The following is a 144,179-nucleotide window of genomic DNA, read 5'->3' on the forward strand; positions in this document are numbered from 1 at the left end:
CTCTCCCTCTGCCCTCCTCCCCAACCCTGTTTGTGCTCTCTCTTACATGTACTCTCTCTCTGTCAAATAAATAAACAAAATATTTTTTTAAAATTCGGGGACAAACCTATAACAGTGCTAAGAGACAGATTCATAGTACAAAATATATCAGAAGAAGTTAAAAGCTCCCACCCCAAGAATTTAGAATAAGAGCAAAATAAACCCAAAGTAAGTAGAATGAAGAAAATAATGACAGAAAGCAATGAAATTGAAAACAGAAAAAAATAGAAAATATCATTGAAACAAAAAGCTGGTTTAAATCCCATATCTTACACAAAAATTAACTAAAACTGGATCACAGATGTAAATATAAAACATAATACTATCTTTAAAACACTTTTAGAAAATATAATCTTAATTAATAACCTCTAAAAACTGGAATCAATCCAGATGGAAATGTTTAAGGATATAGATTCATATATAAGATATAGTTCATAGAATACTATGAACTACTGTTACATGCAATAACTTGGATGAATCTTCAGAGAAATATGTTGAATGAAGAAAGCAAATCCATAATGATTATATACTCTTCGATTTTTTTCTCTAACATTCTTGAAATGTCAACATGATAAAATGGAGAACATACTAGTAGTTGCCTGCAGTTAAGAAGAGGACAGGTGAGGAAGGAAAATGTGGCTAATAATAGGCAACATGAGGGATCCTTGAAGTGATGAAAATGTTCTGTGTCTTGACTGTATCAATACCAATATCTTTGTTGTGATAATGTGTTATAATTTTTTAAATGTCATCATTGTAGGAAACTAGACACAGCTACATGATATCTCTCCATATGATCTTTTAAAATTTTATGTGAATCTCAAATTATCTCAAAAGAAAAAAGGACCAAAGGTAATAAACAAACAACCCTGCCCAAAACAAATCTGTTAAATGAATGAATATTTTGGCTGAACTTCAATCTAAATCACCTCTTATAAAAAACAAGACTAGAGAATTGACTTTACACATATAACTTTCATTCAATAAACATTGTTTAGGAAAAAAGAGAGAGAGAGACACCCAAGAGCCTTGATTGTTGAAGGCTTTGACCCCATCAGGCACCAAGTCTAAATGAGGACTGATAGAGTCACCAGTATAAAGCTGTCATGTCAAAATGATTTTTGGGTGTGGACTCTCTCCACTCTGGAGGGTATGTAGGTGGTTTGGAATGAGCTGAGCTCCAAAGGGCTGGAAGGCCTGGTTGCCCAGGGCCTGGAACAGAGCATCTGTTGGGAGGAGAGGCCAGTCACTCACTCTCTCTCTCTCTCACACACACAGACACACACACACTTTAGTGAAAGAAAGCAAAGCCATATGAAAACAAAATGAACAGTTTCAGTGACCAGTGGAAAAAATACTGAAAAGAACATCTCATATAACTGGAATCTCAGAATAAAAGAAAGAATAAAAAAAATTTGAAAAAATAGTGACTAAACATTTTTGAAATTATATGTAAACTCGACCCATATATCCAGGAGTCTCAATGAACCCAAGCAGGATAAACACAAAGAAAACTGAACCATAATACATTATGATCAAATTGATGCAAATCAATGATAAAGAGAAAATTTTGAGGGGCACCTGAGTGGCTCAGTGGGTTAAAGCCTCTGCCTTCAGCTTAGGTCATGATCCCAGAGTCCTGGGATCGAGCCCCGCATCGGGCTCTCTGCTCGGCAGGGAGCCTGCTTCCTCCTCTCTCTCTGCCTGCCTCTCTGCCTACTTGTGATCTCTGTCAAATAAATAAATAAAATCTTTAAAAAAAGAAAAAAGAGAGAGAAAATTTTGAGAGTCCAAGGACAAAACTATATTACCAAAAGAAGGAAAGATAAAAAATAGCTCCATATATCTTGTTGGAAACCATGGAAGACAGAAGACAGTGGAACATTTTAAAAAGCTAAGGGAAAATAAAAACAAACAAATAAACAAAAAATAGAAGTACATAGCCAAAGTGGATATGACATAAATGGAGAAAGCATAAAGACATTTTCAGAAAAAAAGGAGTAAGCTAAAAGTACTTATCACTACAGATCAAAATTCAAGAAATGTTGAAAGAAGTCATTCAGCAAATGGACAGCAAATGGAAATGTGAACCTACACAATTGAATAAGGAAAGCAAGGCATTGTACACGTGTGGACAAAAAAAAAGATCGTTTTTGTCATTTAAAAATATATCTAGGGACGCCTGGGTGGCTCAGTTGGTGAAGCAGCTGCCTTCGGCTCAGGTCACAATCCCAGGGTCCTGGGATTAAGTCCCGCATCAGGCTCCTTGCTTGGCAGGGAGCCTGCTTCTCTCTCCGCCTCTGCCTGCCATTCTGCCCGTTTGTGCACTCTCTGTCTCTCTCTCTCTCTGAAAAATAAATAAAATCTTTAAAAAAAAAAATATATATATATATATATAATATATATCTGTATAGGTTAAAGCAAACAACATAGTAGCAATGTAGCTGTATTTTTTATATATGACAATTCTACTAAGCAGTGAAACATTAGGAAATGCAAGCATATTGTTGTAAGGTTCTAACATTATACATCAAGCAGTAAGTAGTATTTTCAAGGCAGACTTGATAAGTTAATAATAAATACTATAAATCCTAGAATAATAATATTTTTAAGGAGGTATAACTAATAAAGCAATATCAGAGATAAAATGAGATGTAAAAATCTTTAATTAAGCAAGAAGTTAGAAAAGAGGAAAAGGGAATAAAGAATAAGTGAGACAAATAGAAAACAAATAGCATTCTCACAGATTCAAATCCATATTGAAAATTACACTGGGCGTGGTGCATAAACAATGAATCTTGGAACACTGAAAAAAAAGAAAATTACAAAAAAGAAAATTACAATAAATATAATTTCTCTAAATATTCATGTAAGAAAATAAGGATTGGCTGGGTGGCTCAGTCAGTTAAATATCCAACTCTTAATTTTAGCTCAGGTGATGATCTCAGGATCATGAGACTAAGCCTTGCCTTGGGTTCCACACTTGGCGTAGAGTCTACTTGAGGTTCTCTCTCTCCTTTTCCTTCTGCTCCTCCCCTGCTCTCCTTCTTTCTAAAATAAATAAATAAATAAAATCTTCAACAATAACAACAACAAAAAAATTGGGCTTTTCAGACTCGGGAAAAAGGAAGACACAACTATGTGCTATCTACAATAAACACATTAACTATAAAGAGTAAGATATATATTTTAAAGGGGCAAAAATATATACTATGATAATATTAACCAAAAAACTTTAGTGGCTGCATTAGTTTTGCACAAAGTGATTGCAGACAAAGTAGATTAGTATGACAAGAGACATTTCATTCTAATCAGATAATCAATTTTTCAAGAAAACACAAAGTCATTTTAAATGTGTATGTAACTAATAACAGAGCTTCAAAATACATGAAGCATAAATTGATATAACTGAAAGGAGTAGATACACCCATACATATAGTTGGAGATTTTAATATTCCTTTACCAATAATAGACAGGCTAGGTAAAAGAATAGTAATAGGCCTGAGGCATGACTTAACAACTGCCAAATAACTTAAATTGACATTTATAACAATTTCAGTCAATCATTGCCAAATATACATTTTTTGAGTATAAAGAGAACATTTAACAAAACAAAATATTCTGAGCCAAAACCAAGTTTCAGCAAATATAAAATGACTGCAGATATACAAAGTATATTTTCTTTATCAAAATGGACTTAAATTAGAATACAAAATAACATTTGGAATTTACTCAAATGTACAGAAATTTAATAATGCAATTTTATTATCCATAACTCAAAGGAATTAGAAAATATTTTTAAGTGACTATAAACATTATCAACGTGTAGGGGAAAACTAAAGCACTGTGTAAAGGAACATATAGCTTTCAGTACTCATATGGGAAAAGAAGTAGATCTAAAAGTTTGGGAACTAAAAAAGGAAGAGCAAGTTAAACTAAAATAATTAGAGGAAAAAATAATAAAGTAAAACCAGTGAAATAAACAATAAACAATAGAGAGAATCAATAAAAGGAAAAGTTGGATTTTAAAAGTCAAAGAACTTGACAAACCTCTAAATTAAGCAAGAATAAAAGATATAACACAAATTAATAAGGGGATATTATGATTAATTTTTCCAAATATATTTGACAGTTTATATGAAACAGGCAAACACCTTGAATAGCACATTGCAGTATGTCAAAACTGACTCAAGAAGTGATGGAAGGCTTGAATAGCCTTATGGCAATATTGAAAATTATATTAATAAATAAAAATTTTTCCTCAGGGGCGCCTAGGTGGCTCAGTGGATTAAAGCCTCTGCCTTCGGCTCCGGTCATGATCCCAGGGTCCTGGGATTGAGCCCCACATGAGGCTCAGTGGGGAGCCTGCCTCCCCTGCCCACCCCACCTACCTCTCTGCCTACTTGTGATCTCTGTCTGTCAAATAAATACATAAAATTTTAAAAAATAAATAAATAAAAATTAAAATTTTTTTTTTTCTCAAAGAAAATTCTAGCCAAAGAGCTTCACTGGTGAATCATCCTAAATGTTTAAATAAGAAATTATAGTAATTCTATACAAACTCTTGAAGAAAGTAGACAGGAAAGAATGTTTCTGAACTCACTTTACTAAGCCAGAATTACTCTGTACTAGACAAACACCACAAAAAATAAAACTATAGAAAAATAACTTTAATTTAAGATAGATTCAGAAATTCTACATATTGTCTTGACTAACAGTTCTGCGTTTTAACAAGACAGCAGAACACCTAGAATTCCATGTGTGGAAATATAAAGTTGCATAACCCTGGAAGATAATTTGCCAACATTTTATAGTATTAAATATTCACTTACTTTATGGCCCAACAATTCTAGTCCTAGGTATTTACTTTGTAATAAACTACTCTGCAGTAATAAAAGTGAATGTGCTGCTAATATACACAAAAACATAGATGAATTTCAAAATCATTAGGCTAAGCTTTTAAAGAATACAAAGATAACTACATGCTGAATTATTCATTTTATACAACACTCTAGAAAACACAAATCTAAACTATGTTGAAAGAAAGCAGATCATTAGTTGCTAAGACTGAAGATAGAGTAAGAGTAAGAGTAGATTAACTAGGAAAAGAAATAAAACTTTTTGGAGAGAGAGAAATAGTCACATCTTTATTGTGGCAGTAGTTAGATGGTGTGTACATTTAAGTGTGTAATATTAAAGTTGTTGCATTTTATTAAATATAAATTGTACCTCTAAAATGTTGAGTTTAAAAAAAGATAAGTAATAACAAAAAAGGACTATTTTTGTTTGGTTGTGGTCTATATTAAAGACAAATAAATTGATAGGAGTACTCCATTCTTTGTATATATCCCAGTGGATTTTCATCCCCATTCATAGGAAATACCAGATCCTATTTATTCATCTATTCTAAGCCGTCCAAACATACTTGCTTAACAAATGAATGTTAACATTTTAAAGAAGAGTGTGAATAAATAACGTGCTTACTTTCTTTCATAAGAAAGCAGTGGTTACAACCTTACTTATATCTTGCTCTCCTTGCCCAGATACTCATTATCTTGACTGCCTGATTGACTAAGACTTTTTCTTTTAATAAGACTCAGTTCTAGGGACCACCTCTTCCATGAAATCTTTACCAGTGATCACAATGACAGTTTCATTATTGAAAAGACAGTTTTTTTTCCAAACAGGGTTCCTTACTGTAGTAGTTTTTGGGGATGATAGATGTTATATGATAAAAGTTTCCAACTCCAAATAAGCTTGTGAATGCTTATTCAGCAAAGCTGTTTTCCGATTGAATTTCTCAGAGCTTTTAATATGCTATAATGGACTAAGGTCATCCAAAAGATGATAGGGTATTTAGGTTTCCTATGTTTGTTTGACCATGACATTCTTTTTATTGTAAATAAATTCAATAACTTAGTGTTTCATAGAGCAAATATGGGAAGTGATGGATGATGCCATACATTCAGTTCTTATAATAACTTTTATTAACTTTAAGAGATGCAACATGGGGGCTTAAGTGGGTACGAGAAGAATAAATGAAAGAAGATGGGATTGGGAGGGAGACAAACCATAAGTGACTCTTAATCTCACAAAACAAACTGAGGGTTGCTGGGGGGAGGGGGTTTGGGAGAAGGGGGTGGTATTATGGACATTGATGAGGGTATTTGTTTTGGTGAGTGCTGTGAAGTGTGTAAACCTGGTGATTCACAGACCTGTACCCCTGGGGATAAAAATATATGTTTATAAAAAATAAAAAATTATATTAAAAAAAAAAGAAAAAAAAAATAATTGTACTATGGGAATTTCCGAAGAGGTAGAGAATTGGACATAAAATATCTTTAAAGCAAAAAAAAAAAAAAAAAGAGATCAATAACAGGACACATTTTATTTCTTTGAATAATTTACAATTCCTTGGAAGTAGGGACCTGACTCATATAACTTGATATAACCATCTGTCTATAATCTATATAGAAGCTGCTTCAAAAACTGTAGTTTGATGGAAAGAGAATATAACTATTAAAAATTTGGTTTCAAGTATTGGTCTGTAAGTTGCTAATAAATCACGTTACCTTGAATGACACTCAGTAGATCCATGGTGGTAGATTCTTGATGAATAAGATTGAATAGGACCAAGTTCCTGTCCTCACAGAACATTCCTCATTCCTTCCAGCAGATGAGATAGACAGTTTATGAGTAAGCAAAAAAAAAAAAAAAAAAAATCATCACAGATTACTGTGAGTAATGAGGAAGTAAACAAGATGATGTAAGAGAGAGTAGCTGAAGAGGAGAGCCTGACTGGAAAAGAGAATATGGGGCAGAGGTCTTGAGATATTGAGATAGAAAAGATATAGCCTACTCAAAGAGCAATAAGGAAACTTCTTTGTCTGTATGTGAAAAACACTGTGGTCCATGGTAAGGGTTTGGGAATCTAAGTTCAACAATAAGACACTGAAGATTTTGAGTGGATAAGTGGTAGAGTCAAAAGTAAAATCCCAGGTCTACTGATTCTTGGTTCAATAATTGTTTCCTCTTTATTAAAGATTATTAAAATATGTACATTTTATTAAATAATGCTTCAAAATGGTAGCCCTGAAACCACATAGGATAAAATCTTTCGCTGACTTTGCAATCTTAAATCCCTCAGTATTTTGCATGCTTATACACAGTTAAGGCAATTCAAACTCAAAAGAAATTGCTGTTTCTTTTTCACTTCCTATGTAACTTGGAGAACATAAATAAGAAGGTAATTTAGATGGATGAGTTGGCATGGATTTCACTAAATATGTTAGTTTAGCAGCAGTTTAAAATAATACATGATAATTTATCTTGAACATCTCAAACTCTGGCTGAAAATCATTTTAAGGACTTGATTATTAGTCATAATTTTGGAAGATGCTTAAGTGAAAAAAAATTTTACGTATTCCCAATACAATTTAAAATCTTATTTATGTTTTTAACAAATATGAGATAAAAATATGATTTAAAAATTCAGAACTTTGGCTGATTATATTAACCTCTAGTGAGACTTTGTCATATACTTCTGTTTTCCAAAATATGTATTGAAGAAACTGTCAGAGATATATTCTTGACTTATTTGCTAAATTAAACATATACCTACCTTTGAACTATATGAGCCAATTTACACCTCTGAACTCAAGAAAAACCTCTTTTCAAACCTGCACAAATGTACACTGAGGCAGCTAAATGTTATTTTATTATAACCAGTGGCACAAATTTCCAGCTTAAGCCCAGAATTTTTTCTCCCTTAGAGATTCTATACTATAGTTCTTCAGGTTTTCCAGTGACCAATCTTTTGATGGTTAAAGGCAGATTAAAAATGCCATGGAAGGGGCGCCTGGGCAGCTCAGTAGATTAAGCCTCTGCCTTTGGCTCAGGTCATGATCTCAGGGTCCTGGGATCAAGCCCCGCATCTGGCTCTTGGCACAGTGGGGAGTCTGCTCCCCGCCCCCCGCCTCCCTCTGCCTACTTGTGATCTCTCTCTCTCTCTGTCAAATTAAAAAAAAAAAAAAATGCCATGGAAAATATATGGGTAGTTTTGTTTTTAGCATGACTACCTCTCCAAATAACCATGTAACACTGTCCCAAAATCATTTTCTCAAAAATATATCTTGGTAACCTCCATGTTCTTCTCCATTGGCCCCAGGGTATTTGCTAAAGGTATTCATTAGTCAGAGTCCCTTGATTTTACCTCTACCTAGATTCTCACTTCTTGACTTTTCAAAGTTACTTGAAAGAAAGTGATTCTACTTGGAAGGTTTATATACTCATGTTTAAGAAAGCATTCATGTGTCTGAACAATCACATCCACATGTATGAGGGTTTAGTGATCTTTTACTAGGCAACAAGTTCTGATCCAAGATATATGTCCCTAGAGTGCCTGGGTGTCTCAGTCGTTAAGTGTCTACCTTTGGCTCAGGTCATGATCCCAGAGTCCTGGGATAGAGCCCCACATCCGGCTTCCTGCTCAGAGGGAAAACTGCTTCTCCCTCTCCCACTCACCCTGCTTGTTTTCCCTCTCTCGCTGTGTCTCTTTTTGTCAAATAAATAAATAAAATCTTTAAAAATTAAAAAAAAAGTCCTGAATAAAAAAAATTAGTTGGATATATGGCAATAAAAAAATCCACTCTAAGACCTTATATCTTCCTTAATTGTTGATTTGAAATATAATAGGCTAATAGTTCAGTAATCCTACAATGTAGAAGATGTCTGGGACCTTGACACCTCCCTTCCCTAGACTCATTCCTACTCTCCTTCCAAAATTTAATTTAGGTGTTCTCTCTTAAAAGCTTTTTCTGAACCTCTTTAGGCTAGATTATGTGCTATTCACTGGGGTTCCTGCAATATATTACGCTCATTTTTACCGCTTTGCTGCTACACTCTTTATTTATGCATGTGTATCTCCTCACTAGATCATGAGCTTCTTGATGGCAGGGAACTGTTTCTGTATTGAGTTCTTAATTTCCAACTCCAGTGCCTGGCATATAATAGGAGCTTTAAAAAACACCCCTTGTATCAAAGAAATGAATGACAATGCAACGTCTGAGAGGAAAAGGAGGAAGGTAAGCAGATTTTCCATCTGGTGAAATACCAAATGACTATCTCAAGCCTGAAAGAAATAAATCCTCAAAGCAAAAATTAGATAAAACAATCATGCGTTACATGATCTTTAAAGAGAGAAAGAATATCCCCCCAAACCTTTAGGTTTTCTTTTCAAGTTTTGCTCATTACTAATATTATTCATTTCATATACTCACTCTAACTGCTCAAGTCCCTCAGAGAGTCAAGACTTATTTCTAGCACAGCATTATGGATCCCTTTCATCTAAGTCCTAGATAAAACTCAAGGAATCTATTTAGTTCATGCGGAGAAGTACGACTGCCGTTGGAGTTTCTACATGCTTAATAAACTGCATGTGCACTTGAAAGGCTAATCCAAACCAACTAGAGTTAGGGTCATTATGAGGCTTGCAAGGGCACTCAGACATGAAATGCTCACTAAGAATCTAACTGAGATTCATAATTGACAGCGTCTCGGTTTATGGGACAGTGAGATTGTATTCATCAAAGTACAATATAAGACTTTGTATTGACTGAATGAAGAAACTAGCCACCTCTTCCTATGCTGCCATAGTTTAGTCTAGCTGTCAATTTGACAGTTCCTGGGTTGCAAATTGTGGACGCTATTGCTTAACATTCATGTCTGGTTCACATCCCAGCAGTGGCAGTTCACCATCTACAATCATGTTTCCTAACTGCAGTCCAGCCCAGCTGGAGACCCAATTTCCAGCACAATTGCAGCCAGCTCTGACAAGAGGTCTGGTAGTCAAATGCCACAGTCTCTGAGGTACTTGGAGGCTATCTGTTATGCGAAGTATTAATAGATGCCACAAGAATACCAATGGAATGAGAAACTAAACATTTTTAAGTTAAGTATATTATTAAAAAAAATTCTATTCCTCAGAATTGCTATAATAATTATTGCCTAGACTATTCATGTTGACATTTAATATGTTAAATTTTAAAAATGGCATAGAGAAAAGATCAAAGAGACATAAATTTACAACCTGTCACTGCCAAGGCCAGTAGTTCTGTGATCTTGGAACAATCACTTGACTTCTAGGAGCCTAAAGTCCCTTATCTGTAAAACAAGCATGAAAACAACTATTTCGTGGGATTGTTGTAAATACTAAGTGAAATAATGTTTATAAAGCAACCAGTTCAGTATCTGGAATATCATAGGCACTCAATAAATGTTGGGCATTTCTAGTATGAATATATTAAAAAGGGGAAATTGAAATGGATAAAAGAATAATAAACTAAACATCAGAAAGAGACATTTTAGAATTTAAGATATTTGAAGTAAAACAATTGTGAGTGGTATGACAAGCAAGAGTATATTCAGGCTTCTGTATAGCTAAGCCTGACTGGAATTTAAAAAATGAGAAAATCTTTATGTAGGGACTTAAAGTATTATCCAGACAAATACTAAAGTCAGCAAAGATTTACCACGTTCCTACCATGTTTAAGATATTGGGACAGAGAAATAAATATACCCACTGCCCTCAAGGGTCTTACTCCCGTGGGGAGATGAACAAGTAGGTACATGTGGGAAAAGATGTAGAAAGAGAAGATCACATATTAGAAAAAAATCAGAACTAGGAAAGAATGGAGTCTCAAAATCCAAGAAAGGGACTTTCCAAAAGAGAGTCAAAGTCAAGGGAAAATTAGGTCAAATACTGAAGAGTTTGAGGGTCAATATAAAGGGCTGGCTTTTTTTTTTTTTTTTTTTTTTTTTTTTAGTGCTTCCTTTGTGCTAAGCATAGTTTGAGATACTTCTCTCATATTTAACACATCATTTGAGTAATATAAGGAAAAGTACTGGTGATAGCAAGGAACAAAGAGTTGAATTTGGAAAAGATCACTAAGCTACATTTGGAAATCTTTAAATATGATAATTATGGATAAATGGTTATTGAAATTATACATGTTTATTATATAGTGTTTAGTATGTTCCAGGCACTGTTGTAAGCACTTCATATGCATTTATGCATTTAATTTCCACAACAACTTAATGAGGTAGGTAAAATTAAAACATCCATTTTATAGATAAGGAAACTGAGGCAGGAAATGTATTTAAAGGCCCAAAGCTAAAAAGTGACAGAACTGGGATTTGTGGAAAAAGACTGCTTCAAACCTGGGAGGCTAGATTCAGAACCTGTTTCTTAACTCCTTCACTATACTGAAGTAAAAGAGGTTTGGACTCTTTCATGATAACTGTAGAGATGGGATGCTTACAAAGATAGGTTATTAAGAGTGACACACCCAGACGTGAGTGCTTCAGAAGGTAAGTGATAAAGACATAACCGGAGTCAAACAGCAATGACTACAGAGAATACAGAGAACAGAAGAGCTAAAGTGGAAATGGGACTTTTGTTCCTGGAACACTGGGGAAATGCATTGAGGAGAATTCTGAGGATGTACAGGAATTGAGGTCTAAGTCTCAGTAAGCAAACACTAAGTGGCCAGCCAGCAAGGAGAGGTCTGGGAAGCTTGCCCTGGATGGAGGATATGTAGTGTGGGGTGCAGGATGTGGTGCCATCGATAACTCTGAATTCCAGTCCTCACAATGTCAAGAAATAGCTTTGTAACCCTGCTGCTGAAAATGTATCCATCTCTGCTTTAGGGTTCTAGCAATTTTTATTGTGAGTCAGGCAACTGATTAAGCTCTTTCCATGAATAATTTATTTAATCTTTATTCACAACCTTATGACATATGTATGATTATTATGTCCAAATCATAGATGAGGAATACCTGTGAGTTTAATAACTGTTCATCATCACAGAAAATGAGGAAGCCGGGACTCCCACCCAAACCTATTTGACCCCATCGTCCTTTATACTACTGGGTTGTATTGCTTCTGGGTTACATATGAGAAAAAATAGGTTTGAGAATTTTGAACTCAATCCACAATTGTGGTGCATAGATACAGGCAGGCAGGAGATGTAGAACAATAGCAGCAGCAATGTTGAGGACCTGTTATTTAAAACTGAGCAGTGTGTAGCCACCAATGCCAATGACTCAGTGCAGCGCTAGCTAGGGAAAATTCATTCCCAGTGTTGCAAGCAGCTTTTTAAAACAAGGGCACTTATTGGGTGGATCGTGGAGGAAAGTGATGTGCAGGAGTAATTTGGAGAATTCAAGAACATTAGATCATTTCAAAAGTGAGAAAAACAATGACCATGGATCTTCATTGCTTGGCACTTCCTAAATGTGGAAATGGTTTCACAAGAGCTTTCCTTTTAATGGTGCAGGGAGAATGTTGGTGTACTGGTTTACCACTAAGGATACTAGGGAAGTTAAATTTTCAAGTATGTTAGATGCTAGAACTTTTATTCTAATTTTTGGTTGGGGAAATGTTAAAATACAAAAAAACTCAAATTGTTTCCAAAGTGCTACTGTAGCTTCATATAATTCAATAATTATATGAAAATATGGAAATTCAACAATTTCCATGTATAAAGGTGTTTCCAGACATACCACTATTGAAAACAGGCACACTTAGAAATTCTATTTAAGCAATGGTAGCTATAATTCCTTAAAGTATTTGCAAAAGGTAAATAAGTTAAATAAAGACCATTTTGACTTTAATCTCCCAATATGTCATTTATTCAGCTTCTAGATGTAATTATCAAAGATTCAAGCCAACAGTTCCGTAAGTCAAATATCACAAAAATAGGAAACACAAGACACTTTCCAGATTTGGCCTAATCAGTCATCAAGCCATTACTCAGTGGTCATTTTATATGCAAGACAGTTGCATCTTAAAAATTTTGTCAAATCTGGGGTGGCTGGGTGGTTCAGTGGGTTAAGCCTCTGTCTTCGGCTCGGGTCATGATCTCAGAGTCCTGGGATTGAGCCCCGCATTGGGCTCTCTGCTCGGCAAGGAGCCTGCTTCCCTTCCTCTCTCTCTGCCTGCCTCTCTGCCTACTTGTGATCTCTGTCAAGTAAATAAATAAAATCTTTTTTAAAAAATTGTCAAATCTGAATTCATATAAAGCATCTTTTACACTTCTAAAATATTTCATAACATTAAGGTAAGAACAGGATTGTTAGGCTTGTTTCCCACAAGATACACAGTGGTGCTATGATTTGCTAGAAATCAAAAGAGTTTGAATTTAGTATTCTATTGCTTCCAGTTTTTTGTTTAAGCTTGCATAAAAATTTGATGCCATGAACTGTACAAATAACTCTTAGATCATATCAATTTAATCAGTGAAATTTATCTTATGGAAATGATCATGTATGGGAGTAAACATTTATCTCTAGGAATATTTATTTTAATTTTCTTCAAAATAGTTGAAAAGTGAAAATCTACATGTCCAACATTAGCAAATTGTAATAGTGCAATTATAAAGAAACAATGGTATGCTATGCATTATAGAGTCAGCTTGAAAAATCTTGGGTTCCTGTTTCTGCTATTTTCATGCTATGAAATCCTGGACTAATTATCCAACCTGTACTAAGCTCCATTTCCTCTTTTATAAAATAAGGATGGCAACAGTGTCTACTTTATATGGTTGCTGTGAACTTAAATGAGACAATGCACATAAATTTATTTTCCAAAAGTAACTAACACAAAGGATATTCTAAATAAATATAAGCTGTTACTATAGTACAGTCATTAAAAAATCATATATAGATTGGGAGGGAGACAAACCATAAGTGACTCTTAATCTCACAAAACAAACTGAGGGTTGCTGGGGGGAGGGGGTTTGGGAAAAGGGGGTGGGATTATGGACATTGGGGAGGGTATGTGCTTTGGTGAGTGCTGTGAAGTGTGTAAACCTGGTGATTCACAGACCTGTACCCCTGGGGATAAAAATATATGTTTATAAAAAATAAAAAATTAATAAAAAAAAGAATGTAAAAAAATCATATATAGAAAATTGAATTATGATGTTATATAATGCTTTAGAATATTTTAATAAAGCAAATTGTATAATAACAGGTATAATCCTAGTTTCTAAAAATATTTTGTAAAAGTGTGTTTATTATGCAAATAAAATACTTGAAAAGATTTACAAGTATGTAAAAAATTGTTACTTTTCTATGTGATATCGATGGTTTCTGTTGTTTTTCTTCTGTGTTATTTTATTACTCAGTTTTTCCAAATTTTCTTCAATGAATATACACTGCTTTTATGAGAGAAAGCACAAAGCCATGACAATAAAATAAATTGCATGGCATATATTGATCCATGACAAAGTTAAAAGGACCTCAGTAAAAGTTGCTGCTATCAGTATGTCAATAGTTCCTGAGGCAAGAGATGCTAACGACACCAAAAGACCATGGGGAGAGGAGAAGTATGGAGGGATGGAGGGGGACCCAGTGTATCCAATATAAGGTAATAGAATTTGAGGTCGACGACAGGAGGACCAAAAAGTCAATGTCTGCTGAAAACACAAAAGGTGCAATTTCAACATTAAGATCACTACCACTGAAGTACGGAATAATTGTTTCAAATGATCTGGAATAGAGTGGTTTTAACTTGAGTTAAATATGTTAGGCTGTGATTAAATTCATTGGCTTTGTCATGCTTTCTTTGGAATTATTCTTATTTTCAGTTCAGTTTTAGAGATCATTTCAGTGTCGGGACAGGTCCACTACCACAGTGAAAGGCAGGGGATACAACACTGGAACAATGTCTGAGCTGAGACACTGCTGATCCAGGACCTGTTGCTTCCTAAGTCATCTAATTAAGCATTTATATACAAACTTGTGTGGTGGTTATGACCAGTGTCTGTTTCCTCCCCTTGACCCTTAGGTTTTGTTCACTGCTGTACTTCCAGGGCTTATGTCAGTTCCTGGCCCAAAGCAGTCACTCACTGAATAGTCACTGAATGAATGAACAAATAGATGAGTTTCAACAATTTATTTAATCTCTCTTGAGACTCAATTTTTTTCCCATTTATAAATGTGGGATTACTAGTCTTGAATCTTTTAAGGCCATCATAACCCATTTTAAACAAAATCCTATGTAAAATCCTGATCTACTCAATGCTTAAAAAGTGGAGTTTCTCTGTAATAGCAGATGAAAATCCTGGAACAGCTCAACACCCATATCCTCCTCTTCACACACATGTGCACACACATGTACACTTTTGTGTGTGCATACACACACACAGACAGTATCTTCCTTGAGTCACATTTTTCAAAGTCTCCAACTTCTTAAATTCAGGTAAATTTCTGGGAACACTTAATTTGGAAATAACTGAACTAGGTAATCTTTAAGAGTCTAGTTCCAATGCCAACTGCAAGTCTATGATTCTATGGTCTATCAACATATGATAGACTATATGATTTCTATGATTCAAGGTCTCTCAACAAAGGCTGTTCAGCTATGTTTTTACTCTCCAACCTCTCAACAAATCAGCACAAACTTATGTTCTAACTTTTAGAAAACTCGGTCCATTAGCCCATTTCTATTACACTTTGGTTTGCAATGCAAGCATATCATAGAGATATTCTTGAGTTCTTGCCCTATTTAACCCACAATGGGTCTATCATGCAGATATTCCCCCCACCTCCCTGATGCCCTCTTATCTTAAACTCAGCAGTCCGATAACCTCTTTCCTACTAACTTCCTGTTGTCATAGTATTACTATCATTTCCTGACTCGCCAAAAGGAAACCCTGAAATGATCTTGTCCTTATGTTTAATCTCTCATCACATTGCCTAGTTCATTCTTCAACTCAGCTATAATTCCTCCTGTTACTTCATTGCTGAAATTTACCTAACTACACCTGAATTATTACAACAGATTTCTTAATCATTGAAGTAATTTTCCTAAAATGTCAACTTTATTGTATCATTTTCAAGCTAACAACGGATATACTCTTCTTTGTTTTTTTCCTACATTAATTCTAAACTCAACTTGACCTCTAAGACTTCCTAAAATTTGGTTCCTCCACTCTCCTTACCAAAACTTCACACATACAATTACAATTTGATAAAATTATTTTTGTCTATCTATATGCAAAATAAATAAGAATGATAATATCCTGTGTTGGTGGGTGTGAAAGAACTAGGTCTCTTATTTACTGATGAAAATGAATTAAATGGGTTCCCTTTTCTTGAAGACAGAGTAGTAAGTTGTATCAAAAGCCTAAAAAACTGTACATATTTTACACTCTATTTTATATTTAGAAATGTATCCTAAAGAAATAATATAAATGTCCAGAGATTATGTGCCAGGACATTAATTGAAGTTTCCATTTATCAGGAACCAGTCAAATAAACTATGGTAATTGTGATATTGGATATAACAAGAAATATATATTTGGTCTTCAACCTCTGGCTCCTAGAACAGGAAACTTTTAAAATGCTTAGAATTTTCTGAGTAATAGAGATGAGAGAAGCATCTTTTGTTATTCATAATAATTCCCTTTCAATCATACCTGAGTTTATGCTAATGAGGTTACTCTTGGTGAGTCCCTAGATAGCTTCAGGATGGGAGCTGGTTGCCAGAGGAACCAACCATGTGATCAGAGGGTTGGAACTTTCTCTCCCTCAACACCCCACCTCTGTACTCAAGGGAGGGAAGCAGTGAAGAGGAGCTGAAGACTGAGTTAATTAACAATGGCCAAGAATCTAATCCATATTGCTTATATAATAAAATCTCCATAAAGTCCCCTAAAATGATGGCGTTTGGGGAGATTCAGTTGGTGAACACACTGAGCTGTTGGAGGGTGGCATTGTCTGTCATAGAGTACAGGGAAACTTTGTACCCCTTGTCCCCAATACCTTGCCCTAACCATCTCTTCCGTTTGCATATTATGGAGTTATATCCTTTATAATGAATTGGTCATAGTAAGCAAAGTGTCTTCCTCAGTTATAAGAGCAATTCAACCAAATTATTAAACATGGGGAGAGGAATCTAGGAAATTCCAATTTATAATCAGTTGGCCAGAAGTACAGGAAGCCTGGGACTTGCAGTTGGCTTTGGAACTAGAGGCCGTCTTTTGGGACTGGGTCCTTAAATCCGTGGGGTATCTGCTAATGCCAGATAGTTAATGTTATGATTGAGTTGACTTGTGGGACACCCAATTGATGTCTCAAGAGAATTTGAGAATTACTTGGTGTAGAAAACCCACATATTTAGTGTTAGAAGTGTTGTGAGTATAAATAGCTCATAGCCATCCACACAGTGGAACACTAAATATACACAAAATATTGGGACAAACCCATAATTTTATCCTCCAGAAATACAGCTTTCATATCTTTAAAGTTTATTATTAAAACTTTCCATATTTTAAAATTCTTATTTTGGTGAATATGAAATATTTCAGAGTAAAATTCTATTTGGAGGCAAAACATAAAGGAAAATACATTCCATAAAAGAAAATACTTCAAAATGGCAAGAACTTCCATAAGCTGTATAAAAAAATGATAAATTGGAAAAATATTGGAATATATATTAACTTTTAAGGGGTTTATTAATATCCACAATATATAATAAGCTCCTATACATCAACAAAAAGATATATACCCATAGAAAAATGGCAAAATGGCATAAAGAAGCAATATAGCATAGAATATATTCAAAAGACCAAAGAGTATATACAAATTTCAGCCTCCTGTATAAAAAATTAACAAGTAAACAGGAACAATAATCAGATACTGCTGGACACATCAAATGGTGAGACTGAGAATAAACGGTACTCTGATAGTCCTAGTAGAATGAAATATGGCTTCATGACTCTAGTTTGACTACATATCACTGTCCTATAATTGCATAATTACATTTTCAAGAATTTAGCCTAAGAAAATAATTGAAGATGCTTGTAAAAACAAAAGATTGTTCACTACAGCATTATTTTGGGGAAAAAAAAAGAGTAAAAAATCTTGTTATTTGATAGCAGGAAAATGAGTAAGGATATTTTGCTATAATCACTGAATGGGACATTATGCAGCTATTAGAAATTATGCAGTAGATTTAACTGACACAGAACAAATAGGTTTCATAAGATAGTAAGTTATTCAAATAGGGAAAAAAGAAATAGGTTAGGTGACAAAGCCATACAATCAATATGATACCACAATTGATAAAAGCAAAACAAAACCAAAAGAGTACATATATTTTCTGGAAGAACCCATAATATAATAAGAGTGAAACCACTCTGGAAAACAGTACAGAAGTTCCACAAGACATTAAAAATAGCTACCCTATACCACTGTGCTACTAGGTATTTACCCCCAAAATGCAGATGTAGTGAAAACAAAAGACACATGCACCCCAAGTTTCATAGCTGCAATGTCTACAATAGCCAAACTGTAGAAGGAGCTGAGATGCCTTTCAACAGATGAATGGATAAAGAAGATGTGGTCTATATATACAATGGAATATTACAGAGACATCATAAAGGATGACTACCTCCCATTTGCATCAACATGGATGGAACTAAAGGAGATTACACTAAGGGGAATAAGTCAAGCAGAGCAAGATAACTACATATGGTTTCACTCACATGTAGAATATAAGGAATATATTGTGGAGGACCATAAGGGAAGGAAGGGAAAACTGAAAGGGAAGAAATGAGAAAGGGAGACAAACCATGAGAGATTCTGGACTCTGGGAAACAAAGTGAGGGTTGCAGAGGGGAGAAGGGTGGGAGATGGGGTAACTAGGTGATGGGTGTAAGGCGGGCGCTTCTTGTGGTGAGCACTGGCGGTTGCATGCAACTCATGAATCGCTGAAGACTACAATAAAAACTAATGATGTACTATACAGTGGCTAACTGAAAATAATAAAAATGATAGTAACAATAATAATAATAATGTGAAACCAGTAACGACTATTGTTGAGGTGTCGGTTTAAAGGTGGAATTTGTTTTTTCTTTTTCACCTACTGACATTTTATAGTTTATCTTCAGCAAATATCTATCATCTGCTTAATAAAGAAAAAAGAAAAATGCAAAACAAGGGTGGGAACATGAAAGTCAGAAATACCTACTTTAAATAATAGTTGAATGGAGGGAAGTATAGTGTCAAAATTATTTAGAGGGTCTGTGGGGAGGTTTGTGTTGCATGTTTGGGAAAGGGGAATAAAGGCCTTGAAGGACCATGTGGTTGAAACTGGTGACTGCTATCTTTCTTGCTCTTGGGTTCTGGTAGCCATGTATCAGCTCCAGGGGAATGTAAATCTATCATGCCAACCATGTTCTCTGTTTCATTCTAGCTCTCTTTATCTGTCTTTCCTTCTGCTTGGAGATCTCTATAGTTAGTTTCTTGTTTTCAGTTAATGGAGAAATTTTAGGACAAGCTGGTAAGGAGAAACTGAGGAACAATGGAAGACAAAGTCAGTAATTGATAACACAGAAAACACACGAGATCTAGAGAAAAAAGAAGCCTGTTTCCTGCTTTCCTTACTATGCTTCATTCCACCTCCAGGAATGAAGAGATAAAATGCCCATTTCATAAAATACTGGAAGGGCTTTGCTGGTGAAGCAGTCATACCTTACACAAGTCCCTCTGAAGCCAGTGCTTTTGTGTGTGGAATGGAGGCGGGCTGGTGAGGTCCTTACTCTCAAGTTGTTCATTCTTCTACCAGATGGTCATCTAAGACCTTTAGAGTTGGTTTTCCTTAGTTATCTTTAACCGTGATTTTTTCCACACCCCTTTTATGACACTGAACTGTTTGGTAAAAAGCACTTCTGTTATCTAAGACTTTTTTTTTTTTTTTTTTTTAAATCACATCCTTGTTGCTTTCTCTCTACTACTTTGGACAGTGACACATTGTCAGCAAAATCATAGCCCTGTGTCTGTGAGCACTGCAAATGTCTTTGTAGCTGACACATGATGTGGGCAGTTTTGGATAAAAATGCAGGTAAACTGCAAATCATCCCATGGGGCTTAACATTAAAGTCATCTCCCTTACACATGCACAATTGCGTGGTTTTAGACTTCTATTAAAAATAGGACAAATCAATGTGATTAAATCAATGAAACCTTAGACATCTGACTTTGTAAATGGAAACAGAAGTAAATATGATCTAAATTAATCCCAATAGCTTTTGGTGGATAAAATATGTATAACAACAAAGTCCTAAATATTAACTTGAAATAAAGCATTTAAACCACAAGGAGATAGTCTAAGTCAAATGTTACTTCCCTGACCAGTTTATTCAGCATTCCATGGTCTACTTTTAGGAAAAGAGGTGCTGCTACCAAACTTCAATTTACAGGTGAACCAGTCTTTCAACTGTGTTTATAATGAAAGCCTTCTAGGAAAAGAAAAACCACTCTCCTGCACAGTGCCAAACAAAAAGGAGATGATTCACAGATGTTTTGAACAAATGAAGAAAAGTTGTCCCATCTTTTGTTGGATTAGGGTTAGATGGCTCTACACAGAGAATCGGTTTATGTCAATACAAAATTTAATTAAGCAGAGTAATTGCTAATGTTCATAGTTAGTGGTAGGCAGTTTTTGTTTGGAACTATTGGAATTTTTTATAAAATGTACCACGCTATCAGAGGAATCAGAGGAAAATGACTCTGTCTTTGATTTCATCCCAAGTATAGCAAAATCACAGTTTGGGGAAATTTGTCTATCTTATATAGCACATCACTTTGGTTCATCCACATATTTCTAAAAGTGACAAATCTTAATATGTTAATAATTTTCTTCCTCTTTTACTTCCAAAATCGCCAGTCATTTCTAATTCATTGCTGGTAAACAGTGGACCTTACAGGTGATAAACATTAAGAACCAAAAGACCATGAACTTGCACTTGTAAATTCAGACCCACCTTCATTGGTGCCCAACAAAATGTCACCTGCTGTTCTCTATTGACTATGCTGACTGACTTTCCCCAAATCACTCACAACTCAAAACATGTATGGCTGCGCAGAGAAAACGTGTGTGATTTCAGTTGCAAAAGACAATGTTCTTTGTCAATTGCATTAAAATAGCTAAGGTATTTTTCTTTCAGTATGCAACAGCAGTCTTTGCCTTACCCTACCATCTTGTAGTATTAAACTCAATTCCAATTGCTCACTAGTCTTTCGCTCAGGAAAGTAAATTCTAGGGTGCATGAAATGATGTCATTCCTTAGCATAACTTCAAGTAGCCTAAGAAATATCCCTAATCCAGGAACCCCTAGAATATGAAAGGAGTTCATGTCTTTGACAGAGAAGGTTTGGTGATATAGGAGTTGTAATACAGTATGAAGATCCCAAGGGAGGTTCACAAGGAGAGATTTGTTGCCAACTTCGAGATATGGTGATGAGGAGACTAGAAAGGGGAAAAACAGAGACAAAAACCATTAAGAAGTTAGAAAAAGAAAAAAAAAATACCTCAAAGAGTTAACTTGGGAAAAACAGCTATCCCCATCTGGGGAATGAGAAGCTGTGGTCCCAGAATTGCATTTTCACAGAAGCAAGGACACAGTTTATATTTAGATTGTGTCCTAGAGATTAATAAAAATATGAAATTTTTAAAGGATAGTTTTATTTACATTTTACCTAGTACTGAAAAAAAATGTATTGCCTGCCTTAAAGAAGATACTTACCATTTGAAATGTAAAATTAGGGAATGGGTGAAAATTATGGAACCTCCCTTTGGCACCACTACTGACTGAATTGAAGTTAGCATACCAAGTCTTTTAAGAGAATTTTAATTTATTAAATAAAAATAAATGAGAGAAGATGTGCTTTTTATTAAAACAAAATACTACTATGACTGTGTGTGTGTGTGTGTATATTTTTTTCTTTTTTTTTTTTTTCCTATTGAGTCTGTAGACTGTTTCTTATTGAGGCACAGTAACAAAATGCACAATGGAGAATAAAAGTCTTCACCCCTCTTGCTTTATTTGTGCATTTAAGCATTTTCCAGAAATCTTTGTTTGGGATTTCTTATAAACTCAATGGGACACTTAACATCACTTCATGTTCTTGAATTCTGTCACGGCTCATCACCATGAATCATATCGCTACAGCTGGCTGCCCTTCCCTAAAAGAGAATGAATAGGAACCTAGAGCCACAAATGGTTCCTGAGACAAAAGAGGCAACAGCTGTTTATGGAAAGGAACATGTGAAGTAGATTATAGGGATTAAAAAAAAAAAAACACCAAAAAACAAACAAACAAAAAAGCCAGTTGTTTCAAACACACAATCTTGCATAATGGTACACAGTGTTGGAAAAAGTTATATTGCTCTCAACATGTTGTTCCTTTGCAGCAGGTAATATGTGCTCACTGTGACTTTCTCTCTCAGTGTTTGCTGTCTCATTTCAGCTGGTGATGTGGAAGGCACCAGGGCTTATAGTGTTCATCAGTGATCAGAACACACTCCAGCTCATAGCCCCCATTGTTAACAGAGCAAGAGCTGACAGCTTGAACACTAGAAAAGGCAAGAAACAAAATAAAACAGATGTCAAAAAATCCAGTGCTTGTTTGAACATAACTAGCATGCTGAGGAATCTGTTGCTAAAAGAAATCCATTTCTGCCTATTTTTTACCTACTCCTGAGGGTCTCTGGCTAATATATTTTGATATTATCCCCTTCCCCAAAAGAAAACTAGCACATATATATTAGTCTCCAAATCAAGACAAACTGCACAGTCATTAACGACAAGATTCTTATTCTAATAAGATATGTTTCTTCCTTAGTGACAGTGCTTCTCACATTTGGAGGACAATATCCTTTCAGGGAGTCAGATTAATGAGAAGAAAATTTCCAACTGCTGCTACAAATCATAGTACATACATGCTCAGCATAGATAGGAAAATACCCTCTGCAAAGAATGAGCCTTTATACTGCTTTATTGTGAATGATTTTTTAATGATAAAAATAAGGGGCAACTGGGTGGCTCAGTCATTAGCATCTGCCTTCTGCTCAGGTCTTGATCCCAGGGTCCTGGGATCGAGTCCTGCATCGGGCTCCCTGCTCAGTGGGAGCCTGCTTCTCTCTCTCCAGCTCCCCTGTGCTTGTGCTCTCTCTCTTGCCATCTCTCTCTGTCATAAATAAAGTAAATTCTTTAAAAACATGATGAAAATAAGCCACTAATTTTACCTCTACCCAGTTCATAGTAGGGTGTCCTGTACACAGAGGTTGTTTAGCAAATTCTGCTAAGTGATTTTCCAAGGAGGTGGCAGCTGAAAAACTATCCTGAGAATTGGGGATACGTGTAAAGCGTCAAATTTTGCAAACCGATTCTGAATTAGAGAAGATAATCGAACACGATCCAAGGAAATGAACTAGCACTTCTCTGCTTTCATCTACATGGACCCTGTGAGCACCACCAGGGAAGGAGCCATGGCTGCCAGTGTTGTCCTTGCTGCCACACCACTGCCTGGCACAGGGTTGTGGGGTGTGTTCAGACAGCTTTGAGAATGTTAAACCTATGCATTGCAAAATGGTCCCACACGTGGTTATCACTACCTTGAAATTCTTAGTACATTTTGAACAACAGACCCTGCGTATTCATTTTTGTACTTGTCCTTGTAAATTACATAGCCAGTTCTTCCCTCAGTTACATGTCTAGAACGAATACAAACAAATTTTGGAAAAAAAAAAAAAAAAGGAATGACTACTTAGCTTTTTCATTCTATGAGTTCCAAAATTTTCAAGCATGTTCAGAGAGAGATCTTCAAATTTATAACTTCCTTGAAAGTAAACCTCGCCTAGATATTGAAAGACTTATCAATGTCATTTCTTTAGGGGAAAAGAAAGGAAAGGAAAAATGCATATTTTTATGTTGTTTAAGTGTATTTAACATTTTTTCATATTCTCCTACCTCATTGTGAGGTATTCTACACATAATTTGTAACTGAGAGAAATCAAGAAACAGGGAGTTGACACAGAAAGGAAGTGGTCATCTCATTCTTTAAACCTTAATAAATATTTATTTTTTCATGTGCTGAAACATGAAATAGAAAATATAAGGAATTTTAAAAGAAACATGCAGCTCCATGTTTTCAAAAATTAACTGTAAAAAAAGAGGAAAAAAAGACAAGAGCGTGATACTTTCAAACTACATTTAAACATTTGTCAAGTGGTAAATGCATAGACTAATGGTCAAAAGGAAAGAAATATAGACGTGTTTATATAAGAAAAGAAAGTAAAAATTCATGTATCTAAAATAACTATGATCACCTACTTCTATATCAATCATGTTTCACTCTGGTGGGTAAGTTCAACTGAGTGGTAAGTCATTCCTATAAAACTATAATAATTTAATAACTATAATAATTAAAAATTTAGGCAATTTTTTGATGTAAGTATAAGCAGATTGATAGATGAAAAGAATACTGTATAGACAATCTGGGTATAAAAAAACTTTACTTAATATATTACATAGAAATCTTAAATTCATTGAAGAGGAAAAGAATCACTCAAACATGGTACTGGGGTAATTGTTGAATTATCTGGAAAACACACATAATTTAAGTCTATACCATAACCAAAATAAATTCCAAGTAAATGAAATATTTAAATATAACAAAACAAAACATAAAACTACTAGACAAAATTACCTGTATTTCTCTAAAAGCTAGATAAAAGACTCTTAAAACTCAGATGGAAGAAAGAAAGGCAAAGAAAAAGATAAATTCATTGTGTTATATAAAATTTAAACATGCAAGTATTGAAAAATAAAAATTGAGGGGTGCCTGGGTGGCTCAGTGGGTTAAAGCCTCTGCCTTCGGCTCAGGTCATGATTTCGGGGTCCTGGGATCGAACCCTTCATCGAGTTCTCTGCTCAGCAGAGAGCCTGCTTCCTCCTCTCTCTCTGCCTGCCTCTCTGCCTACTTGTGATTTCTCTCTCTCTCAAATAAATAAATAAAATCTTTTAAAATATATTTTTTAAATGTTTAAAAAAATAAAAAATAAAAATGGAAAACCTGGAAGTATTTGTAACATATGCAACAGGAAAAAAACTCAAATTAACAAAGTGTTATCTTCATATAAAATAGAAGAAAGAAATACGCAGGCAGTTCAAAAAGAAGGAATACATATGTTAGATAGACATATCAAATAATACAAATCACTATAATATGAGAAACCATTTAAGCTGCTATAGGGGGCACCATAGCGTGGTGTCCAAATTCCATTTGGGGACTGAAATACTCATTCCTCAGCTGCTGGGAGTGTTAGCAAATGGCAGATTTCAGTGGAATCCCTCTCCAGAAGTGTCATTGACTGAAGAGAGACACTTTGCCCAAGGCCACATCCCCTACTCCAGAGGAGCCTACACCTATAGATTGGTTGGATTCAAGAATAATAAAGTCCCGCTGCCTTGTGCAAAGGTGAATCCAATATGAAAAGCTATTCCAGCTCTGATGTTCCCACAGAACTGCCTGAAGCAACTGTATCTCAGTTCAACTGCATCTCAGTTCTACTCGTCCCCCTGCCCAGTTGTCTTTCCCTCAGCTGTTACCTGTGTGGTTCCCAAGAGCACCCTTCAATAAATGTCCGCTATGCATATCTCAGAGTCTGTTTCCCAGAGAGCCATACCAATGACAGTTGGTAATGGAAGTAGAGTAAAAGAAATCTAGAATTGTAATGAAAAGGATGTTGAGTCTCAGTTTCAGTCTCAAGACCAGCAGTGAAAAAGACTGTAGTCATTTCATTAACCTTACTCTTGCAAATTTTCCTGGGGAACAAAATAATCAGAATCCTGGAGAAGCTATTCCTACAAATTATTATACAAAGCAAGTAGATCTGAGTGGTACAAAGCATGGACTGCAGTAGAAGCTCCGGCCACACTGCCCAGTTTTCCCCTTTAGAACCACACTCACTCCTCAATTGCTGGCCATGTTGGCTGTGTACTGCTTATGCCCAAGTTGTTCTCCAAAATAGTTGCCCTCAGCTAAAGAGAACCTCCTCATCCAAGGTCATGCTCCATCCTGTGCAGCATGCAAATTGTTACAAGGGTATCAAGTCCCAGAACCCTGGCTTCAAGACTAGATAATTTTGAAGGAATTTTCTATCTCTTTAGAGATTGGTAAACCTTTGTTGTAACTGAATTGCACTTCAATTTCCTTCATTGCCTTATCCTGCTTCCCTAACCGCTCATTTGTGTTGCTCTAAAACAAAAATCCTAAAGTCTGCTTTTTTGGGGAACCCACTGTATGACATATATCATACGGGGAAAATGATAAAAGGTAATATGTAAGTTTTGCTTGGGCGTAAAGAAAAAGGACATTTTTTTCCCAAAATATTGCTGATAGAAATTTAAATTGATATTTCCTGGAGGATAAATTGATAGTAAACATAATTTTTTATATAGTCATTCTATTCATGTTAATTCATTCTAAGGGAATAATTCTGGAGATATTCATAGGCTTGACTATAAACATGTTCATCAGTGATGGTGTTCATGTACTAAAAGACAGGAAACATAAAAATGGTCACTAAGTCACTAACAGCTAAATCATTAAAGAAATAATTCATCATGAAATCTATAATCAGTCATTTGCTTAAATACATAATGGCATAGAAAATATATGCTAAAATTTAAAAAAGAATTTCTAAGATTCATATAAACTTTGACTTTGTTTCTTTTAGAAAAGAAAAAGAAGTGTAAATTCACTTAACAGCCTGGACACCTGGGTGGCTCCGTCAGTTGGTTAAGTTTCTGCCTTTGCCTTAGGTCATAATCTCAGGGTCTTGGAATCCAGTCCCATGCCGGATTCCTTGCTCAGAGAGGACTCTGCTTCTCCCTCTGCCTGCCACTTCCCTGGCTTGTGTGCACTCTTTCTCTCTGATAAAGAAATAAATAAACGAAACGTTAAAAAAAAAATCAAAACAAAACTTCACAGCCAAGCTTCCCAGCTTGTCATTTTTCCCTCCTTGTGGGAAAAAGACGGGATGGGCAGACTGAGGACACTGTCTCCTCAAGACTGGTGTACTTCTCTTAAGCAATTATTCTCTTGTCTACATTAAAAATAGAAATTCTGCATCATTTTTACCGCTGCTTTTTGAAAGCTGACAATCACGCTTTCCTAATTGTTCTCTTCAGAATTTCCTCTTTAATATCAATGTTTTAGACACTTCTAAAAATCTACACATTTCTACATAACACCTTGGAAATAATTATCTACGACTGTCCCAAAGTTTCACAATGTAATGAAATAATATTACCGTAGGCCCTTAATTTGTTGTCCTGACTGCAACCATGTAAGCTCAGACATTTTTCTCCATTTGAACAGTTGCTTGGATGTCCCTGCTTAGAAAATCTTTGTGGTTCATATTCCCTCTGTGAAGAATTTCTTCTACGCTAGCTCTGAGGTGCTAGGAAGAATCCCACTGGTAGGTACCACCGACATCAGGGTCAGAGAAGCATGGCATTGTTAGAATTAGGAAGTACAAAGTGCTGGAATTCTTTAATGAGTCTTCCCCTTGAAGTCCCCTGCTTCCCATTTCATTCCATTCAAAGAACTAAGGTATAGTCCCATCTGCTAAGAAAGAAGGGCAGAGAATCCTAGTCTAAAAACTCTTAAAACCATAAAGATGATTGATAATGGATAGATAGACAGATAAACAGCAAAAGTGCTGGAAGTACACAGGCTCTTTATTACCTCTGTCTCTAGTTCTGGCCCAAGGATATGTCCGAGCCTCAGTACTCACAGTCCCTCCTGGTACAATGAAAATATTAAAACAGTTTAATTCTGGGTGGTGGTGGTGATACTTTTTTACATTCTTTCCTTTTAAAAAATATTTATTTATTTATTTATTTATTTATTTATTTGTCAGAGAGAGAGAGAAAGCGAGCGCACAAGCAGGGGGTACCAGCAGGCAGAGGGAGAAGCAGGCTTCCCACAAAGCAGGGGGCCCAATGTGGGACTTGATCCCAGGACCCTGGTATCATGACTGAGCCCAAGGGAGACACTTAACCAACTAAGCCATCCAAACATCCCTACAGTCGTCCTTTTTTTCCATATATATGTAGTCTAAGTTGCTATATATTCACATTGCTTTTATACTAAAAAAAAAAAGGACAATGTATTCATAATAAGGATGACAAACGGTTATTAAGTTTGCTTTATAAAGTAATACATATTTTTTTAAAAGATGAAATTCACAATTTTAAAAAGTTAGCAAAGTATCTTAGCAGCAAACTCATAAAAGGCAATACAAATGACACATTTATTTTTAGAACCTGAACTTAATGAACGAAGTAAAACGATCTGCTTAGTTTTATTTAATTAGTAAACACTGAAAAAGAATAAAATTTTGTGCCAGGAAGAATAAGACAGGAACTCTAATGTAGTGGTAACAGATTAACAAATTGTCTTAAAATCTGGAAAACATTTTGACAATAGGTATCAAGAATTTTTAAAAATATGCTTTTTTTTACATCTTTTATACTTCAATCCTCCTGCCTGAAATAAAACAATAAGGTATCTAGATATTTTATATTCAAATAAATACGAACATCAACATTATCTGGAAGAGAAAAAAGATTCCATGATATAGATGCTTGTTCACATATATCAAAAGGTATTTGCCCCAATTAAAGTGCATTTTACGAATAGTTTTAGCCTAAAACAGATTGGGATGTAGGGGTGTATGGGTGTAATATGTGGGCTGTTACATGAATCTATCACAAAAAGTAGCATGGTCTCAAACACGAAGAGGAAAACATATGCAAATAAAAGACCAGAATGAAAGAACTCAAATGTTAGCATGGTTGCTTCTGAATGTGTTTTTGCCTATTCTTTCTTTATTTATACTTTTTTTTGCACTTCCACTTTTTTTTAATTTCTTTGATGCTAGGGATGTAATCCTTATGAAATCAGGGAGGGAAAAAAGTGAAAGAACAAACAACAATTAAAAAAAAAAATCTGAGCTTTCCACACAACCTCTCATTTAGTGTATGATAAAACTAAGTGAGGTATTATATGGTAATTAGCTCAATAGAATATTATTCAAAATATCTGGATTTTAATCCTTGCTCTGACAGTTTCTAGCAGCATGACTTCAGTCTCTCTTATTTACTGATTGTTTGATAGTAGGAGATTTATTTAATTCCTCCAAGCTTCAGTTTTCACATCTTTAAAAAGATTATAATGAATATTTCACAGGATTGTTGAAGGGATTAAATAACTTTAAAAGAGAAAGCACCAAGCAATGTTCCCGGCACCCTCTAGGGGTTCCATTAATGTTTGTTGAAGGTAAAACAGCTGGGTGGTTCCATCATTGAAAATCACATTTTTTTAAAGTGTAGAAACAGCCTTACTTCACAGTTCCGGGTCACAATCCCCTACCCAGACAAAAGAAGATCCTAAAAATATCTGAGCCTCTGGAAACTAATCAACTCAACAGAGCAATGGCAGTGGGAATATCAGTCCCGTCTTCGAATCCTTTTTCGCTCTTTTATTTTCTCTTATTCTTTTTTTTTTTTTTTTTTTTAAGTTTTGTTGCTGTTGTCTACTTGCCTGATTTGGAGACTTAATATTCAACCTGAATTCTCTCCTTAGGATTTGTCTTTTTTTTTTTTTTTTTTAAATATATTAAGTAATGGTGAGCTTTCATTCATTGTGCATTTAAAGTGGTATCATTCTATGTATTAAATACATATAAGAATTTTTTTTCTTCAAAAAGGAGGAACAAGGAAATAGAAAAGGAGGGCCATCTGTATTCATTTCTGGACATTTTAGACATGGTAGTTCCAAAGGACTGCGAAGCAGAAATTAATCCCACTGCCTGTGGAGTTCTGAGGACAAGCAGGGCAGCAGCTCTCATTTAGAACCCTCCTTTGCCATCTATTAAGAAGTGAGCATGGTAGAGCTGGCCATGGGGGAGGCTTTTTGATTCTCAATTCCTCTGAACATTGTCAGTGTTTAATCAATAGCTAGTCCGGGCATCATTAAACATGTGCTCTCAGTTCAAGGTCCTCTGATCGGAATGGCTGAGGGAATTGCTCAGTTTTGCTGTCAAGCGCAAAAAAGGGTGCCTATATCCAGGTTAGCCTACTTAAAAGAGATACAGTTTTAAGCCATATTGCATTAAATGAAACCTGTTTTAATGGGTCACATGGAATATCAATTATTCTTGATCTCATAATTTGTGCTTCCAATGAATTTGAGACTCTGAACTTATTAATTTATGCTTTCTACAAGGAAAAGGGTTAACAAATGTGTCAGTCACTGAAATGGAGGAAGCCTATTCCATATCTTAAATTCTGTAGTTGGATGATTCCATATAAGTTAAATAATTGTAACAAAGCAGGACAGTCTGTTTTGACATTTAAAGTGGGGCTGAAGAGACCTAATAAACAATGTTTTGTTTCTAGTTTTAATCCATTATTCTGGTTTGTATGGGATATGGCACTTAGGGAAAGCATCGCTAGTTTCATGGAAATACAAGAGATGAAATAGTGTAGTTCTTAAATCACCGGGTCTCATAAAAGTTATAATGAGAAATAAGGAAGCTTATTAAATCTTTTTTTTTTTTTTTTTTTGAAATAAGGCCAGGCTGAGACTAGACTGTTTTTAAGTTTAAAGAATTTTAAAAATGTGATTTGTAGGAATCAGGGCATTCTCCCCAGATAAAAGCAGGCTAATTAATCGGCTTGGTATAAAAACAAATTTGCATTTTTCCCCTGAATCCAAGAGAAATATTGAAATCTTGAACATTTTTTTCCAACATACAATATAGAAAATGCTAGAGGCAGAAAATCAATCAAACCTTTCCATTGCAATTATTAAAAGTTTGAGTCATATACTACACTCTCTTTTAAAATAAATTAATGTGGGCACTGAGATTATGGCAGAGCAGAACAGGCAAAGGCACTCTTTTTGCTATTGGTTTATAATCGATGGATTTCATTTGGTAGGGACCAACATGACAAAGGCTTCTAGTAAATATGAAACCATACAATATAAAACCTTCAAGTCAAATTTTAAACAATCTCAAACTAGAATAAGTCTTGGAACTCCTCCCCCCCCTTACTTTATTCTAAGTCATTGGATTGTTATTAAATAATATAGCCAAATGTTAGAATTTGATCCAAATACTCATGCACTTATAATGTATATTCAAATGATTATATTGACTTTGACACAACTAATTTTCAAATTGTGAAAAACCAAACTACAAAATTTTATATGGTCTATATGATATTATTTTTTGTAAAATAGAATTCACATGGCTAAGTATTCATGGGAAAAAGGACTGCAGCTTCCTGGCATTCAGTCTCTTGACTGTCATTAATCCAAAGTGACAGGATTTCTCACCAGTCCAGCCTTAAGGCAATAATCTCTTGACGGTTTTTTCTGATTCTACATGTAACTAACCCATTTTCCATACAACACTGTTATGGGAACATTTTAAATTTTAATTGGTTCGTTTTCCTTCCTTAAAAAGCTTTAACAATAAAATCCAAATGCTTTACATTTTAATAAAGATTTTTGCTTATTTTAACACAGCTGGATTTAATTGATCAGCTATGCCCAAATAGCATATTTTGCATCTATCTGTGATACAAACTGAGTGGCCTTCCTCAAGTTGCTTAGTTTTCCTACCTTTCAACCCCCTGCCCCCATATTGCTAAAATAGTCATACTAGCACCGACCTCACAGGATTTGATGAGGTTTGAATGAAACAGTGAATAGAGAGTGCTTAACACTGTGCCCCAGCAGATAACAAGCACTCCATAAATATGAGCCATCGTTATCATTTAACAACGAGCCCACGTTCGCACTGCTAGTTGGTGCAAAGCTGAGATTCTAACTTAGAGCTTTGAGGTGCCAAAGCTTATGATCTTTCTGCTGTGCACTCTGTATATCAGATGTCTTAAGGGAGATTTGGATGAATATTGGCTCCCATTCAGTTCACAGTCAGATCCTCCAACACAGGCCTGTAGTGCAGAATTTGTATATTGTCAATTGAAGTGAGAGCCATAGATTTAGATACCAGACGCTGGGGAGACAAAGTTGACATTCTGTTATGAAAGCTTGACAGAAGGCCAACCCACAACAGCCCCGACCATCCAGTGTGAGGTATCTACAGAATGAGCCAACTTCTCATTTTCCAAGAGGGAACACAAAGAAAATTCCCAAACTTGGGCTGAAATAAGACTCTAAACTACCATATCACATAGCCTGGAAAAGAGAACTTTAGCAAAGGTTACAACGGCAGATGTATGCAACTGTCTACTTGTCCTCTTGTTCCCCTTCAAGAAGTATAAGGCAGCCTCAGTATACTTCCCCATGATGTTTACTTATTACAGAGAAGTAATCTATAAGGCTGCAAATCCAAGTCTGTTATTTCAAAGCTATAATATTAACCTTTGAATCTCAGTTTCAGTATCTTTAAATGAGAATATCAATATTTCCCTCGTAAGGTTGTGAGGATTGGAGATAGTGTTTTTAAAAACATAGTAACAATTAATACTAATGGTAACAATCAAAATTACTCTAAACTTCCTAGATTCTAGAGTTTGAATCTCTGGATTAATTAATGTGTCTGAAAACAGAGTACTTGGTCAGTGCTTGTTCAGCCTCATGGTGACACATCAATACAGAAGACCAAACTCTGAGAACTGACTTTCTCTGGGAATGCTCCAATCCGGTAATCTCAATCTACCCAAACCAGCAAGCCTGCAGGGGTAGGAAACATTTGGTCTTGATTATTAGGTCAATGGTTACACTATTGTTTTATCTCTACTAAAGAGATGTTCCTTGAAGTTTTCAAGGTCAGAGTTCAAGCTCCTTTTCTTATCAGTGGCCCCAATTTTAATCTTAACTTGGAGCCAGATTTATGGGCACAATCTTCAACTTGCCTTCAGAATTCCGATTCTCAGGACCAGTATGTATACCTACCTATGATTTGGTATTCAACCTGAACTTCCAGCCCTGTTGCAGGTTTTGTGTCTGACCCTTGCTCTTACCCTCTGATTGGAAGTGGCACCCTGGGTCCTCACTACAGCTTTGCCCTTGACTCCTATTAATAACCACATGCAGGATATATCTTGTCTTTATGCAATGGCTGCTCAGCATCAGGCTCTAGGCTTGGTGAAACCCTAGGTAGTCTTCCCACTCTGCTGATATGGAGGCCAGTCTTTGTCTTCCCAACAGTTGCCATCTACCTCAGGCCTTGGAGCTGACAGTGAGACCTGGGATTGCTGAGAACCAATATCCAAATCATCAACTGACTGGCAGGTTCACATCTTTGTTACATCTCGGGTTTAAAATATTGTCCATGATGTTTTTTTCAGGGATCCAGGTGATAAAGCTAGGCTTGAATTTAGTTAGTTTTATTACCTTTATATTCTATATACTTCTAAAGGCAATTTGAAGCAATGTACAGTCTAAAACACATATATAATAGAACCACTAAAGCTAAGCTTTAAAAGGAGGGAGGGAAATACAAAAATAACCATTGCAGCCAAACAAGGACCATGTTATGAAATGGGGTAGAGATAGCTAAACTAGGAATATAGGTTAAAGAGAGTCCCTGCAATTAAGACTTTAACATAGTGCTGGGTTTCCTAGGAGCCAGAGCCGTGCATTTATGTAATTCTTCTTATCTATAAAGAGGAGATCATAAAAAACCAAAATGCTCCTACTTCTAAACAAAGCATAATTTATTGCAAGCATCTTTATATTTTAAACTCTGAATGTATATAGAGTCATTTAATAAAATTGAACACTTTGTTTCAGTTACATGCTAGGTATTGATGACACAAAAGAGATTAAAGCCTAGTGGGAGAGGCAGACAAGAAGAGAGACCTTTCTAATCCATTGTGAGAGGTTCTACGTTAGAGATGTGCCTTTGGTTCTATGTGGTGGTATTTTATAATATTCACAGTGTTATATTGACCCAGTTTTTAAGTCAGGGCTCAAAACTCTCAATTCCTTTTCACAGACACTTTGCTAAGACCTCTTCCCAACTTCTTTCTTTACGAGGAACACATATCCAACTGCCAGAGGTTCCCAAATACTTAGCACCCAGAATGACCCCTTTGTGTTTGTGAAATTATTCAAAATATTCAATCCCAGGAAGACAGCGAGTTTAACCTAATCTCACCCCACTTGTCATAAATAAGCTATCTCTTAGAGTTCCAAACTTGCTGTTACCCTGTCTTGGATATAACCCGTGAAGTCTTAAGTGGTCCCTTTTCTCATTTGTAGCTGTAAATAATCAAGTATTTTTCCTTTCATCTATCTGATTGTCTTTATGTTGTGTCTCATCACTAAAAGAATTTTTAAAATCTTTAAAATAGGTGACAAATTTGGTTTACAGGTAGGAGAATAGACCTGGGACATCTTTCTAGAAGAAGTGATTCCAAATTTTGTCTTGAAAGACAAGCGAAAGTTAGGCGAAGAGAGGTGGAGAGGAGAGAATATGAGGAGAAAGGACAAAGTGTGGATTGGCAGTCAAACTCAGGGACAAGCACGTGCAGAAGCAGGAAGTATCTGACAGATGGGACACTAAAAAAAAGGTAGAGGGATATGGAAACTTCTGGTACACCTAAGGAGCTTCAGTGTGTCTAAGCCTGGAGTATGAATTATGGAGTAGAAATAAGTTAGGTAAGAAAGAAGTAGCAAAGAATTAGATTGAGAAGCATTTTGTAAGCCATAGTAAAAAGTCTGAATTAATTCTGAAAGCTACATTGAGACAGTAAGTGGTTTTATTTTATTTTATTGTATGTTTTTAAAGATTTTATTTATTTGTCAGAGAGAGAGAGAGAGAGAGAGTGCACAAGTAGGCAGAGAGCAGGCAGAGGCAGAGAGAAAAGCAGGCTACCTGCTGAGCAAGGAGCCCGATGCGGGACTCGATCCCAGGACCCTAAGATCATGACCCGAGCAGAAGACAACAGCTTAATCCACTGAGCCACCCAGGCATCCCTAGTAAATGGTTTTAAAGATGATAAAATAATTGCTTACATTATATTTTCTTGAGATGTCTTGGCAATATTTGGGATAATGGGTTCAATGGGGCAAGTGGGGGGGATGATATCATTTAAGAAGAAATTATAATAAACTTTTCTGTAAGAGATGATGAGGACCTGAATGAAAACAGTAATGATGGAGACAGCTCTTTGGGAGGATATTATGGAGATTTTGCCCACTGGTCTTACTAGAGAACTAGACGTGTCAAATTAGAGAAAGATGAGACATGAACAACTCCTGTGTACTAGACTGGCCTGAAGAATGGGTGGCCTGAAGGGGAAATACAAGAGAAGAGGAAAGTGGAGGAGTCCAGGGCAGAAAGGAAGATATATTTAGTTTTAGATCTACTAAGGTTGAAATGCTAGGGGCATCCTTAAGGAAGGCCTCACATGGTAGCCAGATCTATAGGTCAAGCGAACAAAGAAAGTGATCTGACTTAGTAATATTGATTTGGACATCATTCACTTCTAGCTGACTGTAGTACAGAAAGCTTTGTAAGTGGGAAATAACATGGGAGAAAGTGGAGAAAAGACCAAAATCAGAACTCTGAAGATCATCAGAATTTTCCAAGGTGGGCAGAGGGAAAAGACCCTATGAAAGAAGTTAAAGAGTCATCACAGAGATGGAAGAGAATCAACAGAAAGTTGTGTCCTACAAACCAAGGAGACAGAATGACTGGAAGGAAAGAGGGGTTATTATTTTCAAGATATTAAGCAAAGTAACTGACAAGAATTCCTTGAACCTAAGAGTGGGTAATTCATGGGTAAGTCTGGCAAAACTAGGTTTAAGATGGTGTTAAGATGGAGAGAAAGAGGTTGATGAAAGAGGGGAGAAAGAAAGATGTAATATCAGGAGTAAAGTTCTAAGGAGAGTGCTGGATGGGATTAGCCTGAAATGATGTCCAAATCAAAATCAAAAACAGCAAGGCACTTTTTCTCTGAGTGAAGAGGAAAGCAGACAGAGCAGAAAGTTAATACCAAAGTTGGATGGAAAAGCTGGAAGGTCCCTTAGCTGAGGGTTTTTCTCTGCAAAATACAAGAGATATATTCAGTAATAGATTTTGAAATCATTGAATTTTTAAAAATTTCTCTGTGATTGTTATTAGAGAATGCACACACTCTGAAACCATTTGTCTCTTTTCTTGAAGCAGCATAGAAAACTATGCTATGATACAATATTTGGATTTAAGTTTTATGCTCATATCTAGTATTTGCAAGCACTTAATCCTTCTGCCTCTTTTAGATGGAAGCAGTACTATTTCGTTTAATGTCTTTTTGCACTTCCTACCCTGTAAAAATGTATAAGCTTCCTTGAAGCTTGTCCCCAGTGCTTTTGGAATGAGGGAGATATAAATCATCAATCTAGTGATGATAAATGAGAATGGGAAATTTTACCAGAGAGTGAAAATATAGTTGTGAATATTGCTTTAAAACTCCAAAGGCATTAAAAATTTAAAAAGTAAAACAGGTGTTAAAAGATTCACTGAATGTACATTTACTAAAAACCCAGCAACAAAGATGTTCAGTGGAAGATATCTGATCAAAGTGAGTTTATACCTATAGTATTGGCCCCTCCATATTTTTTTGTAGTCTTGTAACAATAGTCAATGACAAGTGTGAAAATAATATAAATGTTAGTTAATATTTATTGAGTGCTTGCTCCATTTCAGGTGCTGCATTAAAGATTTCACCTATCTTGTATCTTTCCCTTACCACCCCCTTCATATGGAGAAACACTTACTCACAGGTGACTACCTCAGTTACCCAGCTTGTACATGGGATAACTATGTTCATACTGTTATGCTGCGAAGAGTAATTTTTTCCAAGATATACTCTTTTCAGTTAGCATTCTTTTTCTCACAATCCTAAATCCCATGCTATTGTTTCATAAGTGAATAATTTAAAGCTAGATTCTTGTACTTCTTGTTGCACCTAGTTCCAACATCCTCCGTATCTCTGTATGTTGGACAGGTACTCTGATTGTGGGAAAATAATGTAAGAGTACACACACAATCATCAGTTATTGATTCAAGCCACCATTTATTGGCTATCCACTATGTGTCAGGTACTACTTTAATCTCTTCATATCTACATATCTACATATCCTCTACAGCAGGTATTCTGTAATGCACTATGAAATTGTTTAGGAAACACAAGAAAACCCAATTATTTATTTTTATTTGATACAATATCTATTATAAAAAATAACCTTTAAAAATATTTCACAAACATAACTAGAAAAAAATCCTAGAGATTATTCTGAAGGAAGACATGCAAAGATACTTTTCACACAGAAAGAGGGAAAGGAAAGACAACCAGTAAGTATTAAGGCCACTGTTGTTATAATATTTCATTGTCTTGTTCTGTTTTGTTTTAACCTTGGATATAGAAGGTAGAGCTCCCCATAATGTTCGGTTCAAGGATAATTCTCATCCACCCCCTAGTCTTTGGAGGGACATCCTTGTTTGATATGTTCACTTTTAACCCTAGAGTTCATTCTCAGTCTCCCCCAGTCCCCATGGGCAGCCATTCTAGTGTGTTACATACTTTCCTTTTTATAAAGTATGTGTCTTTGTTCAATGTGTAATATTGATTTTTGTGAATTATTATCCTGGTTTTATTAGGTATAGGCACAGATAGAGAGACAGAGATAGAAATGATACAGACCCTGAAGATCAGAGAGACTAAGAAACTGGGCCAAGATCACACAACTCTCATGTGATGCTGTAGAATTTAGACCTCAGTCTGCCTCTGTCTAAAATTGTCAGTCTTACCTTCCCAAGTCTTCAAACTGTGGAAAAACTGTAGAAAAAAAGGAAAGTTTAAATGTATTCCTGAAATCCAAGTAGTTGGAAAAAGTTTTTGAATTGGGTTAATAACAACATGGATGAAAACTTGGGAAGTTCATGATTTTTACCCAGGCTATAGAATGAGAATGAGGGCAGAGGGGAGTGTTCCTTAACTCAATTTTGGGGAATTAAATTTATCATCTACCACACAAAAGTGATTAATATTGCAAGGGCGAGGAGTCTGATAATGACTGAGAGATGCCATCAACCTGACAAACTAAACAATTTTTTTAATCTGACATACCCCTTTTCAAGACATCAGCTGTCATCTGAAATGAATTCTGTTTCTAATTTGTCTTCATAAATAATGCAACTAATTGAAAGGTAGTTACAATGAAAGTCTTCAACCTCTTTCATCTCCAATTTTAGGGCAATTTCTTTGCATTCCGTGGAAAGAATCTTCTACTCCTTCCATCGTATAAAACCTAGACATTACTGATCAGAAAAATGGGATCAAAACAAAAGAATCCATTGTGCAAAGACCACCACATCTAATGGCTTTCTCGGGTTTTTTTTTCCCCCTAAGTTTAGCATTAATTTAAAACGTGAAACTCATAAAAATCTGATAGAAGAAAATTTATTCAAGCTCATAATTTTACTAAGGTTATCTTTATTTAATCAAGCTTCCGGGTTGTCCTTTCCTCCTCTTCTTGCCACCTAACTTCTGTTTGTTTGGAATTAAAAATAGGACCTCTTACTCAGTCACACACTTATTCACATGGAAAAAAATCTTTGGTTTGCTGCTTTCCCATTCATTTCTTCTTTCTTTCTATTCCTCTCTCATGTAGTAAGACTAAAAAGGGGCCATTGAACCAAAACAGATTCTGACCATTCCCAACAATGACAAATGAAGAATTCTTGTGTTAAAAACTAAAATAATTAAAATGTTATCCATCTGAGGCTTCTCTGTGGAGACATCAGTGATTCCATTTGTTTATTCATGAGTGTAGATGTTAATAAACCTATGTGCTGAAGGCATGAAAGAGAGGTAAGAGAACTATGGGAGCATTAAAACTTCCTATCATTTAATTATTTCACCCCTCTGGAAATGGAGATTTCAACAAATATATCAGGGCAAGGACATGATTACGAATGCAGATTTGAGCAGAGTGTGTTTTGCCAAGTTGCTATTAAAAATGGAAATTTATGAAAGATTTTGTGAGGTATACCAAATTATAGCTAAAACCTTACAAGTCACTTAAAATGTAAATTATACAGTTAAATATAGAAAACTTGGGTAATATAAATTATTTTGGTATCTAGCCCCTGGCTGCTAAAAAATATCTACTAGCAATAGAAGTTTAGTTACATTATTATTACCACTTATATTTAGTAATATTTACTAAATTCTGTCTCTCAACAATGAGCAAACCACTAATTAAAAGCTATTGAAGGATAATATATTTTGTAATAGAGAATATTCCGGCAAAAGTCCAAAAGCTAGAACTACTATAATGAGCTTGAGCTTTTCCCAATAAGCAAATCCACCTGGGTAAAGTCCTTGTATTTTTTAATGTTCTTTTAGAATAATAGCTAACATTTAATAAATACTTGCCAGGTATTTTGCAGGTATTGACTTATGTCTAAAAATAGAAGAGAAGAATGGAGATAAATCAGAGACGAGGTGAATAAAGAACAATGAGTATATTTATCTGCTCAGGTGCCATTACAAAATACCACTGATTGTGTGGTTTAGCCAACAGAAATTTAATTTGAAAGTCCAAGACCCAGGTTCCAGGAGGTTTCAGTTTCTGGTGAGAGCTCTCTTCTTGGCTTCAGATGGCCACTTACTAGCTTATTCTCTTACGGAGGAGACAGAGGGAAGCTATCTTTAAGATAGGAGATTGAGCTAGATTATTTCTCAGAATCTTCTCAGAAGTAATTATTAAAAAAAGTATTTTCAAAAAAGGACTAATGTATATTTTTTTCAATAAAAACACTTAAGTTACATACTCATTTTTATTATACTGGATATAAAATTCTTACCCTGTTTCTATACTTGGACTTTCTAAAGTCTAAATTCTTTAAACATGTTTCAAGTAAAATTAGAGCTCTATAGAGCAGTTATTATACATAGTTCAGTAGAGTTTTTAAAAATATAGGTTAGCCAATGATTTGTTATGAATTAGTAATTTTTAAAACTCCATAAAATTTGAACACTTTAGAGATGCGGTAACTTTAAGGCCACTTTGTCCAATTTTCAGATTTTACACATAAGGAAACCAGGGTGCGGAGAAATTACATGATCCATAGAAGTCCACATGCCAATTTGGATTTCCACCATGCTCCTGTCCCTAATCCCTGGACAGAGTTAATGGTGGAGTGGTAAGAACATCAACACATCTATCTGATGATTGCTACAAAAGATGATTGCTAAAAGTTTCCATTTTTTAAGCACTTGTTTTCCAAGCAAAGAAAAATTTTAAAGTATGTGTGTTGCTTGATAATACCTGTGTTAATGGAGACTCTGAATAGCAAATCAAATCTGTCAAGAATTCCATTTTTGTCTGCTTTCCAATGCTGTGTCTGTGCCCTTCTACCAACCAGGCATTGCTGGTCTCACCTTTGGTCCTCTTCCCATGTGGGACATCTCAGACTGGCTTCTCTGATGCCGTCTTTCAGGGGAGGTCACAGTTGGTTAGCAAGTATGCTACTCAAGGACAGGGATCCTGGTCGCCAGCTTGAAATCCTATCATAAAGGAAGTTATAGAGAAACAGTCGACTCTGCTTTAGACTCTATGACTGTATGACAGTACTGTGAGATAGTACCATGGAATGTCAGTGTCATGATATCCTCCCATGAATAACCTTATAAAGAACTGCCATCATAAGGACAAAAAGACATGTGGAATATTTTGAGCTGTCACAGACACCTATAGGAATCTGATGAAAATAATAAGCCCTAGCCCCCAGAAAAATACATGCATTCCAACAATTTAGAGACAAATTCAGAAGCTCAAACTGAAGTCCACTGGGGCTAAGTTGCCCAGTTTTGCTGGGATCACATTTTATCAGCAGTACAAGAAATCCTTTAAAAGGAGCCAAGTGGCCCATACACTCATACTTCTTGCCACTGCAGCCAACTATGACAGACACGTTCTCTCAGAGCATTTCATGCAACTCTATCATTCTGGCAGAGCCTGACTGGTTACTGCTGGCCATATATCTCCACAAGTGCATAATCCCTACAGAAGGGGCCCTTAAAAAAATGAAATCATCTGAAACTCTGTAAATATTTAGGGGTGCAGAGAGTTTACTTTACTGTAGCTGTGATTAAGAGAAAATGCAAAGAGCACCAGAAGCTATAATTCAAAAAGTCACACTATGACTGATGGGCAGAATGGGGCAGAGGAAGGAAAAGAAGAGAGGGAGAAAGAAAGAAATGGAGGCAATTAATTTTAAGTACTCCAAAGTAGTGGAATCATAAAATTCCATAATGCCATCTTTTGTCCTATGACTCTACCATGAGTCATGATGAATTTCTGTCTACTACAATTTTGCAGCAAGAACCAACCACCATTTTCTATTACCTGTCAGGTTAAAAAAAAAAAAAAAATCCAAAGGGAAAGGGAGCTAATTTAATTTTCTTGTTTTTTAAAAATATCTAATCTTTCCTACAATATAACCCAAAATACAAACCAATATCAAACTCAGTTCTTTATAGTAAACCTTTTTTTTTTCAAAACAAATAAGCAAATAGTTCTTATCCTTAAGCTCATATTATTAGTCTTTAAACACAAAGTGCTTAAACTCTTCATGAGCTCATTTTTACAAGAATGCTGTAACTGTGTCAACTGAGATTGTTCAGACCCTTCAGTGTATGTGAGGGAGGCATCAGGATTTCCACCAAGATCAAGTTCTGGTCTCAGTCCAGTACCTTCTGTAGAGTAACATCCAAAGGGTTAATGCTTTTAAAAGATTATAGCCATGAAATCCATATTTCTCATCAGCTTAATTTGTGCCATATTATTTGTATATATAAATATACACACATATACATATATACTTATACATATACATATACATATGTATATATGCTGAAATTCTGCAGGAGAAGATAAGCATAAGAAAATGTAAATAAGCTATTACCATGGTGTCCATATATCTGCACAGAAGGAATTGGCTTTTAAAGCATAGAAATAGGAAAAATAAAAGACAACATCCTTATCCAGCTCCACTTTTGACCTGAAGTCATTACAACAAAAAATTAAAAATTTCAAGGGCACTGGTTGTGAAGAATAAGGAAAACACTTAATGATTTTACTAAGAAATAGCTACTAAATATTTGGAAAATTACACCTGTGTATTTAATTTACTTAGTTATTAAACTGTTTGGCCTTTTTATAAAGACCAGATAACATAGATTAATATAAATCATGTCTTTGCTATAAAGAACTTCTCAAACTCAACACACACAAAACAGATAATTGCATCAAAAAATGGGCAGAAGATATGAACAGACACTTCTCCAATGAAGACATACAAATGGCTAACAGACACATGAAAAAATGTTCATCATCACTAGCCACCAGGGAGATTCAAATAAAAACCCATTTAGATACCACCTTAAACCAGTTAGAATGGCCAAAATTAACAAGACAGTAAACAACATGTTTTGGAGAGGATGTGGAGAAAGGAGAACCCTCTTACACTGTTGGTGGGAATGCAAGTTGGTGCAGCCACTTTGGAAAACAGTGTGGAGATTCTTTAAGAAATTAAAAATAGAGCTTCCCTATGACCCTGTAATTGCACTACTGGGTATTTACCCCAAAGATACAAATGTAGTGAAAAGAAAGGCCATCTGTATCCCAATGTTCATAGCAGCAATGGCCACAGTCACCAAACTGTGGAAAGAACCAAGATGCGCTTCAACGGACGAATGGATAAAGAAGATGTGGTACATATATACTATGGAATATTATGCCTCCATCAGAAAGAATGAATACCCAACTTTTGTAGCAACATGGACAGGACTGGAAGAGATTATGCTAAGTGAAATAAGTGAAGCAGAGAGTCAATTGTCATATGGTTTCACTTACTTGTGGAGCGTAAGAAATAACAGGGAGGACACGGGGAGATGGAGAGGAGAAGTGAGTGAGGATAAATTGGAGGGGGAGATGAACCATGAGAGACTGTAGACTCTGAGGAACTAACTGAGGGTTTTGGAGGGGAGAGGAGTGGGAGGTAGGGTGAGCCTGGTGGTGGGTACTGTGGAGGGCACATATTGCATAGAGCACTGGGTGTGGTGCATACACAATGAACTCTGGAACAGAGTTTTTTCATTTCTGAAAAGAAATTTAAAAAATAAAAAAAAATTAAAAAAAAAAATCATGCCTTCGCAAAATACTTTTTATCAGATATAAAAATTCACCAGTTCAGTCATTAATGAAAAATACCTCATCTATATGTATCAATAATCCCACTCCTCCTGAACATTTTGTGACTGAGAGAAATTAGAGCAGCAGTTTAAGGATGTTATCCTGAAGACCTTAGGGGGTTCTGGATATGGATGGGAAAGGGATTCCTGTTGCTAAAACCAGTAATCCTGCAAAAAGATGGGGTTATTTGGATGACATAAATATGCATGTGCTGCTGTCCCACTACTTGTGTCTGCTGTAGAAATAATCACGATATTGAGTTCCCTGGTTGCTAGGGTATGACTTCTATCTGTATTTTCACTCAACTTTGGCAAAGTCTTTTTTTTTTGCTCTCAGGACCCCATTTTCTCACATCAAAATCAGACCTATGAGTAGAACATCTGTACCTGTTTCCCTTGGTCTTTTCTCATTTCCTATAAGACATGTCCAGAAAAGGAAAGAGGGAGTACATGTTATGAAACTAGCTGAAATTCACTGATACCTATTCCAAGTTTCATAATTACAAAATACCTATAAAATACTAATTTTTTTTAGCAAATGGACTAGTGAACAAGCCTGATGTAAGTTAAACCAGCAATTAAATTGTGCTGAACAAGATTCTACTTTTTTAATATAACAAATATTTTTAAAAGATACCTTGAGATGAAATTAGAATGTGCATGATTCCATCTGAGGATCATTGTTCAATTAAAAAAACCACTTTGGGGGCACCTGGGTTAAGCCTCTGTCTTCGGCACAGGTCATGATCTCGGGGTCCTGAGATCAAGCCCCATATCGGGCTCTCTGCTCAGTGGGGAGCCTGCTTCCCCCTCTCTCTCTCTGTCTGTCTCTCTGACTACTTGTGATCTCTGTCTGTCTGTCTGTCTGTCTCTCTCTGTGCACCAAATAAATAAATAAATAAAATCTTTTAAAAAAACCCCACTTTTATGTAAATTACTTTAGTAAAAACAACAAAAAAAGAGCATATATAAATCATACAGGGAGGACAGTATTTTAAGAGTTAATATTCTATTTTTTCTGTGCACATACTTATTTTAGAAAATTTATAAAATTCAGTAATGAACAGAGGATTGAAAATAATAACCCAAGCACCCAAAACTGATATCTAAGAACACTTTGATGTACAACAAATTATAGTAACCTCATATTTAATGTGTGTAGTTTTAACTATTCTTGAGTGACCCTAAAGTCCTTAACCTATAATCTATTATAATTTTTGCTGTTACAATCATGAGCCCAGTTCTGAGTCCGATGTGATATGAGGGAACCTTGTAGCTAGTGATTGTAACAGTTTAGCATCCTCTCTCCATTGTGGCCCTGTGCTGCTTTATTGTTAGCAATAACTAGCAAATTTATATTTCACTGCATATGGCAGAAATTATATTCTATGGAAATAGTCACATTTAGAGATTCAAGTTTTGCTTATGAATGTTAATTTCTATATTTCTTTCCACATCTTTTTTGTCTTTTAGTCTTTTAAGAGCAAAATATATTTTTTTATTCTAAAAGACAGATTTGTACTTGAAAACCATCAGCTTCTATATATATTTTTACAATAGGAAAACCTTTCCTTCCTGCCCCTACATGGGCAGGTCGATTTTCATTGAAAACGGCTTCAAGCTGGTTCTAATATTTACTCACTTATGCAGGTGCGTTCATCAGCATGGAGTCCGTATCCCGTATCACATTCACAGTGGAAGGTGCCCAGAGTGTTAATATAGCACTGCTGGCAGCCTCCATTCACCACCACACATTCATCGACATCTAGAGGAGAAAGACAGATGGCCAGGATTACAATGTCATTCCAATGTCAGCTTCAGAGAAGTGGCACAATATTTCTTTGATACACAGTATGTGTTATATTGCACAAAGGCACTGTCTCTGTTGCCACAAATCTTTGCTTGTTTGATCCATTTTGCTCCACAGTGTAAACAAGAGAATGTAGATAGAAACTTTATTGAGCTTTTTAAAGCCCAGCAACGATGAGCATAGGGATTGTCTCACAGTTTTCTATTCTTCACATACTAGTTAATTAGACAGATCTGAGATATAGATATTTCCTTGGGGAAGGAAAACCGGAGGGGAGAATTTCAATGAGCTATTCTATCTGGAGCAGCACACGCTGGTAGATAAACACCTATTATTGGTCTGATGCCGCTGAATAAAGCCAATAATAGAGTTAAGACCTTGAATATCCTTCTCATGTGCTATGGTGGACATCAAGGCAAAGATAGATAAATTCAAATAAAATCATGGTTTGGAGTTCTTAAAAATACATCAATATATTTGCTCCATTGATTCAACCTTCTTTCTTTTCACTCAGGGTTCCATTTTTCTGAAATACTTAGCATGTTTATGTGAAGTTTAATTTTAGAAAAAAATGAAAACTGATCAAGACTCAGGGTCACCTATGTCTAATGATCAGTCAAGGTCATGATAAAAATCATGTAATATTCACCTTTCTTTAGGAAAGGAAAATAAATTCACCTCTCAGAATCTCTCTTTCCCTATGCTCATCGTTGCTGGGCTTCCTTATACCCTATGTAAATCAGTACTTATGTATCTAAAATTATGAAGAGAAGATATCCACAAATGTGGGGAAAACTTTCCAGGAAAAAGGGCTTCTAACTTTTTTTTTTTTTCGGAGAATTTTTTTTTAAACTTGGAATCTATGTCTTTTCGCAAGTGTCAAAGTAAAAAATGAGGCAGAGGTGGAGATTTAACATAGGAAAGCATGTGTCTCGGGAAGAAAATATCCCTGACGTTCCATGAAAATATCCCAGGACGTCAGAAAGTTGGGTATGAATATTTGTCACTAAAATATGTTATAATGATGTACAATTAGTTTTACGTCAAGTGAGATTAATTCCATAGGGAAGGATTCTTACTTGGGAAGACATCAACTTTGGCAAGGAATACTATTGCAATACCTCATCATAGGACTTTTTCAGACTAAAACCACCTGATCTGTAACGAATGTTTTGTACTGTAGTAAAAACTATAGACCTTGACTTGAGGGAAACAAAAGAGTTTTCTTTCATTTGGCTTTGCTGTGTGTCAGTGTGTAAGAGAGAGAAAGAAAAAAAATCCACATTTTGTACAATGTAGTATTTTCCTTCTAAATTTAGCTATTCTGCAATAACTTCTGATATTTTAAAAGGAATCTTATTTTAGAGATAAGAACTACTAACTTTTCAAAGTATCAGAATTTTTATTAAATTCTGAGTCCATGATAAACAAATCTATGTCTTTTTCATACAAACTAACAATGATTCAGAATTCTCCATTTGTTATTTGTACTTTATACAGGGCTTTTACATTCACGCTAGCTAAATTTTTATCTTTCTAGCTTTAGGATATTATTCCACAGAGGTTGAGATAAAATTTTGAATTTTAATTCTGTTAACCACTGAATTAGCTACCCTTTCCAGGTTTTTAACTATAGATCTACAAATAAAACCCTTAATTCTCAAGAGTCATATGTTTTATGTGATAAAAGCATTAAAAAATTCTATTAATGTTATTATAATATACCATACATATGTATTAGGTACATAAAAATATCCTAAAGTGTGTGAACAAATAAAAATGATTACTTTTGAGGTTGGAAGAAAGTCATCTAGATTGAGTGGAGTGCAGGGTGTGTGTGTGGGAGGGTGTTAGATAAAGAGATTTTATCCACATCTCCAATGTTCTAATTTTGTATAAGAGAAAGTTATTCTGGTATTATTGGTATAATAAAATGCAATTTGTAAAATTCTTTTTAATTCAATTATAGTTGACACACAATGTTACACTAGTTTCAGTAATACAACATACTGAAAGGACAAGTCTATATGTTGTGCCATGATCCCCACAAGTGTAGTTACCGCCTATCACCATTCAATGCTCTTCTAACACTCTTGACTGCATTCCCTATTCTGTACCTCTTATTCTTGTGTCTTATTCATTCCAAAACTAGAAGCCTGTATCTCCCACTCCACTCTACCCATTTTGTCCATCTCCCCATTCTCCACTCCTCTGGCAAATATCAATTGGTTCTCTCGTATTTATGGGTCTGTTTTTGCTTTTTGTTTGTTCATTTGTTTTGTCTTTTGGATTGCACATGTAAGTGCAGTCATAAGACATTTGTCTTTCTCTCTCTGGCCTATTTCACTTAGCATTAAAAAGTTATTTTAAAGAAGTGTAATATGACCACCTTCCTTTGCCCTCCTCCATCAAGCTTCATTAATTTTCTGACAGAAGAAACCAAATCAATGTAAAAAAAAAAAAATAATCATTGAGTTCATTCCAAAGATAAGAATGGACATCAATTCTGAGAGCGAGTCTTCTTTCTGTATGTTTTGATGTGTTGATATTCTAAATCTGCCCCAAAGTTATAACTAAAGTACTATAAGTTATTAAACACACACACACACACACACACACACACACACACACACACACAACCAGACTGTCCCTGGACTTTTAGTTAAATAATCTTGGGAAAAATATCTTAGTGTTCAAACTTATGGCCTGTCACCTTGGTCTCTGAAATGACATTTTCTCATCTATAAAATGGTATAATAGTGATTGTCATGTGTACTATGCTATGATTTCTTTTTGCCTTCCCTAGTCATGAATAAGATTTTGAAATAGATTGCTAATGATTGAGATTACATGTAGACTATAAACAGCAGGCAATTTTATTCCACTAAATAGTGGAGCTAGCAATGTAAGACTATAAAGTGAGAGTGCAAGACAGAAATAATACAGAACATGAGAATTCAGAGGAAAAAAATCCATTTGGGGCTAGAGGAATAAGGGAATGTTGGAGGGTAAACACTGAGCATGCAGAAGAGGGTAGGTAATCCAAAGGTGCACTGGTTTGAATGTGCACAGTGTCTGAGATTCAGCATTCAGATCTGTCAGGCTGGAGAGTAAGGTTGACAAAAGGAAGTAAAGTTGAAAAACAAACCTAAAACTCCTTTTAATTAATTTGGCAAAGTGTTCCTCTTCTTGATTTACAATACAATATACTTCTAGGCAGGTTGAGACATAATAGGCTGTGTTCACACAGGAGCTAAGCAAACTTATTAGCAATTTAAAAAAATCAATCATTTCTAGAGTGGTACCAAATACAAAGTAATTGGTTTGACTTCCTTTATCTTTTATGCCTTTTCAGAATACATTGAATGTACTGATTGTGTATTGTGCAACTAATAGTTCTCGTCCCTGGCAGCATGCTAGAATCACTTGGTGAGCCCCGAGTATTTCTTCTACCCTTAAAGAGGCTCATTTAATTGGTCTGGGGTAAGACCTGGAAATAAAACATTTTAAAAGCACCCTAAGTGATCCTAATGTGTAGCCAGAGTTGAGATCCCCTGATGTAGTTAATGCTTTAAGAACCTAGGACCTTGTTAAAATGCAGATGCTAATTCAGTAGATCTGGAGCCAAGGGCTGAGATTCTGTATTTCTACCTAGATCCAAGGCAATTCTGATGCTGCTGACCTGTAGAATGTACTCTGAGAAGCGAGAGTGTAGACAGTTCTCTGTTCATGTAAATGTCACATGGATCACAAATGTCATGATTTGGTTCAACTTCTCAATTGTTTAGCCAAAGCAGACCAATTCAGTTCAAGTGGACAAATCAATACTCTGACCAAAATTATATATATGTTTTTCTATATATTATATAATATATATTATATATTTTCCATGTGTTCTATTTTTTTATTTTAATGATTTATATGTTAATTATCTACTGAAAACCTCTGAAAATAAACCACCAATATTTCCCACAATATTCTTTCAATAATAGTTAATAATTTGGGTGATTTTAGCACCATTTGTTATAAGAAATTACTTGCTTGTATAAACATGAAGGGCACTTCAGTTCTTTTCTGATGCAATACTTCTGATATAAGATAAAACCGGGTTAAATTGCCATGATATTAGACACTCATGCTGAAACTATCACAAGTGATTTTCTTTTCCATCAAGATTCTGCCCAACAGAGTTAAAAACCAGAAATGTCAATATTACATTAAAATGTTATTATCAAGTATACTTCATGTGAAGAAACTATTTCTCCAAAAATTCTCTGAGTTCTATCATCATGTTAGATGCTTAAAGAAAGCCCTGCCCTTAGAATTGGAGCTCTGGGACACTGCTGGGAATAATGATAAAGTGATTAGAATTTTTTCAGCATTATCTCTGTTATATGGACCAAGGATTTCATGATTTTTATACTATAAAAGAATGTCAAAAGAATCAACTATGTCTGCTATTTTTCCTTTTAATGTCCTTTCCCTAAATATTTCTGCTGTATTTATTCTCAAAACGATTTCCCTAGATGGTCACAGAATATAATAGCTTAAAAGAATTCACATTATTATCAAATATATTTTGCACATAAAAGCTCCCTGAGACAATGATCCACTTTTGTTTCCAAACAACAAAATTGTTTCATATTATTTTCTTAGAGTGTACAACCAGGATAAGAGAAATTATTCTTCCATTTCCCTTTTAATATATTACTCTCAGGAAGCTGTTGATTGGAAATGGTTGTTCCTGGATTGCTTTATGATGGAGATTACATTGTAGAAATGTTAGGTTTGGAGGAAATATTGAAGGGTGTAGTGAAGATTCCACTAGATTTTCCATGTGGCTTTACTTTCACTCTGTTCTACCACAGTACGTTCATTCTGATATACTACAATATATCAAAACCTCTAACAATTCACTTGTAATTCTGTAGTTCCTGATTGAATAAACTCCTTAAGGTCAGAGATTCTGTTGTATTGGGCTTTTCTGGCATAGAGTTGATATTCTATAAATGTTGTATGAATAAATGAATGCATGTGTGACTTGAAAGCCGTGCATAGCATTTAGTCTTTTTGTCCATCCGCATTCATCCACGGGAATTCTTAGAATTGGACTTACCTCTCTTTACCCTTGCAGTAGGATGCTTGACATTTGTTTTGACCATTAACGAGTAGCTCTTAAAATCCAGGGCACAGAATAACTTCTAAGTTTGCAAACGAATAAATTTGAACTGTGTCTGAAGTGATTATTTACTGATAGTTAGGTATATCATCTGTTTTTATCTTCCTCACTTATACTAGACAACCCCAGGTTTTCCTCTGTGGAATATTATCTCTTCCATTTTAGAAAAGGCATATCGTTTATGTGAGATTGATGAACACAACTCCTCTCTCAAATCCAAGGTAGATTCTACTTCCCATTATCGTATCTCCATTTGCCATAGTGATTGAACAAGACTATCTCTTCATTAGCATACAGCTTTCTCTTGAATGAACTTTCTCTATTGAAAGAATTTGTTCAGATGTGATCCAGTCATTATGAAGCTCAACATGTGGGTTGGGAGAAATTATAACCTGTGGATGTGAGCCATTTTGCTCCCATGAAAGAAACTACACTAAAATAAAGTCAACAAGCAGGACAGAACTGAAGGACTCACAGAGAATCTCAGTTGAGACCCTGATTGAACTATTCCTGAAGTCCTCCCTACCACTAGACTTCTCAGTTAAGTGATCCAATAACCCCTTTTTATTGTTTAAAATTTTGAGTTGCACAATCCTATTGTTTATAAACAAAATCTTACTAACTGATCCATGTATACGTAAAGATGGTATGCAGGAGGGAGTCACCAAGGGCAGCTCAGACTCAGCACACACTTATCAAAAAGATTTACTGTCCTCTAATCAGCAACATGTCTTTTTTTTTTTTTAAGATTTTATTTATTTATTTGACAGAGATCACAAGTAGGCAGAAAGGCAGGCAGAGAGAGAGGGGGAAGCAGGCTCTCTGTTGAGCAGAGAACCCAATGTGGGGCTCGATCCCAGGACCCTGGGATCACAACCCGAGCCAAAGGCAGAGGCTTAACCCTCTGAGCCACCCAGGCACCCCTCAGCAACATGTCTTAATCTATATTTCATCAAGGGTCAGAAAAAGTCATGTAGCTCTCCTTGTAGCATTTACTGGAATCATCATGTTCTATCAAGATTCTAATGAATTTGGGGTTTGTCACAATTTTGGTTCATTATTATAACAAATATTAAGGGTTTATCAAACTGCCTGTGTAAAGTCATGATACATGTGATAGTACCAGAGAGGTTGAAGATGATACTGTCTTTAATGGTTTTGTCACAATCTCCCCTTGAGTGATCCTTCTCTAGTTTTTCCTCCAACCCTTGGCCTCTACTTTCCCCTTTTGTTCTTTTCTTCTTAGCTACCTCTGGAAGCTTGATGCTCAGTTAGTAGGAAATAAATACATACTGCTAACTTTGCAGATACTATTGTTTCCCCACTTTCTGTCTTTTTGTAAAAAATAAAAATAAATAAATAAATAAAAAGTTACCAGTTTTCTAGCCCAGACATTCACCCAGCAGTAGGGATGGCCTTTCTCAGCCATCTAGTTCACAAAGAGGCAAACAGGATGGTTATGTGTATTTTTAAAAGAATTACAGTGTTAGGAAGGAGCAAAGCTCAATAGACTTGTTATCTTGTGCTGAGGGTAGGACAATATATGTTTTATAGCAAATGGAAGCCATTTGGTCTTGTAAAGTAAGGATTAAAGGGAAAAAAAAAAAAACGTGGCTGGGGTCTGATCATGGAGGGGTTTTCTGCCATACTAAGGAATCATTACTTTATAGACAATGGGCACCAGCAGAGTGAAGAACAGATTAGAGAAGTGGGAGACTGAAGGCAGAGAAGCCAAGGAATAAATATCCCCAGAATCCAGGTGAAGAATCCAGGTGAAAGATGATGAGGACTTGATTGAAGGTAGTAGCAGTGGAAATAGAGAGATGTTGGCAGATATAAAAAAGATGTTAAGGATAAAAAATATATATATATATATATATGAGTTGGTTCTAAACTGGATGTGATGGAGAAAAAAGAGTCAAGGTCAACTGCTTTGAGGAATTAGATGGATGGTTGTGGCATTCACTGAAATAGCACAAGAGGAAGAACATTTGATAGAATAGTTCAGTTTTGAACATAAGTGATTTGATGGGAAAGTGAGATGGGAAGTTGGGAATATCTGCAGGCAATTGAGTGTGTGGACTAAAATCAGAAGAGAAATATGGGCTGATTTTTCAGCTATCGTCTATCTACCTGAAGAAGTCTAAAAATTAGGAATCATCCTTGATACTTACCTCTCCTTCACCCATATCTAATCTAGTAACCACATGATATCGTCAAACTTATCTCCTAAAATACCTCAAATCTGGAATCTGTCCACTTGTCATCCCCACTGGCATCACTCTAATTCGAACTGCATCGATGGTTATAATAGCATACTAAATCTACTTCCACATCCACATTGGGCCCTCCAGTATCTTCATGCTGGACCACAGTGATGTGAGAGAAAGAAAGAAAGAAAGATCGATCAAATCACCTACTCCCTCACTCATGTCATAGTTTTACCCTCCAATCATTTCCCATTGCTCTTTGAAGTAAACTGAACAGTAACATGGTTGGCAGGTCCCTGCACCAGGCTCTCTGGCCTTTACTTCCTTCTCTAATTCTATCTTGCTATTCCTTTTCCCTTACTCTGGTAAGGGAAACAACTCTGATCTTCTTTGAACTCCTTGGAGACTCTGTACTCCTTTTGATTTCTTCCCTCCCTCCTTTACCTAAAAACTGTGCATCTTGTAGATGTCTACCCAAATACCACTACCTTAGGGAAACCTGTATTTCTCCTTCAGTGTAGGTCAGATTTATGTGCTATACTTTCTTAGGACTATTTTCTTTTCCTTTGGAGCCATTAATTCATCTATAGTTGTAAATTTGTGTGTGTGATTATTTGATGAGTTCCTCATTAATGACTAAGTCCATGAGAGTAGGAACACTGCCAAGTTTTGCTCACAGCAGGAATCCATGTTTGACACATAGAATATGCTTTATAAGTATCTGTTAAACATGCAAATGAATGAGGTACAAAGTATTGGGCATTTCCATATATATAGTAATTCAAGACACTGGAGTAGACAAGAGCACTAAACAAAATCACATAGATAAGAAAGGCAAAGGGACTCTAATAGAAACACTGGAGAATATAAACGTTTAAGACAGGCGATTTTAGGACACACAAAGTGTCCCCTACAGGGACCAAGAAGGCCATACAGAGAGGTAGGAGGAAAACCAAGAAACTGGCATCATGGAAACCAAGGAAAAAAGAAGGAAAAGAAGGGGTAAAAGAAGGACATGTGGTCAACACACAGATGTCAAGTAGGAACTGCCTTACTCATTGAATTTAGCAAGAAGAATTTCACTGATGACACTGAGGAGGAGGAGGAGGATGCTAATAATAATAATTCACCTAACAATTACTGAACACTTACTATTTGTCATACACTGCTCTAAACTCTTTACATATATTAACATATTTATGACTCGAATTGCCCTGTGCAGTAGATACTGTTATTAACCCTACCTACTGGGGAGGAAGCTGAGACATAGAAAACTGTTTCAATGGAGTAGCGGATACATATCCCATATTAGAGTGTGTTGGACAGAAGAAGGAGGGGAGACAAAGAAAGGAAGAGAGTTAAAAGATGTATTGCAATAAATGTAAGTATTAAGGAAAGGGTTTTGTAGTTGGACAGGAGAGCGTGATAGAAGCAGAGGGTGTTTAAGTAGAAGAGATTTGCAGTAACTTAAATACTGATAGGAATTAGCCAATAAAGAGGGCTGCAATAAAAATGTAAGAGAGAGGAAATTCTTAAACTAAAGAGAATCTCAAATCACATTTGCACATTCCAAGAGAAGATATATGTTGAGAGAAACAATCAACCATGGGCCTTGACCATCCCTATACATTTTATGCCTGGTCACTCGCTTTACGCCAAATATTTTTCAGGGCTGTATTGCACAGAGAGGTGAGTTAATATCTCTCTTGAAAAAATGAGCAGGCTTATTTCCACTAACTATGAAAGTGGTGGACATCTCCAAGGTCAGTGTTTCCTTTGTATAATGCAACCAATTACATGTACAAGCATTTATAATAAGCCCTTGTGTCAGTGCTGTGGAATAAAGGGGAGACACAAGTTGACACAAACAAATGAAGCTTTGACTACTGCTTTTGCAAGAAGTAATCAAGTCTTCTGTTTCTGACCCAGAAGCCTCATGTCTTCTCTCAGCATCCAGTAATAGGTTAACTTGTTAGTGTAAAAGTAAGGTAAAATCCCAGATCCTGCACAGTTCTTAACAGTATACAGAACAGAAATCACACACATAATCATCTGTTACTCTGGGTTAGGGAAAGCGTGTATGTTACAGAGTGGAAGGACATGAGAAGCCACAGAGTATTCTCCTGTCTTCTTCCTCTTTCCACTACGCTTGTTGATAGCTTATAGTTTTGAAACTATTAATGAAGCATGATGCTTGGTAAACCTCTCTGCTTGAGCCTGATGTGACAATCTGATCTTTTGCTTTAGCGCAAAAGAGACAAAGGAAAAGATGTCATGCTAGTGTGCCTTTGTATGCTTTTAAAGAACACTGAGGACACAAATACCCAGTCCAAGGAACCAAAAATTTTAATATATTGTTATCTCCTTGAGGACAAAAATGATGTGCTTTGCTTATCACTGTGCCTCCAGTATCTATGTCAGTGCCTGGCCAATAGCATATGCACAATAAGTATTTGTTGAAAAATGAAAAATGGGGAATAAGTGAGTAGTGGATAACTGAATTTGTAGAGGAAGGAGGAGAGAGAATGTGGAAAGGAACAGGGCAGTGCAGAATCCTAAGTAGTAGGACAATGCTCCTAAAGAGGAGTCTTCTTGTTTTTTATTTTTTAAATGACTTTATTTATTTATTTGAATGAAAGAGAGTGTGTGTGAGACAGAGAGCACACAAGCAAGGGGCAGGGGTAGAGGGAGAAGCACACTCCCGACTGAACAGGGAGACTGATGTGGAACTCCATCCCAGGACCCTGGGATCATGACTGGAGCTGATGGCCGATGCTTAGTGGACTGAGCCACCCAGGTGCCCCAGGAGGAGTCTCTTCAAAAGAGAATGAACAACAATATCAATGCTGCTGAAAATCAGAAAAAAGGGGGATTGAAAAAAGTAGATCTGCAAACTGTAAGGTCTTTCTGTTATAGTGCAGAATGTGGATAGTAAGTTAGCCTTCTGGGGATGTCTATTTCTTTAAAATTTTTCCAAGACCAGAATAGCCTATTCTTTGTTATTGAAAACAGCTGCCAAGGTTATGCTTTCATGGGTTTATTATATTGCTGCCTTATCTATAACATGACCCAATATCATCCCTGAGGACCACAGTAAGACAAGGCTCTAGTATATTGTAATACAATATTGTCATAACAGTCTCTCTGAGTGAGGGAACAGCAAGCAATGACAATAAAGCATATACACAGAGCTTACTACAAACATCACTTTGACATATACTTAACAAGATGCAAAATTATTTTTGTACTTTGTAGGGTTAGTATCAATGAAAAAGCAAGTAAAACTGAACCTCAATAAAAATTCATGGGGTTGGTTCTGCTTAGCTAATTTTCTCTACATCCAATTCAACTCATAGACCATATACATTGATTCTTTTCAGTTTTTAAGGAAGAACCAAACTCTCAGTGGGCTGAGAACTAAATATGTTATTTCCAGGGCAGATAAGGTTTCACCCTGGGCATTAGGTTAAAAAAACAGAAACCTTGAGTCAAACTCTTAGTTGACTTCTTCGAAGAATGAATGGTACGGTCTCCAGGGATTTTTGTCTTTTCTACAGTGACGAGATCCACTTCCTCTTTTTCCTCTAGGTTCCACATAGCTCTAGCACGCAGAAGGTGCTTAGTTTTTCCCAAGCAAGTGGTGAATAGACACATCTAGATAGGTAGAAAATGTCCAAAGGAGACTGGAGAACCAAGATAGGCTTTGGAAATCAAAGGCAGGCAAGGAATAATGGTTGGCTAACTTCTAGCTTGACTGAGAGAACTGGGTTGATGTAGAAATTATTCAAAGACCTTTTTGAAGATCTCAAATGGGAGATGAGCACATGGAGCTCTGTATACTCTAGAGGCCACTGCTTAAAAGGTGCATCTTTTCTCAGGTGTTGGGATACAGGACAGAATTCACAGTCAGTTCAGTTTGGAGAGAGAGTGAGAGAGAGAGAGAGAGAGAGAGAGAGTGTACACGTGAGAGTGAGCAAGTGAGTGAGAGCTTCTCCAAGCCCAGATCCTCTCTTTCCCATTGACTATAGGAGTCGAGAGGAAAACGGTCCTGGGAAAGTAAATGTGAGGCTAGCATTCTTAACTCAGAGTGGCTTTTGATTAAGATCGCTTAAGGAGGGGTGCCTGGGTGGCTCAGTCCTTAAGTGTCTGCCTTTAGCTCAGGTCATGATCCCAGGGTCCTGGGGTATAGCCCCATATTGGGGTCCCTGCTCAAAAGGAAGCCTGCTTCTCCCTCTCCCTCCCCCTCTGCTGGTGTTCTCTCTCTTGCTGTGTCTCCCTCTATCAAATAAATAAATCTAAAAATTTAAAAAAAAAAAAAGATCTCTTATGGAGTGAGAGAGGGAGAGACAGACACATTGTAACAGCAGGCGGAGAAACTAAGAGAGTGGCTGATACAGGGCCTTAGACAGCTCTTGGTCACTAGGTAGCTGTGGAAACAAGATGAGGGGATCTACAATCTGGGAATTAAGACTCAGAAAAAGAGCTCAGAAACCAATCTCTCTCCTTTCTATTACAACTACCTCCTTTAGTTGACTTTCTCTCCACATCTCAACCTAAGGGATGGAATTTGCTAAAATAAACAGGCTGTTTTATAACATGCAGACACCCTACAATTTATACCATGCATGGGACTTTGATAGAAACTGTAATAATGATGAATTGATGTTTTGACTTTGGAGAGCTCTGGTAATGATTTTCTCTGCAAAAAATTTTTCTTCCTCTCTTCTTCCTAACTATAGAGGTCCTCTCTTGTGAGCTGAGATAGAGTGAATGCTGTTGCCACCCCTCTGTTCCATGATCACTACCAAATTGTTGGGTGGGCGTTGGGCCCTGGCTGACACAACCTGAGGCTCCATTTCCCTAGGCCTAATGATTAGATCAAAGAAGGTGACCCAAGCCAGGTAAAATTACACCTTACCAAGGACTTTTGCTCAAGCTACCAGGGAAGAAGCACTACCTTTTCGATAAAACTGCCTGAAGTTACACTCTATTTATATTATAAAGCTTGAGTTTGTTTTATATTTTTGTGAATATGTTAAATTGTGTGTCACTTCTAATTTCACCTCTGTTTTTTTCCTGGTAAAAATTTTTATTAAAATGCTAAAAATAACTCATTTATCCAATTGTAGAATTTGAAAGGACCTAAAAAAATAAACTAGTCCAAACTCCTACACACTGTAGGAGTCCCTTCTTCAATATTTTTAACAGATGGTTATTCAGACTCTGATTAAACATGTCCATCTATAGAGAGTATTATCTTTTTTATGTCTTTCTCTTATTCCTACTTCTTCTTCTCCCCCTTGTCCTTTTATACTTATATGGCCTTACCACATTATAAAACATTTGGAAGGAAAAAAAATATATTTTTTTCCCACAGAGAAAGTTATTTTAAAACATAAAAAGTTTTATAAACAAAATAGTGCAAATGAAACAATGCAACATTTTGGTACTTTTTTTAGTAAAATTGGTACTTATCTTTAATTTATATTTTATTACATTTAAGAATAAACATATAATAATATAATAAACATATAATAATAAACATAAAATATAACATAAACAAACATATGTTTGTTTATAAAGTTATACCCCTTTTTGGGCAAACTATCTGCCTATGTTTTTTTGCCCATTATGACACTACATTCACCTGTTCTTTCTCTATACATTTCCTTCCTTGTCTGATGGTTATCAAAACAGGTACTATTTATCATTTTCAGTGTGATACTTAATAAGTAAAAACGGAACCTTTTTCCTTTTAGTTTTTTTCCCCTCTTTGCCAACAGTTTCAACCAAACTTCTAAGAAAGATCAATTTAATTTAAAGTACACCTCTAGTCCATCCAAGATTTAAGCATTTAATTAGAAATCCATTAAAATAATTGTATTCCCTTTTAAGGTAGTCACTTAACCTGTAGTTAAATGTGACTTCTATTATTATAAAATAGCTCATATATAATCAAATATTATATTGCTTAAAATTATCTCAGAAACATTAACACTTGTAGATTAAGTACAAATGTCTTGAATTCACACCCTGAAGTTACTGTTCACAAAAAGAGTACACTGATTATATTCAAAAGCCCAACTGAAGCAAAACAATATTCCTTTTCTCATGTCTTTTGTTAACCACAACCAAATAAACTAGAACTGAGAGAATATAATTTAGGGATATTTCCCTCTTAAAATTAAGAACAATCTAAAAAACTCTTTCTCCCAGCATTTATTTCTTAGAGAATGACACATTGATGACTTATTATGTTGATATACAGAGCAAAGTAGATAAGTAAAGCATAAAAATACACATTTTGTGACCCATGACTGAACCTTTTTGTTTTTTGATAGTTTCAACACTGTAAGACCTACGCTAGTTCCCAACCTGACTCCTGACTCCTGGCTTCCATCTGTTTATTACCCCATTGCTCTTGATACTTCCTTCTCCTTTCTCTGCAGCTTCAGACCCTCATCTAACAGTTCCTCATTCACTACAGACTTCCTGTGCTTCTCTCCATGCAGCTGGAATATTATTTTGTCCCTTCCCGCTGACTCTCCAGAATCCCTTCCTCCAATGCCATCCCATGTCTACAGTGCCAGTTCTAAATAACACCTATCATCCATCAGGGCCAACTTATCCATTAGGCAGAGTGCCTAGTACCCACAATACTTTTAGAGACACACATAAATGTTTTAATATCTTTCCTTTCAAGTTAAAGAAAATATTTTAATATATAATACTAATATATCAACTTTGCATCAATGCAGTCATAAAATATAACTTAAATTTTTTTTATAGATGAAATGTGCCATTAATGCAAATGTGCCTTGGGTTCATGAAAATCATAATTAGGCCCTGCCATCCACTTAACTTGCTTGACCTCCAAGGACACCAAAAAAGGATAGCATTACTGAAAGAATTCTCACAACACACTCAGCTCATGTTGATTTTCTATTTTTATATCACACACACACACACACATGCATACACATAAACACTTAGAGGTAGCTTCATGGGTATGTGATCAAAGCAATGACAGAGGGCCCTAGCTCAGAAGGCTCTGTGTTTAGAGTTTAGTGCTCTATGTTCACCGTCTTGAAATATTTAATCATTTTATCTTAGGACTTGTGTTTTGTAAATGAAGTTAGGTGTGATATTGCAGCATGAACCAGGAATTTGGAGCTTCAGTTGACACACATCTTTGCATCTTTTACCACCTCCCTTTCTTATAGGATGGGTTTTCTAAACTGCTAAGCACCTCTCTCCTGCTATATCCAGTTATCACTGCAACTCTCTGCTGCCCTCACCCCTTTGTGGGGGTTTGAACATGGATTGGGAGAGGATCAAGGTGTGGTGAAAGTCTCCATGCCATCTCAGTAGGTTATAGCAGCAGCTGTAATCCGCATCAGACCAGCAGCGACACAGCCCATTTGGAGGGCAACTTTGCAGAGGTTAGCCCTAATCCAGTACTGAATGAGTCTAAGCACAGAGAATCCTCGGGGTTCACCCATTCATTGTGAGTAAGGGTGTGCGCTGATAGGAAGGAGACAGGCTTTCCTTCCACCAGCCAGTGCACTGTGTCAGTGCTCAGGCATGCCCATGCTGAGCTGCAAGACAGGACTATGGGCCACCAATGAGTATTTGCATTTCCCCTAGTACCCCCACACCCAAGGAGCCCAATAACAAATAAAAAAACACCATGACAGGATGAGACAGGGACCACTAAAGAAAAAGGTTTTAAATTTCAGTACTTACAACAACATCTTTTTCTGCTTTTTGAAAAAGGCCACATATTTTCATTTTTGCACCTGGGTCTGGGATATGTAGGTCGCTCTGTACAATTCTTGGGTTCCAAGAGCTGCTCCTCTTGATCTTATTGTGAACCTTGAGCTAGCCGATGAGAGTTCCTTTGACTTCCCTCTTTATATCACAAAATACCTCCTATTTCCACCCCTGCCTCTTCTTCCTATGGGTACTAAAGTTAATTTCTCTACATGACACCCTTAATCTGATTCTATTCCATCCATCAGCCTTCATGACATCAATTGTTCTCTTCAGCTTAACTCTTCCTCTCTCCCTTACCATTGGTTATTATTCCCCTGTGTTTGCGACCCCCTCTTTCTGCCATTCTGCTCCTTCTCAACTTCAAAAGCTAGGGATCTCTGCTTCATGGCCATCTGCTCACCTGGCAGCACAACCTCTCCTCTCGGTTCCCTTTCTTACCTTATAGTCACTGTCCTGGCACTCTAGTGATTCTCTCACATGTCCCTGAGAACTCCTTCCCAGTCCTGGGCATTTTCTGTCCTCTACCTGATTGCTCACCAAACAGGAGTAAACAGAATAACCAGCAGAAGTCTTAACATAGCTGCAGTTCAAATACTCCATTTTCTGGGCCTCTAAGTAGTGTATGCTTTTGAGGGCGAAGACTGTGATTCTCCTTTGGCATCAACCTTGCCTTTTTCCTAAAAGAGATTTCTCTGGAGTACTATTTGATTTAGGAAAAAGTCCTTCAGGAATCTCAGAATCAATGAGACAACTCAAATGCAGTCCTTTAGACTGAGGCAAAATATTCAGTTTAGTCATATAAATTAGATGTACCGGCAGAACTGTACTTCTGCTATTCCCTCAAAAAGTAATCCTTAAAAATTATCCCTTATGTAAGAGAGTTTTATAAACTAATCTCTGAAAGTTACTGGTTATTTGCTGGGAGTTAATAGTATAATGGCAATTTCCAAAATTTTCAATGTGGTCCTAATACTTACAGGATGGACTGCGACCTCCTGACATCTGAGTCTAGCTCAGCTGCCCTGTAACTAAAGCTCTCCTTTCTAGACTTATAACTCATTACTTTGTTTTACGTCTTCAAGGCCCTTACCATATTGTATCACTTAGTATTGTAGAGGCTCCTTGCTAGTTCCATGCTAACTTCTACTTAGCTTCCTAGCTCCCAGATTATTCTGATCCCTGAACTGAGAGTGACGTCTTCATTTCCCCCAGGCTGAAATACTACCATCCTCCAAGTCCTGGCTGAAATTCTTCATCCTTCAAAAATAATTCCTTGATTCCTACAACTGGAAATGATTTAGTTCCCTGGAAAACTACAAAATATATATATTTATTTATTTATTATATAAATATTTATATAATTATATAATTTTTATATATTATTATAATATAATGATTATATTATTATATAATTATATATAATTTATATATATATCATATGATATATAATATATATTTAATGGTATATAGTATTATATGTTATATATTATATTATATTAATTATATAATATATTATATATATATTTTTTTTTTCCTGCCCTTTTCTCTTCTGAACATACCCTGCCTTGGAAAATGTCCAGGACTGGGAGGAAGTACTTAGGGACAGGAGAGACAGCCATTTAAGTGCCAGGACAGTGAATGCAATGTAGGAGAAAGAACTGAGAGGAACTGAGAGGGGTGATTGTCAATATTATTGACATCTACAGAAAGGTCCAAAGTTCTAGGAACATGACATGCTGTTTTCTTTGGCTCCTAGGCAATCCCAGGTAACCATCGGCCAGAAGAATACTTTTGTATTCTGCATTAAAATATAAGCTCATTGAGGCTGGAAGACATGGATAATTTTTCATAGCTATCGTTTGCATTAATCGAAGATAAAGTAACTTAGCATTTATTTAAGTCCTGTGAATCCCATGAAAAATATATTATTGGCCCCACTAGAGGCGTGTTTAGAAAATGAAGCTGAAATAGGCTAAGTAATTTGGCCAAGGTCTGAGAGCAACTAGATGGCAAAGCCAGAACTTACACCTATAAGTTCTAATGCTAAATCTAGTGTTCTTTCTCCTTCATACAATACTCCCTATAGTCATGACCCCTTGTGCTTAGCATAATATCTTGGGCATAGTAGATAGCCAAGAGAGATTTATTAATTAAATAAATGAATGATAACATACATTAAGTACTCTTGTAGAAACAAGATAATTTGTTTAACATTAAAAGAGATTTAATAAAACAATTCATTTATCAAAAGACAAATCTTCAATAAAAAAGAATCATGCTAAGAATATAGTTGACCAATGTTAGAAACATTCCAGTAAGTGTCACAAAATAGTGTTATATTTAAGTCATTCATTTTAGAGAGTGGATCTGATTTTAAAAGGGAGAAAACTCTGCTAGCACCTGATGTGATGGTATAAGGAAAATACAGTTTCAGGTTTATCATTTGAGTGTCTGACTACAGGCAAATAAGACACAGATGAGGTTCTCAATGAGAATTGAACAAGAAAGAGAAATGTGTAGGGGCTGAAGTGCTTTAGTAATGAAAACATGCTTTCTGCCCCTGTGCTCTTTCTTCCACTAGTGTTCTGAAAGTGATTTTGTGGATTCACAAAGGGAGCATAAATGAAAGAGATGGAAAGTACAGGCTAGTAACATTCAAAAGGAAGCAAAAACTGTCTGGATTCAGCCTGATAACGCTGAATGTGTCTAGGGACGGATTCTCTTGAAATTCGTACTTGATGCTCAAGAGGCTGTACCAAGAATTATCAGCTATAAGAAGGCACTCTAATTTAGCTTATGAAGCAGTTATTGCTCTGGTTGAATGGACATTGATTAGAAATTGGAAGAATGTGCTGTAGTAGGTCAGGGTTTTATAATGCATGTCTCAAAAATGGAAAGTTTAACCCCAAATATAAACTTTATTTGGAGGTAGACTTTAATTTAGAGTATTGCATGTACTTATGAAGAATCTGACATTTGTTATTACATATTACATAATGCTGTAGAGGAACTTACATTCTCAAAAAAGAAAAAAGCACAAAAGAGGCAGTTCCAGAAAAAAGGAACATACGGAAGAGAAGGATTTAGAAGTATTTTTAAAGTATAATAGATTTATTTTACAATTAATATCCTGGTCTAAAAAAATATCTAAATAAATTATTTTAAGTATTGCAAAATTGAAACATCAAAAAAAAAGAAAATAAGATAATAATTTTATCTTGAAGGAAATAAAATAATTCAAAACGGTCCACCTATTTAATAAAATAAATGAACTGTAATAAATCAAAAATATCTTCAAAGAACACTTATTACATGCTTCAAACTGGTTAAGTGAAATAGCTAAGGCAACCCTAGTGGAATACTATGCAACAGTTTTTAAATAATAAGTCTATTTAAATGTGCTGGCATAAAAATAGTCTGTCATAATGGTAAGTAAGCAAGAAAGTTCCTGAATATACATGGGTCGATAAAGATATTTGCATATAGTGCATATATATATATGCATATACATTTATGCAAATTTTTAGGATCTTTGAATATATACACAGATTTTTATGCAAATGCATATATGTCTTTGTTTTTAATAAACGCTTATAAGAAGACCACTAAGAATATACACAGACCAATGGTAAAATCTAAAAGTAAGCTTCAGGATGAAGGGTAGGAAGAACTACTAAAGAGAGATTTCACTTTCTTTTTATTATTTATACATATTATGATAAGAATGAATCATTTCTATATATTTTTTAAATTGCATGTATGATGTCTCCAAAACTGGTAACTGAAATCCCCAATGGCACCTGGCCTCTAATCTCTATTTATTAAAGACTGAACATCTTTCATATTCTAAATATAATATCATAATTACAACTATAGCTTTCTTAGGGTTTCCTTTAATTTCTTCATTAACTTAAGCTAGATTACAAGCAAAATCTATTGCTGGCATTTCAAAATTTGAACTTAAGGAAAAGAGCATCAATATTTGCCACACATTTAAGATTTTTCAAAATTTTGATATAATCAGAGAGCAAATGCTCTTCTTTCAAGGCTTAATGTATTCCCAACTAGTTGCTACATATACATGGCAGAGTAAGCTACATCTGATCATGATAAAACATTTAACTTGTATGTTGTATGTGTGTGGGGGGGTGACTCTCTACTACTTTATTAAGGGTTTAGCCACAAATTCTACAGAAAATTAAAAGGCCAGAAAATGGAATGATTACTGTTCCTTCAGTTTGTCTTTTACATCTGAATTATATTTGATAGTTGGCGAGTTGAACATTCTTTTAGCTATTCCACAGACAATAATTACCCTTCCTTCTATTCTGAATCTTTTATGCAAACCATATGGCACATTTAGAAATTTTGCAGGCTTTAATTAAAAGTGTCCGTTCAAATTAAACAAGGTCAAAAGAAAAGCTATACTGAGATCTACCAAATATTTTGGAGGAACTACACATAGGGAACAATATAACAGACACATTGTCAGTTAAATCTATCTGCAATCTTCATGTTGGTTTTTCATACACAAAAGCTCAGAAAACAAAGCACACCATGGGTTGGTCTTCTAAATATGCAAAGAAAGCTAAAATGTCAGGGAGGCAAAGAGGTAAGAGAAGAAAGCAGCATCTGCTCCATGATTTTGTGTGCCAGGGCTAAGAGTGTGCCCCAGCTCGAAACAGCTTGATGTAAAGTCGGTGCACATGTCCAACTCTGCTTGTGATCCACAAGTGTGGTGGACACTGCTATGCTGCCCAGATCCCTCTTCAGGAATGAAGGACTCAGACCCCAGGTGCCAGCAGTCCTGCCAGTAGACAGCCTTCAGCTGTCACCCCATTGGGAAACTGCCTCTGTGGAAGACAGCTTCTTTATCCAAGGATGTGACTCCTTTTGGGGCCAACCTAATCCAATGACTGGGAAATGCAGAGTGAAAAAGCCCCGACCCTGGCCCCAAGTCAGCAAACTTTAAAGGGCCATCTCAGCTTCAGAACTTCCTATGAGATCCAACACAGTTTTATGTGACTATGTCCCAGCTCATTTTCTTCCTGTTTCCTTCCTTTCCTTTCCACAGTTATGGAACCTAAAAGTGCCCTCTAATAAAATTCATGCACACAGGGGCACCTGGGTTGCTCAGTCAGTTAAGCATCTGCCTTCAGCTCAGGTCATGATCAGGGTCCTGAGATCAGGCCTCACACTGGGGTCCTTGCTCACTAGGCAGTTTGCTTCTTCCTCTCCCTCTGCCTCTCCCTCCAGCTTGTACTCTTGTCTTTTACTCTCTCTCTCTCTCTAATTAAAAAAGAAAAGAAAAGAAAAGAAAAATTCGTGCACATTAATCTCCCTCTGAATCTGCTCCTGGGAACCTATCTGGTGACAGTTTATTGAAAAACCAGGCCAGAAATCAAATTGGAAACAGAATAATTCACAAGAAAAAAATTCTTCAAGAAAAATATGGTAAAAATATTAATGTTGGAAATAATTTTTATTTTCATGTTTCTATGAACATTTAATGTACTTCCAAACACGTCATATTTTGATGAAACATTTTATTATAATTTTTAAGAAGGAGTTTATTAGGGAAACCTATTGTTTCCTTTGCAAGGATCTCATGAGGTGAAAACAAAATATATTTATAATAAAGAGAGATGCAAGTGTAATAAAAAACTAGATGTTTGTTAAATGGAAACTGATAAACATTTGAAAATGAGTACCAAGGTCATTAAAGTGGAAGTCTGCATTTAAGAACCTGAGCAAAGCCCCACAGACATTGGAACTAAAGATAAAACATAGCAAAAAAGTGATAAAGTCTTAACTAAAAGACATATATATTGTTTTATATATCTAGGAAAGATTATTATTATTATTTTAAAGATTTTATTTATTTATTTGAAAGAGAAAGCATGCATGAGAGAGTGAGCTGGGGGTGGAGAAGCAAGCGGAGGGAAGCGGGGAAAAGCAGGGAGGCTGACATGGGGCTCTGGATCCCAGGACACTGAGACATGACGTGAGCTGAAGGCAAGTGCTTAACCTAACTGACTGAGCCATCCACACAGCTCTAGAAAAGACTATTTTTAATAGACATAAGTAACACTGAAAACTAGATTTTTTAATATGCTTTTGAACATAGTAGTAACAGAAATCTCTGGTTCACTCAATAGTTATTAGTAGTAGTGCTGTGTGAGGTTATTTGGAGGATACAAAACATTGAGACTTAGCTTCCACAGCCAAGATACTTAAAATGCAGCGTATTAAAACTTTCTTAAGAAAAGTCTTTTTTTGAAGAGGGAATCCAAAAATATTATAAACTCTGAATACACATTGAACTAAAGATGTGATTCTTCTAGTTTAATAGAAAGTCATATAACGGAGGGATACTTTTCTTAATTTCATCTAGTTATTAATTTACATTCCAAAGAGAAAGGAACTCTATTGTTTTCTTTATTACAATCACCATTATTTTGACTTACTACAAATACCTGGTAATTGTTTTATGTAAATCAACCATTAGAAAAGTTTAACTTTAATTGTAATCAACTCTGAACACAATGTATACAAGACTGCCTCAAAAATTATTGAAATAAGAATAATACCATTTGGTAAAAGTACAAAAAATATAGAATAAGGATATTAAAGATTTATTTTTAAAATATATTATTTGAAAGAAAATTTGAATATTTGGTGCCATTTTCTTTATTAAAAATCTAATAATAGGGCTTAACAAATTTAATTGTTCAGAAATATATTTGAGCCCAGAAAAATATTTCAGAATACTTTAAATATTCTTACATCAAAATGTATGTCTAATACTCTCATGAATATTTTCACAGAAATTTAATGCACATCTTTCAAATTTAAATCACACATTATCTAAATGTCATCTTGAAAGTAATATACTGAATCTTTTTATTACCAATTTTTGAAAGGTTTTTCTTTCAATTAGAAGCAACTTGCATATTAAAAATCTCTTGTTTATTTCCTCATACCAAACTCACAATGTTCAAGACCTTAAACATAACTCCTTCTCAATTAATATGAGGAAAAAAGGAGTAATGCAGCAATTGCTCTTAAAAACATTTCTGAACATAGAAAGGGAGAAGCAAATTGTTGGCAATCCAGTGAATACAGTTGAGCATGCTCATTAGCATCTTATACAAACGTCTTAGAATACTTTATTAAAAACTCTGACAACATCCCTAAAGGATGGAGATAATAAAACTTTATGTACTCGTTTCCAGAAATGTTAAGGGACTGCAGAAAGGGTTAATTTTCTTTTCTTCTCTTCTATTCCCACCTCCCCCATAAAATGAAAGACAAAACTACTTTGGCTGATAAATGTAGGGCTGGTTTCTAGTTGACATGATTCTTTCTGATGTCGTTGGTAATACTCATTCTAAATTTTACCTACTCTTTTAAAACATGTCTGTAGGGGCGCCGGGGTGGCTCAGTGGGTTGGGCTGCTGCCTTCGGCTCGGGTCATGATCTCAGGGTCCTGGGATCGAGCCCCGCATCGGGCTCTCTGCTCCGCAGGAAGCCTGCTTCCCCCTCTCTCTCTCTCTCTCTCTCTCTCTCTGCCTGCCTCTCTGCCTACTTGTGATCTCTGTCTGTCAAATAAATAAATAAAATCTTTAAAAAAATAAATAAATAAAACATGTCTGTCAATGAGCTCAATGAGAAAACAGAGGAGCAAAGAAGCTCATGATGACAGGTTGGATTCCAGTATGAAACCTAAAAGAATTACTCACAAGAAATTATTGTAAAAAGGCTACTTACTATTTTGTACCCTTAAGCAGCTTTCATAAACAGGTATATTTTGATAATAAAAGAAAAAAATATAAGTAACCCTATGCCCCCCATTAGTGAAAAGCAAAAAATACATTTAATGCATATGTCATTGTGCATCAACCGGGACTATTACCATTATCAAGGGTGACACAGTAGAACCTTCTCTTCGAAAAATAAAAATCAGAATTTTAAAACCTAGAGCTTTACACAATCTTCTTTATCTAAAGAAATAGGACCTTACTCTGTGCCTACTCAAGCTTATCTCATGCATAAACATTTAACTATATTTTTAGGATGACAAAAGTAATACACTATTATTGTTGACAAGGTGGACATTACAGAAAAGAATTTTTTAAAAGGAAATTAAATATCCTATAAAACTACTATTGGGAAAGAGAATGGTAACATTCTGGTGTATTTCTTTATAGTCTCACATGACTATTGTATCTGTACTTCTATCTTAATGAATTTCTTTCCCAGACCCCATATCCCTATCTGTATCAAAGTGTACTTCAATATCTGCTTTATTTATTTTTCAATCTCTTTGTATATATATCTATGTTTCAGGTAGTAGGTGAACCCCAAGTCATTCCCTCATTTCCTTGGATCTTCCTTCAAGATATTCTTGCAGGAAACTTTCTCTCCCATTTTTTTTCTCCCCAAGAAGGAGTGGGGAAGGGGAGCAAAGTTCTCCATCTCATGCCAATACCTGTATCTGAAACTGGCACAGCCCCATCACCAGCTAATTAGTTTCCTAATTCTATTTTAACCCTGTGGTTCTAGTTATCTGCTGCATTTTCTTTTTAATATAAAATTCAAATCATGCTGAATATATCTGTATTCTGCTTTTTTCACTGAACAGTGCATCATAAACATTTTCTCAACTTGTAATATATTTTCAAAATTACTGCTTAATATTCCAGTCTGTTGTTTATACTTCTAATGAACTTTATTGTCTAAAAGTCCATAGCTAACTGAGAGGAACAGACCAGAAATCAGAGAGACATGTAGTAAAACTGATGAAGACATAGAATAACTATAAAAAGCAGACCCAATACTCATAAAAAGTTTGGGTTTTTTTTTTTTGTAAAAGTAAATATATGTGTACATAAGTTACATTCACAGAGAGGCAAAGTTAAGTCAATCCACGCACTGGTGAAGAATCCAAGGAGGGGTGTTTTTCATTTGTGTTAGGTATTTACTTTATTCCACCACAAGACACAGTATCTGTCCATTTTTACTCGCTTTGTTAAACGAAATAAAATCTGCACTGATCTCTATCAGGCAAGAAATTCTTTCTCAATCCTTTCATTGGAGAAAGAGGCTTCTCCTCAGGGCAGCATAAGTTCTGGGAAACGGCCCCACCCTCTGGTACCCAGCAACCACTCAGAGGCAGGGCTCTCAAGAGCTCTGGGAGATAGCATCTTGGCCACTCATGTGCCATGTTTGGGAATGGGGTGGGCCCTTTTGTTAAGACTGGGAGCCTTTGCACCTAGAGGCCATTTTCTTCTGGCTCCAACATGTTCCTAGACATCCTGCAGTCATGGGGCATGAAGTGGCTCTCACCAGAGACATCATCAACACATCCATCTCCTCCCCAAGTCCCCAGCAACTTCTCCCCCACATCCTTCTCAGGCTGCTCCTGCCTCTTCCCCCTTTTCAATGTTGTCCTGAATCCTTTCCAAACTTTGGAGTCCAATAAAATTTCTTTCAGGTATGGACACTTAGAAAGCATGTAGTGTGGCAACTACTTTATGAAGCAAGAGGGCCCAAAACCCAGGGAAGGGGGTGCCTGCATTCAGGGAGGGGAGGGCAGATGGGACAAAGAATCAGGTGGAGAAGTCCTTTCTTACTTTCTTGAATTCCAAGGCCATAGCAACAGGAAATGCATTACTGTCATTACTATTGCAATGCATTATTTTTATTTCCAGTAATTTGAGTTTTGAAAAGTTTTCATTTAATTAAAAAAAAGAGTTTGTACCTAAACATAAAAATACCTGTAGAAGTCTTGCTTATTCCAAATGACTAATTGCTGGAGATACTGAGATTATCTTGGTATTGCTGTAGAACTTTTATAAACGAAAGTACATTAACTGATTGCATTCTCCAAAATACATCCTAATCACTCAGGATAGAATTCAAAGACCACACATGGTTGGCTAATATTCCGTAAGTCACTCAGCACCCTACCATTTGCATGTTGTCAAAGAGTTAATGAAAAATTCATAGAAAACGTGATTACACTGGTAATTTTGATTATTTCAGGTCTTTATTTATAAATCCAGATAAAACAATGCTAATAAAACTAGCCTACTTTTACCATGCTTTACAATACTTTCCAATGAAGCCTATTTTGTTACAAGTGTTCCTAGAATGAGAATTAGCTGATAAGAATGTTGGTAAATAAGGGAATTAGATCAATTTAATGCACTGGTTCAGAGTCTAATTTTTTCCAGCATATTAGTTTTTCATTTTTTTGTTTTTTGTTTTTTGGGGTTTTTTTTTGGGGGGGGGTGGTCTCACCACATACCAGCTGCTAAATGTATACTATATACCTGAAATACACAAAGTGTTGCAAATTATGGAACTAAAAACAATGCCTACTCACTCCATATTTTTCCTCTCAACTTGGGTTGGCCACATGCTTGCTCTTTTTTTTTCTTTAAGATTATATTTATTTATTTGAAAGAGACAGAGAAATCCTAGCAGGGGGAGAGGGACAAGCAGACTCCCCACTGAGCAGGGAGCCCAACACAGGGCTCAGTCCCTGAGATCATGACCTGAACCAAAGTCACATGCTTAACTGACTGAACCACCCAGGTGCCCCACACATGCTTGCTTTTATTTGTTTTATTTTTAAAGATTTTATTTATTTATTTGTCAGAGAGAGAGAGCGAGCACATGCAGACAGAGTGGCAGGAAGAGACAGAGAGAGAAGCAAGCTCCCTGCTGAGCAAGGAGCCCGATGTGGGACTCAATCCCAGGACACTAGGATCATGACCTGAGCTGAAGGCAGCCGCTTAACCAACTAAGCCAGCTAGGCGTCCCACACATGCTTGCTTTTAGAGGCATATGTGCTTGGTGTACTTAGACTGGTCGTCTAATTCAAAAGCTCCAACCTTTTCTTACTCTCTATCAAGCTGTATTCTTTCCTGCTTTCTCTGTCTCTGTCTCACACACACATACCTTGCTAAGGTAAGGTCCTATATTTACTACAGAATTTCTTTTTAATGATTTTAATTTGTCTTTTGAACCACAGTAGTATTTTTATTAGCATGATTGTTTTAGATAAAGCTTTGGTTATAAAGTTGCATTTGCTTTTAGTAGTATGCCCTTCATATTTTTATAGTTGCATTACTTTTAGAGGTATGATTATTTTAGGATCTCATGTTATAGCAGAAAGACCTATAAAAACCTGTGTATGCTTTCTGAATCTCTTAATAAACTTAAAAGTTAAGTAGAATTTTTTTACAGATGAAGAAACAGAGGCTTGGAACACCTGCGTGGCTCAGTTGGTTAGGCCGCTGTCTTCGGCTCAGGTCATGATCCTAGGGTCCTGGGATCGAGACCCGCATCAGGCTCCTTGCTCTGCAGGGAGCCTGTTTCTCTCTCTGCCTCTGCCTGCTTGTGCACTCTCTCTCTCTCTCTGTCTGACAAATAAATAAATAAATTCTTTAAAAAAAAAAAAAAAGAGAGAAAGAAAGGAAGAAAGAAAGAAACAAACAAACAGAGGCTTGAGGAACTTAAATCATCCATCCATTAGCAAATGGCAAGTAATGTAGACTGGAGACTGAAGTCCTGATCTGCTCATTCTGATTCTAGTGCTCTGGTCACAATACTACACTCAACACCTTTTTTTTTTTTTTTTTTTAAGATTTTATTTATTTATTTGAGAGAGAGAAAGAGCACAAGCAGGAAAGGGGCAGAAGGACAAGGAAAAGCAGACTTTCTGCTGAGCAGGGAGTTCGATGTGGGGCTCAATCCCAGGATCCCGGGATCATGACCTGAGCTGAAGGCAGATGTTTAACTGACTGAACCACCCAGGCGCCCCTCACTATCTTTAATAGCTATCTGCATAAATTATTTTATTAATTATCACCTGATTTATAAGGTGGCTCATGTTGCTTTAGATAAGTATCTCAGGTTTTGATGTTTATTTGTTTTATGCGTTCACAACATGTCTGCATTGTTACTCTTATTTCTGACTCCCCAAATACCCAGAGTACCTTTTTCCCTCCACTTCCTATTCCCATCCTGTGGAAATAAGAACACAATGAATCAGACGCCCTGCCCAGATGCGGAAGTCTGAAGAAGAATGCTTCGCTTCCTAAGTGAACACCTCGTGACTGCACACTGGACCTGGTCTCTCCATAGTCTAATGTATGCTGGAAGTAAATTACGGATCTTCCCACCAAAAAGAAAACAGACCTGGTTAAAGAGGGTTTGTGGATTATCGGATCACCTTGTTATCCTCAACAGAGCTACACAAAATAAGTCATTTATTCACAGCTACACATTGTGCCTTTACTGAACACCTCTCATGAATCAAGCACATTTTTTAAAAAGATATTTATTTATTTATTTATTTATTTATTTATTTATTTATTCCAGAGATAGCACAAATGACTGGGAGGAAGAGCAGAGGGGGAGGGGGAGGGAGAGGGAAGGAATCTTATGCAGATTCCATGTGTGACCCTGAGATCATGACCTGAGCCAACACCAAGAGTTGGACACTTAACTGACTGACCCACCCACGAGCCTGAAGCAAGCACATTTTTAGGGTCTGGAACACAAACAAACATGGCACAGCCCTCTGCTCTCTAATCAAAGCAATAAAGATCCTATGTGAAGTTCCACTGAAAAGACAGAGTTCAGAGCCATGGTTCTCAACCTTTATCGTATTCAATTTACCTGGAGGATTTGTTAAAACAGATTTTAACTGGGGCCCAAAAATTTACATTTCCAACAACCTCCAGGATGATGCTGAGGCTGCTGGGTACCTAAACTGAAGAAACTTTTATTATGTGTAAAAATGGAGTTTCAGAATAAGGCCTCACGCATAGGATTGTCTTGAGGATTAAAGTAGTCGACAGCATAGATCCTGGTACATAGTGAGAAGTCAGTAAATGTTAGCTTCTAATATTATTTTTACTATTTTCATTATTATTAAGGGGTTTCAGGAGGATTCTTCCAGATTCTCTCTCTCTCCTACCTCAGAATGTCTGAAATCCCTTTAACCAAAGACAAACCAATAAAAATTAAATAAAAGTCTCCATGAGAGTTTACTTCCAGTAATACTAGGAATTAAATCAGCGATATCATATCCTTCCGTTATTCTGCTTTTGAGAAGGTAGAGACCCCTGGGGCTCTAAAAGATGTTGATAAAGGTGAAAGAATTATGTGAGGAGAACACAGAAGCAATAACAACTGAAGAGCTTGAAGTAAAAAAAGAAAACTTAGACCTTCTCCTGAAGTCTGCCCTCTCCCCACTTAACACACAGAATTTCCTTCCAACAAGTAGAGTTCCATCTACATTCTATTTGTATCTGTAAAACCCATTATTATTATAATAGTAAAATCATTAAAGAAGAAAATGTTAGACTCTTTTTTTTTCAGTTGAAGGTCTGCTGTTTTAAAATTCAAGCTGTGTCCGGTTCTGTTACATGACAGGCCCCCTGAACATTCCCTCAGCAGGACATGACACATGTTAAAAATAAGGTTATTGAGTAAGAAATACAGAAAATAATGATTGATCTCCCATGGAAAACAGCTGCTTCTTGTTAGCAGCTAAACAAATGTCCTCTCTCTGGGTTTTGCAGAAGTCTTAATTCTATATGGAAGTAAAAAAAACAAAAAACAAAAAACAAAAACCAGTGAAGGCATAAACAGCCTAAAAGAAATATGGCAAATGTTTTCTATTAAGATAATTTCTTTGAAATTTCAAGTACATAAAAATCTTGAAACAATAATTTTAAAAAATGATGCCTGCCCGAGGTCAATGAAAAAAAAATGAGACTTTTTTTTTTTTTAAATAGATGAGTTCTTCAGTACACATAGGACAATGTAGGGAGAAAAATCTGAATCCAAAAAGACTTGAACAGTAGACAACACAAGCAGATTAATATAGTGTCCCCGTGATAAGCTATTCTTTGGTTTAGTTTCTTTCCTTTTTTTTTTTTTTTTTAAAGAGTTTATTTATTTAGAGAGAGAAAGAGAATGAGCATGAACAAGGAGAGGGGCACAGGAAGAAGGAAAAAATCTCAAGCAGACTCCCCACTGAGCATGGAGTCCGATGTAGGACTCCCTACCTCTTGACCCTGAGATCATGACCTGAGTTGAAATCAAGAGTCAGACACTCAACCAACTGAGCCACCCAGGTGTCCCTGGTTTGGTTTCTTGTTAAAGATGTGATGACCTATATAAGTATATGAAGAATACAGTTTCTTTGGGTTTCCTAGATGAGATTTAATTAGTATTCCAAGGAGGAATATAGGATTAGGTTTCTGTAAGCCTCTGGTCACAACATTTTCACCAACCTATCAATATATAATGTTGTTTTGTGTAGGTTTATATTTAAAACACTATATTTAATATACTTATGTTATATATATACATGGATCATTTTAAATAGCACAATCGTGAACAGAAACCACAAATATATATATATAAAAAAAAGGCATTACATAGGCTGCGAAAAAAGAACACTAGTTTACAGTATGAAAGCTAAAACAAGAAGGCAAAATGTTGCTTTGTTTAACCTCAGGTGGGAACATGTGCATTGGGTGACTCTGTTCATGTCCAAAAGTGAATATGAAAGCACTGAGTATTGATTTGGGGGTTAAAAATAAACTTTAGTGAGTAGGTGAATTCACAAATAATGAAGATTGACTGTATATTCTTCACCATTTTGAAGATCTTGCTCTATTTTCTTCTAGACTGTACTATGACAAATCATCTGTCATTTTGGGTAATCTGTCTTTTTTATCTTGTTGCTTTTAGAATTCTCTCCTTACCCTTGAAGTTCTGAAGCTTCACTATAATGTAAATCAAATTGTATATTTTTCTCTAATTCTAGAAAAACAATTTTTTAGTCATCATCTCTTCAAACATTACTTCTCTATCATTTCTCCTAATATGTATATTTTTGAAATTTTTAATATAACATATATATGTGTGTGATTATATATATGATTATATATATGATATTCTTTCATATGTTTCATCTCATCATGTAATTTAATTATGTGCAAAATGAAGTCTTTATCACTATCTTTTGATTCTTAAGTATATCTATGACTATATCCACTATTTCTACGACTTATATTATGACTTCTTTTTTTGGATTCACATCTGCCAGTTTGGGTTTCACTATTTTCTTTTAGAATTCCTTTCTTTTTCTTTTGAGAATCTTGAGCAAACTTATTCAAGGGGCACCTGGGTGGCTCAGTGGGTTAGACCCTCTGCCTTGATACCCTAGTGTTAAAGGTTGAGTTGTGTCTCCCTAAAATTTATGTGTTGACATCCTAACCTTCAGTAACTCAGAATGTGATAGAGTCATTGCAGATGTAATTAGTCAAGCCAAGATGAGGTCATACTGGAGTAGGATGGGCATCTAATCCAACATGACTGGTATCTTTATGAAAAGAGTGCTTTATGAAGAGAAAGACACCCATATAGGGAAATTCATGTGATGATGAAGGTGGAGACTGGCATGATGCTTCTACAAGCCAGCAAACACCAGATATTGCCAGCAAAGTATGACAAGTTAGGAGGCACACTTAGAAGAGATCCTTCCCTGGCACCTTCAGAGGAAGCATGGCCCAACAGACACCTTAATCTCAGACAGCTAGCCATCAAAAATGTGACACAATATATTTCTGTCATTTAAACCCCCCAATTTGTGGTACTTTGCTATGGCAGCCTTAGCAAATGGATACGCTCCCCAGGTTATCTCAGTTTCTACCTTTAATTCTTGGTGTCTTGTCTGTTTCCAGATTTGGTATCCCAAAGGTCTTCAGCGTCAACCAACTCCATCCACACCTGTTTAAAACTCCACAATTCTGTTTCTTTTTTGCTAAAATGAAAAATTTGCCTTTTAATTTTTTTTAGTTTGACTGTAGTCACTTAATTTTATTTTTTTGAAACGTTTATTTATTAATTTGTCAGAGAGAGAAAGAGAGCACAAACAGAGGGAACAGCAGGCAGAGGGAGAGCAGACTCCCCATTGAGCAAGAAGCCCAATCTGGGACTGGATCCCAGGACCCTGGGATCATGACCTGAGCTGAAGGCAGACATTTAGCTGACTGAGCCACCCAGGCATCCCATTCTTACTTAATTTTAAAAACATATCTTATTTAGCACTACTAAATCTCTGGAAAGGATAAAGGAGTTTACTATAAGAATTTGCCATATAATCTTTTCTGAAAATCTCCATTTTAAGTATTCTGTAAAACATATAGATAGTAAAATATATATAAGAAAGGACATTTGTAAGAAGAAAGAAAAGATATAACAGTGTATATTCTGATCCACAGTTTTAAGAATATTTTACAAAGGGAGGTGCCTGGATGGCTCAGTTGGTTGAGCATCAGATTCTTGGTTTCAGCTCAGGTCCTGATCTTGGGGGTGGTGAGATTGAGTCTGCTTAAGATTCTCTACCTCCCTCCCCATTGGGATTCTACCCTGCCCACCCTACCCCACCCCCCACAATTCCTGCTCACATGCATGTGGGCTCTCTTTATCTCTCACAAAGAATATTTTACAAAGGAAAACAAAATTACAAAACCACAAAGCAAAGAAAGGAGAGCAAATGAGGAAACAAAGAAAAGAAGCTATTGTTCTTCCCCAGAGCATAGGCCAAGATTCCTCTATATACAGATTCAAAGGAGCAAGTAAGATCTTAAAAAAAAAAAAAAAAAAAAATCAGTTATCAAAATATATGATAATTTCTGTTTGCCTTTGATTAATATTAATATTCCTCTGATCTATTGTTCTAGACCTAACAGTCCTCTTAATTCCTCTAGTGTGCAGCTTTCACACATATGTCTGTATATAGGAAAAGAGCATTAAAACAGGTCCCCCAAGGAATGGGTGTGGGTGGTGCCAAACTTCTCAGGTCCTCTTGGAAGCTAGGCATGATGACATAGTTTGCTACACAGGGACTAACATCCATATGCATTTGTGCTATTTTCACTGATGAACAGCTTGAGAAGGATTCATTAATAAAACCTTTCAATGATTCCAGATTCAGAGAGTCTGCAAACATCAGCCATGACCCAGAAACAAATCAAAGCAGCCTAGAAAATTTTAAATAGACTTGAACTTAGTTTGGAACATGCATTTAAAAATGTCCAATAAACCTAGGATCTAGGTCATACTTCTAAAAAACAGACTACAGTTACATAAGATAAATGCAATGGAATGAGTACTCACTAAATTGTTATCAAATTTTTATTGTATTTATTAAAGGAAACATTTCTGAAATATTGGCTAATATATATTCAACTTTAATTCTTCATTAGAGAGATTATAAATGTCTTTGCAAGATATATATGGTGGCAGTTGGCATTGTACAAAGAGTGTTAGATTTGGGGTTAAAAAAAAAAAAAAAAAGGCTAGTTCCACCATTTACTGATCACAAGCAAAACTTTTAATCTTTCTAGCTCCATTTTCCTCACAACTGGAAATAGGAATAATAATACATTCTACTTAAATAATAAGTCATATAAATTACATAGTGTTATTCAGCAATAAATGTTAATTTACACTACTGTAAAAATTTAGGGGAAAAAATAACTGAAAACAAAAAATGAAATTTAGCATAGACTAATGATCCCCTTGAAAAAGTAAAGACACACCACAGCATTGTTATTTTAACTCATGAAAGGGTATAAACGAGCATAGTCGGAATGTCTGGGAGACTCAGGTGAGATTGGGCTCAGAGAAACTGTTTCCCTGATCTTTCTGATTCATGCTCTGACCCTCAGCGTGGCAGATTCAGAGGTTTGAATGTATTAGTTCACATTGAGGGCCTGAGAGACAAAGTGCATATCAGTTCAAATGTATGCCTATTTATGGATATATTAGTAGTTTAAAAACCTGAACTGTTCTTCACAATGAATTGTGTGCCTAGGGAGTAGATCTACTCAGGAAACCAAATGATAGATGAGAAGCTGGCCTTGTCAATCTGACCCAAGAAAGTCATATGCCTTTAACATTTTGTGCCCTCAAGCTCAATAGTTCCAGTGAATTGTCATCCTCTACTATACATTATTTCTCCATTTTTGAACAAGACGAGCAGAAAAGCAGGCTCTTCTTTGGGCAGAGTCAGAAACATTCAATTAGCCAACATGTATTTTTTATGATCCAACAGTGTCCTGGGTTCTAGATAGAAATAAAGATGTATGAAAACAGGGCTACCCTTAAGAAGCTTTGAGTCTAACAAACAAAGTGAAGATGAGGTGAAGTGAGTACTGCATGAATTTTGTATGAGTGTGCTGTTGAGTGGTGAAAAAGGGGAAGGAGGCTAACATTTTTGGGTGCAGGGTAGGAGGCATTCCCACATATTGTCCCATCCAATTTCACCCTCCCAACAACTCTGTGGGATAGAGATGTAATCCACACATCAACTATGGTCACCTAGTTCTTTAAATTCTGGAGAAGATTGGCTCCAACAGTCCTTTCGTTGCAACTGGCTCTCAGTTGATAGGTTCAGTGGATAACCCAGGAAATGATAGGCTCATTCACAAAAGGCTTTTACGTCCTCCTGTATGTAGGGCTTTGAGAGAGTAGTATGAATGTCCTTGCTACACAGTGCTTTCATTTATTACATATTATAAATTGCATATATTTATTTTACGGAATGTACTGTTTTTTATGTTTTCATAGTTATAACTATAAAATTTTACTTAAGTACCCCTATGCCCTTTATTCTCTAAAGTGTTCTAGTTTGGGTAATAAATGTGATGATTATCTACCCCGACACTCAACAGGACCAGTATGCTTGGACAGTCATCTATAAGGATGCTCTTAGAATCATTGCACCTATCCTAGAAGTCCCACCCAGCCATGGGCCAAGAGTTTTCTCTATTGATTTTTAAGTGGAATACACAATTGTCAACTGGTGCACCAAACCTCAGCCAGAACCAGAAGAGTTTTCTGTCCTCAACCAGACCGGGAAACTCCCAATGGCCACCTGGGGATGTTTAACCCACCATCATGTTGACCTCACTGTACAAAGGTAGGATTTATGCCAATAAATCTCTAAAATTATTTTATTGTGATCATATTCCAGATTGCTTACTTGCCAAAGAGGAAGAAAATATGGATTATATTTTCTCAACCAAATTTTGGTATGCATTAATCAAAAACACCTTATGTATGTATAAATATATTTATATAATGAATGTTAATAAAATAAATATATATCTAATAACATCCTTAATAAATTGCCTTCATTAAAAACAATAAGCTCATTAAATCAGGAGATTCTTAGAAATTTTGTATAATGGAGAAGGATTTGTATAATGCAGAAGGATGAGTATTAGCAAAAGTATGAAATCCCTTTCTGTTTGTGTTATTGTCACTAAATCCACTATGAGAGCTAGTGGTCTAATAATGTCTATAATGAGTGTTTCCAAATTATAACTCATCTGATGGAGTCTCCTAAATGATTCTAAATTATTCTTCTCTGTCTTTAGAAAAAGAATAACAGGGGCACCCAGATGGCTCAAATGGTTAGGTGTCTGCTTCCTGCTAGAGTCATGATCCCAGGGTCCTGTGGCTGAGCCCCAGGTTGGGCTCCCAACTCAGGAAGGAGTCTGCTTCTCTCTCTCCCTCTGCCTCTCCCCTGCTTGTGCTCTGTCTCTCTCAGATGAATAAATAAAATCTTTTTTTTTTAAGATTTTATTTATTTATTTGACAGACAGAGACCACAAGTAGGCAGAGAGAGGCAGGCAGAGAGAGAAGGGGAAGCAGCTCCCCGCTCAGCAGAGAGCCCAATGCGGGACTCGATCCCAGGACCCTGGGATCATGACCTGAGCCGAAGGCCGAGGCTTTAACCCACTGAGCCACCGAGGCACCCTGAATAAATAAAATCTTAAAAAAAAATAAATAAATAAATAACCTGGATATAAAAATAAATCTGCAAATTATCCTGAAAATGTGTTACTAACCTAAAAGGGAATGTTTCTAACTCCCTTAATATTGAAAATAGCTAACAAATTAGCATTAACTGAGGAAGACAATTAAATAAATAAGATATTGCAGATCCTGTTCACAGGAAATACTGTGAACAGGGGCTCCTGAGTGGTGCAGCCGGTTAAGCAGTTGACTTTCGTCTGGGCTCAGGTCATGATCTCTTGGTTGTGGGCTCCAGCCCACTGTTGGGCTCCATGCTCAGAGTGGAGTCTGCTTTGTATTCTCTCTCCTCTCTCTCTCTCTCTCTCTCTCTCCAGATCATTCTCTTTCTCTCTCAAGTAAATAAATAAAATCTTAAAAAAAAAAAAAAAAGAAAGAAAAGAAAAGAAAAAGGAAAAAAGTACTGTGCGCACAACTAGTGGGAATGAATCATGGGCAATGTATAATTTGAAAAGACTAGGTACTACTTGTCAAATGAAGATACTATATAAGCTCCTGTTTGAATTATAAGTTAGTATAATAACCTAGGAGCAATATCCAAAAACCAAACAGACACATCACAGTGTAAAACAGGTCTTGTAATTATTACTTTTCATAGTGAGGCAGGGGAGCACACCGCTTTCCATGAGTCAAATAAGTGATTCTTCCAAGAAAGCTAGATTGTCTCTGCAGGGCAGGAAAAACTGTCATTTACAGAATTGTACCCAGGAGCCTAGGATGTTAATTTATCTCATTTTGTCCTCCTTGTCTCACGTAGGATTAAGTAGTCATCAGGGATGAAACAATGAGGACAGCCAATGAAAGCCAGAGGAGCAATGACTTAAAATACGATGTGTTTGTAACTTTGCCCTACATATGGCCTAATGGTCTTTGGGAATTTAAAATAATTTTGGATAAGTGATCAGAATTCTAAAACAAATTTAAGAGTTTGACATCCGAGATTTAAAAACTAATAAAAATGAACAAGAATGCATTGTTAATATTCATTATCATTCTCTAATTCCAAATCTCACTACCGGATCCAGAATGGCTTTAATGGCTCAATTGAAATTCTAAGAATGAATAGGTTGCTAAATTTAATGCAAAACTATACAAAAGTGGTTTCTGATGTCTAAGTTGTACAATAAAGAATAAATATTGACTGAAATTCCGTTAATATGTGTAGTGGAGAAGGATGAGTATTAGTAAGAGTATGAAATCCCTTTCTGTTTGTATTATTGTCACTAAATTAGCTATGAGAGCTAGTGGTCTAATAATCATGGCTTGGAATTTCTTTCATTGTAATTAATAATAAACAAAAATTTGTGTATTTTAAATTTAACAAGTTTATATTTTATCAGTTTTCTTGGATTGAATATTTTTACTGGATATAAAAGTTTAAGGAAACTGAATAGTGCCATTTTAAAAATGTTTTGTTTTTATTACAAAATATTACATACTCTAAGTAAAATATATATACATACATATATGTATATAAACAGTACAGGGAAAAAGCAGTTGAAAATAAGTGTCCCTTTTTGACTGCTCTCTCCTCTCTTCCCAGTCTCCGACCATATTCTTAATAATTGGGAGTAAATTCATCCAGATGTTTTCAATACCAGTTCTAACAAATACACTTGCACACATACACACAAAAATTAATACAGTGAAAACAATTTTTTTTTTAAGATTTTATTTATTTATTTGACAGACAGAGATCACAAGTAGGCAGAGAGGCAGGCAGAGAGAGAGAGAGAGGAGGAAGCAGACTCCCTGCTGAGCAGAGAGCCCGATGCGGGACTTGATCCCAGGATCCTGAGATCATGACCTGAGCCGAAGGCAGCGGCTTAACCCACTGAGCCACCCAGGCGCCCGTGAAGACAATTTTTTATTGCAACAGAAGTAACTCCCTCATTCTTTTTGACGATTAGCTCAATCTTAATTTGCTAACATCTATTAAAGCAAGAAAATCTAGATAAGGAAATAGGTTTATAAACAGGTCTGAAACCCAAAGGATAGCTTCCCCAGATAGAGGAGTCAATAAAAAAGACAATTAAATGTAAAGAAAATTACATGCAATTATATTTGCTCATTGTTTGTCCTTTCTGTGATCATTAGGTGGGGCAGAGATTCTGGCTTTTTTGTTTCATAAAGTGTAGTCAACTGAGCAAACACTGTGTAAGTGTGGTGTCATTTGTAATACATTTATGTTTTAACAAGCTGAGGGGTATTTTTATTTTAATCAACTATTTCTTCTGCAGAATCACTTAGCAGTGTTGGTATTTTCAAAGAGCTACATCTTAGAGGAAATAAACATAAGTCTGTACTTTGAAAATAAGAAAAAATGCAATTTTATTTGTTAAATTACTCTAAATTGCAATCTAACTGGATTTTTGAATAATTGAGCTTCCTGTCCCTTCATCTAGTCTGTTAATATTAAACAACCCTACTAACATTTTGCAGATAATCATGCCTAAAGTAGTGCTTCAAATTGGGCTGTTAATGAGAGTGCCGGCAGATCTGAGCTTCTTGCAAAATCTATTATGGATTGTTTTAAAACTTTATTAAGGGTATATCAGATGGGTCCATAAAATACAGGGATGTTTCAATACAGAATGTGACTTTTATTAGTCCTCTCATGAAAAACGGCATCGGTTTGATTCGAGATGGCAATAAAAAATATATAGCCTGTTCTAGGGAACTCTATTTCCCAGATCTTGAGATTTGTGATTAGTAGGCAAGGAATTTATATCATAGCAGGCAAGGTAATGGACAAAGTAAGATTTACCTTATAAAACATTTCCATTGAAAGTCACATTTCTACAGCCTGGCAGATAAGATATCTCCTAATATTTCTTGTAAGCATATTCAAGGATTATATATACTCTTTTGTCATGCTTAAGAGGAAGAATTAGATGACCCATTTACAGATAGTTAATATTTAAGTTTGCCCCCAAATTCTGGAAAATGGGAGTTTCACACCTATCTTTACAACATCTGAAAAAAGTGGAAAGTAATGCCATATTCTAATTTAAAATATGTCCAATTCAAACAAACTTAAAATGTTCTCTCTCCTTCTACAAAATAATTATTTACCACTTTAAGTGTATTATGACAAAGATTCCTAAACCGTTAGGTTTGTATACTGGACACACCCTTCTGACTTTTATAACACCTCTTCCTCCATCCTATTTCAGCTTAAAAGTACATTCTTTTTTCAAAGAAAATTATCTGTTTAAGCAGAAGTCATACTTGTTTTAAGCCTATTTTTATTTTTATTTTATTCATTTATTTTTAAAGATTTTATTTATTTATTTGACAGAGAGATCACAAGTAGCCAGAGAGGCAGGCAGAGAGAGAGGGGGAAGCAGGCTCCCTGCTGAGCAGAGAGCCCGATGCGGGGCTCGATCCCAGGACCCTGAGATCATGACCTGAGCCGAAGGCAGCGGCTTAACCCACTGAGCCACCCAGGCGCCCAAGCGTATTTTTAAGACATCAGTGAATGTGAACATATGAGCTCAGACATTAGAAGTTAATCATGTTTTCCAGGAGTCTCTTAAAAAAATATCTGTAAGTGTCTGGACTAATTTTCTATTAAATTTTAATAGAAATGTTGTTTTATGCTATGTCTTGAAAACGATTCCTTTATATTTAAGAAGTGCAATGCTTCATTTTAAAGCCTTACTAAAGTCCATCTCTTCTTACTCCTCCACTCTATTTTGTAGCCATTCATCCTTTCACCTGACATTCATTGGACAAGCCAGGCCCAGTATCCAGCATCAGTTGGGGTTACTAGAAAATTAAGACAGGATTCTTACCTTCAAGGCACTTCTAATCTGATGGAAGAGACAGACAATTTGACAAGTAAATACAATATACTATATGAAGTTTTAATATAGAAGGTTTGCCACAAAGGCTGGGGGACTACAGAGAGATAAGGAGACTAAGTGTTCGCTAGATTCTTGGAACAATGGAGTCCATGTAAGGTCAGGGAGAAGATGAGCATGAGCTCAGTACACTCCTTGAGTATAAGCCCTACCTCTAGCTTTCATCATTTTCATCACTAACCCAGTTTTCATCATTCTGTCTTTTCCCATTTTAGTGTTAATCCTATATAATTATTAGGGAGTTTATTGACAATAAATTTCTCTACTGCTGGACGACATCTTTTAAATGAGACTTTGGGGAATATGATACTTCCCCATAGTAGAAGAGAGCTTTAGAAGAAGCAGACATTACATTTCTCCCTTCTTTTACCTCTAAGGTTATCCTGATATCTTGTATTTCTTTCTGTAGTAGGATATACCTTGAAGATTACACTTCTGGTTAAGTCTTACTCTCTTGTCTAGGTTCTAGGTTCAGTGGAATTTAGGAAGATTCCAACATATCATCAATATCGTTTCACAGTACAACGATTTTTCACATTTGCAAACACCTTTACTATTTACATATTCTTTTCACCAACACACGTTAATTTGAATCTTAAAACAATATTCCCATCAGTTTGGTATGGCAGATGTTATTATCCCCATTTTAGATACAAGAAAGCTGAGACTATAAAAGCAAGTAGTGTGGCAGAGCCTAGATGAGACTTTGTGCATTTTTCTTGCCTCTTCATGATGACTTTCCTTTACCTGTCCCAAATTAAATTAGTCCTAGAGTTGATTATTATTACAGAAACAGGGTCTGAAAACTCTAGCCATTTTTTTTAATATCCATAGGAGGTAATATTCCTTGTTGCTAAAGAAAAATATTAGTGCTATTTAAGACTTTCTTAATCATACATGTATTTTACATACATGTTAATATTTGACCTCTGCTTCTAAATGTTCAGTGACAAAATCATAGCATGTTAATTCTTATTTCTGATTTTAATTAATTTTTTGTTGTTGTTGAGCAGCAGCATTATTTTTCAGCTGAATAAACTTGAAAGAAACATCTAGCCCCCGATGACAGTGTATGTTGCTGTGTGTGTCTGTGTGTGTGGTTGGGAGGTTCTTTGAAAGTACCAAATATAATAATAGTTTTAATAGCAATGTACCAGGATATCGATTATAGTTATGGTATGTAGGATAATAGTGAGTTAGAAAATGATTTCCTCCTAATAAATCAATTAGTAAAGAGTAAGTCTATGTGAGGGAGACTGAGTATGAAGTTGTCAAAAAAAATTTATTTTTCCTCCACAGAAAGTTGTGTAGAAGTTGACCAAATCCAGTCAAGGACAATAATTTATCCAAAGATAATCCACAGTCCAGTACCCCAAGTGATTTGGGAACATTTGATTAAGATAAAGTAAAATGAAGTAAATTATAATCTTGACAGCTAATCATCAAAACTGTCAAAGACAGAAGAGTGATAGTGTTGCAGGGCAACTCTTTGCATTAAAAAAAGTTGACTATAACCTTTCCATCTCTAACCTAATATAGGTTACATCCAAGCAAGGCTGACATCTGGGAAATACCAGCTAGCTGCCTCCAAAGACTTTTCTCAGGTTGACACAATCAAATTGTATTTCCTTGAATCCAAGCACAGGTCCTGTCTCCATTTCTGTCTTCTTAGTGCAGGTGAATATGCAAAATCAGAAAATAACATAATGCTTTACTCTACAGTTTATGCAGCATAGTCATAATTAACCAAATCAAAATTGGAGTTGTTTGTCAAGCATGAAAAGTGCATATTGTGGGGAAAACTAAAACAAAAACAAAAACAAAAAATCTCTGGGCTGAATAAGCATCAATGCCTTTTCTTCTCTTAGAGCTGTCAGGCTAGCTATGCTTCCACCAAGCTCTATACCTCATTCTGGGACTCAGATATAAGAGTAGCCTCTGTCTGGGACTTGATTTCTTGGTGCAAGAGGGCAGAGACGCTGCAGTACACATTCACGTTTAAAACTTCTCCTCAGCTATGAGTCCAGAAAGAGCAAGACCAGCAAGAAGATCATCACTGCTGACTGCGGACAAATCTAATACATTTGACCTGTGTTTTATCTCACCACTTTTGTAGTTCAAGAGAACACCCCATTACCCCTTTGGAAATACCCTATAAACTTTATGCTCTTGCTTCAGTTCCATTATGGGTTCGATGTTTTCCATATCCTCCTACAAGTCCAGGTGATTGCAGAGTTAAGCTTATAATCATGAAATAAAAAATTAAGCAAAAAAATATTAAAAGTAAAACTTCTGTTCAGAACTGGGCTGTATCACTTCCACTCAAATACCATTGGTCCAAGTAAGTTACATGACCAAGTTGGCAATGGATAGGGGAAATACTGTCTTCAGGGGGTCACCAGGTCCATATGACTGAGGATGTGTATCTATAATCTTTTTATTGGGTAGAATGAGTGTAACTGGGAATTGTGCTGATTGCTGATTTATTACTTCCTAGTTTCAAATTCATTTTTTGCTCTCTTTGTGAAAATGCATCTGGGTCTTTTAAATAATGTCACTTTCCTTGCCAGTAAAGAGTATAGGAGAAACGTTGTAGAATAAGGGGTGTCTCTTTTTGTTCCAGCATTCTGTCTTAGGCTGATTCCTGAGGCAACCTCTCCAAAGACTGGCTCCCTTAGCATATAAGTCTTCACCGGCATCTAGTTCTTGCAACGCACAGGCTTTCCTATTAACCAGTTTTGCTAATGCAGGCTGTTTGTCCAGCATTACCTGGATGGCTTCTCTAGCATTAGATTGCTGCGTTTGTGCAAAGCTTTTCCTGTACCAACTCCTACAGTGCAGATAGCTTCCTCATCTTCTGGCTCCTGCAAATGATTGGTGGTCAGCAATACCCAATAACCAGCAGCTTCCCCGGCACACACTTTGGGTGATGTCCTGAAGAGACACCTCTCCATAGAGAGTTTTCTCCAGCACTCTAGAGAGCAGATTTCTGGCAAGTTCCAGACGTCATATTTCTAGCAAATTTTGATGGCGTGGCACTACAGTGGCTCTCTGCCATCCAGTGAACCATGACCACACACCCTCCAAAAATGTCTGGATCTCAGTCCTGGGGAGACTTTTCTTCAGTGTCCCAGTTCAGCCATGGGTAGTAGCTATAATCTTGTATTCTTTAGAGTTCCCTGTACTTCTTACTGTCTAATTCCTATTTCCTTCAACCTCCTGTGATAGTTTGCAATTATTTGCATTAAACTTTCCATGTTCAAATTACTATGTTTCTCTCTCTCCTAATCAGACCCAGGCTGATACAGGAACCATACTATAATCTACCACAGAGATCTAACACATGCAGTTAATTACATGAAACTTGTTCAATGAGATAAATTAATTTATTCATTGGCCTATAGGAATGAGATTCCCAGAGTTTGCTGGTTTAAGGCTCCATTTCTCCTGGGCATGCTTGCATGGGTTGACCTCTTTCTAGAGTTCTATGTTTAAGCATCTTTGATTGCCCAAACTCTTTTTCAAGCTTTGTAAGTAACATAAAGTTATGGTCAGCTCTTCCCATTTCGCAGAGAACAGAGTTACCTCTTTTTATTTTTACTTTCATTGATTTTCTGTTGACTTTCAGAAGACATCTAAGTTTTTTTTTCCTCCCTCTGACTTCTTGAGCTTGGCCTCACTGAAATCCTCACCTATGCCAATATCAGATACACATTAGAAATGACTCATGAAAAGCAACTTTTTAAAAGACTTCATCCCCTTAAAACAATAATTGCTCATTTTCATTCATTTTTTTGTTAAATATTTTTATTTATTTATTTGCCAGGGAGAGAGATAGAGAGAGACTGAGCTAGCAGGGGGGAGTGGTAGGCAGAGGGAGAAGCAGGCTCCCCACTGAGTAAGGAGGCCAATGCGGGACTCAGTCCCAGGACCCTGGGATTATGATCTTGCGGGACTCAGTCCCAGGACCCTGGGATTATGATCTGAGCCGAAGGCAGCCACTTAATTGACGGAGCCACCCGACGTCCCACTAACCTTCATTTCTGATACATTTATTAACCAGTGTAACTGTTCATTGAATTATGTGAGTATATGGGGAATATATCTAGAAAACACAAAGAAAATTTTTGATTAATGCTTGTGTTAGAGTAAGAACCATATATGCCTTTGTAATTTAGAATTTCTTTCCTAAGAATCAGCACAGAAAATGCAAATTATTTTATTGGGCAAAAGGAACTTAACTTGCACTTTTTATTAATATATGTATATAATTTTTACAGTATTTATTGAGACTGCAGCTATTCCTCTCAATTTAAAAGTGAGCAATTCAAAGAGTTATTTGAAGAAATATATAGTGTTTTATTTTCTTGTCTAAAATCTCCTCTAGACTAACTGCTGGTGTGAATAATGGATAAGAAGTTCAACATGAATATATTGAGTATAAGATAGGTAACACTTTGCTGGAACTGTGGAAATCCCAGAGAACTTTCATTTCTGAGAGACACAGAAATAGGACCTAAATGGAAAACAAGGTTATCCTAAAGTTCTGCCTAAAAGGCAAGTAGAATCTGTGGCCTCTTTAATGTCTGAAGTAGTTTAGTTGTTGTTTAACTTTTGCTTTTTTCCATCCTCCAATTATATATAATCTCGTATCGTACTAGATATCTTAGTTACTCTATGTAGCCTCAGGACTAGTGAAGAAAGGCTGTGGGGTTCAAGGAAGAAGTCTTTATGCCTCATTAACCTCTAGAAATTTCCTCCTGGCCTCTTTCACAGAATTAACAGCTTTTGGATTCCATTTGAAGTTGTAGGTTTATGCTTTGTGAATTATGGAATTTATGACCTTTGAGATTTCTCTTTCCAAAGATCTCATTTTACAGATGAGAAAATTGAGGCCCAGAGAAGAGAAGGGATCTATTCTAAGTTCCAAGTGGATGGATCTGAAGTGACCACTGAAGAGATTTCTTGTGTCTGTGCTGGTAATTTTCATCCTGTTGGAGTTCCTGTGGGCAACAAGGGCCACTCTTTACCGGTATCAGGGAGCACTACTTGTAGAAATAAATGAAGATTTAAATTTCTACAGCTGAAGAAAGAATGTCCACCAGGGGACTGTCTGCATGTTGTGCGAGTTACACTGACAATGTGTGGCTCCTAGAGGTCCATATTGCTACCCAATTTAAGAACGATCACCCATATTTGTCATATTCCTCCTGATATAAACAAGAGTATATAATTAACACTATGAGATTCTGAGTGTATCTGTGTGTTTTAAGCAAAAGGTTTTTTTTTTCTTTTTCTTAAACCATTCTTAAAACATTCTTTTTTGTTTGTTTGCTAACTTGCTTGTATATAAAGAATCTTTAAAAGAAAAACTGTCATCGCTCACTTCTATTTGCAAACCATCTGGCAATTCCATTTTCCAGTGACATCCAACAAAAGGAAAACAGTAAAAACAGTAGCAGGAACAAAGTAAAGACAGGTCATGTCATCAAATAGAGAACTTATGTACAAGCAGATTTGAGCAGTGCTAAATATTGTGCCCTAAAAGCATAATTAATAAAAACATTCAGGGAAAGTTTTTATCTTTAATCTGACTTCTCATTAATTTGAAATTGAGTTAACTTATGACTTAATGTTGAAAAATAGGAATCAGCATAAAAAGAGCCTGTGTCTATAATGAAGATAATAAGCAGGCTCTACCAGATGGCAACATCAAAATCTATGGCAGGGTCACACACAGAAATCAAGTATTGATTTTCAAATGAGAAAGGATGAAAAAAATGAACTAGAATTTTTTTTTATAATGGTAGAGATTTTTATACAGATATTCTAATAAATCTGTCTAGAATGTGATCTCTCTATTCATTACTTTTCCTATCATATTATACTTGGCATTTCTGTTATCCATAATTTATTCTAATATTTATCATTTTATTTACAAAGATTTTGGTATTTCCCCTTTCCCTGGGTACAGTGTGTCATCACAATTTACTGATTCTTATTTCCTTATATTTCTTATGGATACCAATAGCAGGACACTCTCAATGGTTTCCCTGATATTTTCATGTCATCCTACATGTTGACGCAAGAACGACTTTCAGAAATCACATTTTCATCCTATCATTGCTCTATTCAAATATTCAAATATCTGTCACTGAAAACCACACTCCTGCCAGGTTCCTATGGAATTTACCTCTTGAGTTGAAGCCATTCTGAGTCCAACTCAAACAAATCATTCACATGTTCCTAGAATATACTCATATTCATTCAATAGGTCTTTCTACCTTCAGAATGTGCAATTAAACAATTTGTCAAAATGCCTTCTACAAAACACTAAGTCCTTGAGTTGTAAATATTTCACTTTCTAAGATTTCTAAACATGTTTCCCCAACATGTTTGGGAAACCTGAGTTAAAAAAAGTTAAATGATTCCTCCTTTGCCAGTTTTCATCAAGAGAGTTTGGATATACAGTTTTTCTCAAAATTATTTGACTATGGAACCCTTTTCATGAAACCAATTGCTTGCTGCTTATCTAGCCATATGCATACTCATATAACTATTCTTTTAAATCTGACTTATCTATTTCAATTAAAAGCTCCAGAAATATCAAATATAGAGTTACCATTTAATACAATTCCATTCATAGATATATACCCAAGAGAAATGAAAATCTGTCCACACAAAATTTGCATATGGATATTTATAGTAGTATTTTTCTCAATAGCTTAAAGATGGAGACAACCCAAATATGCAAACACTGACAATGGATAAACAAAAGTGGTATATTCATAAAATGGAGTATTATTCTGCCTTAAAAAGGAAGGAAATTTTGACACAAGCATACATTATATGTAAAAACCTTGAAAACATTAAGCTAAGTGAAAGAAGCCAGTCACAAAAGGCCACATATTGAATTATTTCATTCACATTAAAGTGCAAAATAAAGAAATAGAGACACAGAGTAGATTTTTAAAAAATATTTAAGTGTTTTAAAAAGTGTTTAAGTATTTCAAAAATGTTTTAAGAAATGTCCAGAATAGCAGATCATATCACACTGTTTTATAACTCCTTACCAAGGCTGCGTTTCAATTAGCAAGGACTTAGTAATTATCTGACAAATGAACTAGAAAAAAAAATAGTCTAACAAAAACCTATGGCTATCACATCCTCTAGGAGCCTGTTAAAAATGCAGATTCTCTGGCTGATCCCTTACCTGCTGAACCATAATTTGCATTTTAACAAGATCCAAGATGACTGATATGCACATTGAAGTTTGAGAAACACTGAACTGTAGTATCTTCTAATTGTTAAGAACACTAAGCTTTTACATAGCCATTTTGCTTTCTCATGCCTTAGGGCTTTTAATAGGGATTAAATCAGTTCACTTTTAATAAGGACAGCACCTAATGAATTACAATTAACCTAATTTTCTCAGCTGCAGTTTTAATGTTTCCCAGTGCTCATTCAAACCTCCAAAACATGATGATTATTTAAAATAGAAGAAATTATAAAAAAAAATAGATAGATAACTTGTTCAGGTCTTTTAGCCCCTTGAATTTTACAGGCATACCATCTTTATAAATCATTGATTTAAATGAAAAAGCTAACCTTGAATTTGTTTAAAGATACAGAACAAATTATTTTTAAACCAACTTGTTTTCTTATCAATGAAAGGCAGTTTATACCTGATGAAATTTTATAATATAGGTGAGGTTCAGTGGGATGAGGTTTGGAGCTGATGACCGAGAAAGAATTCTTGAGACATCTTTGGTGCAAAATGGTGGTTTATTAAAGTACAGGGACAGGACCCATGGGCAGAAAGAGCGGCTGCCTGGGGTTGTGTGGGTGGCAGGTTATGTAGGAGGGGGCTGAGGGAGGTAAGGAACCGGGAGGTTTCAATAGAACTTTCATATGCTAAAGAGCACCTACAAGATACCTGATACCAGAGGCCTTGCCATTCTCAAGGTCGTTTTTTCCCTTTTTAGCAAGGTATTAACATTAAGATAGTTGGGAGATTCCTAAAGAATGTCACATTATTTCCTACCCAGGAGTGTGGGTGGGGCAGGTTGGGGGTGGGGGTCAGTTTGTGCTTTGTTCTCAGCCAGCTTTCTGTTCCCTCATCAATAACCACCTTTTTCCTTCCTATACTATTGTCAACATTTCTTGATGAATTAGTGGGAGTTATTTTGGTCATCCTCAAAAAAAAATAATAAATAAATAACCCATAAATATACACGGAGAAGAGAAAGATTTTCATTATTGTTATTTTTTGCAGAGCTCCAAGATTGTGCTACTGCTGGGGTTGCTATAAGACTTACAACACCACACTTCTGAAAGCTTGCTGGAACCAGAGAACGTTATAACTGAGAAACATACACTTAATTACTGTAAGAACCTACTTAGCAAGAGGATTTCATTAAAGTTAAACTGTTCCTGTTCCCCTTCCCCCAGGGGATTCACTTAAAAACAAGTCCCAGAAACCAGCTCCAGGTAACAAAGCCCAGATACAAGGGTGGGTCAGGCCTCAAGGAGACATCCGATCAGTGGGGGAATGCATACTGTCTCCCTGGTTACCAAGGAGTATGGGCCCCACCCTTTGGGAGCCTTTTGGGCACCAATCCCAACCAAGGTGATAGGCTTGTCTCCTAGGGTAAATTGTAACTCAGTTGGTCACCTAGCATCACTGTGGTGTTTCCTGTGTGTGTTACAATCTCATTGGTCACCTGTGCGTGGCCAGGCATGGCCTTTGCCCTTAAAAGCTAGACTGTGAAACTGAGAAGGGTCACCCTCTCTGGTAGAGGTGCGTCTCTGAACGTTCAGTTATATTCTTGATGCTTGACGCAAAATAAAGCTTTGCTTAACCTTCGCTTTATATCAGTCTCGCTCCTTTAATCACGGACCCATTATTGAGGCATAACAATTACAACATAAAATATACATATAAAATGCATTCCCATCAAGGATTAATTTTGTTTCTCCTCCTTCCTAACCCTGACCTCATGCCCACACAGCCAGGGAAACCTAAAGTATCATGGTTTTGCTCTTCTCCATCCCCACCCTGAAATGGACGTCCTATACACCCCAATGATAAACTCAGACTAACCAGAGCTAACTCCCTTCCCCATCATAGGTGTGCTCCTTAAAGTGAAGGCCTCCTCCAATGAGTCATGCCACTCAGCTTGGTCAGGTGTTCTATTACTAGCGCTATCAAAGGGTTTTCAAAAGGCCCTACTGCTTTTCTCAGTCTGCAAAACAGACTATACATAAAAATTAATTTATGATCAAGCACCCTTAGTATTTTGATAACAATCACAGAAGCCCACACTTTTATACAAGGTCAGAAGCCCAACAGCTCCCTTGATAAAAACAACATTGTTTAGAAAAATTCTTTGGCTAAGATTCTTTAAATATCTCCTTCCTACATATGGGAATGCTGAAATATGTTAAAGTTTATGTTTGCAATAGCATGAAGCACCTTACATATTTACAATATATACTATTCTTAGGAATATACTATTACCAATGAGACACCTGTATTGAAAATGTAATGTAAAAATAAATATGCTTACTCTCATATGAGTGCTTGATTTTACTGACAATGTATATAGAATATATCCATCAGATGTATCGACAATAAACAAAATGAATGACATTCTTTTATGTTGATATTAATTATATTTGATGAGGGAACAGAAGGCAAGCTGAGGACAAAGCAGAAGCTGACACTCCACAACAACTCCCCCCCCTTTTTTGTGACATTGCTTTTGTACTCCTGGCTGCCCAAAAGCTAAGGAAATGGAAAACAGTTAACTTATAGAGATCATAGTCCTGCAAGATAAGAGTCTCCCTCAGTTTATAAAAGCCTTAGCAATTTACATTTCTATCAATAACCTAGCATCCAGAAGGAAATGTAGATACAATTAAATGTCCTTCGAACCTGCAGCCCATTGACAAGATACTTGAAGCAGGCAGAGTGTAATGTTCTTCCAGGAAGCTCCCAACTATCTTCATGTTAATGCCTGCTAAAGGGGAAAAACAACCTTGACAATGGCAAGGCCCCTGGTATCCCATGAGTTTTCTTTAACATATGAACATCCTTTTGAAACCTCCCTTTTCCTTACCTCCCCCAACCCTATGGTATACAATCAGCCACCCCTCATAACCCCCATGCAGCAGCTCTTTCTGCCCATGGGTCTTATCCCTGTTCTTTAATTAAGCCACCATTTTGCATCAATAATGTGGGAAACAAAGGGAAAAGAAAAGTTATTAAATTTCCTTACTACCTAGAGCCCACTGACAAGTCTTTGACAGAGTGACAAGTCCAGGGCAGAGGGACATCCCTCTAGGGACTCAACTGCCTTCACCTTAATACTTTGCTAAGGGCAAAAGGCAATCCTAGCCTGATGTCTGACCCCCACTCACCCCAACCTGGATCCTGTAAATCTACTTTAACATATAAAAATTCCTTTGGAAATTCCCTTTATCTCTAAACCCTCCAAGATACATGCTGATAATCATCCCCAAGCATATGGCCCACTGATATACACCTGAAGGATCTCATGATTAAGGTTTTACTAGACTGTAACAAATGACCTTTTCCCAACAACAGCTAGCCCCTCAAGGTTCTGGAAACCTTGCTTCCAAAATTCCTTAAAGATTTACACTCTCCCTCACCCACTTCTACTTGCAAGTGTGTAATGAACCACTCCTCACAACCCCAGGAGAGCAGCTCGTTCTGCCCATAGGTCCTGTCCTCATGCTTTAATAAACCACCATTTTGTACCAAAGACGTCTCAAGAATTCTTACTTGGTCCTCGGCTCTGGACTCCACCCCCACTGAATCTCACTTACATTCTAAAACTTCATCACCAAGATATCTCAAAAATTCTTTCTTGGTTGTGGACTCCAGACCTCACCCCATCAAACCTCACCTATGTTCCAAAATGCCAACCAATATTCAAGGAAGTGCTCATTTAGCCTATTAAGAAATTAAAAACTAGAATGATTAACAATAAAGGAACTTAACTTGGGTTTATGAACTAAAGCATACAGTTGTTTTCAGAAATGAGTAACTTTAATTCTTTCTATGAAATCCTGTACACACAGAAGGGATTCTAGACTTCAGAAGCTTACTAAAAATACAGACACATAAAATCCAAGAGCAAAATAACAAGCTAATTTTAACTGGCTTATTTCCTGATTAAAAATTACACGTATGCATTCAGAGTCCCTCTTAATGAGTAGTTATTGAAAGATAAAAAGTCTTCCTTGTTTAGAAATAGAGTTTTTTAAAAAAAAGAAAAATTTTAAATCAATTACCCATTACTATTTTTATAATAGTATAGAAAATAATATGAGTCTTACAAGTATAGGAACTAACCACCTACATTTCATAAGTCCAGAAATGCCACTCTTTAGAATACAGGATCATACTGATCCTTTGGTGGGTGTGATTTTATAATCTAAAAAAGACGTATATATCTGGAGGGAAAACACAAATCCGAGGTGATTAAGGGTAGGATGCTTCAGTTGGAGAATATTTTTTTTAGAAAAAATGAAAAATGCGATATAATCTTTCAAAAAGATCTGCTTATTTTTAAATGAGTAGAAAAACTCAAAGTAATTGTGAATTAAATTAAAAGATCTTATTTTTAAGGACATTAAACTTGGTTGGCAGGGGTGGTCTAAGATGGTATAGGAAGACTCTGAACTCACCTCTTCCATGGATGCACCAGGTCCATACCTACATATAGAACAATTCCTCCTGAAAAAGAACCAAAGGCTGACTGAAGAGCTTTTGCACAACAAAGGATAGAGGGACCTCACAGAGAACAGCAGGAGAGATAGAGACATGGTAATGAAAGAATTCCCACCCTGGACAATGCAAGCTGCCCTGGGGAGAGACAGTACTGAGGGACAGTGAACGGATTCATCTGTCTTGGGGCACAGAAAAAAGTTGTAGTTTAAAAGGGCAACTAAAATATGAAGGAACTAACCCTCCACCAAACAGTGGAGGGTCAGAGGCATGGGCTAGTGCCATGGTATATGCTACTGCTCCACCTTGATAGTGCAGATAGGCTCTGAGTACCCTAGCCATCCTGCTACCTCCATGAGTCTCAGACCCCTGGCCCACACTGGTCCTAGATACCCTGGGGCATAGGAAAATAGGCCAAGGTTTAAAAGAGCAACTACAATATAAAGGAACGAATCCCAAAGCTCTGCCAAATGGTGAGGGAGCAGTGAAACACTCTGGGCACAAAAGGGCAGGCAAGCGCCACTGTTTATGTTTTCCCTCTACCTTGATAGAACAGAAGAGAACAGGGGATAGTGCCCTGGCCAGCCTGCTGCTTCAGTGAACCCCAAGACCCTAGCCCACACCTGCCCCATTTGTTCCTCTAAGGAGACCACATAAGGCAGACCCAACATCCCTCTGGACAGTGCTCACTCAGGACAATTCAAGCCATCTCTCCAAGGTGACCCAGGTGCAAAGAATCCCAGGATACTCCATGCCCATATCTCCTTCAACTGGAGATGACAGTCTAGATGATTGTGCAGAGAGCCTACTTGGGCTGCTGCCCTGCCATAGTCACCGCTCTGTAGAATGCCCTGGAAATCTCAGACTATGCCCACTTCAGCTGAAGCTGTCCCAATAGGGTGCCCTCTATGTGGAGTGTCCCTGGACTTCCTGACTCATGCCCACTTCAGCTCCAGCCACCCAACCAGAATGGCCCGAGTGTGGGGTACCCCAGGACCCCCAGCTAACACTCACTAGATCTCCAGATAGCCAGAAAAAGCTGCCAGGCCCATGTAGTCTATACTGGGATGTCCCTACACAAGACTATTCCTTCAAGTCTGTAAGTAGTTGTTTGACCTAATTCCTAGAAACAAACACAGAAAATTTAAAAAAAAAATAAAAAAAAAAATAAAAAAAAAAAAAACGAGGAGACAGAGGTATATTCTCCAAACAAAACTTCAGAAAAAGAACTCAATGAAATGGAGATAAGCAATTTACCCATTAAAGAGCTCAAAGTAATGGTCATGAAGATCCTTACTGGACTTAGGAAAGAAAGAATTAACTCAGTGAGAACTTTAACAAAGAAATTGAAAATAATTTTTGAAAAACCAATCAGAGTTGAATAATTCAACAACTGAAATGAAAACTACACTAATTCAGCAATTCAACAGCAGATTAAGATGTGGAACAACAGATCAGTGATAGGGAAGACAGGGTAATGAAAAGCATCTAAGCTGAATAGCAAAGAGAAAAAAAAATTAAATAAAGACAGGTTGATGAATCTCTAGGACAACATCAAGCATACTAACATTTGAATTATAGGGGTCTCAGAAAGAGAACAGAGTGAGAAAGGGGCAGAAAACTTATATAAGGAAATAATACCTAAAAGCATCCCTAACTTGCAGAAAGAAGCAGACATCCATATACAGGTCCAGGAATAACAGAGAGTTCCAAATAAGATAAACCCAAGGAGGTCTACACCAAAACACATAGTAATTCAAATATCAAAAATTAAATATAAAGAGAGAATCTTAAGAGTAACAAGAGAGAAATAATTAATTATGTTCAAGGGAAACCCCAACGAGCTATCAGCTGATTTTTCAGGAGAAACTTTCCAGGCCACAAGAAAGTGACATAATATATTCAAAGTGCTGAAAGGAAAAAAACTCTACAATTAAGAATATTCCCCTGGCACTGTTCATGGGGAACCCAAGTCCTTCTGATTGAGGACCAAAGGAGAAAAAAAAAGACTACTCTAGATTAGAGTACGCAAGATTATCATTCAGGACTGCTAGAGAATAAACACTGCATAATCCAGTAATTCCACTACCACCCAAAGAAAATGAAAACACTAACTCAAAAAGATTTATGTGCCCCTGTGTTTATTGCAGAGTTATTTGCAATAGCCAAGATATGGAAACAACGTAAGTGTCCACAGCTAGATAAATGGATATTTATACACACATGCACACACAAACATGTACACACACACACAAAAAGGAAGTTAACTGAACTCTAAAAAAGAATGATATTTTGTCATTTGTGACAACATGGATGGACCTGGAGGGCATTATGCTAGGTGAAATAGGTCAGATAGAGAAAGACAAATACTGCCTGATTTCACTTACATGTGGAATTAGTTACATTACTAGACAAATGAACAAACAAAAAACAAAAGCAGAATTATAAATACAGAGAACAAACTGAAAACTGGTGGTTGTCACAGGGGAGGGAGCAGGAATGTGGGTGAAATAAGTGAAGGGAATTAAGAGGTACAGACTTCCAGTTATAAAATAAACAAGTCATGGGGGTGAAAAGTCGTACAGCATAGGGTATATAGTCAAAAATATTGCAATAATGTTGTATGGTGACAGTACCTATACCTCCTGTGGTAAACATAATATACTACTGAGAATTGTTGAATCATTAGGTTCATTACGTTTTTGACTAACATTACATTGTTGACATTGTATAGCAACTATGCTTCAGTTAAAACAAAGAGTACTAAACTTACGTTATCATTATGGTTCTTGACACAAGGCAACATTTAAGGGCCATGATCCAGACTTTGGAAAGAAGTCCCTTGTTGCCCATCATTCCCAGACACTTCCACATGGCAATTTGCCCTGATTGGCTGCTTCTGTTTCATTGCTTTTGCAAGTGGCAGGAGCTACTGTAATAGTAGGTTTGTGGTTGGTTAATTTTTGTCCTGGCATACTACGAACATGAGGCCCCTGTGAGAGATGTCTTGCTTATCAGCCACAGACTTCTGGGACCTCTTTTCTCTGGTCTTTCTCTTTTTGAACTACCAGTGAAGCTGTAACTGCCATAAATCTGTATGTCCCTAATGAAATTTGGAAAGTGAGCCAGCTCATCTTGGCGAATTTGTATCAGTTACAGTCTCTTCCAGTTTGTCTCACTACCAAATTCACTTTTGACTGTTAGTGTTAGCTGAAAGCTGAGGTGTTGAAATGACCTCTCTGAATTATTAGAGGAGAAGTGATGGGCTTCATTTAAAAGATTAACTTAAGGGGCACCTGGGTGGCTCAGTGGGTTAAAGCCTCTGCCTTGGGCTTAGGTCATGATCCCAAGGTCCTGGGATAGAGCCCCATGGCAGGCTCTCTGCTCAGCAGGGAGCCTGCTTCCCTTCCTCTCTCTCTCTGCCTAATTGTGATCTCTGTCTGTCAAATAAATAAATAAAATCTTAAAAAAAAAAATAAAAGATTAACTTAAAAAAAGAAAAAGTGGATTTTCCTTTTCATAGCAAAGTTCAGATTTGATTTATACATGTGGTTTTCTCTCTAGTCTAAAAGACACAGATACTTAAGAATAGCCTTAGACTTTCTACAAAGAAAGATTGTGGGTGTGGCAGGGTTGGCTTTGCTGTTAAAATCGTAGATGCCTTCCAATGTCAAACAAGAGAAAAAACTGACAACAGTACACCAATTGGGAATTTTTTAAAGAAACTAAAGATATGGAAGGAGTGTTGTTCAGTCCCAGGATTGGATGATTAGTGTCTACCCCTGTTCCTTACAGCCTATTTTGATTCAGTGGTGGGTTATCTCTTTGTCTGGTTAACTCCCATAGCACTTCGCTTGCACCTGCCTTGTATTTACTCCTACTATCTTTTACTGTAGCTGTTTGTTCATCCAGCTTAAATCTTTTATTGAACTGGAAGCTCCTTGGAGACAGAAAGATAACCTTACACATATTTTTATCTTCGGCAACATATATCATAGGAGGAAATTTAAAAATAAGGAAAGAAAGAAAATTTCTTGAGCATGTATTATGCATTAGGCAAATGTAAGGTGTTATTATATGAAAAGGTACAATAACAAATTTGTGTTCCCTGTCTTCTTTTTGTATTAATTGAGACCTAACCCTACATACACAGATGTAGATAAAAATACCAGCTTTATTTTTCTAACAGTTGAAACTGAAGAAGATTTAGGGGTGTAGCAACAATGGGCTTCCTAAAACATATGCAGAATTAGGCAAATGCTCTCATCTGGTTATAGGTATAGCTGAAAAACCCCAATCTTCCCCATGTGGGCTTGTGCCCTTGTTAAACATACATTATAGCAGAAAAGACCAGAATGAGCACTTTCTGCAGGCATTTGGGGATCCTAACCAGGAGATAGGAAGGTAGGCTAAACTCCACAGTTTTCTCCCCAAGCATACAGTTTGCTTCTTCAAACCTGCCAGTGAGATTATTTGTATCTTTCATCTGTGGAAAGAAGGCAGTGAGGAGGAGGCAGAGAGATGTCAGGATTGTTAGACTAATGAATATCCTTTTTCTATGGTCACATAGTAGGGGAAAGGAGGATTTTCCACCACCAAGTTGTTTTCATACAACATTTCATTAAATCTTTCAATCTATATCAGGTTAGGTAGAGTGATTTTGGTTATTTAAATGAAGAAGGGAAAGCCCACAGAAATTAAGTAACTTGTTCTAAGTTTCAGAGTTAGCTAATGTCAGTCAATATTCAAACCCAAAGTGTATGCTCTTTGCTTAACATGGTCCACAGCGAATGGGTCAAACACATATTTGATGAATGAATGCATGGGTGGATGGATGAAAAGGAAAAAAACTTGGCATACAATTATGCATCAGCTATGATAAATTCCAAGAATTTCAATTGATTCAAGCTTTTAAACTTAATGATTTCCATATTGTAAATATGTCTTGATAAATTAAAAAAGGATAACTTTTTTTTTTTTTTTTTTGGTTTATGAGGAAAGACTGTATGGAAATTTTCTCAAACTGTTCTGCATTTATATCATCCCAATAGACTGTCAACTCCTGGAAGTCGGGAAGTACTACTACTACCATTATATCCTCCCTAACACCTATAGAAGTTCAGAAGGCCCCTTATAGATGACTATGAAGAGAAGCGATGCACAGATGTAGATAAATTCTTAATAATTTCTTCAAGTGAATTTTATTAACTTAAAACCTCATATGTATGCATTTATGTATGTGGGTGGATAGATGGATTGATGGGTAGATGGATAGTTAGATGATATATAGATAAGTGTGTGTGTATATGTACACACACACATATATATATATATATATATATTTATATGTGATATTTTTTCTTAAAGTGTCACTAGCCTCTGGTATTGGGTGCACATCTTAAGTTGAGAAGAGGCATAGTGGTATGTCATAAGTGTGGGAAGAATTATTATAAGGGAAGATTCTGATTAGCGAGGTCTTTCTGAACTAAGAAGACAATAAAATCAAAAGGCTTAAACTTACACTTAAACAGAAGGAATATAGGTTACATGTCAGGAAGGCTTTCCTGAAGCAAGGGCTATTAAACAGGGTATGGAAAAGATTTGCAGAACCTCCTCCTTTGGAATTCTCTGATAATCAGGATAAACCACCAGCTGGTTTAGATACAGTGTTGCTTGGGCAAGGAGTGGCCTGCATGAACTCTCAAAGCATATAATAAAATTATTTGGACTTTCTTCATCACAAAATAATTTTATTGCTCCAGTATTCTCAAATAATGCAACACAATGCTGAGCACACAGCAGTTGCCCAATGAAAGTTTACTGACCAGATTCACCAGTAAAATGGCTGTAGGGAAAAGGAGAACTGGATTATCCCCAGCTCTATAAACAGTCTGAAACTTGGAGGAAATCAGTCCATTCCTCCAGGTCTTCACTTCCCTGCTCTGTGGATTATAGCCTCGAGTCGAAGGTCCCTGGGATTCTCGTAGTGCTGCGACTCTGTGGTTCCGATTAACCTAATCTGTATCCACTTCATGTTGGCTATCAATATCATAGAAGGGAAACAAGAAAGGTTGGCTTCTAGTGTCACTTTGTCCACCAATTAGCATTTTAAGGTAGCTCAAATCATTTAATTTCCCTGGGATTCCACCTATAGAAGCCTTTTGAGACAACAACTCTGTAATTCCATTACAATGGCATACCAAGTTACATTCTTTGCTTATTCATATTATCATTTCTGATGTTTTTCAGGGAAAAAAATGGCTCAAAATATTATCAAAATTACTTTTAAATATTTTAACCGTCCATTCATTAAACAATATACTTTATGTTCATTTATTTCTGTCAAATGTAAATTTATCTCAAATGTTTAATCAGTGTTTATTATCAGTTCCTTTATTAAAAATATGGTAATGTTAGTTACTACTTTATTTAGAAATAATATCATTGACTCCATGGGATTACTATGCTCAGAGAGTCACACTAGTTATAAAATGCTTCACCCATAACTTAGAAAAGCCCCATAGAGAAATTTCAGAAAGTTCAAACTAAGCTACAAGACTTTGATTTGCCCTCTAGAAGTAAAAATGTGATTTACCTTTTCCAATGAAAGAGACTTGTTATCAGCAAATATTTACACAAAGACCTGCTGATAACCAAATGGTTTAACTAGCCAGACGTTAAGTGACAAACCCAGCATGATAAGAATCTGTAGATAAGGAAATGAATAAAGGTATACTGACTGTATGCCGCATGCATTTATATTTGAATGGATGTGTGTTCATCTGTCCATTCATTCATTTAGTAAGCATTCATGGAATTCTGCTAGGTACTAGACACCTGTTACCTGGGGATGAGAAAGTGGTAAGACATGATAAGACATGGCCCTTTCCCAGAAGATATTCCCAACCTAAGAGACAGTACAAATGTGTAAATAAGTACAGTGCCCTTATGAGTTCTATACTAGAAGTATACACAACACGAAAGGAAAGAGAGTGTAACTACAGGCCCAGAAATAAGAAATAATAGATTTAGATCCCCCCCAACAAGAATGACAGGTGTTGGAATCAGACATACAATGTAGCTATGTGTGAAACAGTAAAGGAGAGGGATATAATTATAAACATGAGCATACAATAGAAAGAACTCTACAGATTGGAGAAAAATAAGATTTTTAAAACTGTAAAGTTAAATTATTGATATCTGAAACTCAGTAAGCTAGTTGAGCATATACAGTAAAGAAAGAAAAGAAAATAGAACAGAAGAAAGCAGCTTGCCATAGAGAATTCAAGGGTCCAAAGGGTATAATCAAAGTAACAGAACAAGGGGATGTTAAGCAGTTTCCTGGCCTCTGTCTGATGCAAATCTGATGCAAATACCACCCTCTACCCTCAGTTGTGAAAATTAATGTGTTCAGACATTACCAAATGTCTCTGAGGCACAGAATCACTCCAGTTGAGAATCACTACCATAAAAAAACATATGAGAAACACAAATTACTGGCCTATTTCACTTATGGTTATGAATGTAAAAATCCTAAAAATAATTGCAAATTGGATTTAATAGCAAATGAAATATTAAGTCCAGTTGAATTTTGAAATGCAAAGATGATTATATATACGAAAAGCTATAAGATGATAGTCCATGTTGACACATTAAAGAAAAATCCTATGTCCTTTCATAAATATATATGTATATGTGTCTGTACATACATGTATATACATGGCCCTTTCCCAGAAGATATTCCCAACCTAAGAGACAGTACAAGAGACACACCATATACTAGGGTGTCCACTAGTAGGCGGTTCTTTCACCTTTGTATTTTCCTTTTTAATTTACACCTTATAGTAACCAACCTGTCATCTGAATTAAGAAACCATGCTTTAAGTTCAGCACTATGCATGAGGAAAAGGAATCCCACGTAACTGAACTAATCACAGAAGCCTTCTCCACAAGTTTATAGATCTTTAGAGAAAAGAATAAAAAAATTAGAATAGCTAACAAGGCCATTTACAAATGTTTCATTTCCATTGAAAAGTAGACTCCAGATTTATTTTAATAGTACAACAAATGTTTACTATGTTGATCTGCATTTTATTTCATTTTATTTTATTATTTTGTTTCATTTTTTAATAATAAAAGATGGGAAAAGATTAATGAAGTGCTAAAAGATCTGTATTTTAAAAAGCAATTCCAAGAAGTTACATTCAACTTATATTAGTGCAAAAAAAAAAAAGTGTTTTCAAAAGATTAATTCTATATCTGTAGCATTCAATACAATGGTTTTTAAAACCAACCAACCCTTATTGTTAGCATCCAGTAAATAAATATGAATGACTCATTAGTGCACCCCCATGAATTGAAATGCTCATTTGCAGTGGCTTTAGAATGCACCCAATTTCAAAATGACCTCTATTATTTTTTATTTAATTATGTATGTAAATGAATCTGAGATCACTGTATGTTCTACAATCCAGCAAGCTGGTTCTCTAACATCACTACGTCTACCAGCCATTTAAGGAAATGAATAGGAAAAGATTATGAGATGTAAGGAGACTGTGGGCTGGTTCTTTACTCTGGAGGATGTTGCACTCCAAACCACCATCCCCAGAGCTACATCTCACTAAGCAGGAAATCAGTGTTAGCTCAGGGTCACACTCCTGATTCTCACAAATCCTGAGCTCCCTCTGACTCAGTCTGTGCAAAAGGACATGGGTTAAGCAAAACCATGGAAATCACTTCTCTAAATGTTTTGACGATTGTATGAAGAGCAACTAACTTCAATTAAATATGAGATAATTGCAGGAAAATGAATTAGGGGGTACAAAGTGTATCATGACTTATTAGCCTGATAGTTATTATAAACATAATTGCAATAGTTATACCTACCACCGGCTAATTGCTGTGCTGGGCACTTCAAATATATCTATAATAAGGATGACGGTGATAACAATACTCAACTGAAAGAAACAAAGAAATTGCTGCCTGTCAGGGAAAGGAAGGGTCGTGACAAGAAATATTCTCATCATGTAGTCCATGCTGTCTTCAGCAGTCACCGTCCCACTTTTCATTAGGACACCATGGGGTCCTTCAGTCCTCCTGTTCTGGGATATTGAATCAATAGCGAGAACACCACTGACAGATAATCTCAGCAGTAATAAAGATTTAAAGGAACCTGTGTAAATTTAGGGCTTGCCTTTATTAATTTACACTCTCCCGGGCAGAGGACCTTGCTTGGGGTGTGGCCTATTCCAGGAAAGCCCAAAGGCAGTTGCCTTTGAGTATCTGTCTGCTTACCTGGGGCTTTTCTTGTCGCTGCCTGCCAGAATTTGCCAGAAGGGACTGAGTCACACTGCTTCCTGAGAATTTGATAAATCCTCTAACCTACGCATACCTACAACTTGTCTTGCCTGGGCAGTCCCAATCAAACCCACAGCCTCAGACCCAGTTGCCTTCAGCTGGATGTCCTTTGTTTATTTTGTTTTCTCCTACTAACTTACTCACATATGGCCCATCGGAAATAGACATTGTCACAGGTGAAAAATGAGGAGGATTTTTGTTAAGTCACTGAGAAAACATAGTTAGAGGACATACACTTCTAAGAGATATAAAAAAATGCTTTAGCATTTTAGTAATATGACTAGATGGGGGGGAATCAGAAAGGATAGTAATAAGACATCCTACAGCGTTCCTTTTAACTTGAATATCTCTCCTTAGAGAATAAGAAAAGAGACCAGTCTCTGGCCCCCATTATATTCCCAATATGGGCAGTAACTGAATTTATAGTTATCATCTGAACACCGACTATATACCACCCACTATGCTAAATGCTTTAGATGCATTATCTTATTTAATCCCATGGCAACTTTTGTGATTTTACAAAGTACCATTATCCCAAATATAGATGAGAGAAGAGTCTTAGCAAGACTGAATAAAATTCACAGGGCTACCTGAATTGTTAAGTGAGAGACTGAGATTCCAATCCTGGTCTCTTTGAATCCAGTGCATTTAACTCCATGCAATGATGCCGTAGAATACCATTCTGTAAGGTCTGGGCTGATGTTTCAATCTTTGCCTCTAATCGGCAAACTCCTTCAGGGCAGAATTTATTTCTCATTAATTTTTATATTCGCAGAATATGGAATAATGCCTGTTACAGAACAGGGACTCAATGATTGTCAAATGAACCATATGATGAATTAATAAATAAAGGCAGGCAGGAATTAATTTTAAAAGGAGACAGTAAATTGAAGTTTGTGAAAAAAGCTAATTCTGCACCAAGAATACTACCCCTGTTGTTGGTTTGGTGCCCCTCCATTTCCACTGTACCAACATATGAGTATTTTATGATAAGCACCATTTTTACTTTAGAATTAAATAAAATGCTTTCGAAAATATGTACTTTACCCAGGGATTTAAATGAACGATTGAAATTCCATAATCAGAACATGACACGACCAAGAAAGCGTTTAATCATATGTTTCCTATAATAAGCTACTTGAAGTGTTCTTAGGGTTACAATTTTGTAATCTAGACATGAGAGGAAGATCTCTACTCTTGACAACATTCAACACAGGCACTTCAACTGGCTTTGGATAAAAGACAAACCCCTTCTTTTGCATTACATAGATGTTCTCTCTTTCCTTATCTGTAAGCGGACAGTCCTAACCGTTACCTTCACATCCTCTGCCATCTTTCTCCAGTTTCTGGCAAGCTTGATCCTTGCAGTAGTAACTGCCAATTGTATCACGGCATTGGTTCTGACGCCGTCAATGATACATTCATTTATATCTGCAATTGAATATTTAAACAGAATTAGCCTCCTCTCACCAGACACATAAAAAGACTTCAGTGGCTCTCTTAAAAACGTACCAGAACAGAATGACTTTATTCCTTGACCTCAGATTAAATGAGATAACACTACAATATCTTACTTTAATTAGAACTAATGTACTCTAATTTTGACGTAAAGGAAAAGGCAGGTCATAGCCTTTGGCACTTGAAATATTTTTGAACAGTGTACTAAGGAGTTGTTTAGTCTTATGGAATTTGGAGACTTACAATATACGTCCAGAAATTTCATATTCAAGTCATCATTTGATGACTCACAGATAGTGAGTCAGAACACTAGGTTGCCCATTTGTCCATTAAGAAAAGGTTGTTACTGGCTTCTCAAGTAAATAACTATTGAGTACCCCTGCTATATATCTGACATTGTGCTGGGCAGGGTGGTAGAGGTAGAAACATAGTTCCAAGGTTTCCAGTGGTCAAAATCCAGGTGGGGTTGAGGACCGCAAGGAAGTGTGATTTGGTTGCGTCCATGTACTGGACATGTCCACACTCCATTCTAAACCTGCGGCCAGAGCCTATCTTTACAGAGGTCTCCCCGTCATCCAGTTTATAGGTAATAAGCATCCCAACACGTCTGAAGATTTGAGAGTGATGTGTCCTGCTCACAAGAGGCTGCTCGCCTCCATGTTCCCTAACTGACCTACTAAATCTTTGCCTCAGGAGATGAGTGTGGCTGGAAGACAGAGGGGGTAGAAAGGGCACGAAGGAAGTGGGGAGGAGCAGGTAAAAATGAGAGAGAGTCAAAAGGAAAATGTGTTCATCCAAAAGAGCAGAAGCAGCTGACAAAGTAGAAGCACAGAAAAAGAAGGGCTGAGTGGTCCTGACTGCGGAACCATGAGGACAGGGCACCACTGATCCTGGAGGAGCGAAGAACTGACAGGCAGAGTGAGCTGTGGTGCTCCCTGACTGGATGTTATGGTCTGAAGCATGGCTGCGCAGGTGTTGAGACCGCTTTTGTTTGTTTTTAGGTGACTTTTTATTGAAATGTGCCATAGACACAGAAAAATATATAAATTCTAAGTATACTGTTGTGAGTTTTTCAGATATAGAATAGACCAATGTAACCACACTAAAGAGAACATTACCCTGCCTGGTTGAAGGTAGCAATGAGCTCAATCTTTAATCACTAAGGGTTACAGGTTTTGTCTTTTTGAACTATATAGGCAGAATCATATTGTATTTGTGTTTCTGTTGTGTGGCTTCTTTTTTTAAAAAAGACTTTATTTATTTATTTGAGACAGAGAAAGAGAGAGAGAGCATAAGCACATAGCACAAGCAGCGGGAAGCAGAAAGAGAGGGAGCAGAGCAGTAGACTCCCTGCTGAACAGGGAGCCCAACATGGGGCTCAATCCCAGGACCTTGGGATCATGACCCGAGCCAAAGGCAGACACTTAACCTCCTGAGCCACCCAGGTGCCCTTGTGTCTGGTGTCTTTCAGCATTCTGCTTCTGAGATATACCCATGTTGTTGCATACACTTGCAGTTTGTTCATTCTCATTCCTGTATATTATACAATTCTATAAATACACCACAATTTTAATTGACCCATTTCATAGCTGATGAGATATTGGATATTTTCTTATTTGGGGGTCAAGAGTGCTGTTATAAACATTCTCAGAACTGTTTTCAGTGAACTAACGTGTGCACTTCTGTTGTGTAATATATCTAGGGCTGGAATTGCTAGGTCAAAAAGTATGATAGCTTGGCTTTGGTAGTTATAGCCACATAGTCTTCTAAAGAAGTTAGGATCTAAGTTATACTCTCACCAATGGTATATTAGATACCAGATGCTACTCATGCATCCCTGCCAACATCGGGGATAGTCTCTTTTGTTTTGTTTTATTTTTACTCTTCTGGGAGAATGTATATTATCATATCACAATCTCTAATTTGCATTTTCTTGATGACTAGTTAGTTTAAGCACATTTTCATGTTATTGTGCATTTAGATAACATCTTGTTGAAGTGCTTGTTCAAATATTTTGTCCATTTGTCCAGTTCTTAAATTACTGGTTACTTTACTGGGGGGTAAGATAGAATGTTAAATAGCAGTGGTAGTAATGATCGTCTTTGCCTTCTGAATGCAGAAGGATTTTTTTTTTTTTTAACATTTAACTGTTAAGCATGACGTCTACATAGTTGGGTTTTTAAAATAGATTAGTTTTATCAGATTAAAGGACAGTTTTTTTTTTTTTAACATTTCACTATTAGATATGACGTGCACATAGTTGGGATTTTTTTTATAGATTAGTTTTATCAGATTAAGAAATGTCCTTTCTACCCCTAGTTTCTTTACTATTTGTATTATAAATAGATGTTAATAAAGATAGTTATATGGTTTTTCTTGTTCATTCTGTTAATGCAATAAATAGATCTGATTGATTTTTGTATCCCTGAAGTAAAGGTGGTCATGATACAGTACCTTTTTAATATATTTCTGGATTCGGTTAGCCAATATTTTGTTTAGAATTTTTGAGATTATATTTATGAGAACAACTTATCTATATTTTTTATTTCTTGTAATATCCTTGTTAGATTTTGGCATCCAGATCATACTGGATACGCAAAACAACTGGGAAAGGTTTTTCCTCTTCTTCTATTCTCTGAGATAATCTATATAAGATTGTTGTCATTTCTTACTTAAATGTTTGGATGAGTTCGTCTGTGATTCCATCTGGGCCTGGGATTATGATTGTGTACTTATGCGTATGTGTGTATGTGTGTGTGTGCACAGTTTTTAATTACAGGTTCAGTTTCTTTAACAAATACAAGAATATTCAGATTTTTATTTAAACATGTAAAAAGATTGTTTCAAGGAATTTGTCTTTATCATGTAAATGTTCAAATATATTGCTGTTAAGTTGTTCACAATAGTCTCACACTATCTTTTTAATGTCTGTCTAATTTATAGTGAGGTTCCCTTTCTTATTCCTGAAATAAGTGTGCATCTTCTCTATTATTTTTGATCAGCTTTGGTATCTATCTATCTATCTATCTTCATCTTTAAAAAACAAATTTTTGGCTTTATTGGTTTTTCAGTATTCCACATTTTCCATTTAATTACATTAGCACTGTGATCTCTATCATTGCTTTCCTTCTACTTTCTTTAGATTTCTTTCACTGCTCTGCTTCTAAGTCGTTGAGATGGAAATTTATATCATTTATTTTTAGACTTTCTTCTTTTAAAATATTTCTGGTTATCTAAAAATGGGTAACAAACCACTCCCAAATTTATTTAAAAAGGCAATTGACTGGGGTGCCTGGGTGGCTCAGTTAGTTAAGTGTCTGACTCTTGATCTCACTGGGTGTGGTGCATAAATAATAAATCGTGGAACACTAAAAAAATAAAATTAAATTAACAACAACAACAACAACAAAAAGAAAGCAGAAAGAAAAAGAAAGGCAATCTACTGTTATCTTTCACATTTCTGAGGACTGATGGATTCAGTTTGATGGTCCTCATTTGGGATTTCAAGTATGGTAGCAGTCAAGTGACAGTCAGGGTTAAGCTTACATAAGGCCTTTTAACTCATATGTTGGGATTGGGGCTGAGATGGTTGGAATATTTGTGTGGTTGGTGGGGCATTGATATCTCTCTCCACGTGCCCAAATTTGACTTTCTCACTAAATGGTGGTCTAAAGGTAGAGACATTTTACAAGGTGGTTATCATTCCTCAGAGAGATTTTCTAAGAGATCCAAACAGAAGCTACAAAGCTCCTTATGACATAATCTTTGAAGTACATTGGATTGTTTCTTAGATATCTTTTGGTTAAAGCAGTCCAGGCCAACTGAGAGTCTAGGATCTGGAGAAATTCCTTCCCACAATGTGGGAATTGCCGTTTCCAGGAAAGAAAGAAATTGATGGCAGCGTTCGTGGACAGAGCATACCCCAGTAATATAAATTTTCCTAAAAATAAATTATTAGCCATATCCCACAGGTTTTCTTGTGTTATAATGTGTCATCACTCAATTCAAAATATTTCCTAATCTACACTAACCCTTCTTTTGGGTTATTTCAAGATACATTTTGAAGGTTTTTTCAAACATTTGTGGTATTTCCAATCATCTTGTTCATATAAAACGCTGTATCAATTTGGCCGGCTACACAGCATAACTTACATGACTTCAATTCTTCAAAACTTATTAAGGTTTGCTTTATATTCCAGCATATTGTCAATTTTGGTTTAAAAAAAAAATCTCTGTTTACTGGAAAATAAGATCTACAATTCTGAGGTGCTACATTTTCTCTAAATATATATGCAATAGACATATTACATGTATATACGTATTTCATATACATATTTCAAATATGTACAAATATGTATATTTAATGAGTTTGAGTTTATTAATCATGTTTTTCATATCATTGTATCATTGTATCCTTAAGGACTTTTTTATATGTTTATTGTATAGGTTAGTACAATCTACATGATTTTATGTTTGTCCTTTTATGACTACAAGTTGTGTTTTATATATTTTGAAGCTCTATTGTAAGTGACATACAAATTTAGAATTGCCACATCTTCCTAGCAAATTAACGCTTTGTTATTTTAAAATGCTCTTCTTTAGATACAGCTATATTTCTTTCATTAAAGTTGAGGTTTAATGATATTGGTATAGTTTTATAAGTTTTCTTTTGGTTTGTGTTTGCATGACATTTTATGCTCTAAACTTTTAACTTTTTCTATATGCATATATTCAAGAAACTATATCTATATATTTATATTTGTCTATATGTGTTATTTTTAATATTCCAATATCCTTAAGCTGTGATATTATATCATTGACTTTAATGTAATTACTGACATATTTGGATTAAAGTTATTTTACTATTTTTCTAAATTTCTACATATTTTATGTTACTTTTGCTCTCTACTACTTTGTTCTCTTGAATTTATTATTTTACTGTTCTATTTGCACTCTATATTAGATTGTCAGTTATACATCCTTTATTATTCTTTGAGTAGTTACTCTAGATATTAAAACATCTATTATTAAATTCTAATATAAATTAGTACTTTAACTACTTCCCTGGCAATGCTAGAACTTACATTTTAACTCCACTTATGCTTTTCCTGCTTTTATGCTATTGCTATCATGGTTTTTAATTTCAAATCTTTAGACCCCGTAACACTTATTATTATTTTATATAGTCAATAATGTGGTGTATAAACAATGAATTTTGGAACAATGAAAAAATTTAAATTAAATTAAATTTTAAAAATAATAACTTAGACATCCATATATTTATCTTTTCTGCTATTCATTACTACTTCCTGCACTTCTGTGTTTCTTTCTGGAATAATGTTCCCTCTGCCTGAAAATTGCTTTTAGTGTCTTTTCATGTGGATCTTCTGGGTTTTTGTTTTTGTTTTTTCAGGTTTTGTGTGTCAGGAACTGATATGCTTTTACTTTAATTTTTACATAAACTTTTATACAACTTTAGAATAGTTTTAGATTTTGCAGAAAAAACTACAAAGATAGTACAGAGCCCAAAAGATAGTACAGGCAGCTTCTCAGTGAAGCTCACTGCTACCACCAGCAAAGGCTCCTGCCCACTATCCCTGCCAGCAGCACCTCTGAAAAGCTTTATGCCATCCTGTGGGCCATAGTCATACCCTCACCAAGATCTGAATTTCAGCCTGGTGGGTGGGCAAGGGGAGAATGCTTCCAAGTCCATTCTGTTCTTGGATAAGCTCCTTCAGTCCTAGACATAATGGCTGTTCCCTTCCATCTGCTGTTCCTATATTCTCTTCCATTCTCTTTATCTTTCTGAGTACTTTATCTTCAGTTTTTAATTAATTATCTATAGTACTTTTCTCCCCCGATCAAATACTTGCTGTGGTTTCTGTCTTTTATTTGACTTTGACTAACATACATTCTCTTCAGTATCTTGATCCATCAAATTTTGGCTTCCATGATAGATTTGAATTCCAATTTATATCTCCTTAGCTCCTGTGTATCTTTTCCCCTCATTAGCATCCACTTTCTTTTCACCTTTTCAGCTTGTCCCATTATGTTACTTATGAATCAACCCCTCAGGGGTTTACCCTGAGTCACCTCACTGACTTTCCTGACTGCTATGATATTCTCTGTTGTCTTCAGGTGAGTGATTTTTATATTATATGCAACGTTTTAAGCTTTTCCCAGCTAGAGAATTGGTCTGCTAATATTTACGCCATCATAGCCAGTAAAAGAAATCCTATTCACACTATTTCTTGATCTTCCTTACCTTTCCTTACAGTAGTCCAAAGAAAACCTCATTAATTGGGTCAGTGCAAACTTGTTTATTTTTCTTAACAATCTGACTCAGTCAACAAGCCAGGTATTCAAGACTAATAATCATGAAATGATTAAGACTCTATAAATAGGTCCTGAGCTTTGTGCTACAGGATATCATAGGAAGATCAGTGAAGATTGAATTCCTAAGAAATACTAGAGTGTAAGTTTATATACCAGTTTGGATATTATTCTCTAAGCTTGGTTGCTGAAAAGAGCATTTATGTTGGAATAGATTGTATATCAAGAGTCTTGTAATTCTACTCTTAAGAATTTATCAAAAAATATATTCCATAAGAATTTGACTGTGTTAGACACTTTAACATTCACAGTATCATGAAAACCTCATTATAAACTGATGAACTTATACAAAATTATATTTATTCAAAAAACTAAGGTCATTAAAAGGAAAACTGAAGATAATACAGATATTAAGCAAACCATTTATAACCTAAATGTTCACCAATATAGGAATTTCAAAATACATTAAATATGTCACTTCAGTGCAGCCATTACAAGTTGTAATTATAATGGCTATAAAACAACATGGAAAACTGTTATGTTGAAATAGATTACAAATTATTTCTACATTTCAATCACAACTATTAAAGGCATATATTCTTATGGAGAAATCTTGGAAAAATTAAAAATTAAATATTTTGACATATAACAGTGGTGGAATTATGTCTTTTAAAGTTTTAGTTTTTGTTATAATATCGCTGATGCCATCATTCTTTTAAAAAATAGGTCTGAAATTTCTGACAGGTAATAAAAAAACAAAGAACAATATAATAGTTTATATAATTTTCAGGTGACTGTTCAGATGAAAATATTTGTTTTTTAGGGAGGATGCATTTTTTGCTGGCATTAAATTCTTATGGCAAATTGTTACATGAGTTTTCAATATAAGGGTCATTAGATAAGATGACAAAGCTCTAACAGAATTTTTCAGAAAGTGCCAAAGTTTTCTTCATCAAGTTTTACATACCTCTCTCAAGGAAATCCTGTACAAGGGATGGAGATAAGGAGGAGGAGGGCAGTACCCTAGCATGTCACCGCTAATACAATAAATAAAATTGTTTTAATCTGTCTTTCACATTAGGTAGCTCTCAACTTAAAATTGTTTGAATAAAGTGGTTGTTTTTGCTACTAAAAATATTTGAAAATTCCTTCCCTAGACTGTAATATCTGATTAAGGGGGAGTTTGAGGTAAGGCCTTTTACTCCTAAAGAATGTGAACAAGTATGTATCTATGAGATAATATGAAAGAAAATAATCAATTAAGATTCCTAGTTTGGGGGGCACCTGGGTGGCTCAGTAGGTTAAGCCTCTGCCTTCAGCTCGGGTCATGATCTCAGGGACCTGGGATCAAGCCCCACATTAGGCTCTCTGCTCAGCAGGGAGCCTGCTTCCCCCTCTCTCTCTGCCTTCTACTCTAACTGTTTGTTATCTTTCTGTCTGTCAAATAAATAAATAAAATCTTTAAAAAAAATTCCTAGTTTAAATTCCTGAAATATTAAAATAATGAGTATCATGTATAAAGATCCCTTTCCATATATGTCTACTTTACTTAAAACTAACAGTAAATGTACATTATTAATAAATATCAGACAGAATTTGGCCTCTTCAAAAACTCATAATCAAACTAGCAAGATAGGACTTACCCATTGGCAGAAGATAATAAATAAAATATCTAAATAATTAGATTATTTTGTTGGTCAAAATGACTAGTGTACAAAAATGGTATAAAAAGGACCTAAAATCTCTTCCTTCTACTTAGGAAGAAGTTTAATAGACATAAAATAGCAAAAGATATTTTAGAAATACACTTTATATCGTTGAACCTAAAATAATACCAGTAGTAAAAAGCATAAATGAAAAGGTTGATAGACTTCCCCACATAAACTTTAAAATCTCCCATTCAGAAAGGCCAAAATTAAAAGACCAATAAGAAATGAGGGAAATAAAAAAAAAAACATTGACACATGTAAGGCAAAGGGGAGAAATCTTTAATATATAAAATAATTACTATGTATCAAAAGATAAAGATGAGCTCCCCCAAACAGAAATTTTGTTTAACAAAATAAAATAAATTGAAATCAGAAATATAAATATCTAATAAATGTCAAATGTTGTTAAGCTTAATCGACAAGCAAAGAAATTAAAACTAAAATAAAATGAACATTCTTTCTCTATCAGAGTTACAAAGTTTAAAATCAATGCTAATGTGTATAGGGTTTTTTAGGGTGTGGCAAAAGTGATGAACCATATTTACCAGTGAGGGTACAAACTGGGCAATGATTTCTGATTCAAGTATCAACAAAGATCAGATGGTGGTTAATATGCCCATATTACCCAAAACAATCTATAAATTTAATGCAATCCCTATCAAAATTCCAATAGCATTTTCTATAGAACCAGAACAAATAATCCTAAAATGTATAAGGAAGCACAAAGATTCCAAATAACCAAAGTAATCTTGAGAAAGAAGAAAAAAGTAGGAGATATCACAGTCCCAGATTTCAAGAATATACTACAAAGTTAAAATAATCAAACAGTATGATACTGGCAAAGAAAAAAGAAAAAGACACTTAGATCAATGGAAAAGGATAAAGAGCCCAGAAATAAACCCATGCTTATATGGTCAATTAATCTCCAACAAAGGGGGCAAAAATATACAATGAGAAAAGACAGTCTTCAATAAATGATGTTGGGAAAACCAGACAGTTACATGTAAAAGAATGAAACTGGACAATTATCTTGTGTTATGCACAAAATAAACTCCAAATGGATTAAAGACCTAAATGTGAGATATGAAACCATAAAACTCTTAAAAGAAAATATAGGCAGTAATCTCTTTGACATCAATCTTAGCGACACTTTTCTAGATATGTCTCCTCAGGAAATGGAAACAAAAGCAAAAATAAACTGTTGAGACTACACCAAAATATAAAGCTTTCTGCACAGTGAAGGAGATTATCAACAAAACGAAAAGGCTTCCTACTGCATGGAAGAAGATATCTGTAAATAATATATCCAAAAAGGGGTTAATACCCAAAATATTTAAGGAAATTACACAATTCAACACCAAAAAAAATAAGGATAATTCCATTAAGAAAATGGGGAGAGAGCCCGAATAGACATTTTTCCAAGGAAGACATACAGATGGCTAACAGACAGATGAAAAGATGCTCAACATCACTCATCATCAGGGAAATGCAAATCAAAACCACAATGAGCTATCACCTCATAGTCATCAAAATGGCTAGAATAAAATTAAAAAAAAAAAAAGTATTGGCAAGGATGTGGAGAAAATGGAATCCTCATACAGTATTGTGGGAAATATAAATGGTGCAGCCACTATGGAAAACAGTATGGAGGTTCCTCAAAAAATTAAAAATAGGAATATTGTATGATCCAATAATTCCACTACTGGATATTTACCCAAAGGAAAAAGAAGCATCAACTTGAAAAGGTCTATACACTCCTATGTTTACTGCAGAATTATTTATAATAACCAACCTATGGAAGCAACTCAAGTGATAGTGAAGATATAGTATATGTATATACATTGGAAAATTAACTCAACCATAAAGAAAGAATGAGATATTGCCATTTGTGATAACATGGATGGACTGGGAGGATATTGTTAAGTGAAATAAGTCAGACAAAGATAAAGACCATGTGATTTCACTTACACGTGGAATCAATATAACAAAACAAATAAAGCAGAAAAAGACCCATAGATACAGAGAACAAGCTGGTGATTGCCAGAGGGGACAGGGGTCAAGGGATGTGCAAAATAGGTAAGGGGAGAGAGAGGTATGGGCTTTCAGCTATGGAATAAATAAGTCACAGAAATAAAAGGTACAGTATAGGGAATATAGTCAGTGGTTTTATAATAGCATTGTATGGTGACAGATGGTAGCTACACTTGTGGTGAGCACAGCCTAACATATAGACTTGTCCAATCATTATGTTTCATACCTAAAAGTAATGTATCATTATGTGTCAACTATACTTCAATTTAAAAAAAGAAAATTAAAAAATCGGAACTTCTCCATTCAGTAATTCTACTTCAAGAATATATCCAAGGGAAAAAATTACAAGTGTCCTTAGTGATTCATGTATTTTTAAAATCAGATGAGGAAAAATGGAAACTAAATATCATATAATAGAATTTTAAGTAAATTATAATACATCCAAACAAAGGACCACTATTCAAGAATTAACACTCACATTCCAGGGAGCTATTTATTCACCTCTGCATATGTCACAACATATTAAGCATGTATGTATGTATAAATATATATATGTGTATATGTAGTGGTAACCCCATATGTATTCTACTTATCTTCTTACCTTTAAGTATCAATATATCTTATTAGCAAAAAAAGTAAGAACACAGTCAAATATGCTAAAAGTACCTATCTCTGAATGAAGTTGATGATCTTTTGTTTTGTTTTGTTGTCCTGTATTTGCCTGTTTCACAAGTTCTTTGTAATAAGTATACTTTGAGAAAAATAGTGCAATGAATGCAAAAAAAATTAAAGTTAAGGCTAAAAGGTTGCTAGCACCTCTCTTTCTTTTTTATACACTCTGCCATGGTGCACAATTATATCACTTTAAGTGTAGTCACTTGAATTTTAGAATTACATAGTGTGTTTTTTAAAAAATGAAATAATTTTTAAATTATTAAATTTTTAAATGAATAAGTTTTAAGATTTTACTTCTTAAAGTGTTTTGTGAGAAGCTTAAGAATACTCAGTGATACAGAATGTTGGCATTTTATTCAGTTCATTTCCCATGGCCAGGGCTATATCATCCAATTCTGTGGATGGTCCATACTTGAAAAAACAGCAATGCGTGCCAGTGTCTTTTGTCTCTGGAGGCATCTTCACATTCAAATGATAAGGACAGCATTCTAGAAGACGCTCAGTGGAAGTTATATGAGAGACCATGTGTTCTTATGAAAATTTGATCCATGCTTATGTACTGAAGATTTGATGAAAGGAAAGGATGTCACACATTTTACACCAAGAACCTCCTGCTAGGTCTAAAGTAGAAACCCTTTAAGGACAGCTAAATGTAACAGACAGGCCACTTCCTTGGACACAATTTCGAATAGAGTAGTTCTTATTTGGCTTAAGTCTTCATCTGTCAGAGTACAAGTGAACATAAGAGTAAACCCCTTTATGAAATGTTTGTTGCTAACTTCATAGTGCTTAGTTTTGTCATCTGTACACTAAAGAAAAAGAAGTAATTACTTTATAATGCTTCTGTGGGAATCAACTTAAATAATACATTTAAAATACTTAGCACAGTTTCTAACATAAAGTAAGTTCTATAAAGAGCAGCTATTATTATTTGTTAGCTAACCATTAGCCATTATTATCACATGCTTGAGAACTCAAACCTGGTTCAGAGTAGGCACTCAATTGGCTTTCCTGCTTAATTTATGTTGAACATGAATTCAGCTTTAACATGGATGGAATAAATTTATAGTAATATATATCACATTTCCTGTACTACAACAGAGAAAGCTCAAAAACAATTTTGTTTTTTCTCTGATAGCACTGTTTTCAAGCAACTCTGCTGTATTTATACATAATTTTTTTTAAATTGGTTGAATAATTCCACCAAAGGATAGACTTCATTACTAGTGCGTGTTTACTGGCCAACCACATACTGATATTAATAAACATAAAACATACACATACATTTATGCTTCTGTTGTTTTCTACTTTTCTTTAAAAAGCAAATAATAAGGCATGGTACATATACGGTGACCTCATGTACTCTGAAAATATGAAGTTATTGTTATCAACTGAAAATCAGTGATTATAAGTAAAAAAATTTGAAAGTCATTGGCTTTGAAGATGGTTCTAAAAGCCAAGTCAATACTGAGGATTTTAAATTGCAGTTTTATAAGATACTCACTGCATGATAGATTTCAGGCTGTTTCATGTGTCCAATGTCATTCAAGGTTGCAAATAAATTTGGCCTTTCAAAAGCAAGATGAATGACAAAAATTCTCTGACATATAGCAAGTCTTCCAGGTTAGGCATGACAAAAGTTCAATGATATCATCAAGGCTATCAATCCATCTGTAATGACATACTGCAGTCTCTTCAAGAATTAAATATGATGTTTGCAAGAGCAGTGTTGCATTTCTGGTTGTAGGACAAAATAAAACAGAACTGCAAACACATAAAAGGCCTATTAAATTAGCTACGCAAATAAGCTGTTAATTTCTATCTTTAAACAAAATTTGTGAATTTGGGCTCCTTATGGTTGATTGTTTTCTTAAAACATTCTTCTATTCTAAAATCATGTGATACATTTAATCTGTTTTTATGCAATTTTAATAATAGCTTACGCTGCTTTCAAGAACAAAGCAAATACTAAACAGAGGCGGCCACGGTGCAGAGTAAAGAAGCAAAATTAGAAGTGCTTTATTTTATAGACATCTTTCTTTAAACCAAATGTTTGACTCAATTTAGTGTGTGTATTTTTATTTTTAAAAGACTGTGTTTGCTTTGTGAAAATTACCCCAAAAGTGCACACACATCTTATGTATCATACTGATTTTCAAATCAATAAGCTTTGTGAAATGAATGACCTAAGCTTCTTATTGCAATTAGCTTTCACAGCAAATCTGTCGATTTTTCTGTAGGTCCCAAGCTTAATGTAATTCTCTATAGGTTAACCTAAGATATGGCATTAATCAACATCTCTGAGAAATTCATACATGCCCTAAATATAATTAGGAAGTACATTTAAACAATGTTCTGGATTTTATGATCTCATCTTGAGATTATAGAATTACTCATGAAGGATAATAATAATATATTTATTCTGAAGAGTTTAGATAACACCAGAGGAATAACTCTATACATGATTTTAATTCTAGGATTTTGCTTAAATTGGTGCATGTGGTTTCATTTCAAGGCTTGGGCAATCCATTGAATCCCTAGTCACTAGAGAACAAACTATGAACCTCAAAACAAAATTCTTGACCTTTACGAATCTCCTGAGGTCTAACCATGTTTTTTTTATACTATTCATCACTGGTTATGGAGAGAAAGAAAGGAGGAATGTAGAAATGTGCTAGACTACTGGAGAAAATATCAGAGGAGATCATTTGTTATGAACCAATAACTTCATTCTTTACACGGCCACTGTACAAGGCAGAAAACAACTATAAGGCAATAAAATATTAGTTCAGAGAATCTAGGTTTGACACCTAGTTCCACCACTATGCAATTCACTTTACATTTGTGTCTCTTACTCATTTGGAAATGAATACGATGATACTTCATCGAAATATTGAGAAGTAAAACTATGATAATACCTATGAAAATGCCATATAACTTTTGAAACCCACATTAAATGCTCTCTCACGTATTAAATACAGATGCTTTACTTTTTCTCTCATATATCCACTAAATGACTTTTTAAAAAATATTGGGCAGATATTCATTCGACAAAGGGAACTGTGGAAAAAACAAGCTACTCATTTAATGCAGTCTATATTTATAAAGATATATTTACTTTCTAAAGAAATTTTCAAAAAGACCAAATATATTAAAACTAAATTATGTGACTTTAACCATATGTCATAGCTCATTAAATTTATAGTAAACCAGTGAACTTAAATAATAACTCTAAAATTATCACCTTATTATAGCCCTTATCTGTTCATAATTAGGATTTGTTTGAAATACTTTGGGGAATTTACAGAGCTTTTTTTTTAAAGATTCATTTATTTATTTGAGGGGGGAGGGGCAGCAGGGGAGAATGAGGGAAAGAATCTCAGACTCCTCACAAAATGAAGAGCCCAATCTCATGACCCTGAGATCATGACCTGAGCCAAAATCAAGAATCAGACACTTAACTGACTGAGCCACACACGTGCCCCTCTAGAGCTATTTTTAACCCCACTTTTCTCACTAAAACTAGTAATCATGTACTAACTACAGTGATATGGTCAAGACTGGTGTTTGGACTGAATCTGAATATCAGATCTTTTGTTTTATCTCCATTCTTTAGTTTTCTCATCTTTAAAAAGAGGGGAATTGCTATAGACCTGCCTCATTGGTTTGTTGTGAAGATTAAATTATCACATGTGAAATGAATGGAAATATTTCATCACATAGTACAATTATTATTATTTCTCAAATGTTAGCTATAAATGAAATGTGTTCTCTTTTGCTTCTTTTTTTCTCTTTTTTTCCAATTCATAGCAAGGTAGATATCCAAGTGCAATTACTTTGATTTTCAATTCTCTATGCAATTTATATATTACTCTTACCAAGCAGCTGCAAAAAATAGCTCCACGTATGATATGGTGAAAGATTCCAAGTTTGTAGAATGTAGTCTTACTGAATTATCAGCTCTTATCCATACAGGTAAAAAGTCACAGACAAGTATACAACACAACAAAAACCGATTGACTCTTTTGGTCTATATTTCCCTTAAGTATCAACAAAACAAATTAGTCTTGATTTATAATTATAACTACCAATTATATATTCTTTCACATAATTAGCATCTGCATGTTTGCATCATATTCTCACCTTCACAGTTAAATGTGAATTTCACAAATCAAGGAGGTAGAAAAAGCCTTATTATTAATAAGGATAGAATTTAATCTTCTGAATTGAGGTAGCCATGGCTGAGAAATGTCTACCCCAGAAGAGTACTAAGAAATCACATAAGCCTCTGTACCCTGAAGTAAAATGAAATATCCTAAACCTATCTTTTAGCTGGATTCTCAAACTCCCCTTCATTTGTGCATCACTACAGCATATTGGTAGGAACAGATGTCACATTAGTGCTAATAGCATTTGTTTTACACATAACATTGATCTATCCTCCAAGGTGTCAAGAAGATAAATTTTAAGTGTAGCTATTTATTTATTTGTGAAGTGCAGGCCCCACCATGAGCTAGAAAATTCCCCAGTCCAAGGTATGACAAGTGTCACAATTTCTAGATTGCAAACTCAACTATTAATTTACATTTTAGAAATAAGACAAGTGAAACTCTAAGAAAATAATATTTATGGCTCCTTTAAATAACTTTATTGAGATATATTTGTCTGTAGTGTAAAGATCACCAAAATCAAGATAATTAAGTTACCCATCACTTCTACATAATTACTACTGTGCATTGTATGTGTGTGTGTGCTGATAAGATTTAGAGTTTATATATAAGAACCAGTACAATTCAATAGGAAAAAAACAAAATAACTCAATTTTTAAAATGGGCAAAGGACTTAAGTAGAAATCTTTCAAAAGAAGACCTACAATGACCAACAGGTTGTGAAAGAGCCATCAATACCACTGATCATTAGGAAAAATGCAAAACGAAACCACTATGAGATATCACTCATACTCATTAGAATAGCAATTATGAAAAAGACAAAAGATAACAAGTGTTGAAGTGTAGAGGAAGATATGGAGCAAGAGAAACCCTTGTACACTGTTGGGGGAAATGTAAATTAGTATAGACATTATGGAAACAGTATGAAGTTCCCCCCCAAATTAATAAGAGAAATACCATAAAACCTAGCAATCCCACTTCTGGATATCCAAGGACAATGAAATCTGAATCTCAAAGAGATATCTATACCCCCATGTTTATCACAACATCAGTCACAACAGCCAAGATATGGAAACAACCTAAATGTTCTCCAGTGGAACAAATGGATTAAGAAAATGTGGTCTACATATACAGTGGAATATTATTCAGCCTTAAAAAAAAAAAGGAAGGAAATCCTGCCACTTGCAACAACATGGATGAAACAGGAGGGCATTATGTTAAGTGCAATAAGCCAGACACACACACAAAAACAAACGCTGCATGATCTCACTTTTATGTGGAATCTAAAATAATCAAACTCACTGAAGGAGAGGGTGGAATAGTGGTTGACTGCCAGGAGGAGAAGGGAGTGACAAATGAGATGTTGGTCAAAGAGTACAATTTCAGTTGTAGAAGATGAGTGGGTTCTAGAGATCTAATGCATAGTATAGTGATGATAGTTAACAACACTGTATTATACAGTCATTCACTTACTTAGTAAATATTTACTGGATCTCTTCTTTATGCTTGACCCAGAGAATACAGGGATCAAACCCATTATTATTATTGTTATTGTTGTTGTTATTTTAAGATAAATCTCCATTCCTGGCTAGTCTGTGAAATACAATTCAATAAGTTGCTATAAATTAACTAAAGATAAAATTGAAATTCAAGCTCACTGAAATCCAGGGTTTCTGACTCCAAAGTAGTTTATCTGCTCTACTCCAACTGCCTATTAAGAAATTATTTCCTCATTAAAATATTCACCATCTAATTTACCCTCTACCATCCTCCCATCTAAACTGCCAAGTCATTGTACCATGATTAGAAGTCATTACTCAGATATGACATATATCTACTCAATCACTGCTCAGTCACCTTTTACAATTATGGCAGTGGATATGTTTATTATCCCATTAAACATTCTCTTATTCTTCCCTTGATTCATTTTCAACCATTAAAGAAAAAACTCACTGTGTGAAAACATTTCCTTACCCTCAGAGTACTGATTTGAAGGACAGATTTTGCAACACAGTCATGTAACATGGAATTTCTACTTGAAGTATTTAAATCTCAAGCTTTATTTTCTGGCATAGAACAAAAGTGTCTCTGGAGTCCAAATGGGTTCAAATTCTGGCTCACTACTTGTTAGCTGTGTGACTGCTACCGATAGAGTTGCTATGTATCAAATCAGTCCAAAATTTGGTAGCTTGAATACAACAATTACTGTGTTTGTCTCACAGTCTTGGCGGATCAGTAATTTGGGAGAGGCATGACTAAGCATTACTGGGTCGGGATCCCTCATGAGCTGCAGTCGGATAGTGTGAGTGGAGCTAGAAGGGCAAAGAGGGACTGGAGCTGCTGGGGGCGGGTCAGGCATCTCTCTATCTTCCCTGGATGGTCTCTCGTCAGAGCTACTTTGGGTTTCCTCGAGGCATGACTGACAACATGGCAGATCAGGACTCTGGTACAAATGTTCCAGCAATCCAGGTGGATGCTGTGTCTTATTTCCTTACCTAGCCTTGAAATCATTCAGTGCCACTTCTGTCACATTCTGATGGTTTTATGCAAATTCCAACCCAACCAGACTCAAAAGAATTAGACTTCCCTTCTTAATGTGGGAATAGCAAGGTTTAAATATATATATATATATATATATATATATATATATATATATATGCAAAGAGATACTGCTTATGGTCATCTTTTGAAAATAAAATCCGCCACAGTGACACTGGATAAGTCACTAACTCCTGTGCCTCACTCAGTTTCCTTACCTCTAAAATGGTTGCAATACATGTCACTTCACGGGGTTCTTGAGTTTTAAAGGAACTAATACAGTTTAAGTGCTTAGAACAACTCCTAGCACAGAGAATGTCATTTCCTACATTTAATTTTTAAAATTTAATTTAATTTTATTAGTATCTTCAAGTTTCAGCTCAAATATCACCTCTACTGTGGGGCCTTTCCTTTTAGTCTCACTAATTTTTCATTCTTTCTTCCAGCTTAGCGTGGCTTTGAAGTTACCTCTTTTTTAATACATCTCTTCAAGTTTTATTGTAATTATATGTTCACAGGCGTAGATTCTCCAGTGTACTGTGAACATCTCAGGAGAAGGAAACAAAATCACTGCTCAGCAACACAGTTTTGTTTTTTAGGGAATGACTCAGTCCAAAGTACAGGTACAAAAAACAATAATGAAAATGTAGATGAAGGAAGATGTTGAAAAAAAGCTAGGATAATACAAAACAAAGAAGGTGGGGTGCAGTGGTTAATGAATGACTTCTACTTAGGTTTACTCTTCTGTCAAACTTTTAAAGGTTACAATCGCCCTATGGACTAGTTGCAAGAGATGCAGGATTTCCAGATGAGAAAACAGAGCAGTGAGCTGAAAGCTTTGGCCTTGAATTAACATCTAGAAAGTAGATTAAATTTGTTGTAAAAACTAGGTAAAATTTAACTAGCTTTCCTATCACTGGAATCTAACATTTAAAGTGCCCACAATTAGAAATATTTGCTGAAAGAAAACTGCACTTGAGAATGAGCATAACCTCAGGAATTTGGGAGAGGCATGACTAAGCATTACTGGGTCGGGATCCAGTAAATGATGGATATCCACAGCATTCTATCCCTTTTATCAGAGAAAGCAACATTAATGGCTATCTAATACAAAATATATCTGTCCCTTGGTATCATACAGAATTCCACAGAATCTATAGAAACAAGCAAGACTGACAGTTCCTTTTACCAACAGGAAGGTACCTGTAAATCACAGGAGAGTCCTTTAAAATCCTGAGGTTTTGTTTCTTACACCAAGAGCTATCATTTAAATTCAATAAAAAAAAGAAAATCATAGTACATGAAAATTTCAAAAAGCTATTTGTGAATAACACTGCTCTGTAATAATAATAATAATAATATAATAATAATAATAATATAATAATAATATCTTCTTATTATTATTTTGCTCCAGAGTCTAGAGATGTTTAAAAATGAATTTTTCAGCTGAACTCTTGGAAAGTCAAATCTCAGAAACAACAGACAAAGAAATTCTAATTATCTGTGATGAATGTTGATTATAGAGCACGGATATAACAATGATTACAAGTAAAAAAAAAAAAAAAAGAGGTGATGCATCAGTCCCACGTATCACGTGTGGTTGTGTAATTAGAGAAATTTAATCACAGCAGGCATATGTGATATATTTGTATTTGTGCCATTTTGTGGATTCACAGACAGCACTTTCTCAGAAAATACAAAAGGGATAAAAGCATTCTTATTTTATAAGCTTTACCTCTAAACCATTTATTCCATGAAAGTCTTTTTTTCTACTTGTTTTTCTACTTCTTCCCCACTCCCCAAAGAAAACCCATTTCTTTTTCAGCGAAATACTGAGTACTATTACCTTATTGTGTTGTTCTTTGTAGAACATCCCCAGCTCTTTAAGATTAATGGAAGATATGCATATGCTCATAGGGAAAAATAGGGCCTGTTTCATATGAAACCTCTGGTTTTAAAGACATGGTCCTTCATCTGAGTTTCTGAAGGAAATAGATTACACCCATTGCATTGTCTAAAGATGAGGACATCAACAGTACTAGTGCTCTCAGGTTCTGTGACATCAGCCTTTGCTGGTACTTTTAAAATAAGTCCCAACATAGAAGAAATCACTTGGCCAGCTGAACTCTCACAGAAGATTCAGTAACCTGTGAGAAGGTCACAAGGTTTATCTTGAACAACAGTCTGTCTTGCAGCTTTTTGTTTTTTGATTTCCTGATTAAGTGATGGATAAGAGGTCATCCAGGCAGTATAGAACCAAAACCCTAATAAAACAAAACCAAACTCTCATAAAAACCTCAGCTGGACCACATTATTCTCAGCAAGAGAAAATTTCTGCTTTGCACTGATTACTCATAAAGCCTTTTCCCCCAAGCAAATCTTTCTCTCTCTCTCTCTCTCTCTCTCTTTTTTCCCATTAATGTTCTATAATTAGGTGTTTCTGCTGGAATTAGGAGCAAACATGAAAAAGCTCTTCTTGCAGCACATTTGTAAAAGGTATCTGAGTTATCATTGGTGAGGTTGGATTAAACTATATAGTTTATCATTATGACAGTGTATCTGTGTTTGCCCTAGAAACTCCACTTAAGTACAGTAGTTCCCCCTTATCCATGGAAGATATGTTGCAAGGCCCCCAGGGGATGCCTGAAACCCTGGATAGTAACAAAACTTATGCTAGGTATATTGTGTTTTTTCTATACACACATACTTCTGATAAGTTTAATTTATAAATTTGACACAGCAAGAAAATAACAACAATAACTAATAAAGTAGAACAATTATAACATGATACTTTAAGAAAAGGTATGTGACGGTGGTCTCTCCTTCTCTCTCTCAAAATATCTTGTTGTGCTATCCTCACCTTTCACCTGATGATATGAGATGACAAAATGCCTACACGAAGAGACGAAGTTAGGTGAATGACGTGGGCACTACAATGACAAAGCACAACAAGGCACATATTCTCATATTGGAGAATATGACAGAAGATCACCTGCTTCCCAGCCAACATTGACTGTGGATAACTGAAACCAGGGAAAGCAAAACTGTGGATAAGGGGGACTACATTATAATAAAAGAGAGAAATAGTATGAATCATTAGAAGTTTACACACACACACACACACACATGCCCCTTACACATTAATACTTTGTGTAGCTTCTTTAACATTTGTATATAATTTTTCCAGACTCGACCTGATACAGTGCAAATATATTCCCCCGTACGATAATCTTGCTTAAGATATTCAGGAGTCCATTATCTTGCATTTTAAACTATAGAAAATTTCTCTTTGATAGAAGATGAATTTTTATACAAACATATTATAAAAGGGGAAGAAAACATATCCCATTTTCACTTGCATCTAATGAAGAACTATGTATATCAAAACAGATAACCCAATTCCCTTTCATGACTTATTCATAAAAGAAATTAGATGTCATTTCTTCTCCTCCCTGCCCCCACCGGCAGCACACATGTAAACCACACTATTTTATTAAACTTCGGTACATGACATGAGTGTTCAAATGCCTGTTGGGATAAGGAAATTGTCCTAATACATGAGTGAAGCAGGCACCAGTTATAAATGACCTGTTTATCCTGTATAAGTGGTGGGCAAGGGTGAGATTGTAGAGAAGAAGAAAGCAGACCTGAATGTCAGATCTTTTGCTGTGTTAACAGAAGGTGCAAATTTCATAGGAAATCTCTCAATCTTTAAATATTGACACAATTTTTATGGACCAAACAAAGAATTCTTTGGGTTGGGACCTACCAGCTACCAGTCTGCAAACTCTTCTGTACCATGGCTGCTGAAAGGATTAACAAGTGGAGGGTGAACCTCTATGTCAGGCTGTGGCTTGAGGAACCAGACAGACTAGAACCCCACGCCCAATGGCCTCATAAGAAAATCTGACTGAGCTGTGACATACTTCAAACTGAACTAAGCTAAATCGATAACTTGGATGAGCAAGGAACAGGGGGAGATGGTGGGGAAGACGAGGAGTACCCAGAGAAAAGTGTCAAAGAAAACTGGCAGTTACAGAAAACATTGGTCAGTTGAGGGGGGTCCCGAGAAAACCAACTAACTATAGGTAACTAGGTATCAAGTATTAATCACAGAGGGAGAAACAATAAATTTCCATGAACAATATTAAGAACGAATGAACTCTGGCCTTGTTTGTGCCAAAGTGAAAATTTCCAGACCACCTGTTTTGACTTCTTAAAAATCATATCTACCAGGATAGGCCACAGAAAAAGGGAATGATGAAACATAAACCTATGTGAAGAATTTAAATGTCACAGCAAATGCATATTTTGTTAGCTGATAAATTAGCACGGGGACAACCAAGGTTTCTAATTTAAGAGTTGACATAAATTACTGTGCAGTAACATGGCAATTGAAATGTATAAGAGACTTCTGTGATAATCTGCAATTACCCACTTTACAGGTATCCCATAGACATTTAAATATGAGGATGAAAATGAAAACCCTGTTTTATCTTGAAGTCTTTCAGCAGTCACACCTTTAGCTATGGAAATATGGCATACATGCGGAAGAAATGGCACAAAGCCTGTACCTCCTGTGGAACCAACCATTAAATGTGAAGAACATTTTTTCAAAAACTTGAGAGCTTTTCTTGACCAAAATTTCACTGTCTTGACAGTCTGAGAAGACCACTTAATGAGGGAGGGATGCTCAAAAGCAGGTTGAGCATGAGGTCACCAGAACGATGGATTGGGCCAATCCATTCTACTTAGAAGACAAGCAAGGGCAAAAATAACACCATGGCCATCTGCAAGGTAAGAGAAAATGAGACTCTGTTTTCTGAAAGAATCTGCTATATAGAGAGTGAAGAACAAGTGAGTACTTGGATTGGGAAGCAAGGTCAAGCTAATAAAAGCAATAAGTAGAAATTGTCACTCTGCCTAAAAAATAGCACCCCGATTTCAAAACAAATTAAGGGTAAATTCCAGTGATACCTTGCAAAGCCTGAACTATAACGGAAGGAAGAAAAAAAAAAATCAGATCCCCCATGGCTCTTCTCAAGCTAGCTTTAGTTCTCTTCCACAGATACAGCCTAATATGGATTTAAAACTAAATGGTATTCAAAGCACTGTTTGCAAAAAGATTCATACTTTCTTTGCCATAATCCTAGCAGGCTGTTATGATCTAGACACACCTCATTTTATTGCTCTTCAATTTATTGCACTTTGCAGATATGCACTTTATTACACATGGAAGATTCGTGGCAATCCTACATGGAGCAAGCCTAGTGGAGTCATTTTTCCAACAGCATGTGTTCTCTTTGTGTCTCTGTGTCATATTTTGGTAATTCTCACAATATTTCAATTTTTCATTATTATTAGATTTATTATGGTGATCTGTGATCAGTGATCTTTGATATCACTATTGTAACTGTTTTATGGTTCCATGAACCATGCCCCTATAAGATAGTGAACTTAATAAATATCATGTGTGTTTCCCTAGCTACACTGACCAGCCAATCACCCATCTCTCTTCCTCTGCTCAGACCTCCCTATTCCCTGAGACACAATTAATTAGGCCAATTAATAACCCTACAATGGTCTCTAAGTGCTCAAGTGAAAAAGGAGTTGCATGTCTCTCACTTTATGTTTTTTTATTTATGTATTTGTTAATTTATTTTAAAGATTTTATTTATTTATTTTAGAGAGAGAAAGCAAGCCCAGACAGGGGGAGGGGCATATGGAGAGGGACAAGCGGACTCTGTGCTGAGCATGGAGCCCAATGCAGGGCTTGATCCCAGGACTCATGAGATCATGGCCTGAGCTGAAACTAAGAGTCAGATGCTTGCCCAGCTGAGCCACCCAGGTGCCCCACATGTCTCTCACTTTAAAATCAAAAGCTAGAAAGGATTGAACTCAGTGAGGTATGCATGCTGAAAGCTGAGACAGACAGAATGCTAGGCCTCTCACACCAAACAGTTAGCTAAGTTGTGAATGCAAAGGAAAAATTATTGAAGGAAATGAAGTGTGACTATAATGAACACACTAGTGAATAAAAACAAAACAGCTTTATTGCTGATAGGTGGTTTGAGTAGTCTAGACAAAAGATCAAACCAGCAGCAACATTCCCTTAAGCTAAAGCCTAATCCAGAGCACAGTCTTAACTCTCTTTAATTCTAGAAAGGCTGAGAGAGGTGAGGAAGCTACAGAAGAAAAGTTAGAAAAAGTTGGTTCATGAAATTTAAAAAAGAAGCCCTTTCCCTAATAAAAAAATCCAAGGTGATGCAGCAAGTGCTAATGTAGAAGTTGAGGCAAATTATCCAGAAGATGTAGCTAAGACAAGTAATGAAGGTGACTACGCTAAATAACAGATTTTTAAGAAAAGATTTTATTTATTCATTCCTTGGAGAGAGAGAGAGAGAACATGACGGGGAAGGGACAGTAGAGAGAGAGAGGAGGAGACTCCCTGCTGAGCAGGGGGCTCAATGGGGACTCCATCCCAGGACATAGGGATCATGACTTAAGCCAAAGGCAGACACACAACTGACTGAGCCACTCAGGTGTCCCTAAACAACAAATTTTCAATGACATGAAACAGTCTTCAGTTGAAAGGAGATGCCATCGAGGGCTATCATAGATAAAAAAAAAAAGGCAACAACTGACTTCATTGTTTCCAAAGACAGGCTGTCTCTCATGTTAGAGGCTAATGCAGCAGATGACTTGAAGTTGAAGCCAATGACCATTACCATCCTGAAAATCCCAAGACCCTCTAGAATAAAATCTACTCTATCTGTGCTGTATAAGTGGATCAAGAAAGCCTAGATTACAGCACATCCACTGACAGCATGATTTACTGAATATTTTAACCCCACTGTTGAGATCTACTGCTCAGGAGAGAAAAAAAAGATTACTTTCAAAATATTACTGCTCATTGCCAATGTATATGGTGACCAAAGAGCTCTGATGGAGATGTACAACAAATTTGATACTGTTGTCATGCTTGTTAATGCAATTTCCATTCTGTAGCCCAAAGAGTAATTTCAACATTCAGGTATTATATTTTAAGAAATATATTTCATAAGACTATAGCTGTCATAGACAGTGATTTCTCTGATGGATATGGGCAAAGAAAATTGAATACATTTTAGGAAAGATTCACCATTCTAGAAGCTATTATTATGAACATTCGTGATTCATGAGAAGAGGTCAAAATATCAGAATTAACAGGAATTTGGAAGAAATAGATTCCAACCCTCACGGATGACGTCAAAGGGTTCAAGACTTCAACAGAAGAAATAACTGCACACACGTTATAAATAGAAAAAGAACGAGAATTAGGTGTGGAACCTGAAGATTTAATTGAATTGCTGCAATTTCAGGGTAAAACTAGAATACATGAGGAATTGCTTCTTTTTTTATATGTTTCTTCTTTAAAATTTTTAAAATTTAAATTTATTAATTAATATACAATGTACTATTCATTTCAAAGGTAAAGGTCAGTGATTCATCAGTCTTCTACAATACCCAGTGCTCATTATATCATGTGCCCTCCTAAATGTCCATCACCCAGTTACCCCAACCACTTACCCCTTCCCCTTTAGCAATCCTCAGTGTGTTTCCTATGACTAAGAATCTCTTATGGTTGAGAAGTTGCTCCTTAATGGATGATCAAATAAAGTGATTTCTGGAGATGGAAACCCCTGATAAAGATGCTGTGGAGACTGTTGCAATGACAACAAAGGATTTAGAATATTACATAAACTTATTTGATAAAGCAACAATTTAAAAAGATTGCCTCTAATTTTGAAAGAAGTCCTACTGTGAGTAAAGTGGTATCAAACAGCATGTCCCACTATAGAGAAATTGTTCGTAAAAGGATGAGTCAATGTGGCAAACCTTATTGTTGTTTTATATTGATAAATTGCCACCCTAACCAGTCAGCAGCCATCAACACTGAGGCAAGACCTTAGTATAAAGGCTATGACTTGCTGAAAGCTCAGAGATGATTAACATTTTAAACAACAAAGTTTTTAACTAAGGTATGTACATTTTTTTAGACATAATGCTATTGCATTATATATATATTATACTATATAGTGTAAACATAACTTTTATATGCATTGGGAAGCCAAAAAATTCATGTGACTTGTTTTATTGCAATATTTACTTTATTATAATGGTGTGGAACCAAACCTGCAGTATCTGCAAGGTATGCCTGTATTCCAAAAGAAAAATGAATTTTAGTGAAGTCACTAATCATTTAGCTGGTAGTGGAGAAGTTAGGATTACAAACGAGGGTTGCTGGAGGTGGAGGGATATATAGGGTGGCTGGGTTATGTACATTGTGGAGGGTATGTACTATGGTGAGTGCTGTGAATTGTGTAAGACTGATGATTCACAGACTTATACCCCTGAAATCAATAATACATTATATGTTAATTAAAAAAAAAAAAAGAGTAAAGTCCACTAGTTTTTTCAGACACTTAGTGTAAGAACATTTTAATGGCACTCAGATTTTTGTGCGCGCTCTCTCTCTCTCTCTCTCTCTATATATATATATATATATACATATATTCTTTCAGGGTTATTCCAAATGTTATACATTTTTTTAATCTTCACCAGCATTTGTCTGATTTATCTGATCCTGCCATCTGTGGCTGATTGTCCCCCACTCAGTCTTAGGCACCTACTATAGTATCATTCACTGATCCTGTTATTGCAGGGTAAGACTATAACAAACTGTTAAGAGATTTGCTGGCATGTTTGCCCAAAAGTACAGGGCAGAAGCAAAGACAATAAGGAGAACAGATTCTCAAAAAGAAGAAATTTAAAAATGTTCTACTACCACAATAATAGGAGTGGAGAAAAGTTGGTGTGGTGGGAAGTGAAGTGGGATAAGGGCTTAGACACTAGAGCTAAAAGCCAGATAATATAAAATCTAAAATGTTCACATTTGAGGAAAAGAAAAACAATGAATTTTGGAGAAAGGGAGAAGACATACATATGATAAGAATTAATTTCCATTTAATATACTCATTTGTCTCTAAAGGAGCACCAGTAAGAAGAAGCAATTTGGCAAATGTATCTTTTGTGTTTAAACACCAATTTTGATTTGTGATAGATACTTGTCTTTTAAAGTATTATGTTTTCCATAACTAGAAAAGACTGGGAAAATAAACTCTCTCAGCTGTTGATGAACTGAATTCTACTCTTTTATTTTATTTTATTTTTAATTTACTTTTTTTTTAAAGATTTTATTTATTTATTTGACAGAGAGAAATCACAAGTAGGCAGAGAGGCAGGCAGAGAGAGAGAGAGGAGGAAGCAGGCTCCCTGCTGAGCAGAGAGCCCGATGCGGGACTCAATCCCAGGACCCTGAGATCATGACCTGAGCCAAAGGCAGCGGCTTAACCACTGAGCCACCCAGGCGCCCAATTCTACTCTTTTAAAATAGAGAAGAATTTCAATTAGAGGAAAGATCTGTGATAAAGGAAAATATATATATATACTGTGCTTAGTTTATTTTGTTTAAGGACCAAAACCTCTCAAAAACATAATCAATTAGAATTTAGCATATTACAGACCAAATTTAAATGATCTTTAATAAAAAGGAATACACAACCTACAATAAACACTCAAATGTGGTCCATGCACACACACATACTCACAGAGAGCTAACAACTAGAGGATAGACTTGAGTTTCCGGAGCTTGCAAAGAGGAAATTGCCTCTAACCTTTTACCTGTAGTCTCATCTCCCAAATGACAGAGCTGTTATTGATTATGATCCACTGTCTGGTGTCTAAAAGCTAAAATCCAAGTAATTACTGGTAGGTGTCTAAGAGTTCTGTTTAGGTGAAGGGATGGAGGTAGACTGAGATAATCATCCAACAACTTACTCTTTAAACTACTGGTCAACCTGTATGTCTTTGAAGCAAAGCATCTAAAGCTGTTATCTGCAGGGAAACTCTTCATATAAAAAATCAGCTACTGATATGTAAGCAAATTAGTTCACTTTTCTGGATGCAGAGAGAATACCTGTATCCTTCCCTTCAACCTCCTCTCCTCTCTCTTCACCCCAATTTCTAACAGCCATTGATTTCATAAACTCTCCTCCTGCTGGGGACAACTAGGGCCATAAAACCTGACTCAAGAAAATATTAATGAACTTTCTATTTTCCCTTCATGTTTTCCTTCCAGTTTCTTTCTGCCTTAGAAAGGGAAATCAAAGGATCTTTTGGCTCACCTCTCTTACCACCCTTGTAAAACACCTGTCACTTGGGAGAAAGGAGACTCACTCACAGATTTATCATCAGGAACTGAAAATATTTGCTGAATCACCAAATATAAGATATACCTACACATTTAATAGTAAACTCCCCATTCTTGGGAACTACTTGGTTGAGGAATTGACATTTTAGGATCTCTACAGTCCGCAATTTGAACTCCTCCCTGAAGTCACCAATTCATTGTTAATACATTCATGTTCTTGGTGTATTACTCCTGTATTACAGTGAATTGCTCACAGGCTTTCAAAAAATTAGAAAACAACACTGCTTCTTTCTCTGGCTACTTTTCTATTTTTCTCCATTTCCTTCCTCAGTCCTCATTCCCTGTACCTATTACATCTCTTTGTGTCTCCAGAAACTTCTTCAAATTCTCTTTAAGCTGACAGCTCTTTCCATAATTTTCTGAAAAATACATTCTTAAAGTCACCAAGCCTCTTTATTTAAACCCAGTGGCTTTTTCTCCACTGTAATTTGCCTTGAGCCATTTCAGATAAAAAAGAAAGTTTCTCAGTGGGTGCCATGTTCTCCAAGTGATAGAAATACCATCACGTTGCCTCCATCTTTTCAATCTGTAATGCCCATTTTATTGTTGGTTTCCAGACTAATTGCCCTTAAAATTTTGCATATTATCACTATTTTGCTCTGATACTGTCAATAGTGCGCCCTCCCCATTAATGAATCAGACCCGAACTCCCTGTGCTTCTCTCTTATTGTCTTCTATCTGTTTGTACACAGAAGTTATTTGTTGAGAGCCAACTTTAGGGAAAATTAACCTGGCAGTTTGTATTCTGCAGCCATTTCCTGTGAAGAATGAGCGTATGTAAGATAGAAGAAGGGAAGAAATATCCCTTATTTGATTTCAGTTGTATTCATATTTAATCTCAAATTTCAGGTTATAACACAGTAGAGCTTTCATCCTTCTAAAAGAAAATAAATTGTATAAGGGGGGGGAAGCTTGTGATAGCTAAGGGGCTCATAATCTCATTCTGATGAAATTATTTATTACAGTTTTCCCCAGTTACCTTATTTTTAGAAATGCATTGATGGCTATCAACGATCAGATGCATAGCTCTAAACTACTCATACATAAGTCTATGATTATCACACATAATGTAGGGAAATGGTTACTATTATGAACTCAATTTATTTGTTAATACTTCATTAGTTTCATGTTAATATTTCTTTCTTGAAGCTTAACCCACAGAGAATTTCATTACCACTACTATTCAGGTGTCAAATCGCTTTTTAAAACAAAACAAAGGAAAATCTTTTATAAAAGTGGATCTTTAGTTTTGCAGACAAAAGAAACTGTGAAAAAGAAGATTAAATCTTCATCAGTTTTAACTCATGATGAAAACGCATAGGGAAATAGCATTATTCACCATTTAAATTGCCTAATTAGTCTTGGGAGTTTTTTTTTTTTTTGGTCTGTCCAAGGTAAAGGAATTCTACATCCAGTTATAATAATGCTAAATTTCTAAATAGTAGATTTAAGTAAATCTTCCATTGAAAGAAATAAATCACTTCTGTGCTGAGGAAACTCTATTAAGATACCATCTGAAAGATCTATGGAGCCCTGAAGTGGAATACATACATTTTTAAAAGGATAAACATAGAGGAAAATGTCTATCATGCTTTACAGCGAATATATCCACCCACATGTTCAAGAGCTCCCTGATTTATTCTCAAGTAACAACCTTGACTCTTTAAACATTGTTTATGATGGTCAAATGAGAACGTACACAGAGTCTGAATACAAGCTATCTGCTAGTAGGCTTCCTTTTGAGAATAAAACATTCTTAAAGCACCATTTACTTTCACAAACAGCATATGCTCACCATGTGGCACCATTCTTGTTAACACCAAAGTAGCAATTTGAGCTTAATAGCTTATAATAATAATAGTATGTGATGTCAAGTCCTCAGAGTCTCAGATGTCAAAGGTGACCATGAACATAGATGCAAATTACCAAAATCTGCTCTGCTGGGAAAAAAAGAGTCTTGCCAAGGCCAAAGAATCCAATAGAAATACAAATGCTTGGTCTCCAGCTTCTAATAAGCTCAGAAATTGTCTTTCCAATTTTACTGCATCACCTTCATCTGTTTCTAATGCATACGCATGTCTAGTGAATTTGTTCCCCTTGGGGGAAAATTTTGTTGTTTCAAGAGCTTGAGATTTTCAATGAAGTGCCAATGATCTGATACAAATTGTTGAAAGTTTTATATTACAACTGTTCCCTTTTATATGAGCCGACTGTTTACTTTCTGAGCACCTTCAAACCTTCTAGCATTTCAGAATAATGTTTAAAATATGGCATTATTAAGAAACTTCAAGATTACAGCTGTGAAAACAGACCTATGTCATTATAATCAGTGAGAAAGTCCCTTAACTGGGATTTCAGAATATAAAAGGAGCCCATGCAGAGAATTGGCAGGATAAAAACCAAAGAGAGAAAAGAGAAAAAGAAAGAGGGGAAAAATCCATCAAGCAAAGAAAGGGGGTGTTTCCATTCTTGACAGCCCATTTGAAAAAATAAAAGTAATTCAGTATTTGAGTAGAAGACTTACTTTATGCGGGAGGGAGGTGTAGTTGCTGCATTGGCTTGAATAATCTCTTTGTATATTACATCTATTACAGCACTTATTCTTTTCTTTTCTATTTTAAATGGTTATCTATCTATCTGTTTTTTTCTGCTGACTGTGAGCTCTTCAAGGACCAGAACCATGTCGAATGTGTCCTACAAACTAAGACCTAGTATACTGCAGATCTTCAATATTTTTGGTTAAATAAATGATTCAGACTAGACATAATATAGAAAACATACTTTTGCTCAGACTAAGATGCAGAGGTCGGAAAATAATGGGTGAGGAAAAAATTATCCCATATTAGCACTGTATTAATGAAAAGAAACATTCAATATACATTAATAGGCTGTGGTAAGATGATCACAAAGAATAAGCAAATTATGTACCATTCATTTGGGGAGTCCTCATCTCTTACCCAAATTGGGTAAGAAGGAAAAAATTCCAAAAAGGGGCTCCAGTGGACTTTGGATTGGAGAAAGAGATATCCTATCTCAGCCATGCCCCAGGCACTGCCTCTCAAGTCTCTTTGACTGTCTCATCTTTGCAAACTTCCCAGTCCTCTTGGTGTTTGTCAAAAACCTTTATTTCTCTCCTCAAAGTTTAAAACAGTGTTTACACTCTTACTTTCTTCCACCTCTTCATCCTAAAACAATGTCTTCCCTCTAGGGGTGCCTGAGTAGTTCAGTTGGTTAAGCATCTACCTTTGGCTCAGGTCATGCTCTCAGGGTCCTGGTATGGAGCCCTGAGCCCTATGTCAGGTCCCCTGCTTAGTGGGAGTCTGCTTGTCCCTCTCTGCCTTCCTCTGCCCCTCTCCCTGCCCCTCCCCCTATTTTCTCCCTTTCTCAAATACATAAAATCCTAACCTCCCCCATGTCCTCCCTATAGTCTGTTCCCACTGAAACACTCATTTTCTTTCTTTTCTTTCTTTCTTTCTTTCTTTCTTTCTTTTTTTTAAAATTTTATTTGTTTATTTGACAGAGAGATCACAAGTAGGCAGAGCGGGAGGAAGGGAAGCAGGTTCCCCGCTGAGCAGAGAGCCCGATGTGGGACTGGATCCCAGGACCCTGAGATCATGACCCCAGCTGAAGGCAGCCGCTTAACCCACTGAGCCACCCAGGTGCCCCCTTTCCTTTCTTTTTAATGCAAACTTCTTTATCTCCACTTCCACACCAGCCTTTTCCTTCCCACCCACTGTACTCGAGCTTCCAGCTCCATTCCTCTGCTGACCCTGCTCTCACTAAGGCTGGCCATGACTTCTTAACTGCCAAATCTATAAACACTGTACTGAAGGTTTCACTGTACTGAAGGTTTCTGTTGCATTTGATACCTTTGATCCTTCCTTTGATCATTATACAATAAAGCTGAGAATTGGTGATGAGAATAAATGTAAGTAAAATACTTAGCACAGTGTTTTGCACATAGTATGAGCTCTAAAAATATTTGATAATATCATAGTATTGTTTCTCTTAGTTGCCTTTGTGATTCCTCTTTCTCTGTCTCCTTTTATTTATTTATTTTTAAAGATTTTATTTATTTATTTGACAGACAGAGATCACAATTAGGCAGAGAGGCAGACAAAGAGAGAGGAAGGGAAGCAGGCTCCCTGCTGAGCAGAGAGCCCAACGCAGGGCTCAATCCCAGGACCCTGGGATCATGACCTGAGCCAAAGGCGGAGGCTTTAACCCACTGAGCCACCCATGCGCCCCATCTCTGTCTCCTTTTAAAGGCAGGTGTGCGTCACCCGATGCCCTCATCATACACTCTGTATAATCTTACCAGTTTTTTGATTTCAACATCTATTGTGTTATGATTGTCACATCCATATCTCAAGCCAATCCTCTACTAAAGTTTTATATGTACATATCTAATTTCCTGATGCAGATTCCTATCTCAGTTGGCAATGTGTCCTGTGGAAGGGGCTTGAGAGAGGGGTAAAATCGCCCCCCTCTGAGAACTGGTGGTTAGCTTGTATATGATCATTTGTGTCTTTCCTCAGGTGACTGTAAGCTTCCTAAAGCCAGTATAATGGCTATTCATCCCTGTGTCCCTCAGACATAGCACAGAACCCCACATATACTAAAGTCACACATCTAACTTCACAATTCTTAATTTAGAACATCTTACTTTACTGAGAAATCGCATTTATACTCCCCTCCCAAACAGTCCCTGCACAAACTACTATATTTAGTCCTGATTTCTTTTAAAAGAAAGAATCTGGAATATTTTAATAATGAGGAAAAATACATGTTAAGTGGATGGTGACTAAAATTTTCAGATAAGTGCATACTGTTAAATTTAGAAATCAGATGAAACTTTTCTTCAGAAAAGGTTTGATAATAATACACTCTATTAAAAGAATGGTTTGCTGGATTTTTTTTTTAATAACCCAAAGAAATGGGAACTTCTAAAAATTTCACAGCCAACCTAAATCTAAGACTTGAAAAAAAATAGAGTCCTGAGGTTTCTATGTCTGAAGCCATCACATCTGTGCATCCATGTCAGTTTATAATGGTAAATGTGCCACAGAAACAAATTTGTCATGAGAATTTTTACAGCACTAAATATCACAGTCTGGTGGCAGTAGATGGAGTTATGGATCACACCCTCACAAGTCTTAGGCCTAGTTTTGGGAATGGGAAACGTGTAATGCACATTAGCTGAGACTTTCAGATCTTTTCATGTTTCACAAATCAGACCAGATTGGCTGATTTGTGGAATATATTGCCATAACACAGTAAAGTGTCCCCTTAAACCACACCCCAGCTGGCTGTGGGAGACAAATTAGCTGAAATCAGATCTTCCAAACAATGTGATACACTGGGAATGAGGATCAATCTTAAAATTATTTTGATTAAAAAATTGTTTTCTAGGGTACCTAGGTGGCTCAGTGGGTTAAGCCACTGCCTTCGGCTCAGGTCATGATCCCAGGGTCCTGGGATTGAGCCCCACATTGAGCTCTCTGCTCAGCAGGGAGCCTGCTTCCCTTCCTCCCTCTCTGCCTGCCTCTCTGCCTACTTGTGATCTCTGTCTGTCAAATGAATAAATAAAATCTTAAAAAAAAAAATGTTTTCCATTGCCTGAAGGCATGAAACTATTTAAATGGAATATGATTTACTGTTAACATCATCAGTTAAAAGGTAAAGTAATAGAACTTTCAGGTTCCACAAGTGGTATATAATTGGCCTTGAATTTGTACCTCTTGTCTAACACCTATCTTATGCTTCCTTTTCTTGACTCATCCTCCCCTAACTCCCCCATTTCCTACAAAAACAAAACAAAACAAAATTTGGTCACCTTGCCTTTTTCTTTTACAAACTTTCCTTCCTTCCTTTGAATTTTAAATTTGGGAAATATCTATATTCTAGACAATAGGCCATACACCTCAGGTGGGTCCTAAAAGAGGCAATAATCATCTTATCTTTAAGGAATTAATATCTATTACTAAAAAACACAAGTACAAGTGATCATAAAACCAGGTAGAATATGAAAGTATGGGAAAATGAAGTGCCATAGAGGTGATACATTACAAGTAGAAATTGACTTGGGATATGTTCAGGAAAACAACAAGTTAACTATTTTTTAATGTATATGAAAGCTTTAAACACAGTGCATGTCTCATGGTAAGCATTCAACAAACATTTATCTTCTTCCCTCCTATAGAGGTGTTATAGGCTGAATTGTGTTCCCCTTAAATTCATATGTTGAAATTTTAACCCCCAATACCTCAAACCTGTAGTTAGAGATAGGGCCTATGCCGAGGTAACTAAGGTAAAATGAAGTCATACGGGTAAGTTCTACCCCAAAACGATTAATGTCTTTATAAGAAGAGATCAGGACACAGACACAAGAAGAAAGACCACATGAAGACACAGGGGTATAAGATAACAATCCATGAGCCAAGAAAAGAAACCCTCAGAAGAAACCAACCTTGCCAAGAGCCTGATTTGGACTGTGAGCCTCCAGAACTGTGAGAAATTGAATTTCTGCTATTTAAGCCACCCATTTTTTTTTTTTTTTTTTACTTTGTTACAGCAAACTAATATAAGTGTCAGGGGATATAGAGTTAAGAGGATCCCTTGGATCTCTCTTTTTAAGGGGGTGAGGCTTGGGAATTTGATTTGTCAGCCAATAGGAAGTCAAACAAGGTTTGTGAGCTGAAAATGTCCTGAAGACCTGAGTTTAGATGAAAAGATTTGGTTTTTGGATTATGATGGTAGGGAGGACAAATTTGAAAGATAAGTTGGGGGTGGTTTGGGTCATTGGATCAGCCTAAGTGCAAAATAACTGGGATTTGAACTGGCTCACTGATACAGAAATGGTAATTGAAGCAAAATGTATTTAACTTAGCAACTGAATATATAGTGGAGAGGCATGGAATAAGAAAACTCGAAGGTACCAAGTGTATAGCATAGTAGAAATATTAATAACAAAGAGAATAGTATAATTTTTATAAAGTTAAAAACATGACTTTTCTGTAAATAAAGAATGAATAGGCTTAAGATTTTATTCAACATATTAATTATTGAAAAAAAAAGTAACACACACTCCTACCAAGGGCAATCAAAAGTGCTGAAATTAATTTACTAATAAATATCAAATTGTTTAATATTATAAAGGGCAATAAAATTATTTGGGTCATCTTTTCCATATTGCAATAATCAAATATGTGTCCTTAGAACGAAAATTCCTTCCTACTATTGTGTAGAAGATCACTTACATGAATATCAGTTCTTTACAACTTGACTTCTTTGTCTTCAGAGTTGTAAAATAACCGAGTCAACAGCAAGTCAATCAAAGGTACATACTCCATAGAATTATTTAATGCCCAGAGGGTCCCCTTAGACAATGCCCAGCACTCCACTGAGGAAAGATACCCTGTAATCTCTTTTGCCCATTTCTAAGTCTTGAGCTATTTTTTTTTTTTTTTTCTGATGATAAATACAGGAGGAGCGATTTTTCATTTTAGGTATGTTAAATATGCAATGCCAAAGAAACACTCTGGGGAGAAAGTCCAGCATGCAATCAGAAATGTGAGGCTACACATTCATAAAGGACCAGGTTAGAATAAATTTGTCAGTTCTGCTTGATTTTTCCACATACCTCATCAGTGAACTCATTGAACTGGGACACAACCCCAGGCTGGAATTGGAGGCAACTGCTAAGGACTCCGTCCCTTCCCTCCTCCTCCGTGCTTGTTAATAACCTACTTTACTGTGATCCCTTGTGTCTAACAAGCTTAAAAGGCATGGTTCTGCATTCTCGACCTGGCTTCCCTTTTTTCACCCTTTGATCCCTGGTATTTATTTTCTTCTTTCTGGTATCTGGACCTCAGCTTTTCTTTTCTGCTATGCAGCCCCCCTGAACCCAGCTTTCAGCTGATGTGGAATTGTTTGCTCCATTCTAGACTTAAGAAGGAAGAACCCAATTCTCATCTCAGTCATTTGGCTGGTGCTCTGGTGATCCCTGCTCAAAAAGAGAGACTAGAGAAGTAGATTTGAGTCACCTGCGCGAAGATGACATTTTGTATATAAAGTCAAGATTTCCAATTTTTCCTCTGACCTTTAACTTCTGTGTCTCCTGTTTACTATCTACATGCTGGGTATTTGCCATGTGATTTATAAATAACTCTGGTAACGTCTAAGTAAAACAAAGTGTTCATTCATTAACTCATTAATTCTTTCACTCACTCATTCAATTGTCAACAATTACTAAATTCCTCATACGTGTTAAGCACTGCACTAGGTGCCAGAAGATATGTAGATAAATAAAATATATCCTTGCCCTCTAAAAACTTAACCACTGAGGGCTATAAAGAAATGGATTTTTGACCTTTTCAAATACATTCCACATCTGCAACATGTCCACTTAGAAGCCCTGCACATAAAGGAGCCATCTGTCAAAACAGAGTAGGCTGTAACCCTGGATAGCTGGGAGTCTGAGCTGAACCCCAAGGAGTTCTCCAACTCTCACTGTCAAGAGTTGATAACTCCATAATCGAACTAACCTCTTTCGAATCATAAATATCATACCCCAGTGTTACCTGAAAGATCTTAATTTTCACAAAGACATAAAGTGGTAGATTGATTGATTTTTTAAAATTATATGATTGTTTTTGTGATACACTTAATGTTATATTCAAAGAAAAATGTCAAAACCTTCCATTTCTCAGAAGTTTGGTTTAATTACCAGTCATCTGAAATTCTCAATCCAAATCTCTTATTTATCTAATAATTTTGAAGACTCTTTAATAAGAATACATTTATCCTAATTGGATAGAAGTTTATTTGATTAAAGATGTGTTAAACAATATAACTAAACTAACCAGGAAATTAGTATGAGATGAGAAAAGCAGGAATGATTTTTCATCTTTGATATCAGTTAATTAAAAGAATATAAATTTCTTTTCAATGGAGATAATTGATGTATTTCAATTAACATGAAGAATTAAAAGCCAGATCCCTTCGTGGAGAGAGAAGATCCTGTGGCTGGTGAAGTTGTATATATGTAATTTAAATTTTATAAATAATAAATCATAATTTGGTTCTCTAAATCTTCAAAGGGACTAGAGATAACCAACAGCTCCTTCCTGGCAGACTTATTTCTCTCAGAAGTCCTTCCAATTCAAATGTCTTGATGACCAAATGAAACTGCAGAGAACCAGGTGATGGCTGTTGGAAGCATCTCTGCTTCATCTGAGGATATAAGAGTAATGGAGAATAGGGTCCATTGGCATGTTCCTCCATCATCCCACTTCCCCTCCCCCCAGAAAGAAGCAGCTACAGATAAAGTATGAAATAAATACAGGGAAATAAATACATAGATATCAATGTAGATAAATAACAGGCATGATATGTATAGTGTGTTGCCTTTGGTTGTTGTACATTTTGGGATAGGCCAATAAATGATTTTAGAAAAAAAATTCTTTTTCATCTCAGCATGGTAAGAAAATGACAATTCCAAAATAATATCACTGCTGAAATAAACACAAAAAAACTTGTTCCATAATCGTATCTGATGAAGAACACTTTGGAGAATAAACTCTAATGAGGAAGAAACCCCAAAGGGCCATCTTTATTTTGAACAATGCCCTCCTGCCTCTTTTACTATATACCTATTACACAATTAACCCATACACAATTACTGGTTATTATGGACATAACTACATAAAACCCCACATTCTCAGAATTTTATTTTTAAACTATATCTAAGTGATGAAGATGTATGTATGTCATTCTATCCTCTAGCCTGCACAAAGAACTAGTAGGTAGCTTTGAAACATATATGCATATAATAGGGGGTACATTTTCAAAATTTACCAAGGTCATTAATGAACCAAATGTAAATGGTCTCCC

General features: G+C 35.9%; 1 long non-coding RNA gene across 4 annotated transcripts; it reads right to left on the minus strand.

Moving 5' to 3' along the window:
• Nucleotides 1-3,021: 3,021 nt before the first annotated feature.
• LOC132010096 (uncharacterized) lies at nt 3,022-106,487 on the minus strand. 4 transcript variants are annotated; one of them, XR_009402156.1, is made up of 3 exons: nt 106,376-106,487; nt 44,830-44,952; nt 3,022-3,090 (listed from the first exon to the last, which is right to left on the minus strand). It is a non-coding gene; the product is annotated as an uncharacterized LOC132010096 (long non-coding RNA). The 4 variants fall into 4 exon arrangements; XR_009402157.1 differs by lacking the exon at nt 3,022-3,090 and adding an exon at nt 6,618-6,705; XR_009402155.1 differs by lacking the exon at nt 3,022-3,090 and adding an exon at nt 40,375-40,499.
• Between the last annotated feature and the right edge of the window lie 37,692 nt (nt 106,488-144,179).

The sequence above is a fragment of the Mustela nigripes genome, chromosome 2, assembly GCF_022355385.1.
Source record: "Mustela nigripes isolate SB6536 chromosome 2, MUSNIG.SB6536, whole genome shotgun sequence".
NCBI classification, from domain to species: domain Eukaryota; kingdom Metazoa; phylum Chordata; class Mammalia; order Carnivora; family Mustelidae; genus Mustela; species Mustela nigripes.